Here is a 121,896-nt window from a genome sequence, read left to right as displayed (position 1 = left end):
TTAATAATCGATGGTGAAGAATGGGACTCTGCGAAGATGGCTTGAGTTAAGATCGATAGCTGCATTTTTAGTCGAATTAGATATCGAGATAGAAGTAGCACGAGTTTGCTAGTGTGGTTCTTTTGTATGATATATATGTGCTATCAAGGTGATGTTGCGGATTTGGTAAACTAAGAGCATGTATGGTTGTGCGTCTGTCAAGCTAAGAAAGGGACGGTGAGCAATTCAGATGCTAATTAAGAAAAGAAGGATAATTAAGAAAAGAAGGAGACAAGTTGTTTGTTTGAATACGTGAATTGAACAAAAACTACGATTTGAACCGGAACCTCCTTAAACTTCCATTGGGACCGCAATGTCCAAAAACTACAATTTGGATCAGAACGTCCTAAAACTTTCATTGGGACCGCAATGTCCAAAAACTATAATTGGGACCGTAATGTCCTTATATTTTCATTGGGACCGCAATGTCCAAAAACTACGACCGGGACCGAAATGTCCTTAAACTTCCGAAGAGGACCGTAATGTCCTAAAACTATGATTGGGACCGTAATGTCCTAAAACTTCCGAAGGGGACCGAGATGTCCTAAAACTATGAAGATGGGACCGAGATGTCCTAAAACTACGAAGATGGGACCGAAATGTCCAAAAACTACGAAGGGGACCGAGATGTCCTAAAACTACGAAGATGGGACCGAGATGTCCTTAAACTACGAAGAGGACCGAAAGATGTCCTTAAACTACGAAGAGGACCGAAATGTCCCTAAACTATAACAATGGAACCTGTATTTTCTAAAACTACTATTGGGAACGAAATGTCCTTAAACTATGAAGGGGACCGAAACGTCCTTAAACTACGGTCTGAAGATTTTTTTTCTCTCGCAAAAGCGTTGAAAAAAAAAAGAAGAAGAAAGAAGAAAACCGAAGTTAAATTTCTTTTGTCCAAGATGGGCATTCGTGATCTACATGCTCCATCTTGAGGGAGGGTATTAGGAAATAATATATATGAGAGTCTATATTTAGGAGATATGTCTATGTTTAGAGTTTGATCTTAGTTAGGAAAGTAGTTTGAGTGGTCGACAAGTTTGTGAACAATATAAACAGGTTGTTAAGCCATGAGAATTAATACACCGAATTATTATCAATGCAGTCTTTTATGCTTCCGCGTTTATGCTCTCCTCTCTCTTGCTCGATTCTTAACAAGTATCACTGTGGTGATAACTAAATAATTATGACCTAAGAATCTTAAGTACAATAATTTTATACGTACAATTGAAATTATCATCAACATTGGGAGAAAAGGGAAACATAATGACACCAGAAACCCTCAAGATTCAAATCAGTTCATATCCATAATGTATGATCAACAATCATATCAGTCAATGTTTTCTTAAATACATGAACTCCAATTTCCTGTGGGTAAATTCTGTTCTAATACATTTAAGAAAAACAATATAACAAGCATTAGAAAAACTGTGATCATGGCCAAAAGTGATTTGACATCACTATGGTGATATCCAATCAACTAAAATAATGTCATTATCACATGACATCGATAACTGCAAAACCTACATTTTACGGTTTGCAAATTCATGCTTATAATAACATTATGATTATATTGAGATATAACACTCTAGCATCACTTTGGTGATAGCTATAGAGTCCCATAATAATTTCAAGTATAATCTCATAAAATCCAAAAAGAAAAACAATAATCTGAGAGAAATTATTCCCTAATGCACAAGCACACGAACCATGAACGTACATACAAACTTTATAGTGTCAAACATGGTTCGAATTAAAATGTTATAATGAATTCGGTAAGAAATCATTTTCAAATTATACATTAGTTTTCAATAAAGCGGAAGCACAGTAATAAATTCATATTTCGTTTATAAAATTCACTTCATAATTTCTTAACACCAGTATAGAAATTAGTTTCTATTTATTATTTGAACGTGTAATAAAAAATAAAATGTTTGAGAGGCAGCATAATGATCGGTTCATTTGTTTCCGGAGACCCTCTCTTTAATTGGACCCATTATGTTCATAAATGAATTCTAACTATCAGTTAGTACCAATTAAATAGGCATATCCATGAATTTTTCTGATCTTAAACTGATTAAACAACAAACTCATAAGACCTGGACGGTGACAACTGGATTTGGTTAGATATGGAATAAGATTCAAACCCGGAACAGTGAACCGGGTCCGGGTTAGAAAAATAATAGACAGGTTCGGTAATGGGCAGAACCACAACATTTAATAATTTGTTTGAAAATTTTCTTTTACACTTTTGAAGTTTGAAACTGAAAACGTGATGTGGACCATTAAATTTCAAAACCGTTATGACTTTAACCCATTAATAGTTTTCTGTAACGGGCCCAACATAAATGTCCGTTACGCCTAGATGGTTATTAATCCTTTTAGAACTTGCGGCTAAACCAATGTAGTCGATCTCGGATTTCGGTTTGTCTCGGTCCCGAGCGAGATACTGGTATAACGTTGTCTCGGGGAGATTCCGTTTCCAAATCTCGGTGTAATCTCGGTACAACTCCAGAGAAGGAAATTTTGTAAAACAGGAGTATTGTCTCCATTGTTCTCGAAATGTTTTAATACCGAAATTCCGTCCGAGATGCCCGGAATTCCGTCCGAGATGCCCGGAATTCCGACCGAGATGCCCGAAATTTCCGATTTCTTTCCGTCTCGGCGAAATCTTGCGTTTCGTTTTGTGGTGATCCGAAATTCCGCCGGAATTCCGGCCGAGATGCCCGAAATCGACTACATAGGGCTAAACCTAGAATTTTTTACAAAGTGAGAACCTTTGACATTCAGTTTCTGTGCGTTCTTATTATGCACGAATCAAACATTTGTAACTACTCGTTAATCGTGAAAATAAAGATCGCAGGTCCAATAATAATCATACTCAATATGCCATGTTCTTCCAAACTTACAGAAGACATTAAAAACTTTATCCAAAGATGAACGCAAACTTTTCCACAGTTTTAAATTATCATGAGACGTGAAAAATACACGAAAACAACCAAGACATGACACTTATCGCATATTGTTAACGAAAATAATCTCATAAATGGTAACTGTCATAATTTAGCAATAATTCATAATTAACCAAAATTATTACATGGCTCAATGGAATATTTTTGTGTATAGAAATATTCTTACATGACAAGCATCCATTACGATAACATCACACCAAACACTATCTTGGTACAAAGAGCCAATGAAAAATTTCACAACACAACATTTAGATACCGTTACCTCTGAACCATTACTAAGCCAATGAAGAGAGTAGAGATGAGGGTGATTTTCAGTCTGTAGCTTCAACTTACGAACGGCTTCTTCCGACATCACATTCTCACAACTATCCGAATCAATTATCATACGAAAAATCTTGCCATCAATGGTACAAGTTGCCTGAAAATTATTCTTTGGCAGCCATGGCTCATCATTTTTTGCAAAACCTGACTCGAATTCTTTGAAATGAAGTACTGGCCGAACGATCTTTCATAGGAAAATTAAGAAGGATGACCGATTGCTAGTTGTTTTCTCATCTTCGATCGAACATTCCATATCATTTCAAACGAAGCTATGAAGTAATTCCTACCAACCTGTTGCACCAATTGTATGAATTCATAAGCAAAGTGACCAGACAAGACAAGTAAAATAGAGTTGAAGTTGTTCTGACTAGTCAATTCCACAACTTTAACTGTGTAGAGTTGTCTAGATTACAAATCAATTTCCAACATTATCATCAAAGAGAATACAAATTTAATCTCAATAAATTTTAAACAAGACAGAGAGAAGGGATCACCTGTTGGCTGTTGGTGATAGAAAAGATGAACTGTAGCAAGCAGATCTACTCCTTCTCCATCAAATTAGTTAACTCCCACCAATCAGATACATCCGGACCGCCCTCGTCTCTTTGAATGAAATCAACTCTCAGATCTTCAAGAAACGTGAGGGACTTCTTGAGATCATAGGGGATTGACTCCTTATTCAGTTTGTCGCATTTCCAGATAGTTAATTCCCGGAGAGAAGTGCATAATCGTAAATCCGGTAGAGATGTTAAAACAGGACAATGGTATAACAACAGTGAACGAATAGAAGTACATAATTGCAAATCTGGTAGAGACGCCAAGACAGGGCAATCATATATCCTCAGCGACTGAAAAGAAGTGTTGTTGTTGTTGTTTCGATTATCACCATCATCACGAAAACCTTGAAAATTTGAGCAATCCCTAATTTTAAGGGACCTAAAATTCGAAGTACTGATTTGGAGTAGATCGCCCAGCGGTGGTAAATATATTAGATCTGGAGATTCCCATATTTCAATGGATGTGAGAGAGGGCAGACATCCTTCTTCTACTCCTATATTGAGTAATGAGTTCACTGCATTGTCATTGGTACCCAATAACATCAATTCCTTAAGAGAAGAAAACAAAATTATCGGTGGTGTTCTTCTCAATCTTTTACAGTTAACTAAAATCAGCGTCTCAAGTGCAGGGAAACAAGAAGAATAAGAAGAAAGAGGAGCAACCCATTCTTCTAAGTTTTCCAATCCAACTATCCACAATTTAACTAACGAAGGGAATAATGAAGATATCTTTGAAGCATTACTGTTTCCTTGTTGATGATAAAATTCTTCGCCCAAACACTTGATTGATCTCATTCCCAAAATAAAAAGAACCCTAAGAAATGGGAGCATACCTAACGCTGGAAGCTTCTCACAATTATCCAAGTACAATTCTAATTCCACCAAATTCGGAAGGCAGTTTGATAATGAACAACCAATCATCCACTTTGGAAGCTTTACACCTGAGAATCCATCTATTTTCAATTTCTTTAAATTTAAGTGAGGCTGGAGACCGTCCAACACCGTAGTATCATTCACACTTCTGCTATTCCGCACTTCTTCATCATCGCCAGTCGAACCCCATTTCAGAACTAACTTGCGAAGGTGTTGCTTGTCTTTTAAATTTGCTGTTTCTGCGCCTTGTTTTCCACCGCTCAAATTCTCCAGATTTCTTATACATAACACCTGAAGGAGGTTTAAGCCTGCCAACTCTTCAATGCCATTATTACCGGAACTTCCACAGATCTCATTTTCTTTTCTAACCATGTAATCCTCTAATTTTTCCAGGCAAGTGAGCCTTTCTATACCTCTAGGCATAACATCATCAAATCTCCCGTGAGTAAAAATTCTCAATCTCGGCCAATTCTTGATTTCCTTGGGAAGTTTACAGTTCTCTCCTAATTTCACCATCTCCAAATTGCTGAGGTTGCTAATACATGATTCAGGCAATATTTTGATGGAAGTACCTTTAAAATCAAGACACCTTAATTGCGTTAATGCTCCTAGTTCACTAGGTAAGGCATCTAAATTATGACATTTACGGAACTCCAACGTCCTTAAACTGCTGATACAAGTGATTGAATCCGGTAACTTAGAGATTTCTGTATCCGAAAGATCAAGAAAACTTAGATGTTTTAAGGACCCAATGTTATCGGGAATAGATTTAATATCCGACTTCGAGATATCAAGATGCCTCAATTTCTTCAAAGTTTCAATTTTACTAAGAAGCCAGTTGGGAACGTTTCTACATTGATGCAGTATAAGTGTTTGCAAATTGTATGAATTATCTAAAGACACCTTAGGAAATGAATCGACGCATGAGAAGTCAAGGTACCTCAGATGCTTCAGCTTAGAAATCGAAGAAGGGAGTGACCATGAATCCCAGACGCTGAGCAGGCATAATATTCGTAAACGCTTATGAGGAAGAAAAGAATCAATATGCCGAAAATCCCATGAGGCAGTAGCAATAATAGTGCGCAACTTATCAGATGAAAACCCCCCTTGTTCATCAAATGGCAGTCGTAAACGACGAACTTGTGAAATTTCTTCCTTCCCGTATCTTTTACCGTCTCCAATTACGAATTCGTTACAATCTGTAATGCTCAATGCAAGATCATGCACCAGATCATGCATCTTACATGTTGTAATGTCACCCAATTCTTCATCCCTCACCACATCTTGGAAGAATGAACTCCATACCAAATACTCAAAATATTCATTCCCTATATCTTCAAGTCCTCCACTAGATTGCACAAGGAATCCTTCTGCCATCCATAGTCGAATTAACATTTCTCTATTTATTTCCCAGTCTTTGGGAAATAAACAACAGTAAGAAAAACATTGCTTCAAAGGCGCAGGTAGATTGTCATAGCTCAACTTTAATATTGATATGACCTTTTTATGTTCTTCTGCACTCCACAAATCATTATTGTTTGCGATTGACAACCAATAACTTTGATTTCTTTTTGAACACATTAAACTTCCGAGAGACTTTGCTGCAAGTGGTAGACCATCACATTTTCCCGCTATATCCTTGCCAATTTTTATCATTTCGGAGGTCAATACTGCTCCACCCTGAGACAATACTTTCTTCTCGATAATAGACCAACAAACATGATCTGATAATTTTTTCAAATTGTGAACTATACCTCCAACTGTATCCGCAACCTTTTGATTACGTGTAGTGACTAATACTTTGCTGCCGAAGCCGCCAAAAACAAGGACATTTTTTAATTTCTCCCAATCTTGGGCATCCTCATTCCACAAGTCGTCCAAAACAAGCAGATATTTTTTACCAGTCAGGCTTTCCATAACCTTATTCGCCAGGACATCAAGATTTGATAGATCACCACATGCACCTCCGGTAATGGACTCTAAGATATTTTTTAAAATCCGAGAGACATCGAAATCATCAGATATGCAAACCCACATCTTTAGTTCGAAGTAATTTCCTATGGACTCATCATTGTAGACCAGCTGAGCTAGTGAAGTCTTGCCAAGTCCACCCATACCCACGATCGACACTGTGGAAATTTTGTCTTGCTGAGAAGAATTAAACGATGATGACGAGGGTGGTAACAATTTGTCAGACAGTATATTTATTATCTCTGCTTTTGCATCATCCCTCCCTAGAAGTGAAGTATCATCTACCACCGAATATGTTAGACGGTTACCTTGCTCTGTAGTTTGATTATCACGAAAACCACTAGCATTTAACGAATACCTAACATTTTCATTGTAGATTTCATCTAATTTTGCATTGATTCCCCTGATTTGACGAGACATCTTGAAATGGAATACTAGTGGGTTGGAGGGTGAGACAAAGTCTCGTACCTTGTGTTTAAGTTTGCCTCCCACTGCATCACGACGCATGACTTCATAAGCAAACTCATCCAAAACATCGTCAGCATCATAAACAACATCTTTAAGCCTTCTCAACCAAAGTCTCACAGTATCATAATTTACTTGTTTCTTCTCGGCATCAGACATTAGAGCTTGAATTGACTCGAGGGTATCCTTGAGCTTTCGTAAGTCGTCTTTTACACCCCATGCCGAAGAAATCTGTTGAGTAATAACAGGTAATACCTTGTTAATGATCTCAGTGACCCCGTTAACAAGAATTTGTTCAGCGGCCATTATGAAAAATTTCAAGCAGATAGAAAAACAATGAAGAAGAAATGAATGAAGATAATGGTGTTTTTTTGAGAGAAATATGAAAGTGTGTAGAGTACAACTATGAGAATGTGGAATAAAATGAGTCTTCGATGGCTGGCCGAGTCAACAAATAATAATATCCATGAAACTATTTGCTACTCTCCTCCATTCATTTGTGATCACCTCTTTTCTCAATAAAAGCAGACAGTGATTTCTATAACATTATTGGCTAGTCGGTGCAAGTATACCCCAGCAGTTACCACTTGACACCCCAACTTGTCTAAAATGAATAATTGTTGAACCTAAAAGTGAGAGATTTCTACTATTTGCTGTGTCAAAATTATTTTTACTATTTGTTGGTAAAACAAAAAGAATTATTACTACACCCTGGCATTTTTTTTTTTGATACGGCACCGCTAGGCCCACTCCCCTTAGCAGACCAAGAAAGCTGGACTAGCCCCACTGCTAGCCCAACCGCCATCTCATTAACAAGATCCAGTTTCAGCTCTATCCATAGAGGAAATTGGTGAAAACAGGGGATCCAACCTTTCCTAACGGGAATCGATCCGCTACATCCCGCCCGCACTATGGACGAAAGAGGTGCCTTAACCACTGTGCTTGACAGTTGTTGGCTGGCATGAATGATTTTGTTGGCATGAATGATTTTTCTTTCTATTACAGAAACAACCCTTTCAGAAAATGAAGGGTTACAACTTACGACTTAACTTATAGATGATTCATAATTCTAGTAGTCTCAATAACAAGAATTAGAATCTTAATAACTACAAACAATAGTAAAATCAGAATGAAAAAAATTACTCAAAAGTGCTTCGGATTGTTAGAGGGGGGAAAACTAAGCTTCTGTTGGTGGAAAACGGCGCCGAATTTTCAGATACACAAACTCTCCGGCACCTGGGGAAGAACCTTCAAAAACAAATGGCTTGAATCCTGTGGCAGCTTTGTACATTTTCTGAATCTGCACATTAACAGTCTCTAATTACAAAGAGTTCAGCATGTCGGTCAATTTTGTTTGTAGCCCATGTCTTAACCACGAATAACTTACCCTAATCTTTATTTTTTTTGCTCAACTGAGGTTTCAGAAAGTTACCTCTAGAATCTGTTCGCTGCTTGTTAGACAGTTCCTTCCTAGTATGCAAACAGAGCCACCGGAGCCTCCACCAGTAATCTTTGCTCCGAACAGAGTTCCATTTTCAGATTTAGACACTTTACAGTGTTGCATTTCCTGCACCAATTTTACTAGCCCATCCGTTCCATCAGATCCAAGTCCACAAGCACTATAACTGTACTGACACTGTACATATAAAAGGGAATAAGAAAATATTAGTCTACAAGTCAAAACTATTAGAGGCGACTCTTCTTACTTTAGAAACACGGTTAAGAAATTTAACTCCGTGGAGCTCGAAACTGCATAGATACCTGGTACACGAGTTCTCCAAGAGCAGAAAATTGGTCATTAGATGATACAGCTGTTAGTAGTGCTTTAAAAGCCTGAAATCAAATAAATACGAATTAGCAATTTGGTCAGATTATTTCATGTGTGGAAGGTCCAATGGTGATGCTCCAAGATATATCCTTCTTCTTAATTAAGCTGCTCCTAGCTAAATAGTGCATGGATTTTGGGGTAAAATAAGAACATCTTGACATATATCATGCCCGATAAAGGTCACTATAATGCCTTGAGAAAGTCAGAAGCTCATCAAATCTTGTGTTCACAAGATACTCGTGACAAGAAATGGCAGAACAGTTTGTCCAAGAGTTAATAATAACAACTAAACTTGACACGGAAATTCTCATAGATTGGATGTCTGGCCGGTGCTTTAACTGCATAACTGCGTTTGTGGTCAAGGTAGGTTTCCAAGAATGTTTCCCCAAGTATAGATTCCGGAAGCTTCTTTTCATACACTGCTTCATATCTGCAATAAAAGATGTAACTACAAACTTCATAACGGCGGAAAAGAGAGTCAAAAATTTTGTGCCCCAAGAAATTTACCTGTGAGGCGCAAGATTACATAGATAATCAAGGGAAGCTTCAGCTTCACGTAGTTCGTTACCATCTTCTTCGAGTTCATTTACTTGCTCTGGTGTATTAGCACTGGATGATGAATTAGGCAACGACCCTGACGCAATAGACTTGATGATTTTACGCCCCATAAAGGCACCTATTCTCACAGATCCATAGTCTGCACCACCGACACTGAAAATAACGCCATATTACAATGTGGGTTCAAAGAGTTCAAAAATTAAAATTTATCAAGAATCTAACAGAGAACTTCTCAGGAATAAATATGATATCGAAGTATGCAATAAAAACATCCATTCCTATGTCCAAATCTTGGTTAAAGATGACTGCACTTTAGGTAAACATAAAAATTAATCCACAACGAAGATCATTAAGGTATAAAAAGATAATCCTGAAACTGAGGCATGATCACAGAAAAAAACTATGTGAAGCTGAAGCTTGCATTGATTACCTATGTCGAATTCCTGAATCAATACCCCAGAATCGTATATGGGAGGGGATCGTCAGAAGATAGGCAAGTTTGTGTTCCTTATCGTATAAATGTTATCCCCTGCCAAGTATAATTGGCAGTTCTTTGATTTGTGTTTTTTGTGTATTCCCCATTTTTACTGATTCAAAATGCCGGAACCTAATATGTATGTGCTCGATATTGTATTCATAGAGTTTCATGACAAAAAAATAGTACATAAAATCGCTTCTTGAGTCCCCAACTTCATGCTACTGCGCCTAAGAAACAGCCTAGGTGATCTAACCAAACTAAATATCTATAGTAATAATCAGTACCAAAGGTCACCTGCCCGACATGCAATAGGAACAACATCCGACACCTGTTTCCAAAAAGCAACAAAGAACTCATGAATGAAAAAGAATTTGATGAAGGTCTTGATGTAAAACAGATGAAGAGTTCACTACTTGTAGTTCCACTTCTATGGGTTCTCTCATAATCCATTACTGTTCTTCTTTTTCACTTACTCATTACCCAAAACAAAGATCTAGAATGAAGAAAAATAACCAGAAAAGAAGAGTGATTGATAGAGAGAAAAAGAAAGAAAAAAGATACCACAAGTTCCAATGATAAGTTGGTTAGATGTTAAGTGATGAATTGATGATGGTGATTCATTAACACACAATGAAATGAAGAAGAAGCATCTTCTTCTGTAAATTCTGTAATAACAATCAAGTAAAGAACCCTTGAAAGCATCCAGTGTTATCAGTGTATCAGTGGACTGGTGGAGAGAAAGAAAAACACTTTGAAGCAAGTGAAAGCAAAATAAAAGAAAAACGTACGCATAATCATTTCATAAACAAAAAACAAATATAAAAAATCCAAGTTAAAAACTGAAAAAGTAAATCTACAAACATACAAAAACTTGGTCTAAGTTTGACCGATTGACTAGAGAGAATTTTGCAAGTGCATGCGGACAACACTTGACCCCCACCCTTTTCCATGTTGGATACTGGGTTCTCCATTGGTAAAAACCCCAAAAACTACTTTCCCCTGTAAATCAAAAAAGGCGTAATAAACAAAACAAGTACACATTCAAGGTTTCTCGAAAGGTTTAATCTTTATTTTATGTAGCCGTTAGCCCCGATGGAGAATTTGTTGTCCCAATAAGAAAAGTAATTACAATTTTTGTGTAGTTTTCCTAGTAGAAGTATGACAACTAGAGCCACTACTTTGCACAACCACTATCTAGTTATATAATAATTCAAACTAACTACAATCATAACTAAATCGAGGCAAGCATAGGAAATTGCAAAGCCTTAGCTAAAAAATTCAAACCATTCCAAATAAGATATTCATGTTGAGTTGCAACTTCAAATTTAGTGGATTGGCTCACCATACAGAAATCGGTAACTAAGTTATGCATGTAAACCGAAGAAGGAAAAAATAAACGATATATTCCCAAAGAAGCAGAACAAAGCAACAAATAAGTCATACCATACCTCGGAACTTCTGGTAGGTGGATTGGTAGCTCGCTGACTATGTTTACATGATACAAATGACACCGCCACTGGGAATTTCATCCAATTTGGAGCTCTCCAAGTACCCGAATCACAGTCTTTATAAAAACTTCATCAATGCTGATTCTGCGCAGGTTATGATTCTCTTCATGTCAGAGCATTTCTTCCTGATTGCTCCCAGCGGTAAACATTCTATCGCATGGTCGACCATCCTATCAAAAGAAGGCACTAAATCATAAGCATCAACAGAAGATAAAGTAGAGCAAGCCATTGTAAAAAAACAGTGACTATTCAGAAATAACTCTTGATAAATATGTTAGTATGGACTTAAGCTAAAATGGTGGTAAATCACAGAAGATAGTTCAAGTATGAAATTTCCAACAAAAGATGCTTCAGCTAAGATATTGAAACTTCAAAATGAAGGCAACTAATCATGTGTTAGGAACCATACTCCGATACTTTCTGGGGATGGTCAACATAAACTTGAAACTGGAGATACTCGAAACACGAGGAAATTGAAAAGCTCATTGAATAAGATTTAGTCCAACCATTTTGTGAGACAAACTTGAACATAAAATCAGTGGAACAATGAGAAAGATACATACTAAATCAGTAATCATTTAGTCGCATATTTATCTGTCATGTTATAACTAAAAACAATCACAAAAATCTATATGTACTTGACTTCCTTGGAAGCTTCCAAAGCCTGTGCCTTTAGGTCAGCCATCTTGGATTCACAAATTCATGACAAGAAATTGATATTAGACACAAGAACTATAGTCCTCATAACACAGAAACCAGAACTTGCTGCATATAAATGAACAGAACGGAACATTTCACAATCAAAACCTAGTGGTTGCATAACTATCAACATACCTCACAATTAAACAAAGTTGAGCGAGTATATAGAACTTAAAAAGTTCCTGTTTCAAATATCAACTTCATCCAAATCTAACACAACAGCCCGACAAACAGAATTTTTTAACCAAACTAAATCATGTACGCAGCTAAAAAACCTCAAAGAAAAACATGCAGATATACTTGATGACTCAACGCAGAACTCAAATCATTAGCAAGAATCTGTTCTCAGCGAACTTGTTAACTCTCAATGGAGTTGGTCCGATGCATTCAAAATTGAAGGCATATTGAAAAGAAATACTTACCAAGATATCAACCCACCCAAATTGGGTTTGGACATATTAGCTAAGGAATCAACACTAGATTGATCTTGAACATCAAGCTAGTAGAAAAAGACATTCTCCAACCCACATTCTGACAAGCAATGATACTGTATTTGATCCTATCTTTTCATCTCTAGCTGTTAGCATGACAGTCACACATTCAAGAGCCAATCTTCGAATAATCTCATGCCAGATTCGTTTCTTTGTACCAGTAACAACTGCAAACATCCTACAACAGAAAAGCAAACTATTAAATACGAAAATGGAGGCACAAACACACACATTTACAACTTAATTATATCTAAACCCAAAACACAAATCAACATCCAAACTAACAAACTATCAAAACCCCTTGAATCTGATAAAATTACCTTTAGATGCAGGAGGCATTGTTAGTCACTTGATCTTCTTACAAACTGAAATTAAAAACAAAATAAAATAAAATCAGAATCATGAATATAAATGAACAGAAAAAGGAGAACCTGATTTGAAGAAACCCTAAGAGAGAGAGGGGACGAACCAAAACGCATAAAACACAACAGATCTTCTCTATTACTTCCAACTCTTCCAAATAGAAGCTTCGGATCTTCAATAATAGCTTTGAATCTTCACATAACAACTATGACAACAACGATATATCCTTCGTTCAAAACAGATTCGAAAAGGAGAAAAAATTAGGTTAAGTAAAAAACAAAATTGATAGCAAAACACTGAAATATGGATGTTAAATACCTAGGTCATGTGTTGTTTCTCTCCGTTTCTCACTTAAATCTTCATGAACTGTTGGTTCACTGTGAGAAAGATAAACAAGAGACCCTAAAACCTAAACGAAGAGAAGAGGAGATACTAATACTATACTCCAGAACCCCAAGGTTACGCGATTCGGTTCTGAATGTGGGGGAATATTTAAGTTTGTTGGAACAAGACTGAGATCCAGTGAAATACATATGGCAAGTAAGCCGATAGCTAACCCATTTCATACTTATCGAAACATGGCACTGTAGTTGGCTGGCCATTTCGGTCCACCCAATAGACGATCAGTGGTGGGCGAATTAAAACTTCAAATAATTGTCGGATTTATCCCGTGATTTAGTAGTCTATCATTAAATCACACACCTGTCACGTTTGAAAATGACAGGTAGTTTGCGTTGAATGGTAGGCCCAACTATTTTCATGTTATGTGACAGGATTTGTTTGTTAAATTCTAATCACACAATTAATATGTCATTTAAAAACATGATTAATAGCCCTCCATGGACTAGTGATTCCACACTGCCAACACGAACAAACCAAATCTCACCCTAACCAGCTGTGAATCTGAACAATAACGTCACACTACATTTGTTCAACATACAAAGCCACTAGTAAACCACATTATTCTGGTCAGTCTATCTATAACGGTTGGGTGGTGGGTGAGGCCAAAACCGACCCAATCCAACCCATGTGGACGGAGGCATGTGAGCGCAAATGGGCCCACTGAAATTTCAAATTTAGTAACAATAGAGTTGGTTTTTCTGTAATAATAGAGTCTTGTGGGTGCAAATATAAATGGCTGATGATACTGATCACAAATCAGTTAAAGGTGAAGCTTAAGGTACATTCATCACCATGATTTCTTTTTTATTCTAATTTTAATTCAAAAATACATACGATCGTTTAGTTCGATTTGGGTATTTTCAAGTTAGGGTTTTTATTTTTTTCTTAATCAAAAGCAAAATTCCTCTTCTCTATAATCACAGTTTGCATAACTAGAGTGAGATTCGTTAAAATACTCATTAATCCATAAGTAATCAGACCCTTGTCTTTTATTTGAATTTTAAGGGTTTTCTCAATATATTTTTTAATTGAATCATCAATGTTTTGTTTTGTTTGCTTTTGTATATTTTGTTTATTTACAATGTTTTAATTGAAGCATCAATGTAGGTTTATGCAACCAATTCCGTGATTTATGAAAACTCAATTGTCGATGGAGAACTTGGTGGTGGCAGTACAAATGAACTTGGTGAACTTGCTTCTTCTTTATAAACTGAAGTGAACAGATTAAAAGAAAGTGACGTGGGAATGTCAGTGCCGGAACCATCCCTTCCTAAGTCCAATGGTAACAATTCAAATATGTTAACTGATGTTGAATTGGCAAACCTCCCTTCAGATCCAGGGCTTCGAAAACCGATTATGGATTATCATCCAAATGTTAAAAACCAAGTTCGAAGGACATATTTGCAGAATGGGCCGTGCCAGCCTAGAAATCATAAATTTCCTAATTCACGGAAAGGTAGAAAGTTCAATCATTCTTGGATCAAAGATCATGAAGCCACGCAAGGGGAGGCTGTAGGTTGGTACTTGAGTATACAATGTGAAATGGGGGAGATGATATAACGTAGATTAATTAACATCAGGTTGGGTTTACATGAATGATTTATTTTCTCCATCTTTTGGGTAGACTTATGGTTATGGATCTTTTGATTTTTGCAGTATCAAAATCACGCTTTTAAACTCCTTTCGTCTTTGTTGCAGGTATCTCAACCCTGGATCCAAAGAACAAACTTCGCATATGCAAAGCATAGTCCTGTAATTTGCTTTGTTGAGGAAGCTGTGCTAAACATGATTTTGGAACTTGATACATATCTTGATGGTTGTGTCCGAATACTAACTTGTAGCGGAACTTGTGTATAAAGGTAAAAATTTCAAACGACGATTTTGATTCAGTTCAATTTTTTTTTTGTTGCGAATATTAGAAAAAAAATTTCGACCCCACAACCTTTAAGTCCTGGCTCTGTCCCTGTGTGCAGCCCTACCTATAACGGTATAATTCAAGTTCATAAAAGTGGAGAACAAAGGCAAGTATAAGGGTTAGAGGGACTCAATATGGGCTTTTGCATCTAAAACTGCATGGTCGCTTAATCCGGGTTTTCTTGTAGTGTCTGCTTTCTCAAGCAAGCACTTACCTTCTTAACCTCTCAGTGTGATCTAGAGTTATGGGTCCAATGCGTTTATTCCTTCTTTTATTGTGTGTTTCTCTAGCATCAGTAGCTACTGCTAATGAACGTAAGTGATTCTCCACTTCTCCTCTTTCTTCTTCTATTTCTTGTTTCTACTTTCTTGGTTGCTTTTTACGGCCTATTTGTGTAGTTAAATGAGTTTAGCTTGTATTGTGCATGCATGATGCATTTTGCAAGAGATTGTACAATTAGAGATGTGTGGCTTATGGCAACCCCCTATGGTTTTCCAGTAGTACATTGATTGGGACTTTTCCAAAGGCTTTTTCAGATGTTCACTGCTTAATACTGCAAAATTTAAAAAATATTACAAGATGGAAAACATTTGGTATGGTAGAAATTAGCGGTACAAGTGAAATGTACTAGGACTTCCACTTACCATCTCTAGTGCCGAAACTTGAAGACGGCGGCCGGCCTCCGATGAAAACATGCCATTTGATGGAATCGATTCTGCTATGTTGCAGTTGAGTGTACCATGTATGGCAACTCTCATCCACTACTAACATAACCGGATTAACTACCCTCCATTGCAGATTTTGCCTCTGCAAAATTCTGCAAGAAAACCGTTTTTGGCACCCACAAATTAGATTTAGAAGTGCCAAGCAATTGATTCTGGGTGTAGCAGTTTCTGGTTTTATGTTACTTACCCAACGGTAGTTTAGAAATCCCGGCTACAAATGAAATTGCCAACAGCCATTCCAAATACAAATCACTGAAACAAGAGTTTAAAATGAAAATCTCTGTAGGAATTTTGGAATTCGGAAATGAGAGTTGATGAATTAAGAAGTAAGTTAAAGGTAATCCATTCACATACGCTCTGAATGAATTCAAGACCAGTTTTTCTCGGGTCACCGAAGATTGTGAAAACTCGGTTGATATTCGACTTAGGCACTGCCAAATGTGGCCAAAGTATTGCTGGTTGCTTGAGTCGTCAGTCATATTTGAACAGAAAACAGATAGATTGGATTCAAATCCCTTTCAATGGCGGGGTTAAGACAAGACTGAGTAGATTTTATAGGATGATGATGAGGTTATTGAGAGGCAACCAGAGTTTTCTATCTTGACTGTGGGACCCACAAATGAGATTTTGGCAGTTTTTAAGAATTTCAAAAATCCGATATTGGTATGCCAACCATAACGGAGATGAGGGTTCGAATTCTGTAATCATCCATCCCATTAAATAATAATAACCAGAAAAAAACGAGTCAAACAATTGAATTAGAATCACCCGTCACATATCTAGATTCAAGAAACTCTTGGCCATTTTCAGACCCATCCCGGCCATCTTATAATGAGGGAGCAACTTGAAAATACTACATCCGTTCTGGAAAATGAAGTAGACGCCCAATCCTTAGTTGCCACTACAATTCCGCTGTTTGGAGAATTCTAAGAGCTTCTCGGTGGGTTATGAGCAAAATTAAGAAGCATTCGTGCTTGGTCATCAACCTACAAAAATGTAGTCTAACTCCGATCAACCTGTTGAACCAATAGAATCCATTACTAAAATCCCTGACTAGTGGGGGGTATCATCGACAAGAAATTTTATATAGAAAAGAGAGGCAGAGAGAAAAGGAAAAGGCACCTGATTTTATTTCGGTCTATCTTATTATACGCCAGGATTTAGAAGCTGTCGTTGTATGTCGGGCTACTAGTTGATTCTTCGCGCTTCTATTGATGGTTCATCTTTATTGTGTGGTCTCTTGCTCGCGCTTCATTTGTGTTCGTATGATCATTCTTCGCCGTGTCTTGCTTAAAGACGAGGCTTGTGTAATTGTCTTATATGATATTTTTCTCCTAAATCTTGCCTCTTCCCCGAGTTGTTTTTCTGTAAATGTAAAGTGTTTTCTGAGAGAAATATGAAAGTGTGTAGAGTAGAAGTATGAATGTGGAATGAAATGAGTCTTCGATGGATGGTCGAGTCAACAAATAATACTCCCTCCGTCCCACTCCTAAGTGACCTATTTGAAATTTGCACAATTTTTAAGTCAAGAAAGGAAAATAGTATTTTTAATCATTTTTTACAATTATACCCTTATGAATAATAACTAGTGAAATTTAAAAATGGTTTATCTCTCAAAATACTCCACGGATGTTCGCAAATTTCATACAATTGAAAAGCATTTTAAAACACCTACGTAACGAATATAAACATGCCTATCAAATTATACATATTTCATATATTATTTATAATTAACTAAAAGGATAATTCCGGAATATCTCATTGTTTAGTGATATAGGTCACTTATCATTGGGACAAAATCTAAAATCAAATAGGTCACTTAGGAGTGGGACGGAGGGAGTAATATTCCACGAAACCATTTGCTACTCTATCCACTCTCCTCCATTCATTTGTTTTGATCACCTCTTACCTCCATAAAATCAGACAGTGACTTCTATAACATTATTACCCCAGCAATTACCACTTGATACCCCAACTTGTCTAAAAGTAGATGTGTCTTTGTTATGAACTATTCCATTCCATTCCAAAATGAATAATTGTTAGAACTTAAAAAGGAGAGACTTCTACTATTTGCTGTGTCAATTTACTATTTGTTTGTAAGATTTTTTTTTTACTACACCCCGGCCTTCCGGGGCTATCCCTGCACAAATCCCGACATTTCTTTTTTCCTATCTATCTGGACAAATATTTGATTTATATTAACAAAACTAATCATAAAAATTCAAGGCGACCAAATTTGTGGTATAAAAATCTCATTCAAACGTTGGGATCCACTAAAACTCCATCTTAAACAAAATTGATAAAAAAAACTCTAAATTCTTAAAAATTGATACAAAAACCCCAAATTTTAAGTGGAGAGGCCCAAAAACTGATACCATGTTAGAATACGGGCATCCAACTCAAAACCAATTGGCAATGAGTGGAGAGGCCCAAAGGATTATAAACCGCAGGATCTTAGAAACCCAGACAATGTGAGACTAATAATCTCAACACGCCCCCTCACGTGTAGTCTCGTTGGGTCTAACACGTGGAACAATAAATCGGGTAACGCGGAGTAAAGGTGCGGTCATTTGACTCGACACAAATAACCTGCTCTGATACCATGTAAAGGATCGAGCAAGAGAGAGGAGAACATAAACGCGGAAACATTAAACGATTACATTGATAATAATTTTGGTGTTTCTTTCTCATTAATCCTTCAAGCTATTTATACAATCACAAGAGACATAAGACTTGGTTCTCAAGATATTCAATTCCTAATATAACTCAAAATAATCTAAAATATATCTCCTAAATTATAGTCTCTTATTTTATTTCCTAATATAAACAACATCCTTAAGCTTTCTCAGCCAAAGTCTGACTGTAGGATCATTCACTTGTCTTTACTCAGCAGAAGTAATCAGAGCTTGGATTGACTCCAAGGTATCCTTGAGCTTCCTTAAGTCATCCTTAACACCCCATGCCGAAGAAATCTGTTGAGTGATTAGAGAGATCAACGGTTTCAAGATCTCAGTTACACCGTTAACTAGATTACTTTCAGAAGCCATTATAAAAGTATAAGTAAAAGATAGAGAAAAAGAAGATGAAAGTGTTTGTTCGGAGAGAGTGAGAGTGAGAGAGATACGAGAGTGTAGAATGTTTACCTCTCTTTTAACCACACAAATGCTGCTGCAATACCAGTACTCGTAAAACATACATTACCACTAGCCACACGGCCCACACCTACTTTCCTGTTTCCTTTGTCATCTTTTCTCAAATCAAAGTGCATTATTGTACCAAAAAGCAGACTGCAGCAGTATATAACAATAAAGTAGTCAAATCAGGTCTCAAAATGTAGTTTCTTCATAACTGAGATGATGAGGCTCCTCCAAGCGTATGAGTTAGCAAACATCCATTACAACTTTTCTTTTTTCTCTTTCATCTTTTCTCAAAGACCTCTCAAATGAAGATGCATTATTGTACTTGTTAGAGTTTTGGTAATCTATCCTTGATCGTTTATTATTTGCCTAAAACTCATATAAGTAGAGTTTTGTATATTACAGGAAATCTGGGAGAAGTCAATGCAAATCTCATATTCTCCCAGAACAAAAAGGTAACTAAGTAACAGAAAGGTAACTAAATATTCTGACAATATATTGTCTATTACACCCCCTTAGTCGAAACGGGGGAGGAGCAGACGTTGAGACTAGAACGGAAACGAACAAACAATACTCGAGGGAGACCCTTGGTGAAGATATCGACGTATTGACTGTCAGAAGGGATGTGCAAAACATGGATATGACCGATACGTACCCGCTCACGAACAAAATGGATGTCAATTTCCACATGTTTTGTGCGTTGCTGAACAGGGTCCCCTGACATGTAGACTGCACTAACGTTATCACAGTAGACAATAGTAGCGCGTCGTAAAGGGATGTGAAGCTCGAGAAGTAAATTGCGTAACCAAGTGGTTTCGGCAACAGCATTAGCAACCCCTTTGTATTCGTCCTCCGCACTAGAACGAGAGACCGTAGCTTGTCGTTTGGACGACCAAGATATCAGGTTGTCTCCAAGAAAGATGCAGTAGCCTGAGGTCGATCGAAGAGAATCCGGACAACCCGCCCAGTCAGCATCAGATTATGCAGTCAAACCAGTAATAGTAGAAGCCGATAGAGATAATCCGTGATCAAGGGTACCCTGAAGATACCTGAGAATGCGTTTTATAGCCTGCATATGTGATTCCCGAGGATCATGCATAAAGAGACAAACCTGCTGCACGGCATACGAAATATCAGGACGGGTGAAAGTCAGGTATTGAAGAGCTCCGGCTAGACTTTGTATAAAGTTGCGTCCTGAAGTGGAGGTCCTGATGTAGTACCGAGCTTCGATTGAGTATCAACTGGAGTAGCGACCGGGTTACAGTTCGCCATCGATGCACGTGCAATGATATCCTGCGCATATGAAGATTGTGATAGAAAGAGGCCCAAATCCGTGTGAGTCACAATAATACCCAGAAATTGATGTAATGTGCCAAGATCAGTCATGGCAAATTCACGTTTCATCAATGCAAATCGGGATGGGTAGAATCAACAAAGCCCGGTGGTTGATGCATATAAACAGTCTCAGCGAAATCACCATGAAGAAAGGCGTTTTTGACGTCTAGTTGATGAATACGCCATGACCGTGAGGTAGTAATACTGAGCACGGTGCGTATAGTCGCCGGTTTGACAACCGGACTAAAAGTCTCAAAACAGTCAACACCCACCTGTTGTGATTTCCCATTCGCTACGAGACGAGCCTTGTACCGCTGCAAGGTACCATCAGCATGAAATTTGTGACGAAATAGCCACATGGATCGGATGACGTGAGCATCTGGTGGACGAGGAACAGGATCCCAGGTACCCGTCTCCATCAAAGCATTGTACTCGTCATGCATGGAAGGATTCCAGTTGGGGTCCCTAAGGGCATAGAGATAGGAACGGGGAAGAGGGGAAATGGGAGAATCATTTTGAACATGGAGGTTTAGCTTTTGGATGGGCCAAAATATGCCACGGGAAGCACGTGTTGCCGGACGTGCGGTAAAGGCAGCAACGGTATGTTGCTGTTTAGGGCTGGTATGCAGGAGAGGGGAACTCGGTGGAGAGGGAAGGGAACTGGGCTGTGGAGAAGGGAGTGATGTGATACGGGTAGGAATGGATTAGGCAGTTGATGGGCTGTTATGCAGGAGAGGGGAACTCGGTGGAGAGGGAAGTGAACTGGGCTGAGTAGGAGTGGGCTGTGGAGGAGGTATAGTGGTGGGTTGGTTTGGGATGGGCTGGAGAGGCGACAAATTTGGGTTGGATTGGTGGGCTGGATATGTGGGTCGTCGGTGAGGAGGAGTATGGGCCTGAGTCATGAGAGGACGCAGGAGCTGAGGGAACAGGAGAAGTGATAGTGGAGTCCGTAGGTGTAGTTTGGACGGGGGAACTGGCGGAAGTAGGTGGATAGGTGGAGGAGTCTAGAAAGGAGTAAAGGGGATGGATTTGTAAGGAGGAAGGATCTTGCGGAGGGGAATATCCGGAGGGAGATGAAGTTGAGAAGGGGAAGACGTTTTCATCAAACGTGACATGTCGTGAAATGATGATTTTGTTTGTGGAAATGTCAAGACAACGATAACCACGATGATTTGGTGGGAAGCCAAAAAAAAACACACCTAGTGGAGCGCGGAGCAAGTTTGTGTGGTGTTGTGGAAGAAAGATTAGGGTAAAAAAGACAACCAAAAATGCGAAAGTGATCATATGTGGGTTGACGTCTATACAAGATGGACATTGGTGATTTGAAATTGAGAATTTTAGTGGGAATGATATTGTGTAGATAGACAGCCATAAGAAGAGAATAGACCCAATATTTGGGAGGAATGGAGGCATGAGACATTAGAGTATGAGTGATATCATTGATTCGGCGAATCATGTGTTCGGCCCTACCATTTTGAGAAGATGTGTGAGGGCAAGAGAAACGAAATACTAAGCCGTGTTGACCAGCAAATTTGTGAAAAGAGGAATTGTCAGATTCGCGACCCATGTCACATTGGAATGATTTAATTTGGCGTTCAAATTGAGTTTGAACAAAGGATTGGAATTCCAAAAATTTGGCGAAAACCTGGGATTTTAATTTTAGTGGAAAAACCCATAAATAATTTGTGAAATTATCCAATAAGAGAAGATAATAGCAAAACCCCGTATCAATGTTTAACGAAGATGTCCATAAATCACTATGAATTATATCAAAAGGAGAAACACTGGTAGAATCAGAGTCATAAAAGGGAAGACGAACATGTTTGCTAATTTGACAAGAATGACAAAGATTGGGAGAATGATCCTTATTACATTTAATAAAAAACTTTGTGCGTAAAGCATCTAAGACAGCCTTGCCAGGGTGGCCGAGGCGACTATGCCAAACGTCGGGTGAACAGACGGCAAGAGAATATTGGTGAGGTGGTGACGATATGGATGATGGCACGACAGATCTAGTGATGGGATAGAGCTCCCCAGAACTATCACATCGTAGAATAGTCTTCACCGAGTTCAAGTCCTTCACAAAAAAACCATAAGGATCAAACTCAACAGACACATGATTATCAGTAGTAAAGTTACGAACATAAATTAAATTTTTGATGATGGAAGGAACGACTAGAGTGTCTTTGAGATGGAGGGTGTGAGATGGGAGATTTATGAACCTAGAGCCACTAGCAGTGACCGGAATTCTATTGCCATTTCCCACTAAGATAGACCGTACTTTGATCGAATGAAAAACATTATGTAGGGTACCTGGATCCGAGGTGATATGTGAGGTTGCACCAGTGTCCATATAGAAGTCATCATCAGGTGTTCGAATGCTCAAGGAGCTGTATGCTTCGGCAATGTCCGATGGGTGAAGGAATTCCGTGGTGGGAGTGATGTATGCTTGTGGTGAACGGGATGGTGTAGTGCTTCTGCCACGGCCACGACCACGTCAACGGAAATGGCGTCCTCGGCCACGTCCAGCGAAGTGAAGCGGAGAAGCCCAGTAATGATCAGGAGAGTGGAAGCCTGGAGCCGTTAGGTATGGGCTTGGGGGAGACGACCACTGAGAGGCCCATGTAGTTTCTGTTGGGTAGGGTTGCCGTGGGCTCGCTGGAGTAGGTAGTAGAGGTGCTTGCCGGCCCATGTAGTTGCTGTTGGGTTCAGCAGCTGACGATCGACGAGAAGATGGAGCGTACGATACAGGAGGTTGAAGACGGCGGCTGTTGGCGGCTGCAAGGGCAGTGTGGGAGCCGGAAGCTGATAGGTTTTCACGTCGGATCTCCTCGGTACGCAGTTGAGATCGAGCAGTGTCAAAAGAGGGCATCGGTTGTTGAATGAAGGAGGCAACAGTGTTGTATTCCTCCGGAAGTCCATTAACAAGTTGAATAACCAATCGTTTTTCATCCATTGGAAAATCGAGGTCACTTAACCGATTTGGAAGTGCATGTAGTTTATCACAATAATCATCAACATTGTTATAATCAACAAACTTTAGATTTACGAACTTACTTTCGAGATTGGCGGCACGGCTGCCTTTGTTGTCTTGGAAGAGGCGTTTAAGATAATTCCATAACTCTTTAGCAGTTTTTCCAGTTTTGAGAACGGTAAGCATCAAGTCTTTGGCCATGGTGGAGAACATCCATTGACGACAGAGGGCATCAAGTTGTAGTATGGTGGCAGCGTCAAGATCTGGTGGTGGAGTGGAATCATCAATAAGAAAAAGTAGGTTGTGTGCTTGAAGATGAAGTTGAAACCGGAAAACCCATGAAGAATATTCGTCCTGTTTGATATCTAGATTAATAGGGATCAAATTCTTGATGTTAGAGACGGCAAAAGCCGGATGTAAGGATTTTTTATCGCTTACCATGGATGATTATTGTCATCGAAGGAGCCAGGACTTAAAGGTTGTGGGGTCGAAAAAAATTTTCTAATATTCACAAATTTTCTAGTTAAGGCATTGCTCTGTACACAAAGCTTTCTTCAAAAGCCCACTGCTCTTGATATTCTGTGCGATTATATACCTGATGATGATGTTGAAGATGAGGCAGGTAATATATTAGTTTTTTTTCTATTTAATAGTACTTACTTTTCAAGTTCTCTTGTATTGCTTACTTACTTTCTTGTTTTATTTTTTTGTTACAGCCATATGGGATTCTATGCTAAAAAAATGCTTGAATTAAAATCCATGATAGTGCAGCCATATTGTGATGTTGTTTTAAACTTTTGTTATTTTGAACTTAAGTGTGTGATGTTGTTTTAAACCTTTGTTATTTTGAACTTAAGTGTGTGATGTTGTTTTAAACCTTTGTTAATTTGAACTTAAGTTGTAATGTTGAACTTTATATATTGAGTGAGTTTGTTGTTAGCCCGTGTGTGTCAATATTCAGGTAAAAACCCGGTACCGGTCTGGAACCGGACCGGTCTTACCGATACAGGAAAGTCCAGGTACAGGTACACAAATTGAGGAACCGGTCAACTCCGTGTACAGGTATCGGTTCCAGCCAAAACCAGATCTGAAACGGTAGCTGTGCAGCTCTAATCGGGAGATATAAATTACTAATTCCATCCAATAGTGTCAGCTAAGGGGTGATATTTGGGTATTGAAGTACTAAAATACCATTTAGTATTTTAACTTCTTTTCTTCTTTTTCTCTCATTCTCTTCTCTTCTCCAGCATTGAAAGAAACCTAATCATCGATTTGTTGTGAAAAAACTCATTTAGGGTGGAATAAAAATTTGTAACTGAAAATTTTCAGTTTCAGTTAATACCGGCATTAATACATTGCCGATTTTGTGTACCGGCGTTGTATTCATGATGAATACAATGCCGGTTTTGCGTACCGGCATAGTTTTAGTATGAACACCACACCTTTTTACTATGCCAGCACTGTTTTTAGTATGAATACCATGCCGAAATTATTAATTTCCGGCATGCTTAATAGAAATCTGTCGATAGTCAAGTGAAAAAAAAATAAAGTTTCTGGGAAATTTGCATCATCATCAAAAGAGAAAAGTGAAACAATCGAAACAATTACTAGAAGAAATTACGGACAAGAGGAAATTGAACATTCAGTTTTAATATGCTTAAAAGAAAAAAGAATCAGTTTTAATAGAAAAATGTTTTCGAAAGGAAGTACATGCCCAATCCTTACTTGCCACTACAATATTCACTGTTGGGAGAATTTTAAGAGCTTGTCAGTAGTGCATGCCTGGTTGCTCATCGCGACTCCTCTGTCATCAACCTAGCTACAAAAATGTAGTTGAATAAGTAACTCCGATTTTGATCTAACCTGGTTACAAATAGAATTCATAAGCAAAGTGACCTTGATAGACTTAATAAACAAATAAATAGAGTTGAAGGTGTTTTTCATCAATTTCAATCATCAAAGCATATACACCATAAGAAATTTTAGATAAAATGAGAAGCAGAGAGAGAAGGAAAAGGGACCTGTTGGGGAGATGAATTATAGCAAGCAGATTTTCTTCTTCTTCTCCATCAAATTAATTAATTCTTCTTCATAAGATGCATCCGGACCACCCTCATCTCTTTGAATGAAATCAACTCTCAGATCTTCAAGAAACGTCAGGGACTTCTTAAGATCATAAGGTATCGACTTCTTATTCAGTTTATCGCATTTGTAGATGGTCAATTCCCGGAGAGACGTACATAATCGTAAATCTGGTAGAGACGTCAAACCAGGACAATATTCCAACTTCAATGACTGAATACAAGTGAATAATCGTAAATCCGGTAGAGACGTTAAAACAGGGCAATTGATTAAGCGCAACGAGCGAAGAGAATTGTTGTTGTTGTTGTTGTTGTTTTTTAGATCCTCATCACGAAAACCTTGAAAACTTGAGCAGGATCTAATATCTAGGAGTTGAAGATTCGGAGTATTGTGTTGGAGTAGTACGCCTAGTGGTGGTAGATATATTAGATCTGGAGATTCCCGTATGTGAATCTCTGTGAGAGAGGTCAGACCACCTCCTCTATTGAAGAACGAGTTTACTACATTATCATCGGTACGCCATAATTCCAATGTCTTGAGAGAAGAAAAACAAGTTATCGGTGCGGTTCTCAATCTTTTACAGTCAATCATCATCAGACTCTCAAGTGAAGGGAAACAAGAAGTAGTAGAAGAAAGAGGAGGAGCAACCCATTCTTCTAAGTTTTCCAATTCAATCTCCAATTCAAGTAACGAAGGGAATAATGATGATGATATCTTTGTACTACTAATGCTTTCTTCTTCTTCGTCTTGGTTTTCTTGTTGATAATAAAATTCTTCTCCCAGACACTTATTGATTTCATTTTCCGAATCTCAAGAACCCTAAGAAATGGGAGCATACCCAGCGCAGGAAGCTGATCACAATTTATTAAATTTAATTCCACCAAATTCGGAAGGCAGTTTGTCAATTTGGAATAACCCATCATCCACTTTGGATAATTGAAACCTGAGAATCCTTCTAGCCTCAACCTCTTCAAATTTGAGTGAGGCTGGAGACCCTCAAACACCGCAGCGTCATTCACAATTCTTCTATTTCGCACTTCATGATCGTCATTTCCAGTGGAACCCCAATGCAGATTCAGTACTCGAAGGTGTTGCTTGTCATTTAACTTCGCGCCTTGTTTTCCACCTTTGACATTATCCAGATTTCTTATACCCAACTCTTTAAGGGAGTTTAAGCCTCCCAACTCTTCAATACCACTTCCATTACTGGCCACGTAATCTAATTCTTCAAGGCTGGTGAGATTTTCTATACCTCTTGGCATTGCATAATTTTCTCTAGAGTGTAAAAATTCTCAATTTCGGCCAATTCTTAATTTCTTTGGGAAGCTCACACTCCCAACCAAGTCTCACGATCTCCAAATTGCAAAGGTTCGTAATGCATGATTCGGGCAATTCTTGGATATTAGTATCAATCAAATTAAGACGCCTTAATCCGGTCAGTGCTCCTAGCTCTATAGGTAAGGCATCTAAATAATAACAATAATCAAACTTCAAAATCTTTAAACTGCTGATACGAGTGATTGAATCTGGTAGTTTTGAGATTTGTGTATTTGAAACATCAAGGCAACTTAGATGTTCTAAGGAACCGATATTTTCGGGTATAAATTTAATATCCGAGTACGAGATATCAAGATGCCTCAAACTCTTCAATGACCCAATTTTACTAACAAACCGGCTGGGAACGTTTTCACATCCAACCAGTATGAGTGTTTGCAGATTGTAAGAATGACTTAAAGACACCTCACGAGATAAATCAATGAATGAGAGGTCAAGGTACCTTAGATGCTTCAGCTTAGAAATCGGAGAAGCAGAACATATTTGGCGATCGAATCCACGAGAGAGTGAGCATCCAACCCAGTAACCTAGCGGACATAATATTCGTAAACACTTATGACGAAAGAAAGAATTAACATGTGAAAAATTTTCTGGTTGAACAGCAATAATAGTTCGCAACTTCATCGCATTCAATAACACATTTGGAGATGTCATTCTTCGTCCTCCATCAAATTGCAGCTGTAAACGACGAACATCTGAAACTTGTTCCTTCCCATCTTTTACCTTTGTAATTCCAAATTCATTACAATCTAGGACGCTCAGTGCAAGATCATGCACCAAATCATGCATCTTACAGGTTACAACACTGTCCCCCGATATTACACTTTCCTGCACATCTTGAAAAAACGAACTCCAGACTAGATGCTCAAAATATTCATTTCCTATCTCTTCAAGAGATATATTTTCTCCTCCAACTGATGGCAAAAGGAATCCTTCCGCCATCCATAAACGAATTAGCATTTCTCTATTTATTTTCCAGTCTTTCGGAAAAATACAGCAGTATGAAAAACATTGTTTCAATGGAGAAGGCAAATTATCATAGCTCAACTTCAATATTGAAATGACTTTTTTATGTTCAGATGTACCTCGCAAACGATTGATGTCGTTTACTATTGACAGCCAATAGCTTTCATCTCTTCTCGAGCACATTAAACTTCCAAGTGAGTTCGCCGCAAGGGGTAAGCCATCACATTTTTCCGCTATTTCCTTGCCAATACTTGTCATTTCTGGAGTCAATACTGCTCCGCCTTGGGACGACAATTTCTTCTCGATAAAGGACCAGCAAACTTCATCTGATAATTTTTTCAAATTGTAAACTGAACTTCCAACAGCAGATGCAACCCTTTGGCTGCGTGTAGTGACCAATATTTTGCTACCCAACCCGCCACAGTCAATGAAACGTTTCAATTTCCCCCAATCTTCGGTATCCTCGTTCCACAAATCGTCGAGCACGAGCAAATACTTCTTCCTAATCAATATTTCCTTGACTTGGTTCGCCAGTACGTCAACATTTGATGGTTTTACACAATTTTCTTTCTTAATCGATTCGATGATACCTCTTAAAATCTCAAAGGTATCAAAAGGATCAGAGACACAAACCCAAGCTCCTACGGAGTCATCATTGCAGACCATTTGGGCTACTGTAGTATTAAAGTCTGCGGGCATCCAACTCAAAACCAATTGGCAATGAGTGGAGAGGCCCAAAGGATTATAAATCGCAGGATCTTAGAAACCCAGACAATGTGGGACTAATAATTAGTTTTACCCAGTCCACCCATGCCCACGGTGGATAAAGTGGATACATTCTCTAGTTGAGAAGAAATACCAGATGATGATGGCGATAATGGCGATGACTTGTTAATTAATATCTTTATTATGTCTGATTTTGCAGCCTCCCTCCCTAAAAATATTGAATCAGCACCACCAACGGATGTGGTTAATCTGTTACTTCGCAAAACCATAGTCAGGTTGTCTTGGGTAATACTAGTATTTTGCAACTTATACATTTTACTGTCTTTGTTGATTTGATCTAACCTTTCATTGATGGCTCGAATGTTACGGGCCATCTTAAAATGAAATACAAGTGGATTGGAAGATGAAACAAGAGCTCGTACTTTCTGTTTAAAGTGGCCTCCCACTGCATCACGACGCATGGTTTCATAAGCGAACTCATCGATAACGTCGTCAGCATCGTAAACAACATCTTTAAGCCTTCTCAACCAAAGTCCCACAGCAGCATCATTAACTTGTTTCATCTCCGCATCAGAAATCAGAGTTTGAATTGACTCCAGGGTATCCTTGAGCTTCCTTAAATCGTCCTTGACACCCCATGCCGAAGAAATCTGATGACCAATAACAGGTAGCACCTTATTAATGATTTCAGTGACCCCGTTAGCAAGAATTTGTTCCGCGGCCATTATGAAAAATCTCAAGCAGATGGAAAAACAATGAAGAAGAAATGAACGAAGATAATAGTGTTTTTTAAGAGGAATATGAAAGTGTGTAGAGTAGAAGTATGAATGTGGAATGAAATGAGTCTTCCATGGCTGGTCGAGTCAACAAATAAAAGCAGACAGTGACTTCTATAACATTATTGGTTAGCCGGTGCCAGTATACCCCATCAATTACCACTGGACACCCCAAACTTGCCTAAAAAGTAGATGAGTCTTTGTTACGTCTGCTTCTTTTTCTTTTTACTTTTTTTTTTTTGACAAAAGTAAAAGAACTTAATTATCATTAAACAAAGAGTTTAACAATATGATTAAAGCCCAAATTGGCTATTATCTTGAGGATAATATCTAGTGTTAACGTTATTGGTATTCATAGAATTCTTGATTCCCACGGTTTTTACTTGACACCCCAATTTGTCTAAAAGTAGATGTGTCAATTGACCAAACTGAATAATTGTTGAACATAAAGTGAGAGATCTAATTGACTATTTGTTGTGTCAATTTACTATTTGTTTCTAAGAAGAAAAAAATTACTACACCCTAGCCTTATTTTCTATTGCTTTTTGTTTGTTCCGAGTGATTTTTTTTTCAAAAAAGAAGGGTAACAACTTACGACTCGGATAATTCCAGTCTTTATAACAAGAATTAGAATTTTAATGACTACAAAGAATACAAAAATTAGAATGAAAAAGAATATGTAAAAGTGCTTCTGATTGTTAATTTTGAGACGGGAAAGAACTAGGCTTCTGTTGGTGGAAAACAACGATGAATTTTTAGATATCTCCAGCACCTGGAGAGGAACCTTCAAAAAAAAAAATGACAGGAATCCTGTGGCAATTTTGTACTTTTGTTGAATTTGCAATTTAATATTACAAGAAAAATTAGCATGGACGCAATGCACAAGAAAGTTGTTTTTAGGCGTACGTAAAAATTTTAGGACATACAAAGTAGTTTTCCTATCTAGGGTATCTTTATAAGGGGTAACTAATGATAGTGAAGTTATTATATACCCTCATAATTGGGTAGTTCAATTACCTATTTACTCTTAAACCTTCACAATTACTAATATACCCTTTCCCTTTATATAAACTTAAATTTTAAATCCCAAATCAGTTTCATCTTCTCTTCTTCTTCTCCTTCTCAGCCGAACCACTTCTTCTTCAAAAAAAAAAAAAAATTCCATCGCCGTAACGAAAATTAACAGATCTCTATTTATATTCCAGTCTTCCGGGAAAACACAACAATATGAAAAACATTGTTTCAACGGATAAGATAAATTATCATAGCTCAGTTTTAATATTGAAATGACTTTTTTATGTCCAGGTATACCTTGCAAACGGCTGATGTTGTTTACGATTGACAGCCAATAGCTTTCGTCTCTTCTGGAGCACATTAAACTTCCAAGTGAGTTTGCCGCAAGGGGTAATCCATCACATTTTTCCGCTATATACTTGCCACTACTTGTCATTTCTGGAGTCAATACTGCTCCAACTTGGGACAGTAATTTTTTCTCAATAATGGACCAACAAGCATCGTCCGATAATTTTTCCAGTTTGTGAATACGGCCCCCGACAACAGATGCAACTTTTTGGTTGCGTGTAGTGATTAATATTTTGCTTCCCAAGGCGCCACAAATAAGCACATCTTTCAGTGTATTCCAATTTTCGGTATCCACATTCCACATATCGTCGAGTACTAGTAGATATTTCTTACCCATCACTTTTTTCTGAACTTGCTTTGCCAGTACGTCGACATTTGATGGATCATCGCATTTTGTTCCAGTGATGGACTCTATGATATCTTTTATAGGTATCAAAAGTAGTATCAGAGACACAGACCCAAGCTCTTGGCTCAAAATTTCTCACTATGGAGTCATCTTTGTAGACCATTTGAGCTAATGTGGTCTTACCCAGTCCCCCCATACCCTCCCTCCCTAGAAGTTTTGAATCATCTACAACGGATGAGGTTAGTCGGTTACTTTGAAAAACCCTAGTTGGATTGTCTTTGATAATATTAGTATTTTGAAACTGATACGTTTTACTGTTCTTGTGGATTTCATCTAACTTTGAATTGATATCTCGAACACTACGAGCCATCTTAAATTGAAATAAAAGTGGGTTGGAGGATGAAACAAGAGATCGCAATCTGTGTTTAAGTTGGCTTCCATTGCATGACGACGCATGGTTTCGTAAGCGAACTCATCCATAACGTCATCTGCATCATAAACAACATCTTTAAGCCTTCTCAACCAAAGCCCGACAATAGGATCATTAACTTGTTTTTCCTCTGCAGAAGTAATTAGAGCTTGAGCTGACTCCAAGGTATCCCTGAGCTTTCTTAAGTTGTCTTTTACACCCCATGCCAGGGTAATTTGCTCAGTAATAACAGGTAATATCTTTTTAATGATTTCAGTGACCCCGTTAACAAGAATTTGTTCCGCGGCCATTATAAAAATTATCAAGCAGATGGAAAACAATGAAGAAATGAAGATAATGGTGTTTTGAGAGAAATATGAAATTAAGTGGATTGAGTAGAACTAGGAATGTGGAATAAAATGAGTCTTCGATGGCTCACCAAGTCGACCAATAATTTCTATGAGATAAACCATTTGATACTCTGTCTACTCTCCTCCATTCAGTTGTGATCACCTCTTTCTACCATACAAACGAATAATGATTTCTATGATATAATTGGCTAGCCAGTGCCATTAAGCCCATCAATTACCAATGGACATCTCAACTTGTCTAATAGTAGATGTGTCTTTGTTATGTCTGTTCCATTCAATTGACCAAAATGAATAATTGTTGAACTTAAAGTGTGAGATTTCTACCATTACTATTTGCTGTATTAAAATTATTTTTTACTATTTGTTTGTAAAAAATAAAATAATATTACTACACCCTGGCCTTATTCTTTGTTTGAGTAATTTTTTTTTTCTATTACAGATATAACCGTTACCCAAAATGAAGGGTTAAAACTTACAACTCATTCAGATTATTCCAGTATCTGTAACAAGAATATAATCTTAATTATTACAAAGAGTAGTAAAATTAGAATGAAAAAGAACACTCAAAAGTGCCTCAGATTGTTAAAGGGGAAAAAGAACTAGGCTTATATTGGTGGAAAACGTAGACGAATTTTCAGATACCCGAATTCTCCAACACCTGGAGAAAAACCTTCAAAGACAAATGGCATGAATTCTATGACAGCTTTGTACTTTTGCTGAATCTGCAATTTAGTATCATGAATAAGATCAATCAGATACAACGAGATGGAATAACAAAGGGAAACTAAGGAAACTTGGCGATATGCCCCAAAATCGACTGTCATCTTGGGGATATCTTCCAGGATTTCTGTTTTCGGGAATATGCCCCGGCCATCCAAAATTCCATCAAAAAATGTTAAGTAGTCAACATTCGCACACATTTGGGATTACATATGCGAATTGAAAGACATATACACTATATACTAACTCCTTTATAAGGTTCAAGAACATATTTAGACATAAAAAACCTCAAAAATATTAGAGAAAAAATTGAAAAAATTTTACGATAATTTGACTATTTAACCTTCCTTGGCGGAAGCCGTTACTTTGGGACATATTCCTAGAAACTGGAATCTTAGGGTATATCCCATCATCTTAGGAATATCCCTTAAGATTTCAGTTTTCGGGAATATGACCGATTGTTGAAATTCCATCCAAAATGGTTAAGTACTTGAGTAGGGAATTTTTGCATGGACCCAATGCAATGATCCTACCTTAATATGTATTTGTTCTTAATTGAGGTTTCAGAAAGTTACCTCTAGAATCTGTTCGCTGCTTCGTAGACAGTTCCTTCCTAGTATGTAGACAGAGCCTCCACCAGTAATCTTTGCTCCAATTGTACTAGCCTACCCGTTCCATCAGATCCAAGTCCACAAGCACTATAACTGTAGTGGCACTGTATACAAAAAAAGGGAATAAGAAAATAAGAAATTTGTAAATGTTTTGAATCTGAAATGCAATGCTTACTCAGTTGTTAGTTGTTACCTGTGGCTAACGGGATATCTATAATCCTGTTTCTAGAATCCTCGTATCTGTTTATTTTTCTGAAATTTGTACACAGGACTGTGAACCAATCTGCTAGATAGTTACAATGCTTGTGCTTTTCTGATCAAGGCAACATTTCTATTCTCCATTTTGGAAGCCTGATGAATTTTTGTGATCATGTAATGGGACATTTAGCCTACCCCAGATTGTTTGGAACTACAGGCTTTGAATTAGAAGATAGAAAAATTACAGAGAATGGAAACTGGACTTTCGGTTTTAATGGAAAAATGATGTCGAGCACAAAAAAAACTCACAATTTGAATCGAATTCTTCGAAGTGAAGCATGCGCCTGGTCACTAGTTGATACCTCGTCATCCATCATTTCGTACTCTCTCAAAGGAAACTACAAAATCCGAAGTAGAAGACTGGAACCAACCTGATGGATCAATAAAAATCATAAGAAAAATGAATTGTATAAATCTACGGATCAAAACAATAGAGATAAAGTCAAGTTGAAGTTCCTTTACATCTATGTTGTTAAAGGCGAGCTAGGCCTCAAGGTGCCCAAGTCGAAAAAGACGGCAGCTACCAGCTTGGACTATTTTTTTCTGATCGCCTTGGGTCTGCATATAATCTACATATCTCATTCATCAAAATTTCTTACCAGTTTAATCTATAGATATCATAGCAATGATTTATCAAACAGAAAGCGAAGAGACCTGTTCCTAGTGTTGAAAGAGATGAACTTTTATAAACATCAAGCAGCTCTACTCCTTCTCCATCAAATTACTTGACTCCCACAAACCAGATACATCCGGACCACCCTCATCTCTTTGAATGAAATCAACTCTCAGATCTTCAAGAAACGTCAGGGACTTCTTAAGATCATAAGGTATCGACTTCTTATTCAGTTTATCGCATTTGTAGATGGTCAATTCCCGGAGAGACGTACATAATCGTAAATCTGGTAGAGACGTCAAACCAGGACAATATTCCAACTTCAATGACTGAATACAAGTGAATAATCGTAAATCCGGTAGAGACGTTAAAACAGGGCAATTGATTAAGCGCAACGAGCGAAGAGAATTGTTGTTGTTGTTGTTGTTGTTTTTTAGATCCTCATCACGAAAACCTTGAAAACTTGAGCAGGATCTAATATCTAGGAGTTGAAGATTCGGAGTATTGTGTTGGAGTAGTACGCCTAGTGGTGGTAGATATATTAGATCTGGAGATTCCCGTATGTGAATCTCTGTGAGAGAGGTCAGACCACCTCCTCTATTGAAGAACGAGTTTACTACATTATCATCGGTACGCCATAATTCCAATGTCTTGAGAGAAGAAAAACAAGTTATCGGTGCGGTTCTCAATCTTTTACAGTCAATCATCATCAGACTCTCAAGTGAAGGGAAACAAGAAGTAGTAGAAGAAAGAGGAGGAGCAACCCATTCTTCTAAGTTTTCCAATTCGATGAACAATTTAATTAACGATGGGAATAATGATGAGGATATCTTTGTACTACTAATGCTTTCTTCTTCATCATCTTGGTTTTCTTGTTGATAATAAAAAATTTCTCCCAGACACTTGATTGATTTCATTCTCCGAATCTCAAGAACCCTAAGAAATGGGAGCATACCCAGCGCAGGAAGCTGATCACAATTTATTAAATTTAATTCCACCAAATTCGGAAGGCAGTTTGACAATTTGGAATAACCCATCATCCACTTTGGATAATTTAAACCTGAGAATCCTTCTAGGCTCAACTTCTTCAAATTTGAGTGAGGCTGGAGACCCGCAAACACCGTAGTATGGTTCACACTTCTGCTATTTCGCTCTTCATCATCATCATCATCATCATCATAATCAATTCCAGTAGTACCCCAATATAGATTCAATTCTTGAAGGTGTTGCTTGTCCTTTAACTTCGCTCTTTCCGCGCCTTCTTTTCCACCTTTGACATTCTCCAGATGTCTTATACCTAACACCTTAAGGGAGTTTAAGCCTCCCAACTCTTGAATACCACTTCCATTACCAGCCATGTAATCCTCTAATACTTCAAGGCTGGTGAGCTTTTCTATACCTCTAGGCATTGCATCATTTTCTCTAGAGTGTGTAAAAATCCTCAATTTCGGCCAATTCTTAATTTCTTTGGGAAGCTCACACTTAAAACCAAGTCTCGCTATCTCCAAATTGCAAAGGTTCGTAATGCATGATTTTGGCAATTCTTTGATATTAGTACCAATCAAATCAAGACAACTTAATCGGGTCAGTTCTCCTAGCTCTCTAGGTAAGGCATTTAATTTCGTACACCAATCAAACTTCAACGTCTTTAAACTGCTGATGCGAGTGATTGAATCTGGTAGTTTTGAGATTTGTGTACTTGAAACATCAAGGAAACATAGATGTCCTAAGAAACCGATATTTTCGGGTATAAATTTAATATCCGAGTACGACATATCAAGATGCCTCAAACTCTTCAATGACCCAATTTTACTAAGAAACCAATTGGGAACGTTTCTACATTCACGCAGTATGAGTGTTTGTAGATTGTAAGAATGACTTAAAGACACCTCACGAGATAAATCAATTTCTGAGAGATCAAGGTACCTTAGATGCTTCACCTGGGAAATCGGAGAAGCAAAACATATTTGGCGTACAACATGGCGAAACTCGAAGCCACGAGAGAGTGAGCATCTATTCCACCAACCTAGGGGACATAATATTCGTAGACGCTTATGACGAAAGAAAGAATTAACATGTGAAAGATTCCTCGGTTTAAGAGCAACAATAGTTCGCAACTTCATCGCATTTAATAACACATTTGGAGATGTCATTCTTCGTCCTCCATCAAACTGTAGCTGTAAACGACGAACATCTGAAACTTCTTCCTTCTCTTTTTTTACCTTTGCAATTCCAAATTCATTACTATCTAGGACACTCAATGCAAGATCATGCACCAGATCATGCATCTTACAAGTCTTAATGTTACCCCATTTTTTACTCCTCTTGAAATCCTGAAAAAACGAACTCCAGACTAGATACTCAAAATATTCATTTCCTATCTCTTCAAGAGATATATTTTCTCCTCCACTGGATGGCAAAAGGAATCCTTCCGCCATCCATAACCGAATTAGCATTTCTCTATTTATCTCCCAGTCTTTCGGAAAAATACAGCAGTATGAAAAACATTGTTTCAATGGAGAAGGCAAATTATCATAGCTCAACTTCAATATTGAAATGACTTTTTTATGTTCAGATGTACCTCGCAAACGATTGATGTCGTTTACTATTGACAGCCAATAGCTTTCATCTCTTCTCGAGCACATTAAACTTCCAAGTGAGTTCGCCGCAAGGGGTAAGCCATCACATTTTTCCGCTATTTGCTTGCCAATACTTGTCATTTCTGGAGTCAATACTGCTCCGCATTGGGACAACAATTTCTTCTCGATAATGGACCAGCAAACGTCATCTGATAATTTTTTCAAACTGTAAACTGCACCTCCAACAGCAGATGCAACCTTTTGGTTGCGTGTAGTGACTAATATTTTGCTACCCGAACCGCCACAGTCAAGGAACCGTTTCAATTTCCCCCAATCTTCGGTATCCTCGTTCCACAAATCGTCGAGCACGAGCAAATATTTCTTACCAATCAATTTTTCCTTGAATTGTTTTTGCAGTGCATCAACATTTGATGGATCCTCACATTTCTTTCCGGTAATGGACTCGATGACATCTTTTAGAATCTTAAAGATATCAAAAGGATCAGAGACACAAACCCAAGCTCTTAGCTCAAAGTTTCTCTCAATGGAGTCGTCTTTGTAGACCATTTGAGCTACCGTGGTCTTACCCAGGCCCCCCATACCCACGATGGATAAAGTGGAAATGTTCTCTGGTTGAGGCGAAATCCCAGATGATGATGACGGTGGTGACGGCTTGTTGATCATTATCTTCATTATGTCTGATATTGCAGCCTCCCTACCTAAAAATATTGAATCAATACCACCGTCGGATGAGGTTAATCGGTTACTTTGGAAAACCGTAGTCCGATTGTCTTGGGTAGTAATAGTAGTATTTCGCAACATATACCTATCACTGTCTTTGTGAATTTCATCCAACTTTCCATTGATGGCTCGAATTTTACGAGCCATCTTGAATTGAAATAAAAGTGGATTGGAGGTTGAAACAAGAGCTCGTACTTTCAGTTTAAATTGGCCTCCCGCTGCATGACGGCGCATGGTTTCATAAGCGAACTCATCGATAACGTCGTCTGCATCATATACAACATCTTTAAGCCTTCTCAGCCAAAGTCTGACTGTAGGATCATTCACTTGTTTTTCCTCAGCAGAAGTAATCAGAGCTTGAATTGACTCCAAGGTCTCCTTAAGCTTTGTTAAGTCATCCCTAACACCCCATGCCGAAGAAATCTGTTGAGCAATAACAGGTAGTACCTTCTTAATGATCTCAGTGACCCCGTTAACAAGAATTTGTTCAGCGGCCATTATGAAAAATTTCAAGCAGATAGAAAAACAATGAAGAAGAAATGAATGAAGATAATAGTGTTTTTTGAGAGAAATTTGAAAGTGTGTAGAGTACAACTATGAGAATGTGGAATAAAATGAGTCTTCGATGGCTGGCCGAGTCAACAAATAATAATATCCATGAAACTATTTGCTACTCTCCTCCATTCATTTGTGATCACCTCTTTCCGCCATACAAACAGATAGTGATTTCTATAACATTATTGGCTAGCCAGTGCAAGTATACCCCAGCAGTTACCACTTGACACCCCAACTTGTCTAAAAGTAGATGTGTCTTTGTTATGTCTGTTCCGTTCAATTGACCAAAATGAATAATTCTTTCTACTATTTGCTGTGTCAAAATTATTTTTTACTATTTGTTTATACTGCACCCTGGCCTTATTCTTTGTTTGACTGATATAATTGTTTCACAAAATGAAGGGTTACAAGTTACAACTTACAACTCAGATAATTCCAGTCTCTATAACAAGGATTAGAATCTTAATTACTACAAAGAATAGAAAAATTAGAATGAAAAAAAAAATACTCAGATGTGCCTCGGATTGTTATGGGAGGGGGAAAAGAACTAGGCTTCTGTTGGAGGAAAACGGCGACGAATTTTCAGATACCCAAACTCTCCAGCACCTGGAGAAGAACCTTCAAATACAAATGGCATGAATCCTGTGGCAGCTTTGTACTTTTTCTGAATCTGCAAATTCAGTATCATGAATAAGATCAATCAGATACAACGAGATGGAATAACAATCTCTACTCAAGAAGAGAATTTTGCATGGACGCAATGCACAATGATCCTGCCCAAATCATTACTTGTTCTTAATTGAGGTTTCAGAAAGTTACCTCTAGAATTTGTTCGCTGCTTCGTAGACAGTTCCTTCCTAGTATGCAAACAGAGCCACCGGAGCCTCCACCAGTAATCTTTGCTCCAAATAGAGTTCCATTTTCAGATTTAGAAACTTTACAGTGTTGCATTTCCTGCACCAATTTTACTAGCCTATCTGTTCCATCGGATCCAAGTCCACAGGCACTATAACTGTAGTGGCACTGTATACAAAAAACGGAATAAGAAAATATTAGTCCACAAATCTCAACTATTAGTGGTGGCACTCTTTAGAAACACGATTTGGAACTACACAAAATTTAACCGCATAGAGCTTGGAGCTTAAAACTGCTTAAGATACCTGGTACATGAGTTCTCCGAGAGCGGAAAATTGGTCATTAGATGAGACGGCTGTTAGTAGTGCTTTAAAAGCCTGAAATCAATAAATATGAATTAGCAGGTTGGTCAAGAGAAGAAGTTCCAATGGCGATGCTCTGAGATGCCAATAGAGATCTACCCTTCTTTTTATTCAGATTTAGAGTTACTTGAACTTTTTTCAAAATAAGTTTTAGCGTTGTTGAATTCTGCTCCTATTTAAATAGTGCATGGAGTTTGGGGTAAAAGAATAGCACCTTGAACATAATTCATACCCGATAAAGGTCACTATAATGCCTACAGAAAGTCTGAAGCTCATCAAAGCTTGGGTCCACAAGATAATTCAAAAACAAAAAAAAAGCAAAACTGTTTGTCCGAGAGTCGGATATAACAACTAACCTTGACACGGAAATTCTCATAAATCGGATGTCTGGCCGGTGCTTTAACTACATAACTACGCTTGTGATCAATAGTTGTTACTCGATCGTCGTGGTCAAGGTAGGTTTCCAAGAATGTTTCCCCAAGTATAGATTCTGGAAGCTTCTTTTCATACACGGATTCATATCTGTAGTAAAAGATGTAATTACAAACTTAAGAACCGTGGAAAAAATATAGAAATACCAAGTTTGGATTGTGTGCCCCGAGAAATTTACCGATGAGGGGAAAGATTACATAGGTAATCAAGGGAAGCTTCAGCTTCACGTAGTTCGTTACCATCTTCTTCGAGTTCATTCACTTGCTCTGGTGTATTAGCACTGGATGATGAATTAGAAAATGACGCAGACGCAACAGACTTAATGATCTTACGTCCCATGAAGGCACCTATTCTCACAGATCCATAGTCTGCACCACCAACACTGAAAATACCACAATATTAAAGCTGGAAAAAGAACGTAAATGGTGGGTTCACAGATTACACAAATAAAATACCACGCCAGAATAATACAACTCAAGAAACCCTTTCCATTTATCAAGAATCTAACAGAGAACTTCTCAGGAATAAATATGATATCGAAGTATGCAATAAAAACATCCACTCCTATGTCCAAATCTTGGTTAAGGATGACTGCACTTTAGATAAACACAAAACTAATCCGCAACGAAGATCATTAATTAAGGTATTAAAAAATATTCCTGAAACTAAAGCATGATAGAAGAAACAAACTACGTGAAGCTGAAGCTTCCGTTGATTACCTATGTCGAATTCCTGAATCAATGCCCCAGAATCGTATATGGGAAGGGATCGTCACAAGTCCAAGCACCTCAGCTGGCTACATAATACAAGTTGAATTACAATAATGGATCAACAGAAAGTATAAAAAACTTCAGTATACCAAAACCTGACCTGGCAAACCATTGCAAGAAGTTTGTTAGATTCCCCGCACGCCGATGCCATCTGATCCATCACTCCACAAGGAGCTCCAACAACATGATTCTCCACCTGTCATATATTGGCGAGATGGTTACACTCCATTCTGGTTGCAAACTTAACTTTTAAAAGTAAGAAAATAAAAATAAAATAGATGTTCAAAAACTGAGTTAATGAATGTGCACATGCCTTTTGACAGAGCAACGCCAGATCTCTTGGCTTGATATCTAGCCCTGCAATGAAAAGATGCTCTCTCAGTAAATAAGATTAAATCATGATTATAATTGGTAAACATTTTGACGAAGGGAGAATGCACCATCTCCCAAGAGCCACAACAGATGGCAAAAGAAAAATCAACCCATTGGTTTCATAGCCCAAAGGGACAGTCGCTCCAGAAAAAGATGCTCCTGCATCTGATTATCCAGTGGATGTTGCAAACTTAACTCAGTGTCCCTTGATCAAATTTGACCAAGGATGTCATTTCTTATCATTAAATGTTGAACTTTTAAGCTAGGGGCTTAATAGTACATAAGCCAAAATTCAAAACTAAACCTAGAGGCTCACTTGGAGTGGGTATATAAAACATAAGCCAGAATTCAAAACTACATAAAGAACAGTGCATGTCACAAAAATTTAAAATGACAACATGGCCTAAGAAAGGAGAAGAGAAGCAACCATGAGCAGCAGCAATGGCCGACATGGTAGCAACCTCCACTGCAGCAGAAGAAGATACTCCTTTCCCTTCCGGCACAGCAGAAGACACCTACAAGGCCACACTAATAAAAATCGAACACCAGGAATTCATACGCGATCATGCATAACCGCAGCAGCTAGCATCAAATATATTCTCTTCCTAGGAAACCCATGAATCCTGAACGTGGGGGGGGGGGGGGGGGGGGGGGGGGGGGGTGATTTACCAATATACTGATGCCATCGTCGAACTGAACACCCAATTCAGTCATCAAAACAAGAACAGTCCCTGCAACATATGCTGCCCACCTATACCAACACTCGTATTAATAAAAGAGTATTTACGGGAGGAACACAAAAGTATTTTACACAGACATGGAAGAAAGAAAGAAGAAACAAGGATGACCCACTTCTGTGAAGGATCTTTGGCAAAAAATCTGTTGGCTGCTTCATATGAAATTGGCTGCTCACCATCCATAAAATCAGATAAGTCCATGTCAAAAGTTGGTCCACGGTTGCTCAATTCTGACCCATACGAAACCTGCATTGGTCAAATTTCGTAACAACAAAATGTTAATTAGTTTTAATTCAGTATTATGCGAACATTTTTTTAGAATAATGGTAGGGATCAGGATCATAATTTTTGATATTGTTACAGCAGAAGTAAGAGGTGAGAAAAAAATTCTTATATTTTGGGATATGTTGAACAAAATTATACAAGAAAATAAAAAAATTGTTTTGTTTAAAACTATACAAAGAAAATTGATCAACCGGGCTGATGACATACAATTTGCAGCACAGGTGTGGACTCTTGTCCTTTTGTAAGTTGCCGAGCTTGGGCATGCTTCCACAGTTTCTGCTTGCTTGGGTGACTTCTCTGGATGGCAACATGGCAAGCTTCTCTAATGGGCATCTATATGACCAAAATGAGGTAATATTTGCAATGAGATTTAACCAAAATGTTTCCTTAACTTATATTCAGTTATTTTAAATCGGAGAGAGCTATCTCCTTTGCATTAAACAAAACACGCGTAGAAAAAGATGACATCACATGCTCAACCCCGAACTAAGAAATAAATTCTAAGAATAAGGATTCCGCAAGAAAACCCCTCTGTTCGGCTCCGGCCTTCTCTATGAACGTCAAACATTGTTTGGTTTTCTTTTTTCTTTTCTTTTTTTTTCGATAAAAGAAGACCCCTACGACAATAATAAATTTCAACATAAGCACTAATTACCTGCAATACAAGACTTCCTGAATAGTCTGCAATTCCTCCCATGACATCCAACCTCCCAGGTGCTCTGGCAACAAATATCTCATCCTGCAGGACCAGTAAAAAACGGATGTTATGCCTGTGAAACTTCCTTCCATAAATGAATTAACTTTCAATCTAAATTTCATAAATGATACTAAAAGCATTGAATACGACCTCCCAGTTAAAAAGTGCAGCAGCTGCAATTTGCTCCCGCATTTTATGCTTCTCGGTGTTGTTTCCAGAATCATGTTCTACATCCAGCTCTGCCAAACTCCTCAAGAAATTTATTGTGTCCGGAAGACCATGATGATCTCCATGAAGAATTTCAAATTCTTCAACACATCTAGCACAGAAACAGGAATACAGACATGTACATAAATACAGAACTAAAAAGCACAAACAGATCAACTGAGGATTAGTGCCAGTCAAACTCACGATTTTTCAGAAGAGCTTTTTTGGTTCATCTCAGCATTCGACAATGAGTTGCGCATACCTAGTTCATGTTCAGCAACAGAATACCACTCTGGAATATCTGCATCTCTACCAGGTGCTCGTTGTAATTGATACCCAAGGACTATAGCATCACTCAATCTGCTAGCCCCACTAAACTACATTTTGGACAAGCGAATAAAGTATTATAAGATCACACTTCTTAGGTAAGGAAAGATTTTCCAAATGTAATTAGATGACTGACCACATTGGTGGGTGCAGCTGATCTCAAACAAGTCTTTTTCCAGAAATAGATGAGATTACAAATATTCAAAAATGTAAACTTAATTTAAGACAATCAAACTAGATTTACCTTTTGTGGAGTATTATTCATTCCAACAGCCATATCCTGTAGTATGCGAGCAGTCACCTGAATTATCAACAAGGCCACTATAAGCTATAACAGCTGAAAAAATTTAGGTAAATACTAAGTATTATTCAGATAAAAATGCATTGGCGAGAATTTGGGGTCCGAGATCCATCAGCTGGAAAACAATGATCGAGCAAATTGCAAGTTACTCGAAAGACTGAATGAACAGAGACAAATTGGCTCCTAATAAATTGTGTAAGCGGAGAAGTCCAAATGCACAAAAGTGTCATGTATTTCATAGATATTTTATCAAGAATAGAAGGATTACCTTGCCACCATCAACCCCTCCTTCATAGCAGGGTTTCAAACTAATTGCACGCTGAAGGTAAGGTGCCCAGCGTCCAGTGAGCAAATCCCTCCTAATCATTTCAACGCCGTTCTGGTAATACTATTTTAAAATAAAATAAAATCATGTCATATACCAACTCACATATCCCAACTATTAAAGTGATAAATAAGTAAAGAGCAAAAGTACAAGTATGTGACTTATGTACCTCAAGCATATTTCTAACGAATGGTTCTTCGTTAAAGAAGTCTCTCCGTACAAATACAAAAGGCAACTTGTAAGACAGAGCCTCACTTACTGTTCCGTACCCAATCTTTCCTGAAAATGAATATAACTAAGTATCTGATTCTATTATTAGACTAACAGAAACGAAAACTCAAATTTTCAACGAAACTTAATCCAATACCGATCATACAGTCACATGCTGCCATCACATCTGGTGTGTATACATCTCTTTTGAGCTTTATAAAATTTGGAGGAAGTTCTTGGTTGTCAGATGCACCACATACCTGAATTAGAATATAGATTATTAATGTGCTAAAATTCAAGTCCGGAAAAATATTTGACTGCCTAAAACAGATCAAATGGATAGTTCGGCAAACAAAAGTACCAGACACAGCCAACCAGACGGTAAATACTCCTCCTTTAGCGTCCAACCTGCAGGCTGCTAGCAAGAAAAAAGTTTAAATAATACGAAATGATAGAATTGTAGAAGCTGCAAGGACCAAAACACGAACAACGTAATGATTTATCACCTGTCCACCAAAGTTGAAAATAACTAGCTTAACATCCTCCCCTATTTCAAGCTCTTTCCTAACCTGCACCAAAGGAACATTATCAAGATACAAGATGCAATTGGCCAACGTGATTGATGAATGATTAGATCACTACCTCAGCTCGTGATTTACGCTGCTCCCTCACAACAAGCGGTACATCAATAACATCACGAAAGGCAGGCACTGCGAGATCGAAACTTAACTTTATATGACAGCTACAAAAATATTGAAGAGAAAATGAATGCGAAGAAATCATTAAAATGAGATGTAACCCAACATACTCGGGCAGTATCCTGGAAGACGGATTAGAAGATCGCAGTGAGAATAATCCTCTGCTATCTGTACCAATGGCCAATAAATAAAACAGACTTATTGTGCTTCATCCTCAGCTACTCTATCACATTCAGTATCAGGATTTATCTGTACAGATACAAATAGAAAAAGAGAGAGAGACACTTCCCCCAAAACAAAGAAAAACTTGGTTGGTTTTAGTGCGTAAGAATCACCTGCCAAACTATTGAACGATGGTGATGTCCAGCAGCCATCACATACTCAGCGTAGATAAAATCCCAACTGCACCGGTGTAATCAAAGCGTGAAGAGATCATTTATACAAACTAAATTAGAGAGGAAATATAATTAACAGCTCTATGATTGTGTTGTTTGTGTATTCCCCATTTTTACGGATTCAATTTCCGATCACCTAGAAATGGTTCAAGTCCCGAATCACAAGGAATGGTGAATTGACTTGGTCATGAAAAACATACAAGTCAGTGAAACACTCAGTCATTTAAGTCATCAGAGCAACAGCCATTAAGTGACCATTGTCTCGTAGCCGTAAATCTAATATGGATGTGCTCGATATTATGTTCATAGAGTTTCATGACAAAAGAATAGTTTATAAAATCGTTTCTTGTGTCCTTCATGTTACCGCCCCTAAGAAACAGTCTAGGTGATCTAACCAAACTAAATACATTAAGTAATAACCAGTACCCAAAAGTCACCTGAAATTGGTGACACAAGCAGAGCGAATTCCAGCATCATCCGCTGCCCGACATGCAATAGGAACAACATCCGACACCTATCTCCGAAAAGCAGCAAAGAACCCATGTTCAAGCAACATAGGAATGTAAACTCATATTCAAGAAGGTATGCACCATAGAAAGATTCACATTGTTATGCAACAAGGAGCAGATGCAAAATTTCATATTGCTAACTTTTTGAAACAAAATAAAAAGGACCATCCATGTACCACTAAATCAGCATTGATTGAGGTAAGCCACTCTATTTCTGTAGCCAAAATAGAAGCCCGAGGCACAACTGCAGTCTGCGAATACTACATTATCCAACAAACAAAGAAGATAGAATAGTCAAGAACACAGGAAAAACAAAAAGTGAATTATACATATGGTTAGGTCTACTAAATCCTAATCATACTTTTCTACTCACTCAAGCATTTCATTTGTACCTTCTCTAGCGAAGCCAGGGGATCCACTGACAATGCATCTGCTTGAACAGCTCCACAATCTAACAAGACCTTACGAATGAAGAGTCTGTCAGATTTAATTTCCGAAGTGAAAACAAAACCTGGAGCACCAGTGACCACATACACATCATGCCCAGCTGCAATAAGATGTCGAACAACCTGCATTATCCAACAACCAAAATTTCAATAGCATCCAACACTGCCATTCTACAAACAAAACATCCTAACTTGGTTAGAAATTTCAACAATAACCTCTCACTACGCATATAGCCATTAATAAATTACATTATGGCATTATACTAGTATGTGTATATGACTTTCTTTTAGTTCTCAGAACAATATCGACAACACACAATCTAATCCTCAACAATGTTTCCATATCTAAATCACAAAACCACATCTTATTTTATCATAAAGTAATCCACATGGGAACCTACACACCACGCCCAGATGCAATACTATGTGGAACAACCAAAAATTCAATCGCATTCCACACTGCCAATACCAAGAAAAAAACAAACAAACAAACTCCATCCTAACCAGCTATGAATCTGAACAATAACCTCATATTACAACATTTGTTCAGCACACAAAGCCAATATCAAACTACATTATTCTGGTCAGTCTATATGACATTCTTCTTTGGATTTCTCAGATCAATGTTGGCAAGATTTCAATACTAAAACATAACCTACTTCCTATTAATCAATCAAAATCTCAAAATTAACTCATCAAAACCCATTGCAATCTCAAAATACACTGAAATTATCAAATAGAAATGATAAATGAAGAAGAAATTGAAACCAAAATCTCACACATTATGCGACAAAAACAAGAAGAATCGAGGTCAAGAGAGTGAGATAAGTACCTCAACTGCACGAGTAGCGTGACCAAATCCATGACCAGTAATGTAGTAAGCAAAAACAAGATGTTTCTGCGGAGGAGGTGGAGAAGATTCGGTACTATTATCTTCATCATTCGCCATTCGGTAAAATCAAGAAAATCAACAACAAGATCGATTGATTATGAAGAAGCAGAAATGTGATTAGAAGAATAATTGAGACAGACTGATAATCTGAGTGAAGATTCTAAGTACAACTGCTGATTACTATTTGATTAAATGAGAGAATTAAAATGTGGATTCTGTTTCTGATTCGATTTTGAATCCAAAATCATTAATTTTTTTATTAAATTCATTTTTTTTGAGATTCATTTTTTTTGAGATTCATTTTATTAATCTTCAGGTTTTCTTTTGAGATTCATTTTTTTTATTAAATTCATTAATTTTGGTACCAGGAGGACCAAATGAATAATTACTTTTTTACCCCTAAAAGTCAGGCGTACAAAGTATGCGTTTTGTCTTATTCTATCTCATTATTCGTCAAAGTAATTGACTTGGTCAAGGAATAATTTGTTATTTCCACCTAATATTTCAATTTAAAATTTTGCATGGTTACGATACTGTTAGATCAAAAAATGCTCGGAAAACATGCTCCAACTTTATATCCATCTATCTATCTATCGAAGGTTTTGTTTTCTTTTTACATAAAAAAAGTTGTGTCAAGTATGACTAGTTTATGTCCTATCTTCTTCGTCTTTAAATTTATTGCAGTGTCTAATGGAGAATGGAAAAATGGTCCATAAAGCATTAAACAGTGAGACATCAATACAACAACATTATTGGAGCTCTGTACAGTTTGCAGAACAAAACACGAAAACAGAAGAAGAAAATTTGAAGAACACAAATCGCATTTCATTTTCACCATTATATAAACAAAAAACACAATAGTAACAAAAATGAAAGACGCGGTCGAATTATATATGAATGAAACCAGGGGTTTCTCAAATACTACATTTTCTTTTTTTTACATTGTATGAAAATTGCTTATACAAAGGATGTAATAATTCACACTTGTTTTCTTTACCATTCCTTTACAATCACCTTCTTTTTTGTTTTCTTTATACACTTTAACAATAACTGTAGAATGTCAAGGAAAACTACTCTTCTCTGCAATAGGAAGAATGAAATTTAACAAACATTAGTTTGATGAGGTGACATTCAAAACAGTTTTAACTCGGTTATCATTTTAGATTACGGAACGTTAAAATTTGGTTTTCTACGAGTATTTTTTCACTCTCTCTATCAGCCTACCCAGTTTATCAATCCACATATATAATAAATACAACTGGAAGTTAGAGGTTTTGGGAACAACAGCATACCAGTTTTGCTTATGAGAAGAACCGCTCTACCACCTCTTGGCATCAGTGTTCCCTTGTCAGGTTTCAAGACTCCTGTTAGGCCTATCTACTGTCCCAGTTTCAATATCCTCCCTTTGATGTTGTTGCTGTTGTTGTTGTTGTTGCTGGTGCTGGTGCTGGTGCTGTTGTTGCTGTTGTTGTTGTTGTTGCTGGTGCTGGTGCTGTTGCTGCTGTTGTTGCTGATGTTGTTGTTGATGATGATGATGCTGATGACGTCGATGATACTGATGTTGTACTCCTCTTTGGTTTTGTTGATGAGCAGTTTGCGGATTTCTGCTGGTTCTCCATCTTAGATACTCGACAAGCAGAGAATTTGTGCTGATTGCAATTCCAAAACCAGTGAACGAGGAAAGCAGAACTGAGAGAATCGGGTTCACACTAAGCTGTAATATTCCGTAAAAAGAAAGTGTGAATATTTTTAATCTCTAGTGACTCTCTTAACAACCAAGTAATAGGAACAATAAGGGAGGAAACATATCCTACTTACTACAGTATAAAAGATATGAGCAAACAGGATAACGATCGCAAATTGGAACGAAGCATAAGCCCAAATGTAACTCTTGCTCACTGAAACATTAGAAATTTAAGAATCTTTACGTTAAATCAACATACAGATTTATCGTTAACGAAAAGACAGAACAAAAGAAAAAGAATAAACAAATACTTGGATTCGGACAAAATGCCGATGCACTGGAATACTTTTAAATGGAAGGCGAAAAATAAAATGAAAACAAAAATCCTTTCTCAAAAGCTACAAAAAGGAGATGTAAACTCTCAGAATTAAAGATCCAGTAGTTGATTTCATTAGATAAAATGATGTGCATGAATTCTTCGACAGAAATACAAATCAAGTCATATTTCCTTCCCCTGTTTTGTCTAAAACTTTGTAGGTTGTGGGATGACATGCAAGGTCACAAGAAGTTGAGCGATGACGTACCCATTGTAGAAGCTATCATGGCTGATAGTAGGCCTAAAACACAGGAAAAAGGCAAAGATATAGCTAGAGCACGAGACCTTAGATCCGAGACCTGTTTGCAAATCACACATCAATTACAAAGGGTCTAATGGAAAAGAAAAGAAAAATAAGGACAACTGAAATTGATTTAAACAGTAGAATGACACGGATACATGAGGCTTATATTGAGAACACCAGACGTCACACTACGGATAATTGCATTTACTATCCTATATATGGAGCAACAGCATAGCCAGATGGTTGAACGATCTAATATACAGCTACCACAGTAAAATTCTAATTCTCAGCATAACTGCTATACTGATGGTCATAACCTTTTAAAAGAGTATTCCACAGTATATGCCAGCAGGAATTCAGTATTCATCAAGTTTATTATTCGTCTAAATCTGAAATGCGATGACGGTTTCTAGATACCATGCAGGAATAATAATAATAGCACTAGAAAAGCTATTTACCAGAAGCTGCTCCAGAAAGCAGAAATACGCCAACATGCTGACCATGACAAGAACCGGCACGTCCTGCCAGACCCTGGAATGCATGAGATGAAGCAATCAAGATAAGATATCTTGTACTCCTGTATCTAAGCCTCGTGCCAACAAATTCATTTAGAAAGGCATACATCTCAAGAAGAATTAATACATCCATAAATTAGTAATCTGGGACTTGCCTGTATCGAGGAACTTCCCTCTGTGGTGCCACAACCCCCGTCTGTCTATTAACAGTCTGCTGCTGAATACTCTCTATTCGCAATAACGTTACAGGTAAGTTTTTTACTTCTTGCTTGCAGACATCACATGTCCTGTTACCCTTTATACTGAACCACTTCACTGCACATTCTTGGTGGGCTAGTGCAAGTTCACCTCTGCAGCTACACTCCAATTTAAGAGTTTCACCCCCTTCATTGAGTTCAACAAAACAAATTCTGCACACTGCTTCTTCTTCAGGAATATCTTCAGTTGCTTCTTCAGTCGCTGCATATATATGTAAACATAAAAGATAACTTAGAAATTAAGCCTACCCAAAACAAAGTTAGACGCCAAATATCACATGACAGTATTAAACAAAATATTTGGCGTCTAACTTGATGAAAAGAAATTAGCTAATCACCAGTAGCCGCTGCAGCAATGTCATCTGGCGATCCTCCATCAACCATTACAGGACGAGGAGTTGAAATTACACGAATCAGACCTCCTGATGAATCCATTCTCCTTAAAGTTGCCATCGTTTTGACATTAACAGGAACTGAAAAGGAGCGTGATATATGCTTCTGATCTGCTTGTTTCTGTGAAACAAATGCCCCTTTTCAGTAAGTCTATCGCTTGCATTCTCTAAAGTGAGTGTGCATGTGCGTGAGTGTGTGAAAGAGAGGGGGACACTTACAGGAAAATCAGAATGATCTTGGAGATATCTTCCCTGTAAAGACTCGACGCCTGAGTTTGCAACAGGTGTTACTGGCATAGAGTTTGTGCCTTTAGCCATTGACGAGGAGAACACCTTAGTAAGAGAAAACGATCTTGAGGTAGAAGGCTTGTCGACTGGACCAACTGACAATTCTGTCTCTGGAACAAGAAGAACGGTCTTCTCTCCTTCGTGAGACAAGGTCTTTGTCCTGAGACTGCGTTGGGGAAGTAAATTTTTCACAGATGCTTTGTACTTTGCTGAACTTGGTCTTGGAGGTAGACCTGCTCTTGTAGAACTGGGACTTGGTGTTATATCTGTTCTTGCGGAATTGATCAATGCATTTTCTATGGATCTTTCAGGTATTTGCAGTGACGACAAGTTCGGACGCCTTGAATGCTGATCAGGTGAGGTTTCTCTTCTCTGATTTTGCTTAATTTCCTGAGAGAAACAGAAAACTCGTGAGACTTATATAACTCGAAAGCAAGACCTACTAACTAGTGAAACTTACAGAAAACAGAAAACTAGTGAGAGCAGAAACTATGACCAATCTCAGAAAGCAAGACCTACTAACTACTGTAATTATATCTATCTAAAGAGATAACGTAAACATACAAAAGAATACAATTATACCCAACAACACGAAAAGGGTGCTGTCATGCTAATATAGACGCAACTCTCACAGGCAATAATATCATGGTCAAAATTGGTAACGGAAACAAAGTTTTCATGATAAATTGTCCAGTTGTACAAGGTACCATAATTTACATGTTGATAGATGTAAATCACCTAAGAAAATAAGCAATAAAAACCGGATTATATCCCAAATCCATTATTACTGACCTACGGTTCTTCAAAAATCCTAACCAAAATTTCCAAATAATGCGCTTAATTACATTAAATTACTCGACTGTCTAACAATCGAACAATGTGGGCACAGGACAAATGTGTCAAACACTCCATAGCTACAGATAAACCTCCATTTCATGACAAATTAGTGCTATAACTAAAATCACGAAAACAGTTAGTTCCACCAAGAATGAGCCTAATTTGTTAAACGATCTCCAATTCCGTAATGACACATCCAACCATCCATCGAAAACGCATTACCCAGTTCATCAAAATCCCAATTTCAACACAAAAATTACATTATTATTTCTACTCTACAGTTCACACACATTAAACATTGGGTCCACAAAAATGACATTTCATTCATACAACCAGAACTGCCAACTTCCTTAAAAGACAATAAATTTCCAAAATTTCCAGCAACCCCTTATCTAAACTAACAGCATATAAATGGAAATCCCCTCCAACAAAGAAATTAGAGATGAAAAAAGTACCTGATTAAGGGGGAAATCTTGTGGGGCTGATGCAGAAGGAGATTTTAATTCATCTTCAGGATTTGCAGCCATCTTGAAGAAGATTGAATTGGGTAAAACTGCAAACCCTAGGAAGTAGATTACTTTGATTGTTCTTGTTCCTGTAGGAGGAAAGTGAGATCGGAATTTTGAAGATAAAGGACAAGAATAAAAGGGGAAAAGCGTGACAGTTGATGAGTAGTAAGAGTAAATACTTGAAAACGGCTGGAAAATGAAATTGAGTGGAAACAATAACTGTTGCTGGTGGAGTGGAGTGGAGTGGAGTGGAGTGGAGAGACTCCGAATTGGACTGAAGTCTTTTCAGTTTTTTTTTTTTTTTTTTTGACTCTTCTTACTAAAGTTTTAAGGAACTTTATGGTCCTAACTCACTAAGATGGTTCTAAACATGACCTAATTAAACATTTATGTGAATAAAACTAAAATACTTTATTATTATAAAAAAATAAATAATGTAAGACTAAAAGTTCTACGTGGTCTTATGCAATCTCCAAAACCGGTTCTCTCACGTTATGGCTGGACCTGCCCTCAAGAATTAGCAGGTCTATTATGTGGTGGATGGGTCCCACCTTAATTTCTGTAATTTGTTTCCATAAATTTTCTTTTTAATGGAAAATTTTTATTTTCTCGAAAAATATAAGTGGTTTTCAGATATTAGTAAAGCAGGGACGGAAGGAGAGATGCAACTGGCGTCACTTGCACCCACTAGATTTTCAATTTCGGGAATAAATGACTTGGGTTTTATAGTATAATTTAAGTGAAAACTACTCCTACACTCATTTTTCAGATTTTGGCCACTGTGAAACCCACCGACCAAAAAGTTCAGGGGCGCACCCATTTCTTCGGTCAAAATTATTCTTAAACCCAGAATTTTCAGAATTTTGTTTTCGTTTTTCACATTCTAATCTCCTCTATCTGTATCTCTCTTTGTGTCTCTCCGGATCTAAAGCAATGAAGGAATAAGAAACAAATCAGAAGAAGGAATATAAGAAAATCAGAAAAGATGTTTTCTCTCATGGCGAACTAAACAGCATATCTAACAATTGATGGAGAAAGATCATGATGATGGTGACTGCCGATGGGTTGCTGAAGGTGGTAGAAGACATAGGTCGTTGTTGGATATCGATTCTGTTAGAAAAATGCTTGAGGCTCGATATATTGGTACCTTCTTCCATTAACAAGAGAAGATAAGAGAGATTACTTTTTTTTCTTGTTCATCTTGAAAAATTGAATCAAAAAAGTTCAGGAAAGAAATGGAGCGGATTTAGAGAAAGTACTGTAGCTGGAGTTGGGAAATTCTGCCGATAAATCAAGCAACTGACGAGACGGAGATGGTAACTGAATCGAAGGTTGTTGCTGTGGCCGAGCCTGGATGAGTTGCTACTACAAGTCGAGAAGGTTCAGAAAGCGAGAAGTGTTGCTGTGGTTGGTGTTGGTTATGGCTGAGAACACATGAACGGGCAAAGAGAGGAGGTGTTGGCTGATTGTGGCAGCGGTGGATTTTGTGTTCTCAAATAGCTGCTGGTTTGGTGCTCCACACAATCGGAAATGATGACGAGATGTAAAAGCGTGGAGTTCTGATTTTTGGTTGGACGGGCAAAGAGAGGAGGTTGAAGGTTTGGAGGCTTGATGAATCTCGTGTTGGCAAGTGAAGAAAGCTGTAAGGAGGAGCTCAGAAAGCAGTAAGGATACATCCCCTTTACGCACAGAAACTGAGCTTCAGCTGGTCGATACAGTGCCCGAAAGAAGAAGTTTTAAGGGTCAGAAAATGAGAAGTTGGTGGCTCAATATTGTGTTCGATATTGATGGTATGTATGGTGTTGGATGAACTTGTTTTCTGTGGATCGAAATGGAAGCTGTTAGGGAGTGTTAATACCATGGAACAATCGCAGACGAAGATTAAATAAAAAATTAAGCTTCCGTTGAATCTTGTGTTGTTAAACACCCAGCTGCCAGTGGTGATGGGTTTTATCCCAATTTAGTTGTTGATTGATTATAAAACCAACTGTGAAGACCAAACTGATGGGACTGCAAAAAACTCTCACCAAAATTAACACGAGCAAGGTTTTTTTTTTGTTCTTGATAGGAAAGTGATGATGTTGATCATCGAGAAGACTGCAGCTAGGTACTATGTTTCCCTTAGTTTGGAAAATATGTTGGATGGTAAATATATATGAGGGTGTGCTTGTTGTCCGAGATCGAAGAGTCTGATTCTTGCCGAGATATAGATGGAGAGCTGTGAAGTTGGTGGCTAATTATGCATAACATGTTTTTATGACTCATAACATGTCACGTGCATCAAAAAAATAGCTGCATAACCTGATATGCATCCAAAAATATGGCTACATAATGCATTATGCATCATTGTTTTCTGTATCCACTAAAATCAACCAAAACAGTGGCTACACAACTTGTCATAGATTCATAACTTGTTATGCAATCGAGAAAATGGATGCATAACCTGATATGCATCCAAAATATTGCTGCATAATGTATTATGCATCGAGAAAATTGTTGCACAATCTTTTATGCATCGAGAAAATAGATGCATAACCTGATATGCATCTGTAAATATGGATGCATACTGCATTATGCATCAATTTTTTTATGTACACATTAAAATCAACCAAAACAATGGTTAATAACTTGTTATAGATGCATAACTTTGTTATGCAGTGGAGAAAATAGTTGCATAATTCGTTACGCGTCTGCAGAATGTGGTATGCATCTTTTTTGGTGGCTGCATAATGATTATGTATCAAGTTTTCGAAAATTTTGCCTAAAATGATGATCATCTTTGATTTTTTCGTGAAAAACAAAATTTTAATATTCTTGTTTATACTCGTTGTGTAGCTCTCTTAAAAAGATTTCCAACGATATAAAATTTGTAAAATTCCAAGGCACGGATTTTTAGTTATGTTATATCCAAGTTGCATTGCCAATTATACCCCTGATGCATAACCTGTCATGCGGATGCGTAATCCGTCATGCAGACGTTTTTAATAATTTCATATAATTTTGGGTGTCACGGTACCCAAAGTTAATTATCGTCTTGACAATGGGAATATTATTTATTTTGGGTCTCCCCCTAATTTTCTCTTAATTTAAATGTCTTGCAGGTGGTGCAAATAGTAATGGAAATTGCACGGGCTTTATATGAATGTATAAGCTTAATGTTGCAGAATTCATAAGAAATCTCGTACGAGCGAATAAGCTCAACGGTATAGTCTGTGGACTTGATTGAGGACATTAGACTCTAAAATCATCAGTGAGTTATACTTTTGAACAAAAAAAAAGGAATATTTTCTATGGTTTTTAATGGACTTCAATTTCGTTATACTTAGAGTTGAAAGTAGAGCTTGCAAATATGGAGAGACTAGGTATTACACCGACCTAAGCCGAGACTCAACCTTTGCTAAAAGTAGGTTTCTTTAAGATATAAAAATCTGTAAGTAACTTAATTTATAGAAATCACTTAGACATCGAACATTAGATGTTGTTTTGTTGGTTTTTCTAAGATATAGAAATCTGTTAAATAACTTAATTATAAATTTCCCAAGCAGTTCAAAAACTTCATAACCCAAACTTGATTTTATGTATACTAGTACTGCAACCTGAAAAGAATATCGATTAAATAATGTTGAACCTCACTTATCGAAGCAAAAGTACTCACCATGCTACCACCAAGTGTTTATCATACTGCAAATACTAGCTCAGTAAATTGTACATCATATTTTGGACATGTACTGGCACATTCCACCAAATAACAACGTTGCTGCAACATAAGTGATAAAAATCTCCAAACCTGTATATATGTAACAATCAGTGTAGATACCGAAATATGATTTGCCACGTAGCTGCACGAGGAAAGAATGAGCATGCATGATGTGACTTATCAGAAGATTTTATACCATTCCCCAAAATCTCGTTAGTGATAAGTCTAATCAAAAGTCAGAGTCGCCGTTATTACTCAATGAACACCCGAAGTAAAAGCTTATAGGCGAAGTACGATGCGAGATTAGTTGAGGGAACAAAGGAGTGACCAAAAAGGCACGAATCGCGAGATCAAAATAGGCGAAATATGGTAAATTAGCTGAGAAGATAACTTGCAAAGACGATAGATTATGGGTCAAGAAAAGAGACAGTTGTCCCGACAAACTCCCATAAGTGTCAGCGAAAGGAAAGGAAAACTTTATCAAAAGTGAATCGGGCGAAGTAAAAAGAAATCCAGCGAAGAATATGTAATCTTGAGCGAAGTAAATTGAGATGTATCCCACTAAGGCCAACTAGCCTATAAATAGGAGCCCTTGGGCATAGAAAGGGGATCGGAATTTTGGAAAAGGAATAGTCTGGTGGAGGAAAGTGAGATTAGGGTTTCTAATATCCTCATACTTGTATTGTAAATCTGCGGTGGTTAATTAATAAAAAAGAAGTCTCCAATCTTTGTGATGTCTTAAATCTTGGTTTTACTTACTATTTGGGTGTACTACTGGATTTCCAGTAGTTACAATCAGAATAAGTTATATAACGGGCAAATCATTTTCTGTGGAAGATTGCACTTTTTCCCCAGATCAAGAGACCAGTCTTACTGCACTCACAGAACTATCTTAATTTCTGGCAAATTTTTCCTTCTATCGGTTTCGGTTGCACAACGACTACATTTAGTAGACAGGTGGAGGTCATAATTTTTGTTACACAATTACACTAAAGAAATCCAAAACATAAAAATCAGAAAGATACTATGTGGGAAACCTTTGTTACCGGCGCCGAGAACTTAAACACAATATATCGATGGTTGATGGGCTACCGATGGCTTATGGGTCGAATCCCCCCTAGACAATAAAATATGTTGACATGAGGAGGAATATAAATATTTTCTATACGAAAAAAAAAAAGGAACAGAAAAGAAGAGAAGAATTGACAGCTAAAGCAACGGGAAAAAATTGTTTTAATTGAATAGTTTGATGACATCACAAATGGCCAAATTCGGGCCTGGATGTTGTTAGATCATGTTTGATCTAACAGCACGGGAGCAAAGTTTTTTCCTATAACTAATGGACGAGCGACTTATATTCATGCTTCTTTTGGTATGAATCAATCAACGAATTCGCGTTGTTAGAGCACTGCTCGGTCGTACTTGGAATTGTTGATATCTCAAGCTTGTTTGTCAAGTTTAGTTGCCAAAACTATAAGTCTTGATTTCTAGTCTACTTATAGCTAAGTCTCGGATTAGGATAGTAAGTGTAGTTGAGCTTTAGACTTCATGGCGTTAATCGAATGAAGACGAAGAACTACTCAAGGGAGCTTGTGGAACTTCATCAACAAAAGGTATGCGGAGACTTGAACTCATATATCACTCAAAACTATATCTACTATATCTCTTATTTGAGACAAAAAGTCGTATTGCTATATGGACTTCAATTATACACATTTGGTATTTCGAGCCGAGTTTATCTCGCTTATCTATTTCTCGAAATATGTGTTGGTAAGCTTTCGCTTTAACCAAGTTCATCTTTTATTCTTGACGAAAGTCAAAAGATGATCATGTGAAAATCCCCTTGTAACATCTTACATGATTTGTGTGAGACAGTCATTTGATGTAGACTCGGAATATTTCGTATTGATCATTCGATAACTTAAAAATTTCTTTGAAGCTAATAGTTTGTGTGAGACAGCTATTTTCGTCTTCCAAGAATGTTTCAATGATTGAAGAATGAAGATTTAGAACATGTAACCATGATTGGGTATAAACATAGTGTAAAGTCCAAAACCGGGAACCATGGTTGGTTGTTGTAAGTCTGAAAACTAAGTATGCGTACCCGTACGCGTACTGACGGAAGTTCAAGTTCCATGAATTTCTGCTGGAGTTTGGAAGTGTAAAGTGTTATGCGTACCCGTACACGTACTGGCGTAACCAAACTCAGTCCTGCTACTTACATATGCGTACCCGTTTGCATACTTAAGAAAGTTATGTTCTAAAATCGGTTTGTTCATGAACTAATACATTTATATCATAAGGAATGCAATCTTTTGCAAACTGTGGCTATAATGTTCATGAAATGATTCGAGTTAATCAAAATCGATTTTTCTTCAATTGTGTCATTTATACTTCTATGAGAATATAAACAATTGAACAACTCTCTAACTAGTTTCATTTGAGTCTTTTGAACTAGCTATGATAAAGATGAATAAGGTTGATATGAAAGTGCTCATATGGCTAACCATTGGTTAACTACTGTTGAACCAACTAAGTGTACACGTTTAGGTACAATTACCTTTATCTAAATGATGGTACACTTCATTTGTGTATAACAAGCTAAGTTCGAGCTAACGTTTGAAAGATATTATCTTGAATCTAATCAGGTTGTAATCTAACGATTAATATTGAATGGTTTGTTACCAAGGTAACAGTGATTGCAAATCCTGATTTGAAGACTATATAAAGGAGAACTCTAGCAACTGAGAAACCTAATATCCACACCTCTTGTGTGATAATAGTTGCGACTAGAGTCGATTCTCCTTTAACCTTAGGTTTTTCACGAAACCCTGTAGGTTAACGACTTGAAGAATTCATTGGTATTGTGAAACCTGACCCAAATATTTTCTATGTAGTTGCGTATCCTGATCTTGTTGTTTCTATCGTGATTGAGTATTATCTTCTTTAAGATTTGCTTGAGAATTATTCTCCGGTAGGAAAGATTGAAAATTAGTCACAAACATCTTCGTCTCATCGTTTGTGATTCCACAATATCTTGTTTCGTTAATCGATTAAGATTATTATGAAGTTATTTCTCAAACATAAGTCTGGTTTATCAATTGGTTCATGTTCACCTTGATTTATCAAAAGACGAAATAAAACTCATAGGTTTATCTGTGGGAGACAAATTTATCTATACAATAGACTTTTCTGTGTGAGACGGATTTGTTTATCAACTCTTCGAATTTGGGTCGTATCAAGTCTTAGTTATGGGTGAGATCAGCTAAGGGAATCAAGTGCGCAAAATCCGGCGTGGTTCAAAAGGCGTAAGGAACGCAACTGTACCTTGATCAGTGTGATTGGTTAGGGATCAACTACATTCCCTTCTCAAGTTAACTTGGAGTAGGTTAGTGTCTCTAACGGCTTCATAGAGTGTGGTGTTCAAATCTGGACTAGGTCCCGGGAGTTTTCTGCATTTGTGGTTTCCTCGTTAACAAAATTTCTGGTGTCTGTGTTATTTCTTTTCTGCGTTATATTTTAGAATTATCATAGGTTGTGCGTAGTTCAATCAATTATAAAATCCAAACTTTGGTTTTTGATTATATTGATTGACACTTGAACGTTGGTCTTTGGTACCGTTCAAGTTGTTTCATATAATAATAAGGCTCATGGATTTCTATCTGTTTGATTTTCTGATTACATTGTGAAACAGAGATACAACTCTTGGATATACTTTTCTTGAGATTGAGTTTGACTGTCTAGTTGATTCTCTCAAAAGTATATTGGAGTTTGTCCACACAGATTGCTAAGCGAAATATTGGATGTGTTTGTTAGACCCCCGCTTTTTCAATTGGTATCAAAGCAGGCAAACATATTTAAGACCTCATAAATCTGTGTTTGTAGCGATCTGACTCTATGGACAATTGCACTATCTCTGACAAAGCAACACTGGTTCAGAATCACATTGATTTGGTTCAAAGTCTTGAGTCTTCTGAGAAATATCTCATGTCTTATCCTTTGACTGAGACTGTGTTCAAGTGGGAAAAATGCCTAGATGAACAGTTGGATAATCTTTAGATGAAAGTGATTCAGAAGAGGGAAAAGGTGTTGATGAGGAAGTCTCTCAATATATCAAGATCTTTGACCATATCTTAAAAACAAAAATGTCAACAGCTTGCTTGGCTGAATATCTGACACCTATCTGTCAAGAAAACATGAAATTGAGAAAAATCATTAAGGGTTATGATCGTGGTTACAAACTCTTACAATCTACTGTTAACCATCGTGAAGAAGATGTACGTTAAAAAAGGTCTGAATGTGATAATTTTCGTTAAAATCTCTTTGTGTTGAAAGAAAGACTTCCCGAATCTGAAGCAAGATATGACTCTCAACAAAAATATTTTAACGATAGAGAAATCAGTCTTCTCGCCAGAGAAAAACATTTGGAGGCTGATCTAGTTGTTGCTCGTGATAAGGTCAATTCACTGGAAGATAATCAAAAAATATTCAATGCTAGCTCTACAAAATTATCCTCTATGCTGGGAACATCGTGATACACGTGGTCTGGGCTATAAAGGAATAGACGCTCCAAGTACTAGTGAGATCAATTTTGTCTGTTCTAATGAAAAACTCACTGGCATCAAAAGTGAAAAACCTCATTCAGCAGTTGATGTTCCTAGGAACAAGGATTGTCCACCTTCGAAAACAGCCCATGTGAGAACGATAAAGAAAATATTCCGTACAACTGTTATTTTTACGGAAACAAAGGTGACCTTGAAAGCAGATGTCGTTTCCGACTGCGGAATGAAAAAATTCATAACATTCTTTTATGGATGTCTAAAGAATTAATTAAACCTGTTTCTCATTTTGCTGGAGTAAAAGGTCTTGTCTGCAATCAAGAAATGTGTTGTGATGAGATAATTCTTGATTATAAATATGACAGAAAACCTGCCTACTTTTGTAAAGGAAAGAATGTCATATGGACAACTGACTCTTCAAATTGCTCTGTGAAGAGAAAAAGTCATCGGAGGAAGAAGAAATGTTCAAACTCCTTTCCTCTCTCTGAAGAAAGTCTTGAATCTAAAATTTCTGCTCCAGACTACATTCACATCAATAATCGAGTCTCAAAGCTCAAGACGAGTACAAACAGACTTAAACATAGCATTAAAAAGGCAAGTAAGGCAGCAATTTCAGGTATCTCTTGTCCTCGTCTTCTTTATTCTCGTTCGACTAACCCTACTGTTTTTTTTTTGAAAATCTTCATGAAGGAAAAAGGGAAGAAGTCAAAATCCTTGATGAGCAAAATGCTCATCAAAATACAAGTTGAGTGCTCAAAATAGCATCCTCCTTGTAACTGTGAGAGGATGCTCATAATTCTCAAGAAGTTCTTTTGTCTTGAGAAAGTAGTCTTTGTTGTATTATTATCATTGTTTTTATTTATTTTTAAATGATGATCATACTACTGTTGAGCTCTGCTCCAGTATATTATTACATGTTGTAATATATTTGATCAATAACCCTTGAGAATTTTTTTTCTTTGTTGCGAGCCTTGAAAAAATCGTGTTCTCTTCCCATTGATGGGTGAGTTGTTGTTTATTAACAATTATCTTATGTTCTTTTGAGATAGGACTGTCTGTAAATTTGTTTAGAATATGTCTTTGATTTTATCAAAAACTACTTCTAAATTTGGCTTCATCCTCTGTTGGTCTTGGACCTGGTTTGTAATCATTAGTGCACGTATACCTGACCCTTACCGAACGAATACGAGTAACCCTAAGGTGTCCCTATGATGCACTCATATATATATGTATCATGTTTTTCATCCTCTTCTCATACATACACGTTCTGTAACGTCAAAAGTTCTCCTGAATTTTTGTGGTGTGCACAATGGATGGATGCAACACGGAAGACGAAAATGAGAAGGGAAGGACTATTGAGTTTCACAAGAACCCTGTTTTCATAACCTGCTACCATGTTGTTGATCATGAAAACAAACTTTCAGTTCAGATGTTATCTGAACCGGTAGGAAATATTCTTCGAGATTTTGATGTCGTACGTGAACAACTTGGAATTGCAACAAAGAATCTTGATTTTCTGAAAAAAGAATTGAAGAAAGCAATTGATGAACTTGTCTATGTTCAATCTCTGGTTGTTGGTCATGTATGATGATTTTCGGTTACGCTCTTTCTAGTAGTTATATTTCAATATGTCTAGGAAACTTCTTATGAGAATTTATTCTTGTGTATTAAGAAGGATAACTAGGGTTTGGAATAGCCATTATTGTGAGTACACATAGCTATTTCCAACGATTTTCATCTTGCAATGTTTTTAGATTTATTTATTTAAATTCTAAAGTTTATTTGGAAGATGATTTTGCAGTATTAATCTTTATGGTTTCATATATTGCAACTTGTTATGGGATATGTGTGTTTAGGTCCGTGAACTATGATTGTCCCATACATGGTCAAAAGTTAAGCCTATTATGTCATTGTGCAAATATTAATGGAAGATAGGATGAACTTTTGTTTACAAAGATTAAGTCTATTATATGTCTCTATGCAAATAATGAAAAATAGAATGAATCTTTGAATATTCCGCAGTATTGGTTTTCATGATCCACATCCTTGTGTAAATACTGTGCGGCTCTGTAAGTTTTCTTATGCTGAGCATTTCCGATTAAATTAAGCATGGGTTCTCTTGTGGTTAATTTAATTGAGTAATTTGGATATAAATTCATGTTTCATGTGATTTGTTAATTTCCAAAGAAATCCTTATTTTCTTGTGAAAGTAAGGTCGCTCTTGTTGTTCTTTCGGGAATGACATTTTTTGGGGAAGAGTTCTTATTTGAAATTTTTCTTAATTTCCATATCTTTGTGGGGAGTGCGGCTGTGGAATATTATAGGGGTTATCTTATATCTTTATAAACTCCTTGATGAATGCATTTAGCTTCGGCTACATGATTGCATCTAAACAAAGTTGATATGTGGTTCTCTTTTGGTCATGAAATATCTCTATGGAAGTTTCATTAGGATCACACTAGTTTTTATGCCTTTGCCAATTTATATTGACAAAAAGGGTGTGAATTATGTGTAGTTCACACTACAAATACATATGGTTTACAAATCATTATGTAAGGGGGAGTGGTTTTCATGTGAGATGAAGTATTGACTAAGGGGGAGTGATACATATCACTATAGTATTGTTGTCAAAGTTGTGATACAATTGAACATTGATGTTGTGTGATAATACTATGACACTGTATAACAATGATTGAGAGCTATTGTTTTCTCATTGTTATAGCTATAGATCTTCAACAATTATAATGCTGAGTTGAACACATTTAGAATCATTGGAGTACTTGGAAGTGACGAAGATTTCGAGTAATGTTGAAGAACCAAGGAGATCAAGCATTTGGATGAAAAGCTACAAAGTTTATTTATTTTCTAATCCATATGTATTGATAGTTTTGTCACTACAATTGACAAAGGGGGAGATTGTTAGAGCACTGCTCGGTCAAACTCGCAAGCGTTGGTATCTCAAGCTTGTTTGTCAAGTTTATTTGCCAAAAATATAAGTCTTGATTTATAGAATACTTATAGGTAAGTCTCGGATTAGGATAGTAAGTGTAGTTGAGATTTAAACTTCACAGCGTTCATCGAATGAAGACGGAGAACTACTCAAAGGAACTTTTGGAAATTCATCAACAAAAGGTATGTGGAGACTTGAACTCATATATCAGTCAAAAGTCTATCTACTCTATCTCTTATTTGAGACAAAAAGTCGTATTGCTATATAGACTTCAATTATACACATTTAGTATTTCGAGACGAATTTATATCGCTTATCTATTTCTCGAAATATGTATTGGTAAGCTTTCGCTTTAACCAAGTTCATATTTTATTCTTGACGAAAGTCAAAAGATGATTACATGAAAATCGCCTTGTAACATCTTACATGATTTGTGTGAGAAAGTCATTTGATGTAGACTCGGAATGTTTCGTATTGATCATTCGATCACTTGAAAATTGCTTTTGAAGCTAATAGTTTGTTTGAGACAGCTACTGTCGTCTTCCAAGAATGTTTCAACGATTGAAATGAGAGTTTAGAACATGTAACCATGATTGGATATAAACATAGTATGTATTCACATTTGTGTAAAGTCCAAAACCGGGAACATGGTATGTGTACCAGTACGCGTACTGGTTGGCTGTTGGAAGTCCGTGAACTAAGTATGCGAACTCGTACGCGTGCTGGCGGAAGTTCAAGTTCCGTGAATTTCAGATGGAGTTTGGAAGTTTAAAGTGGTATGCGTACCCGTATGCATACTGGCATAACCAAACTCAGTCTGGGCTACTTAGGCATGCGTAACCGTTTGCATACTTAAGTAGGTTGTGTTCTAAAATCGGTTTGTTCATGAACTAATAGATTTATATAATAAGGAATCCATTCTTTTGCAAACCATGGCTATAATGTTCATGAAATGATTCGAGTGAATCAAAATCGATTTTGCTTCAATTGTGTCTTATGTACTTCTATAAGAATATAAACAATTGAACAACTCTCTAACTAGTTTCATTTGAGTCATTTGAATTAGTTATGATAAAGATAAATAGGGTTGATATGAAAGTGCTCATATGGATAACCATTGGTTAACTATTGTTGAATCAACTAAGTGTACACTTTTAGGTAAGGTTACATTTATCTAAATGATGGTATATTTCATTTGTGTATAATAAGTTAAGTTCGATCTAACAGTTGAAAGATATTAGCTTGAATTTAATCGGGTTTTCATCTAACAGTGAAAATTGAATTCTTTGTTACCAAGGTAACATTGATTGCAGACCTTGATTCAACTGGGAAACCTAATCCCCACACCTCCTGTGTGATACTAGTTGTGACTAGAGTCGATTCTCCTTTAACCTTAAGTTTTTCACGAAACCATGTAGGTTAACGACTTGAAGACTTCATTGGGATTATGAAGCCAGACCCAACTATTTTCTCTGTAGTTGCGTATTATGATCTTGCTGTTTTCTATCGTGATTTAGGATTTTCTCGAGATTTATTCTCCGGTAGGCAAGATTGAAAAGTAGTCACAAACATCTTCGTCTCATCGTTTGTGATTCCACAATATATTTTTTCGTTAATCGATTAAGATTATTGTGAGATGATTGATAATACTAGGATGGTATTCGGGAATATAAGTATGGTTTATCAATTGCTTCCTGTTCACATTGATTTATCAAAAGACGGACAAAACTGACAGGTTTATCTGTGGGAGACAGATATATCTATACAATAGACTTTTTTGTGTGGGACATATTTGTTTATCAAGTCTTCGACTTTGGGTCATACCAACTCTTAGTTGTGGGTGAGATCAACTAAGGGAATCAAGTGCACAGAATCCGGCTTGGTTCAAGAGGCGTAAGAAACAAAATTGTACCTTGATCAGTGTAAGATTGGTTAGGTCTCAACTACATTCCAGTTCGAAGTTAACTTGGAGTAGGCTAGTGTCTTTAACGGCTTAATACAATGTGGTGTTCAAATCTGGACTAGGTCCCGAGGTCTTTCTGCATTTGCGGTTTCCTCGTTAACAAAATTTCTGGTGTCTGTGTTATTTCTTTTCCGCATTATATTTTGTTATATAATAGAAATATCACAAGTTGTACGTAGTTCAATCAATTATAGAATCCAACCTTTGGTTGTTGATTATATTGATTGACACTTGAACATTGGTCTTTGGTACCGTTCAAGTTGGTTCACATAAGAATCAGGCTCACAGATTTATATATATCCGTTTGATTTGCTGATTACATTGTCAAACACAGATACAACTCTTGGATATACTTTTCTTGAGATTGAGTCTGACTATCTAGTTGATTCTCTCGAAAGTATATTGGAGTTTGTCCACACAGATTGCTAAGCGAAATATTGGATGTGTTTGTTAGACTCCCGCTTTTTCACACGTAACACACTTTTTACTAGTCTCTTCATGAACATGTAACAAAGTGGTGGAAGAGTTGCCACTTGCAGTATTAACTTTGATAGATTATTAGTAAAAGTATCTCTATCGTCTAATTAATCTTACTGGTTTTGAATTATGTATAAATGTCTAATATTTATCAGAATTTGGAAAATCCATTTATTCAAAAAGTAACTTATAGTTGAAATCATTAAACATGTATACATGATTTAGAAATCATAAAAAAATTGTTATGTACCATAAAGAAGAAATACAAATTGAAGTATATGTATCAACATCTAAAACAATAAGTCATGGTCTCAAATGACTTAATAAAATCTCACACTTAATCTTAAATTTCATTATAACATGATATATGTCCTTTATCGTCGATCTTGTAACACTTTATTTCATCTTACATATAAAACACTTCATTTCATCTTTATAAAAATCTAAGCCTTCAGAACAAATAAATGACATAGTGTTAATTATAACATATGTACCACATGTATCACATATACTATCTTCAATATATTCAAATATAATATACAAGTTTTATATAAATGTGGTATCAGTGGAGGAGCCAAGAACTTTAATTGGGTGGGGAATTGTTGAAAACTAGTTTTTCTACACTGTAGGTTATTTACCGATTTTTTTCTTTTTACAATTTATCTTATCATGTTAATAAAGTCAATTGATGGCCAGTCATAGTAAAATATGAGAATCCAAAATCGCAAAAGATAAAAGAAAATAATAACATCGTACTAACAAAAGTAAGAAAGTTCACCACACCTGTATCTAGAATAAAAGAAATTATTTTTCATGATTGTCCTTTCTAGTTGATTAGAAATGTTCCGCGATTACCTAATGACAGTGTTACCTAATCACCTCTATCTCTTAATTTTCGATTCGTCTTCAACTCCCAGCAGTTGATTGGCCACCGCACATAAATATGCGGTGTAAGTATATGCTCTAAAAATGGTTGAATGATTATATAGGTTAAGATGATTGTTGTAACGATGCGGTAATATTTCAAAATGTTTTTCGATGCCATACCAAACAAGTTTTCAATTATAAAAATGCAAAAACCCGATGGAGAAGCTGTTATAGAATCTGATTAAAAAGCAGTTTTAGAAAATAAGATAACATCTGTATTGACAACCAAATAGGTTCCTATAGTTGAGCGGCTTGAGCCTATTTCCACTCACACTTTGACGAAAATGATGTGTTCCCCGGACACTTTTCAAAACGTCCAACACTAGTTAAGATTTCATGAGAATTTAGTTAGTCCAGGGACCCACCCACCTCATTAGTAACTTCTCCCCTGTGTGGTGTATTACATATATCTAAGTTGTGCTAAGATTTATAATATATCTCATCCTAGTAATTTGCACATGGTTTTAATGTATTTTATATATTCTAAGTTATTTATAATGTGATATTCTTTATAAGTACATATATTTAGGTCGCTCACTTAATTGTCCAATTCATAACCAAAATATAATTTTTTAATAGGATTGAAAAATTCATAATAGCATGTCCATAATAACGTCTTTGCTAGGTGGTGTTAGTTAGTAAGAGTGCTAGTAGTATCATTCCATTAATTTCACATCAAATTAAAGAGACATCTGATGAGATTGAAACATTACGAAAAAGCTTGAGGTTTCCGTCATTATAACTAGGGGTGGGGACAATCGTCGTGGTAGAATTGAAATATCTACGACTAATGGGTGTCAACTCATACTCACTTAAATCTTCTTTTACCACCCGACAAACTCTACGAATTAAACTAAAGGAAACATATTATTATTATTATTTTATGTTGTATGATCGTATATGGGATTTGTTGACGAGGACTTGAACTTAAACATAATGTATCATTAGTTAATCTGATTGTTAACGTATATTTTACATCTGGACAACATTTGAAAGAATGTTATAGGTACTAAGTGGCCTAAAGCAAAATTTTGTTGTATCCCTGCCTTTGTAGTGGTTAATTTAGCTTAGTGGGTAAGCAAATTACAGTTGTCCACTCTTATTGCGATTCGCTCTAAAAAAATTGTCGCCACCTTCGGCGGCTAGTTATTAACATTCTAGGTAACTAATCATATCAGGCCAAAGAAAAAATAATGATTTTTTCATGTTTTACTGATTGTTGTAGTATTGTTTAATTTTCAGATTATTGTGCGAGGTTCTGCGATACCTTAAATACAGTTCAGAGAAGAAAAAAATTCGCTAAATGTCGAACAAATTTTATTTGACCCAAGACGTTAAAGCCCTGGCTCCTTCTCTGAGTAAAATAATTCTTTTACTTTTTCCAGCGAGAATTGTTACAAAATTTGATTTGCAAATTAGATTGTTTTCTACTTTGAACTATTTTTCTTTATCAGATAAATCAGTAGATCAAAGATTTGTACAAGGTTTTTCCAAGAGTATTATTAACAATTGTCGCATTTTAATAATCCAGTTCACAAAGCAGCCACATTATAACAAGGTCTTTGTAAAAAATTTATTTGTTTGATATCTTCAGATTTGTGTCACCACCTCACGGTTAACTCAGACAATGCAATTACCTAGTTGTCTATAAAAATTATTATTTATCATTACATGGCGCCATTTACCCTAGGGATGAGTTTTCAACTCTAATGTTTAGCTGGACTCAATCTCAATTCCAGATCATTGTATGGCATTCACGAAAAGGGTTCACCACTCTTTTCTGGTGTTCAACGAAGCTTTTGAAGCACGAGAAATTTTAAAAGACAATAGAATATATCAGGTATGATGTAAACTTGCATTGGAGAATTTTTGAATTTGTCTTTATATAAGTGCAAAATTTTCCTTCTCTAATACAAGTTTGCATTATCTCTTGTATTTTTATTATTGATTACAATTTCCCATGCCAATAGTTGAGTCGTATCTTGTGTATGGATGTAAAAGATAACAAAACACGATTTGAATGCTAATTCTACGCAACTTTGTCATTACGTTGGCTTATGACCAAACTTCTAAGTCGTGGACCGAGGTCTATCTACCTCATGATCTCAATACGATTGAGTGACCCAAATAGGATGTCACGACATAACGTTTGTGTTTTAATAAAAAAAATAACAAAATCTTCATTGTGATATGAAATGTGTTTTGCGCCAATTTAAATGTATAATTGGGATCCAAAATGTATTTCATGACTAGTAACTCAAATTCTACAATTCTAATAACCAGTAAGTTTTCTTATGGCACACAAATCTACCACGTAACCCAAAATCTCGAGACTAAATGATAAAGAACTAGTTATTGGGGAAATCACTGCTAATAGGGAGACATTGATTCATATAAAAGAAAATAATTCTAACTTCTGGGTTGGTACTTACCCGCTAACAATGGTGTTTCCCCTTGATAATGAGGTATTTAAAGGAATATCTCAACCCAATAAGAACAACCTAAATAAAAAAGGGAGATTGACCTAAGAATCGATCAGCCTAGAAAAACAAAAAGATAATTGTTAGCCGGAGTAAATGAAATAACAAACACTCTTACTTTTCCATGCCCTCTCAAAGAGAACGATAGAAATTTGAATCTCATAAACAAACTACCATATTAGTTGTTAAACCTAGCATCTTAGTGTTTGATTCCGCCCGAAAATAAGCTCGAATTTTGATATCTCCAACTATACTTGCTAAATCTCTCTTTTTGTTATTGAAGATCCTTGCATTCTGTTCCTTCCAAATGCGCCACCGAATGGCAAACAGAAGATTGTTCTAAATACGGGTAAGCCGTTCAAAACTCCAAATTTGAATAGTTGTAGTAATACAATTGGAAACTACATTCTTCAACAAAATAAGTCTAAATTCTTTTAGTTGAGATTTAGTCATTCTTAACAACCCACCTAAAAAACCTAAATTTTTGATTGAATTTTGGTAAGTCAAATAATGGTCAAACATTGAATGGGTTGGAGACATTACCACTGAAAGTAAAAAAAGTTACTCTCACTTAGGCTTAATTATATCACTTGTTATGGTTGTTATGAACTTCTAGATATAATAACATAACCTAAGTTTTTCTATTGGGTAAAACCACAAACCAAATCTAACTCGATATTGAATTCAATTACGTGCGCAGTCCTCTAAAGAGTGTATATTTGGCATTTTCTTTTGATTGGTTGATTAATCATCTATTTTCCTCATTACTTTCATGTTTAGCATCACGACCCATGTTATATATAAGTCCCTAAATTCAATCAACGGCCATGATTGAAATGTTACGTGCACTCTCGAACTCCTCGAAATCTGCTATTATTTTTTCTTTTTGGCAATCTTGAGATTATCTTAAATACTTAAATACTGAAAGTACATTAAAGAAGAACTCTATCTATCTGGCTAGGCCACATACGACGACTCAAACAGGTTCTTAACGAGTAAGCTAAATTCTGAAGACCATAAGAGATAACTACATGACTCAAATGTCAGCCCGCTTCCATCAAATTAGTAGACCTAGACCCCTCTTGAGTTGGTGTTTTACAACAGTCGGGTCTCTAGCCTCCAAACAGTTCATTGCACGCTCGTCTGCGTGAACTTTCTATTGACTACCTTTCCTTGCCTTACATCGGGTTTATCCAAGAGAAGCTTTGTGGCGCATTCAAGGTTTTGTTCTCTTGCCGTGCATGCATCCCGCACTCGTGCTTTGCGTTCATTTACGAGAAGCTTTGCGAAGCGTTCTAGGGCTTGTTTGTTTGTGCCTCCTCCTTCCACACTCTCATATACCCCTGTATCAATATTCACTCTTGAAACATCCTCATGTATGAGTAGGTTCCCTACGCATTCCAGTTCTTTCATACTCTGTTTTGTTGCAACGTCCATCGGAGGAGCTGTATCTTCAATAAAGCTACGCGCCTGAAGATTAATTTTTTGGTTAATAAAAGAAAACATATAAAAAAAATTTGTAAGTGGATCTGGATCCTATATATCACATTGGAAATCTAGCGCACGTTGTACCCAAGTGTCGTCTAATTACCTGAATGCGGAGATAATTCTCCTGGCTTTGGACTGCCCGGAAGTGAATGGCAGTTTCAATGTCGACCATATCCGTACTGGCTTCAGAGTACACTTCCAAGATTGGAGTTATCCATTGCAGCATACCCCATTTGCTAACTTTTTCAGCGTCATATTTATTCGCACTCGGACTTGTTCCTGTCCCTAATGAAAGCACCAAGTACCTGGTACAGTCTGTTGTAGCCTTCACCTGCCGAGTGTTCTGGTGCTCCTCCAAACTGTCCCTTATCATTTCGTTCATAGCCACCAATGTCTGTATTTTTCAGTACGTTCATCATGTACCTCAATTCGAAAAATACAACCGAAACAAAAAGAAGACTAGAAGAAGGAAACTAAGCTATTAAAGGTTTTACGCTTACGGGATTATTGGCTGTAACGCCACCATCGATGAGGTTGAATTCCCAGTCACCCGTTTCGAAATGAACAGAAGGAAAATATGTTGGAGCCGCTGATGTACCGATGCACACCTCGTGCAAATACGCATTTTTAAACTCATTCCGCTTTCCCTGTAAAAAGATCGAAAGTCCGGTTAATCTTATAATTATAGTTTTAGATCTAGACATTCTAAGTAGTGATTGTACGTAGTTGTACCTCTTCAGTCGAGAAGATTGTGGGTTGAAGAAGCTTGATGTCGAAAGTAGGGATTACCAGCTTTGTTATGGTTTCATGCATTCTCAGATCTCCTAATATATCTTTACATAATTTGTGCAGGTATTTTCCGTCGTATTTAGGCCATCGCATATACTCCTTGATGCTTCCAATCCCCGGCAAATTCCCCAACATTGATTTCTCAAATATTTTGGGACAATGTTCTTTGTAGAAACCAAGAATTTGATGAGCAGCATAAAGAGGACGAAACCGGCCATCCTTGTTACGTGGTTTCTTATGATCTGGAGCTGCGAGCATCGTCGCTATCAAGCCACCGGTGCTAGTTCCGGCTATTACATCGAAATAATCAGCTAGTCTCCCGTCATCATACTCACTGTCTTGCCTCTACACATACAAAAAAAAATGAAGCAGCAAATTCATAGAAGTGTGTGATTCGGATTACACAAAAATGCTTCGATCGGGTTAGATAAGAATGTAAAAATGAAAATTTACCCGGATCTCGTCTTCTAGAAATTCTAGGATGACTGCTGGAATTATACCTCGAACACCGCCTCCATCAATACACAACATTGTCACCATCTTCCCAGTACGAACTGGTGAATCAGATGATGAATCATTAGGATCATCACTTGCCATCAATTTGGGTTCTAGCTAATTGGGGTTCACTGGTACAGTACTGAATTATAACAAATGTCCTTCGAAAATCAGATTAAGGAGCTAGTTAATTGACGAATTCATCCAGGTAAACACCAATATAGGATGGCGGAACAATTGGGACACTGCCTTATTATTCGGTCAGGGATCAGGATGCTATAATAATGGGTCACATAATTCTACATGTCGACCATAATTGGAGAGTGGCCTGTTTTCCTAATGCCCCGCTATTTGGAACTAGCCTTGAAATGAAAAGTTAGTTAGTGCAAGGGTTATGAGATTGAGTGTACACCACGGAAACTGTCACATGTATATTTTACGGCCTAAAATTTTCATGGGATATGACCGGTAATAATCTATCGTTCAGTGAATCAATTTCACCCACAAATATTCATTTTTGCACACTTGCATCAAAGTACGTATTTGTCTTCACTCTAAAGGCTTTATGCAATAAGAGTTTTTCTTCTTTCTCTCATACTCTTTATTTTACCGTTAGCATAATAGGTTTTCCATGCATCAACCCATTTGACACTCTCACAAAATCAGCAACATCATAAACACAAAGACATGACACAATTAACTCATTTTATTGTATCAATAGGAAGATTAAAAAACTTTTGTCTAACCAATGGACTAAACAAGCTATCACCCTATTGGTGATGCCTTATTCTCTCAAGACATGAGACTAATCTCCTCTCTGTAGCCTCTCATATCCTACTCTCTCCTATTGATTTACAATGTCTCTCACACTACATATACAGTAGTTTCATAGATAAAAACTGTGCACAACACACGCATGTGTCCCATAAGATAGTTTCATAATCGCTAATAACTGTGCATGTCGTCCAATTCGAGCCAACCTTCAAAACTTGTTCTATAGTAGTTATGAATACTCCTTTTAGGTTATATACTTATTCAATATCCGTTCTCCCGTGTATCACACCATTGACACGCTTATGAAGCCAATAACCAACTCATAACAGTCACCTTTGCCATAATCACCATCTTACATTGCTGAACTTAGCCTTGAGTCAATACTGAACCAACATAGGCACTGTAGTCTTCTTGTCCTAAGCCAATGCACGACCAACATTGCGTTACAATCATATCGGACAATCTCTTAGCTCATTCTGGTTATTTATGCGTAATATGATTCATTTAGCCAACTTGCTCGACAATAGCAATGCCTACTCTTGCATTTCTAGCTTGCTTGCAATGTCGAAGCTTTGGCCAACCTTGGACTAATGCATAGGCCAACTCTTGCCATATTTTACGTTCTTGCATCATCCTTGAGTTTGGGACAACTCTTTTCTATGGATATGCATCACTGCCAACATCGCATGTTGCATTTTTCATTTGGTCTTGTCTTGTCTTCCTGAATGAAGCTTCATCATGTCTCCCAATAAGCTTCATCACTTGGCCACCGACTGTACAATGTAGCGCTATCGTGGCGCTTCACTGGCCCTGCAGGGTCCCGTTATCTTAGAGCTTCATGGTCTATGTAATGTAGCGTCATCCTGGTTAAACACTAACTAGGACGGCTATGTTGTAACGTGCCATCTTGGCGCTTCACTAGCATGACCTGTAATTTTATTATTATTATTCATGTTAGATAAACGACGATGACTAAGGTTCTATCTAGCATCATGTTTTCTTTCTTTGATCTGGCTCGTAAAGATCTGAATGATAACATCGAAGTCATCTGGATCTTACTCAACATGTTTGGTTTTTTAAGTCAAATATGACTCAACTGAATCAAAAATATGCTAGTCAGCGTCTTGATCCCATGAGTCTCGGATATTTTATTCCCTGAGTTTACATGGGTCCAAATCAGAGGTTAGGTCTGAGGCAGGTCACCAAACAGATCTGACTCAAACTACAAAAAAAAATGATTTCACGTATGACTAGTGCCGAAGCAGGAGAGTCAGCAAAAAAAGCAAATACCCTGTAAGTATTAAAAAACCTGTAAGGCAGATAACATGTCATTCAAATCTAAATGACATACTGTCTAAGATTTTTATAGAGGATATCAGATTACACGAGGGTATACTAAATCCATAAAAAAATAAAACTATCATAACATTCTTTACTTCATATTACGTAAACGACTTCTCTAGAGCAATTCTGTCTGCTACAAAAATAGAGGACATAACAATATCATCAAATTCAGTCATGATCCTCGGAGAAGAGAGAAGTATAAAAATTCTTCGCTTCAACTGAAATTGCAGCTTTATCGTAGCACATTGACGCATCTATAAGAAAACAATTAATGTTGCTGCAAGAGTATTTATAAGATGCCATTTGGTGGAGATATCTTGAGTTCTTTTCAGGCTTAATCCTATGTTGTGCTAATCTAGCAGCTAGATTAGCAGTCCAGGTCAGCTAGGACAACCTCCTAATTCCTATGGCAGTGGTAATCTAACAGCTAACTCAGTGCCAACACTGTTTGGTTCATCGCAACCAATCTCAGCCGTAATATCAAAAAATAAATCTAGGAGCATTAAACCATTCAGCGAAAATGTGATTTTTGTGGCGCTTAACCATTCAAAGAAAAGGTGATTTTTGTGGCGCTAAACTATTCAGCGGAACTATCTCGCTGCTACTTCAAGTGCGAGCAAATGCTAGGAGAGAGAAGTAGTGCTAACAAATAGACAACACTTTTTTTTGAACTGCAACAATTTTCTGCTAATCTAGCAGCTCAATCTAGTTCATACGACTTAGCCTCAGCATCTTTGGCCCAACTCAATTTAGCTATCTGACCCCACTTTCTTGCTAAATTTAGATTAATAGAAGCATGAGCAGTTTTAGCTTGTTCTCTGGCAACAACATCATCAACATATAATATTAAACCATCCTCCTCCTGCATATCCCATGGATCAATATATCCTGCTAAATCTGGTCTAATTGAAGTTGCAAATCACCCAAAAATTTCCTTCAAACCTTTATGAAAAATTTTAGTCCTTGATTTTTTTTTTTTGCAAAGACAAAACTTGGTTTTCCTTTGAAATATAAATTATGCCACCACACTTTTACCTCAGAGAGAAAATCAGGGTGATGAAGTAGATAATTATGTAATCTAAGTTGGTCTACTGTTTTATCTCAAGCCCAATATTCAATCCATGACCTATTTATATAACCATGTCTTAAATTTGTTTGTAATCTGCGTCGAGACCTAGAATTTACTGATATAAAATTAAGATATGTCGTGTGACCCAAAATTTATTACAATGCTGTCAAATTCCATTATGTCCCCAAATCTACATCACTTAGAAAACTTTCTTCCTATGATATTTTTTTTTGCTAAAGAATTGCATCATCATCAGGAAAAAAAAAAATATTTCCTCCCTGAAACAAAATCTCTTTCGTGACTCAAAATTCGGAAATGTTTGGTGTACCGAAAACCTACACCGTGATCTGCACCGAAATTTTGATGTAAGAGGATATTTGGTAGTGGACCCCACCCATGCAAATCTCTCCTAGAACTGCCCTAACAGTCCTTGGATTTTTTTGGGGTGCAGATCATGGTACACACCTTCGGTCTGTGTATCATTACTGCTCAAAATTTGCAGAATAAAAATAAAATAAAATAAACAATTCTTAATACACCGAACTGAACCATACAGGGCTTGATGAAACAACAAAGAGCCCAAAATAGTAACTCACTTTTACACAGTCCCATCCCAATTTGGTCTCTACACATTGAAACAAAAAATGAAAATGGAAAGTTTACTGTTAAATTCAGTAGTATCATCAAATCTCCATCGTTTATTCTACCAAACCCCCCATCATACAAAACAACTCGTCAAACCAAAACCCTTCATTTCAGCTGCTCAATTCTCAACCCAAAATCAACAAATCATGGCCAAAAGGATTGCTGTAATCGGATGTGGAAGTAAGGTTTTTCATCTCTGTTTCACTTTCTATTACTTAATCAGTTGATAAAAGCTTGATAATGGTATAAATTTTAATTCTTTTTGATGGGTTTGGTTCAGTTTCTGGGTCTGTCTGTGCTTCCACTCTTGCCAAGAATGGAATGTCTGTCACCATGTTCGATCAAGGAAGAGGACCTGGCGGTAGAATGTCTCAAAGAAGGTAAACCCTTTTCTCTGAATTTCATGATTAGGGATTCATCTTGCTGTATTAGCTAGATTAATTAGGGTTTGGATATTGGGATTGTGGAGTAGGTTTATTAAGAAATTGAATTGGATTGTGATTGTAGAGAAATGACTGAAGATGGAAAAGAGCTTATGTTTGATCATGGTGCTCCATTTTTTACAATTACTGACAATGGTGTCATGGATCTAGTACGCGAGTGGGAACAACGAGGTTTTGTTGCTGAGTGGAAGGAGAAATTTGGGTCTTTTGATTTTGCCACTGCTAAATTTGGTGAAGCTGATTCCGTTTTTCATCTTACCCACTTTTTTACGGTAAAATCGTGTCGACGTATCTTCGTGTTTCAGCTTTACTTTTGAGACTGATTTAAGAAATTTCCACCACTTCCTACCAATTTTTCCTTCAGAATGAGACGGGCACAATGTTGTCAATCAATTACCTTTTTTGAACTTCAGCAGCCTTAAGTGATTTTGGTGTTGTTATAGGAAGAATCAACTAGGAAGAAGTATGTCGGTGTTCCGGGCATGAATTCTATATGTAAAACACTGTGCAATGAGCCAGGTACATGTTGTCGAACACTAAGTCATAAAATCTTTCTAAGAATAAATTCTTGAGAGACACTTTGTTTAGTGTGTCCTTTTCCGTTCCTCTTTAGGCGTGGAACCAAAGTTTGGAGTAACTGTTGCGAATGTACAGTGGTTGGCGGAGAAAAATTTATGGTCATTGGTTGATCTGAATGGTCAAGCTTTAGGGCATTTTGATGGTTTGGTGGCATCACATAACAGTATAGTTAACCTATGGCCTTCAACTGGAAGGAAGTCACCTTTGGGTTTGCTCTTATCCTCGCTTGTTCTTTACAGTCTTCTTCATTTTGAGTAGTTGGTTTATATCATTATATGTGATTCTTCAAATTATGAACTGCATCCTACTATTCAATTGTAAAGTTGAGATTCTTCAAATTCAGCATTACATGATTTTGTGTGGTGTGATCTGGTCAGATTTGACAGCGTTTCCAGAATTGGCAGTAAAGTTGAAAAACACTCCAGCCATTCCACGTTTTGCCCTGATGCTGGCATTTCCTGAACATCAGTCTTCTGTAAGTCTTACGTTATTGTATTTTGCTGTTACGTGTTCGACTCACCATCATTGTTGTGTATCTTTTATGTCAGATCTTAGACTGCTAATCGATTATATGAACTTTTTTCGTTTTAAAAGCCTGAAATTGAGTTTGTTTTTGGTCCAGATACCCGTAAAAGGCTTCTCATTCAAGAACTCTGAAGTTTTGAGCTGGGCATATTGTGATAGTAGCAAGCCAGGGTGCTCTACGAGTAGGCATGTATATTCAGTATACCCAATGGTCCAATCATTTATCTCGTATTATTTCTAATATGATTTGATGTGGTGTACAGTGAGTGCTGGGTACTGCATTCAACAGAAGATTATGCAAGGACTATAATTAGCCATACTGGACTACAGAAGCCTTCGAATGTATTACTGACTGAAGTTGCTGAAAAAATGCTTAATGAATTTTTAAGGATAGATAGTCATGTACCAAAGCCTTTCTTCACACGAGCTCATAGATGGTCAGTATAACAAAAAAGCCATACTACAATTACGTCGAAATGTTCAAAGCATATATTCACTTATGATTTGTTCTCTTGTCTAATTCCGAGAAATGCATTGAAACATTTAATTCCTTGTTTGTTTTTTTTTCAATTAGGGGTGGTGCCTTTCCAGCTACAGCTGTTGCAGAAGATGAAAAGTGCCTTTGGGACGCAAGCAAGAAGTTAGCCATCTGTGGTGATTTTTGCGTAAGTCCAAATGTTCAGGGTGCAGTAGTTAGTGGGGTTGCAGCTGCCGCGAAGTTCTCTTTGCTGAGCAGGGTCTAACAATGTCCTGATACCAACAGTTTTTGCTCATAAAACTGGTGAAACATTTACGCATTCACTCGAGCTTGTTGTATGTACCGGAGACATGAAAGAAAGGTATTCGCACAGAGAAATTTGTAATGTTCAATGCTCTTTGCTAAGTAATTGTTGTGATTCTGCAACCTTATAAATATGTAAATAAATGACAGTACTTCCAGTCACTGAAACCGTACCCTGTACGAATAATTCCTCTATCGCGTACTTACCATTGCTATGTTGTTTCCGATATATGTTAGCTGTCGACTGATTGGCCTCGAGCAGTTAGTAACCTGACTTGAGGTCTCTGACACTGCTCCGGTCGACAAACAATGAACTAAGTTGAGCTCACTTTTGTTAACAGGAGAAAAGATCGAAAAAGGAACAGAACATTGTTATGAACTCTTGTAATAATCATATTGAATTTCCTGTACACAATGATTGTAGAGAAAAAAACTTGATATTCAAACACAATTTGACTGTAATTAACTCGCAGTTCAGGCAAGCAAGGGAATTCTTGTGACAAATTGCTATCAAATAAACAACAGATAATCCTGGAACTACACAGTAGTATATGTTCTTGTATACACATGTGGCTCAGCTCTAACTCCGACTCAAAATCTCAAAAGTAGGCGAGCACAACACTGGAGAGGATAAAAAATTTACCACGAAAAATCGGTTGAGACAGTAGCCGAAGAACTTCTTGGTGACGCATGTTTGAACATGACAGTTGCAAAAATGCTTGATTTTCTTCTTTCGTGTTCTTTAACTAGAAGTCCAGCAAATTCATCTAGTTTCTCCAAGTTTGTTATCTCCACCAATTTCTTCCCTCGGAATAGTACCGATTCAACATTCTTTTGTTTAAGAATTGCCTCTGAAACTTCCAGTAATTTTCTCCCATCCATTGATACCGTATTCGGGTTCTTCCTGATAGGGGTTCTCTGGGGATTAGTCATTCCATTATTTCCTTGAATTCGAACGTAGTTCTCCGTTCTGTATTCTCCGAATGCCATTGAAACAGCTTGATCAACCTATAGAACCATTTTGACAGTAATGAAAAGAAGTATTAGAAAATAACCGGCAGTTAAAAGTAAAAGAGGGATTTTAGTCATTCGAAGAAAAACGTTCTCTTAATTAGAAACTGTTAGCTAAAGAACTGATAATTACCGTGTCGGAAGCTCCTTCTCCGGCAATTTTGAGAAACCCGGTAGACGAAAGTGTAAGATTCTGGTCACGGGCATCAGACTCGCCGTTTCCTAAAGAAACGACCAATAAATCCTCAACGCTATCACAGTACGGAAACTCTTGTTTATTGTTCAGTACATGTGTAATAGCAGCAGCAGCTGGATTATTCATCGCTAAACCACCATCGATGGCCATTATCTTAGTTTTCTTATCAACTGATTTCATTTCAAAACCACCATTAACCGTTAAATCTGAAGATGTAGCCACGCAAATTTCCCTCATCTTGAAGTCATAACCGTCGTTTTCTAAACCGTCGGCTCTTGAAAACAAAAACGTTGCTCTAGTTTTCAAATCAAAACAAGGAATCAAAACTGGTTTCAATGTATCTTTCAAAGTACATTCACCGAAAATCTGTCGGAAAATTTTCTCCATTTTTGCCGATGACCGAAACATCTTTCCGAACATTCCACTGGTAGAATTTCCCGAATTGTTCAACCGCTTACGGTTTTTCACGAGAAACTGCAACGCTTCGTTGGCATTTAGCAACGGTCTTCCATCTTTGCCACGGGTGAACAACAGAGCGATGAGAATTCCACCAATTCCTGAACCGGAAGCAACATCAAAGTAATCAGCAACACGAGCATCGGAATTCTTGGTTATGCTCATGAGTTTGGATTCTAAGTGGCACAAAGATTTTGCAGCGAGGATTCCATCTGTCGAACCGACACCGTCAATCGAGAGTACACGAACTTTGCCCACATCGTGTTTGTTCGCTTTCAGTGTCTCGACTAAATCTTCCACTGGCAATTTTGAGTTGGTTTGTTTAGAATCGAAGAGGAATTTGTTTTCGAGGATTGAAAAGATGTCGTTGGTGAGTTTGTCGATGTCGAAGTGGTTAGATGATGAGTCGCTCATCATTGGTGAATACACTTCTGCCATTGTTGTAAATTTTAACAAAATTTCTGAAAATTAAAACGGAATAAGAAACTGAAACTCGAGGAATTACTGATAGGTTTGAAGTTTTAATGTTGGAGAGAAAGAATGTGGTGATGATAGAAACGAGTTTGATGTGGTTTATTATATAGTGTTGAGAATTCAAAGAAGTGCGTACGTGGAGTTTACGCGCATTTTAGATTGGACGGTATTAAACGGCGCCTTCATTTGTTTATTTTTATTTAACTAGAATTACCAACGAAAGCTTGTCTCAGCCCCTTTGTCTAGAGTGTAATTTGACTGTGGAGATGAGATTCTGTAAAATAAATTACTATTTGTATCGTAGTTTTGCTGGAAGATGCAAGAAGGTTTGGAATATAATCCATTACGCTATCATCCTGAACGTGTGGAGGAAAGAAACACCAGGGATTTTTGATAAAACAGAGTATTGTTCAATGGAGCTGTGAACTGGACACTTTTAGGTTTATCACTTGTAATCAGATTCTTCACAACTAGGACATGATTCTTATATGTAATTCTTGATTACCGAAACATAATCTCTCAAAAATCTGGTAATCTCTTCGTTAACCAAAAACTTTATCTTTATTTTGTTAGTATTTGGTTGGTTGTTGGGTCTAGAAATGGAAAGGAAAGAAACAAGAAAGTGAGACTAAAGAAAAAAGAGATAACAAAAAGGATTAGACAGATGGAAACGTTTGAAATTAGTTTAAGGATTAATCTAATCAACTTCATTAGTGGAAGACATGGTATTAAAAAAGTTTGTTTTTGTCTTAGTAGTTCGACTTTAGGTTTAAACTGAATTTTAGTTTTAAACATTTTACGGTTGCAATAAACCATTTTTTTCAAGTGAAGCAAGGGACGCATTCAGACCAATGTAGTCGATTTCGGCCGGCCGAAATTTCGGCGAAATTCCGAATTTCGGTCCAAGAAGACGAGATTTTGTTAATTTCGGCCGGACGAAATCTTTGCGAAAATTTCGGCCGGAAACGCGTTTTTCGGTCGGAATTTCGGCCGGAATATATATATATAAATTTTTTTTAAATTGAGTGGATTAATCTCAAGTACAAAAATTAAACAGATTAATTCACTCACTAGTATTATTGCTTGTTGTTGTGTTCGAATTTCTTGACCTACAATTATCATTTGGTGTTGATGATGAGGAAGGTGAACAACCAAATTTACTAATATTATGTTTCTTTTAAGTGGGTCAATACTCCCTCAATCTTCTAGTCTGACTCAAATTAGGATTGGAATTAATTGAACCTGGCAACAAACACTTTTTATTACAAAAGTTGGAACCGAAATTACACCGAAATTTGAAAACGGAATCTCCCCGAGACAACGTTGTACCAGTGTCTCGCCCGGGACCGAGATAAACCGGAATCCGAAATTAACTACCTTGATTCAGACCAAAATCTGAGTCTGACTCTCTCTTACCCCATCATCATCATCACATCAAAAAAAAAAAGTTTAAGTCAGATCTCATCATAAAGTACTCAATGGTCCATATTTCATGATTTTGTCTCTCAATTTAATTCCGTCGGTAACTCGGTGGGGGTGGCGGCTAGTAAACCACACGATTTGGTCAATGTGAATCAATGGTTAAATGAGATTCAAAAGGACAAGCTGCTTTTTTCTAGCCGCAAAACATCGTTGCAAAATGGTAAAAAAACATAAAATCTAATGTTAGATCTCTGACACACGTGTGGTGGTCCCACATTCCAAAAGGAGCTAAACCGTCACATGGAATTAAGAACATGATTCACCGTACCCTCGGCCAGCCGCCGTCAGTGACCACTTTATAAAGGGGAAAGTAAGAGAGTGTTTAATTATATGAGATTATTGATCTCCTAAAACAACTTGTAGTTGTATGATATTGTTATTCTTATACTTTTAAGTTTGTCTCTACTGATATTTTATTTGAAGTAATTGGGAGACTCTTACATCTGCGTAACTTTCTTTGCATATTTCATAAAGGTTTTTTTTTAATACAATTTTTTCTCTTCGATTTTTGTTTTAGTCGAAACGGAAGTCATAGAGTCAAAATGAAATTACTTCACAAAAAAATTAAAATTTTCATTTTTCAGAAATCGAAATTAGATTTGATCCTTTCCTCCTCTTTCTCTCTCCTCTCCTTTCCTCTTCTCTCTAAAACAAAAATCTTAGCCTCCACTAATTTCTTGCTCAGATTTGGTCCTTTTTGGACCAGATCTGAGCAATTTTTTTTTTTTAAGTTTTAATCGATTTAAAGTAGTTTTTTTTTTGTTTTTTAATATCATTTGACATATTTCTTCGCTATTTAGAGCGATTTTTCTTCGCCATTTGGGGCGAGCTTCTCTTTGCTTTGAGGGCGATTTATTCAAACACTGATCGCTGGTTCGTGACTTGCTATTCTCGATTCAAGAACATCGACAATCTAACACGGTATTTCTTATAATCCATATTCAATCCAAAGGATTTAGGCCATCCGTGTTCGTTTGGAGTTACAAGGTTTTGGGCAAATAACTCCATTCTTATAGGAGTATCTCTTACTGAAGAAGAAGAAAATCAGATTAAATGGTCGGAATCGATTCCGGATTATACCATCATCCTTCCCTGTTACATTTACAAAAATTGGGTATATTTACGATATATGGCTCTTTCTCATCGCGATGTACTTGTAATTGATATCTTCATTTGTATTAGGGTTCTTATTATCTTGTATTTTGGTGTTTTTGTTATTCTTGTAAACAATCATGTAATCACATTTTGATTTGAATAAATGGAAATTGTTGATTGACCAACAAAAAAAAAAAAAATCAATTTCATGTTTCATATTTTATTAACAATTTAAAATATGATATATTTTTTTAAATATTATAAAGTAATTTGTGAGAGTATATCCAAAAAACTATCTAAACCAACTTGAACCTAAGATCGAGATCGACTCAACAATATTTGAACGCTGGACTTTGTAAGATATATACAAAGATCCTACCACTAGTATGATACCAGAATTTTTTTTGCTCGCGTTTTGATATACATGACACAATCATGGGATAGGATCCAGTGATATGGTTAAATCTGACATAATTATGACATGATTTGGCCATTTTTTCTACAAAATCCAAATAACGAGTTTCAAATTAATTTTCTGGTGACATGTTCCACTTAGTTATGTTTAACAAATGAATACATAATGGTGTATGCTGTTTGTGAACGATCTTTTTTTTTTTAGCAAAGAAAAATAAAAATAGAAAGAAGACAAGAGAAGACATACAACAAAGAATCGTCGAATCTAGACCCACCATCATCAAATTTACACCACTCTGAAACAAAAATGAAAAAGTTCATCAGAGAAATGCAGATCTAAAATTAAACTAAAATTCAAATAATAACATATAAAAACAATAAAATAAAAATAAAAATAGATATAAATGGCGCAAGTGTGCAACTTGAACAAAACAAGGGATCGGATATTAAAATGAAGACCCAAAAAATACCAACATTATGTATTTCCCTCTTTGGATTCCAACACAAATGCCCCTCTCATTAGATCCACCGACTATTCAAATAAATTCTTGTCCTTTTCTTTTTTAATAAATTTAATTCGAGATCTGGTAGTCATTTCCAAAATATCCTGTCTCTTTAGAACTATTAGTTTCCGAAATATCCTGTATCCTTTTTTCTTTTAGAACGAGAACCCGTTATTTTTATCGGTTGGTAGCGGCTAACAGATAAATTAGTATCTAAATTCTGTAGTAATTTTTTTTTCTATTGGTAGTGGCTACATCCCAGAGGGTAGCAATACTAGTAGGAATCTGATCAGCGGTCCATCTACTTTGGATGTTGTTTGATAAAGCATGAACTGCCAGACAGTAACAATACTGTAGTAATTTTGTAAGCACTTATTCATGTTGGAGCTTTTGTTGAGTAAAGAAAATAAATGGTGTTTAAATTATTATGAAGATGTGGAGTATATATATAAATATTTGGTGCTGCACTCATCTTACCCAACATTAAGATAAGTAACAAGGGTTTAAATTATTTGTTCATTTTATTATTTAGGCTCCTCTTACGAATAAAGATTAAACTTTTTAACTTAAGCTTCACGAATCATGATAGCCAATCATTCAGGAAAACAAAAGATATTACTTCGTGGTAGATTTGGGAAAAAAAAAATCTTTACGTTGTATCTTTTATTTATTTATTTTTGCCACAGAGTAGCAATTTCTCTTAAAATTCCAAATAATAGTATCTTTGTTGTCCAGCATTTGGTCTAGCCATTGGGTTTGAAACCGAGCTCTACTGACGTATGGTTACAGCAGATGTCATCCCAAATTACAAGTAAAATTCTACGATGATTTCTCTCGATAGATATAAAATATCAATAATATAAAAGTCAGAGTTTACTCTTGGAGGGTTTTCATTTCAGCCATATTTATAGTATGGAGATAATTTTTATTTTTTTTGATGAAGAAGAAATTTATTAGAAGGGAGAAAAAGTACAGAGAAGAAATTAGTATGACACCTAGGATTTAAGACCTTTTCTACCAAAGTTTATTCTCCAGTACAAATGTGAAGGTTATAGAAAAATATGACATGGCTAAGCGGGGGTAAATGAAAAGGTCTAAATAAGACTTTCTTTATGACCTTGGGTCTTAGGTCCACATCACTTTGTCTCTAAATTTAAATAAAAAGATGTAGGTAAGACCTTGAACATTGGAGTTGGACTTTAGGTCAAAGTTTTTATCTGTACTTATTTTTGTTTTTTAGCAAATGACCCATTAGAAAAAGGTGATGACAAAATCTCCACTTAGAATTAATGTAGTTAATATCGGATACCGGTTTGTCTCGGCCAGAAACCGGTACACTGGTACAAAATTATATCGGGGAGATCCCGGTTTCAAATATCGGTGTAATATCGGTTCCTCCTCAAGTATCAACGACATATTTCAGTTCCAAATATTAAGCTAAGCAAACATAAAATTAAAACTGACCAAAATTCAGCATGATCCCCAAATTTCGGAAAAATAAAATAATTGATGCCTAAGATGCGAAATAACTTTTTTTTTTTAGTATAAATGGCTTTTGCACGCTTCATGAGATTAATTTTGTATAACATTGTCGCCCACCTTTGAGCATAGTAATAAAGGCTATAAGCCTTAAGCCTAAACTTCTGGTTATCAGAAAAAGTAAATAAAACCTTAAGCCTGAAGGTGTCTTACGAACACCTACCATACCACGTAGCGAGGACCCCTGTATGCATGATTAACAAGTGGTAAACTCAGTCTTTAAAATTTCTATGAGTTTTCAATAGCCACTAAAATACACTCTGCAAATCGGGCGACACTAGTCGACTCGGTCTTTAAAATTTATATGAGTTTTCAATCTTTTTGAAGCCTATTTCTTTTAGATTTCTCCTTCAATCCTAATCTTCTGTTTCAATGTTTTGATTCCACTTTCATTATTGGTTTTTTCTTTGTTTTTTAACAGATTTAATGATGTCTATATGAGCAATTATTATCATTTTCAATCTCTTCTCATACCTAAAATGCTTTTCTACATTTTGAAGTTTATTATCGTATTGCTAATGGATTTCTAATCTTTTTGCAGGGCCATCTTACCATCCACCATGGGAAGCTTCCATTATTGGGCTTTTGTTTTGATTAATCTCTTTCTGTCAATAATATTGTTGCAGCCAAGCTCCGATTTGATATCATTTCCGACAGCAGTTTTGCAAGCCATCAATCAAAGAATGGTTATTATGAGTATGAACCAGTATTGCAGTTTAGATTATGTATATATTCACAATGTATAAGGTGAGTTAATTTTCTATGATTCAACAGTGCCGATTCAACATTGTGTGAACCAGAATTTGAATTTTCAAAATAATTCCCCTTATAGATCAGCGTAATTTGTGGGACTCCAGCTATCCTCTAAATATTTCCGAATTGACTGTAATCGACTTCAATGCCAGAATTCGGTATATTTTTTCTTCGAGTATATCCTTTCCTTTTTTACCTCTTCATAGTTATAACAATATAACTATTTTCAGTTATAAATTATTCGATTTTCTCCTTTATATTGAGCTGGAAACAAAGTCTTTTCTCATATTACCTTCTTCTGGAACTCCATTAAGATATTTAAAACCTAGAGCAATGGATTCATCTTCAAACACACAAGTTTCTTTTCTCACTTCACAAATGAATGAAGCTCTTATCCGTGACTTCAACCAACGTAATCTTAGGAAAGTTGTGGGTTCAACAAGGGCCATATCAGATGCAAAAGAAGAATGGAAAAACACCTTAATTGGCAAACTGCATTCAAAAGATCCGGTGGAAACAGATACTGTAAGGAAAGAAGTCAATACTCTTTGGAAGCAATATCGAATCAAAAAAATGAGAGGTCTGGATAAAAATATTTATCTCTTTCAGTTCACATCCAATGAAGTAGTAGAAGCAATTCTCAAAAGAGGTCCTTGGAATGTTCAAAAGAGTCATATCACTCTTGTGAAATACAATCCTTCAATTGCTGTAAAGGATCATGATTTTTCTCACAAGGAGTGGAATGTGCAATTCAAAAATATCTTTCTTGAACATCATACAATACCTGTCATTGATGAAGCTTTGGTAGAATTGGGTCCTAAAATATGGACAATGGCTGATAATTGTCGTCCAGATTCTGGCACTGTTATAACTGCAAGGGGTAAGATTGACCTCAAAAAGCCTATGCACAAGGGAGGATGGTGGAACATTACATCTGGTGGAGTTACATGGGTTCGGTATCACTGGGAAAGACATCCACACCTTTTTTGTAATCATTGTTTCATAGTACAACATAATGATGAAGAATGTGATAATACTGAGCTTGATCTAAAGATTGGGAGATACACTAATGAAGAATATATCAGTTACCGCCATAACTTAGCAAGACATTTTGGAGGGAAAATAATTGAGGATTTGGACCAATGGATGCAACAAATCTATGAAGAAAGTCGTAAACAACCGGAGGAAAAAGAGAAGGCAGAGAAACTAGAAGAAGCAAGGAAAGCAAAACGATCTAGAAGTGATGATGATACTGAAACTGAAAGTAACATTGGTCACAATACTGGTTCTACTGATAAAATAGATAATTTTGATGGCATGGAGCATGATTTGGCTAAGGAAGGAGATCAACCTGCAAGAGAGAACTCTGATGGTATGTCGGAGGCCTCTGCTGTTGTAGTAATATTCTCAAAAAATCTTAACTTTCTGCATAATTTTCAACTTTTGATTTCTAACATTTCTTTAAATATGAAGATCTTATCTTGAAATGTCCAAGTCCTAGCTAAAAAATTCACTAAAGATTAATTATTTGTATTAGTTAAGAAACAATCCTCTGATTTTCTATTTGTTATAGAAACTAAAGTAGACAGTGACATAATGGTTTCTCTAGCAATTTCCCTAGGCTACTGTAATCATGTTAATATTAATAGAGTTGGTCTTGATGGAGGTTTAATTCTCATGTGGAATGATGGCATCTTTTGTGATATTCAACATATCTCCAATATATGATACATGTCATCACTAGAATAGATTCTAGTAAACCAGAAGTTCTCATAACCTTCATGTATGGCTCCACTTATTTTGATATAAAGAAAGAGCAATGAGATTTACTGATGAATATTAGTGAAAATATTTTGCAAGCCTAATTAGTCGTAGGTGATCTAAAATTTCATCTCCATGATATTTATGAGGCTTCTAATTTTTCTACTGAGGATAGATATGTGCAGGAAAAAATGAACAATTGTGGTCTTATGGATATTGGCTATACAGGTAAGAATTTTACCTGGACTAGCGATAGTTTTGGAACGGGTAGTAGGAAATCTTGAATTGACATGGCCTTAGGTAATAGTTATTGGTTAAGTTGTATTTCTCAATCCAAGCTTTTACACTTAGTTCAAACTAGTTCTGATCGCTTCCTCATCATGCTAGTCCTAAAGGAAATAGATAGTAACTCTTGGATACCTTTTAAGTTTTTTGCTATATGAATGAAACATTTTGCTTTTAAGAATCAACTTCGGATTGCTTGGAATACTAATATTAATGGATCTGTTGCTTTTAATTTGAGCAATAAACAAAAAAGTACTAGGAAAAGATGGTCTCATTGGAATAAAGTTGAGTTTGGAGACATTGATAGGAATATCAATAATATACAAGCTCAACTTGAAACTATTCAGAATGATATGTCTTATAATTCTCAGCGTGATAATATTGTTGCTATCACTAAGAAACTTGATGATTGGTTTAATATTAAGGAAGATTTCTATAGGTAAAAATCTGGTGATTCTTTTATTACTGAAATGGATCATAATACCAAATATTTTCACACTCTAACTAATAGAAGAATGTGTAGGAAAAATATTGATTGTCTTTGTGATACTAATGGTGTTTGGTATAGTGATTCTAAAGATATTGCTAATTTACTTGTGGATCATTTTGCTCAGGTTAGTAAAACCACTGAACCAGTGTTTACTGACATTAATTTTGATATTCTTCCTATCATTATTACTTCTCAAGATAACAACAATTTGACTAGAATTCCTACTATGGATAAAATTCACCAAACAATCAAACATATGAGTGCTTGGAGTTCCCATGGGCCTGATGGGTTTCAGGCAGGCTTTTATCACTATAATTGGGAGATAGTTGGTAAGGATATTTCTACTGCTGTTCATAGTTTCTTTGAAACAGGTTATATGTCTAAAGAGTTTAATAAAACATATCTTAGTTTGATTCCTAAAACTGATAATGTTAAGAGTCTAGCGGATTTTAGACCAATAGGTTTGTGAAACACAGTTTATAAAGTCATATCTAAGATTATTGCTGATAGAATTAAACCCTACTTAAAGCATCTTATATCTCCTTATCAAGCTGCTTTTGTCCCAGGTAGAGATATTCATGATAACATTATTGTTGCTCATGAGATGATACATACCATGAAACATAAAGAGGGTCATAGTGGAACGATGGCCTTAAAACTTGACCTTTCTAAGGCCTTTGATATAATTGAATGGAATTTCCTTCTAGGTTTTCTTATGCTAAATTCTGAGGTTTCATAGAACAATGTATATCCACTACAACTATTTCTGTGCTTCTGAATGGTTCTCCCACTCAAATTTTCTCTCCAACTAGAGGTATTAGACGGGGTGATCCTCTTTCACCCCATCTATTCATTCTTTGTATGGAATTCTTATCTATATTGCTCTCAAATGCTGAGACAAATCACTTAATTTCAGGTGTAAAATCATCTAGGAATGCACCAGGTATCACTCATCTTATGTTTGTTGATGATATTTTGATTTTTATTAAGGCAAATATGCACAATATAGAGGGTATCATAGGTGTTCTTGACTATTTTAGCAATGTTTCTGGACAGATGCTCAACCTAGACACATCTAGTGTTTACTTTAGTCATAACATTCCTCAAAGTTATAGAAATTTCCTAGCAAGAGAACTTAGAATGACTGACACTGATAAATACCTGGGTGTGACTTTGTTAATTGGTAGGGATAAAACCAAGGATTTTAAACCTCTTATTCAATATTTTGGCACTAGACTAAAGTGTTTGAAAGGTAAGACAATAAATCACTCTGTGAGAACAACTATGTTTAAACATGTTTTGAATGCTTTGCCTACTTATCAAATGGGGTGCTTTAGAATTCCTAAAACTATGATAGATCAGATGGACTCCATCCAAAAACACTTTTGGTGGGGACATAGTGATAATAAGGATATTTGTTTGATAGGATGGAACAAGTTGCATGTTCCAGAGGCTCTTGGTGGCCTTGGTATTAGGAACCTTGAACACTTCAATACAGCTTTGTTAACTAAGGTTGCTTGGAAAGCCTGTAATAATGATAAATATTTATGTATGCAGATTGTTAGAGAGAAATATGGTAAGAATCGTAATTTACTTCACCTAGATAAATTAAAGGAGGATTGGTCTTGGCTTTGGAGGAGTATATACTCTGGCATTGAAGTTGTGCAACAACAGTCCAAATGGATTGTTCAATGTGACACAAAAATTAAAATCTGGCTAGACAATTGGATTATTGGTCTTAATAGTCCACCTGTTCCAACTGTGGGACTTTCTAGCTTTGTTTATTTTACATTTGGTTGTGATTTATTCTACCCTGGTACTAGAGTTTGGAATGAACAAATTATTTGTGCTATCTTTGATGTAGAAACTTATAATGCCATTATCAGTATGTATGTGTCTGATACAGGGGAGGATTATCTAATCTGGAAACCAGATAGGAGAGGTAAGTTTTCTGTGAAAAGTGCATATAATGCACTCTGTGCTGAAGATGTTAATAAAGCTATCATAGGTGACACTATACCTACAGAGGTTTGGAAAAAACTTTGGCACTTTAAAGTTCCTCATAGAATCCAATTATTTATTTGGATATGCCTGAAAAATATTGTGCCTGTTAGGGGAACATTAGATTTTTATAAGGCTGATAAAGATTCTCAATGTAGTTTTTGCAGCAGCAACACTGAAACTATTAGTCATATACTAGTGGAATGCTCTTATGCTAGAGCAGTTTGCAATGCTTTAAATGTGAATATTTCAGATGTTATACAAAACTTTAACTCCATACAGGATTGTATTATATCTTGGTTTTATTCAAACACAGATGAAGGAAATAATAGTTTTCCCGTGACCGATTCTATTGTCATCAAACTTATGTGAGCAGTTTGGTACATATGGAAGGACAAATGCAGTTGGATTTTTTCCAGAATGTAAAACCTAAAATTCACAGTACTCTTACTAGAATTCGTAATCTTATTAAACATTGTGAATCTGTTTCAGTCTCATCTAGTGTTTCTAGCAGCAGGCATATTCTTCCTAAAATTTGTTTTCCACCAGATACAAGCTATATTAAAGTTAACATTGATGCTTCTTATGTTTATGAAACAAGAAAGGGTAGCATTGGACTAATAGTTTGTGATCATGCAGGGCATGCTCTAGCGGTGAAAGGTTTTATCTTGGAGGAAGAAATGGAAGCTGAGGTTGGAGCAGAACATTTTGAATGTAAAGCCTTGATCAAAGATGTAGAATGGATGAAAGAATATGGATTCAATAAAGTGATAATTGAGGCGGATTGCGAGAATTTGGTGAACTCTATACATATGGAAGACCCACAAATGCACTGGATCAATCATCACCTTTTTCTTTCAGTTAAAAACAAATTTTCAATTCATAAATTCTGGTTTTGCAAGTTAGTTAATAGGTTAAGTAATAATGTGGCTCATGAGTTAGCAAGAAAGCTAGACTTGAAGCTAGTAGTTTCTCATTTGTCTCGAATTTTCTTTCAGGCATTGTTAAGTGGATTGAGGATGATCATGTTCTATGTGGAAGAGTTTAATCAATAAAATATTCTGTTAGTATAAGAAAAAAAAAACAAGTGGTAAACTTCCCTGCCTCCTCTCTCTTTACCGGCTTCCCGATTTCCATCTCTCAACAACAAATGAAGATCACCATAGTCAATGTCTCTTATGTTCTGAAAATTAGAAAAATTTCGTGATCGACCTTATGTTCTTCCATGATTTTAGAAAATCAAGCTTAGATTTTAAAAATTGTCTCCCGCACACAGAAACCTAATAAGTCAGTGAATCTCTTTTATACCTAAAATTGTTTCCTTATATCTCTCAATTTTTGAAACAACTGCTTAATCTTTTTCCTATTTTATTTATGGATCCAATTGCTTCAAATCAGAAGGAGTAAAATCTTCAATCGATGAGAACGATACTTAGATCTCTTCCTTCAACTAAAATTCCGACCGAAAGTACCCCGATGTTCGCAAATACCCAATATCAGGAAAATCATTGTATCGTTTTCTCCCATACCGGCCGATATTTTCTAATTACCGGTTTAATAAACTGCCCCGTTTTTTTTTAACTTTTCAAAAGTGCCCTTCTGTTTGTTTTTCCATCCAGATTCACTTTTTATTGGTCACCACCAATTTACCAAGTCAATATGATATACAAAGTTACGGTAAAGCCCTTCATAACCCTAAGCTTTATAATAGATAGTGTCTTCGCCTCTTCCTTTGTCATTCTTGTTCTTCTCTGTTTCTTTCATGTGAAGAGTATCGGTGATGATGATGATTGTTTGATGTTGGTGGGTGAATTGTTGGCCGAGAAATCAATAGAGAAGTGGTCACTGCTGTGTTGTTTTGATGGAGATTTGAAGAAGGAAGTGAAATGGATGATTTTAGAGATAGTAAGAGGAGATTGGTGAAGATCAGACATGGGTTTTGTTTGAATTCGAGTCTAGGATGAGCTAAAGGTCTTAGATGTTGTTGCGTCGATTTTTGTAATTTGTCGCCGATAATCTTAGATCTGGATGAAATTGAGAAATCAAGGGTTTGTGTAATTCGTTAAAATAATAAAGAAATGTTTGTTGTCGCCGCCGATTTGAGCTTGAATGGGTTTTGTTTTGTTAATTGAAGTTCATACAGGACTGAAATTTGGTGGTTGGTGCTGGTGCTTGAATGGGTTTACTAAGATAGAGATGGGTATAAAATGGAAGTGATGGTGGTTTCTGTAGATTGGGATTTGCAGAATTGATTAAGGAGGGGTTAGTGGCTCGTGTTAGATTGGTGGTTGGTTTTGCGGAGGCATTGGTAGTAATCTGAACAACATTGGCTGTGTTACAGTATTGCAGAAGAAATTTGAGATTGTGAGTAAACAAGTCAGGGATGACTGAGAATGAAACGAAATGTTTTGAGCTAAACCTGAAGTTTTAAATGTGAAGAGTGGATGAATTAACAATGGGTTTGGTACAAATATAATGAAATTGGAGTTATGTCTGATGTTGAGAATTGTTTGTGTGTGTACTTGACGTGGGTGTGTTTGTGGCTCTAGATCTGATTTGGAATTATAGATAAAACTGCAGTTGTGGGTGTCGATGAATTGTTTAGTAAACTAGGTTGGTATTGCTGCAATATCAGGAAATGTACAAGGAAGACGAATGTGGTATTGTTGATGCTTCCAGTGGGTTGATAAATGAATGCTTGAGTTGTGAATTAGATGTATGCTAGGTTTTCCTGGTGAGAAGAAATACATGCTTGGATATGGAAGGAATAGCACCAGAAGCAGACATAACTCTGCCTGATTAATTCTTCAGTGAGCTGACTCAGTGACTCGCTGGGCGCTACACGGTGACTCAGCCGAATCAGCTGAATTCAGACGAACTCTATTGAGATCATTTGAGACTTTTATCAGGTACCAGCTGGAACTTAACGACCCTAACAATCCGTTAGTCGTTTTTTTTGAATAAAACAGTCAAAGAAGGGGCACTTTTTAAAAATTTAAAAAAACAGGGAATTTTTATTAGTGCATTTCAAAACAGGGACATTTTATCAAATTCTCAAATTACATTCCAGTTATTTAAGATGTTATTAAAGTTCCCCTCCTAAAAAATTTCATTCCAGTTACATTGTACGGAGATAATAAAATTCAAGACTCGATCTATCTTCCCTTAATTTCTATCTTTTTCTTTTTGATGAAGAAGCATAAGTTCGTAACTATAAGTCGCACCACAAACCCTGATAATGAAACGTCAAGGATTAGTCTCAATCCACCTTTTCGTTATGAGTAGTAATAAAACAAAATGAACTAAAATCTTGGGACCTTATGATGGCAACCATTAACATTTTAGGTTGAGCAAATAGTGATTATTTAGACCTAGCTAGTGGCTAGGTCGAAATCATGCATACTTTCCATCTAGTATTGTTCCAAATTAATTCTTGGAGCAGCACAACGATTGAATAAAAACCAAAACGAATTAGTCGCATTAGAGTTAGGCCGGAGCGGGGTCCTGGGGTTATGACATCCCCGCTACATGTTGGTTGCGGGTTATGAGTCGTCGTTGTCCGTTCTTGGAGTAATGAGACTCATAACTTGTCCTTACACCGCCAATACGTGTCTGTCCGTGGATCATGCGTCGTTGTCCAATCTCGGAGTAATGAGACTCGTAAGTTGTCCGTATCGGGTCTCTGGTGCAGAAATTCTAGAGTGTCGTTGATAACTTTTTGGTAGGGTCTTAATTTGCCAAGGATTTAACATTACCTTCTACGTACATATACCAATTGAGAAAGGTAAAGAAAACGTTGTTCATGTGTTCCTTTTTGTACTCATAAAATTTACGATCTTATTTCCTACACCGAACCGAAAAATAACTTCTTGAAACATTAGATCTTACAGTGAAAAAGGAAAATGAACACATTTTGAATGTCACTGACTTAGTGAGACTGTCCGTCCCAAAGAAAAACATTCGCAAGGCTATACAAGAAATTCGAACTTCGGAAAAATTGGTTTTGATAATGTTTGAATCGCAGACAGTGGAGACACGGAGATACGTACGTCCTATTAATATCATTATAAACCCAAAATCTTGTTTAAGTAGGACGTGAGGTAAAGCATTATTGGATAACCCATTCTTTTGTTTGTTAAGTAAGTTTCTGCCAATTAATCAAGGTCGATTAGAGCTTAGTTTTTCCTCATTATTTTTTCTCAAAGATTACTTAATTTTTATGGTCTGAGGATCTAGATAAGTAGAGCAACCAACTTCTTGTACCTACAAGTATGGGCTGGATTAAAAACAAAAATCATAAGACTGTATATTTTTGTCCCTGGATCTATTTACGATTGATGATCAAGGTATGTGCAGCGTACCAAAAAAAATATATGTTAGGTCAATATGATTTTGGCCGTACATGGATAAAATATTGTACACGTAACAACTTAGAAACTATCATATTATAATACAATACATTCCATGAACATAAGCTGTCACAAACATTAAAATATTGTTTGCATAAAAAGAGTCAAATAGCTTTAGTTAGGTTACATCATTCTTATCATGTATGTATATCTACTGTAATCCTTAATCATATTATGGTTGTTTGAGCTTTAAAATTGGAACGATGCAAAAAAAAGATTAGCATTTTATGGTTAGGCTAAGTTAATTAATATGGACACGTTTTGTACAAATTCTTCTTAAACTAGTAAGGTCAAGTGTCACCATTAAATGTATACCTTGGTGACCTCTTAATCATAATTTTTGGATCAGATCAATTGTATTATTGCTTGATTGGCTCCATCATCATCTATTAAAACACCTTATATTCAACTGGATAACCAATTAATTACCAATGTAGTTTGGTCACTTACACAAATTAAATTGTTTGATAAACGATGAAGGGTGTAAAGGAATTAAGGAAAACATACATCATATTGTTAAATGGAGTCCAATTTTCGTTAAGGGACAACTTTAATGGCGAACAAAAGCCATACCTCTCAAATTTCCGTTCATGGAATTTGGTAACCCCATAACAAGTATGTTAATAAACCGTGAACTCCCAAGATATCATAGAGTCACAACAAGGATGTGTTGGTGATAATATTGGTCACATTCAGCACACAAGGTCTTAAAATCTAGTGTTATTTCCAATATTTTTGATAAAAATGAGATTTCAAATATTTTGTCCTATATTTCCTAATTAATATAATTCTTGTTTACATGAAAAGAAATTCATTGAGTACTTTTTTTCTTTTAGTAAGGTACTTATACAATTCATGCATTAATTGGCTAGTCAAGCCAGCAGTACAATATAAATAGCTGGAAACATATATTTAAGATCAGATCAGGTGAGGGGAAAAGTTGACAGATTGCACGGAAAAGTCTTGGATTTCATTACTAGATTTTCTCTTATGGATAATGTTTACACTGTTAGCTAGAATGTCATTTCTCATTGAATTTCATCACCAAAAACAAAAAAAGTAGAAACAGAAGCAGCAGATCCAACTCACATCTTCATTATTGATGATGATAGCAGTAGCAGTAATAACAGTACCATGTACGTGTAGTGCAAAGATACCAGTCATTATCTTGTCGTTGTACTTGTTACCGTGCTATCTAGTAGATGTTAAAATTATACTTTTATTTTTATCTAGTCCAGTTCTTGATATTCATTTATTTACCGCAATAAGCATCTCGTGCTATAGGCCGACGCACTCTGAGTAAATAAACCACCCATGAGGATGCACTTCGGTCACTTACGTTTCACATATATCTATGTGCATCTTAATTTATATTAATAAAGGCCGAATGGTGCACTTTGATGCATGACAAAGTATTTGTCAAAGATAAACAACTAAAATTGTTTCTTTAACAAATGCTTATCTAGCAGTGACGGAAGAGGGGTGGCTCCGGGAGTTCCAGCCGCCCATCCCTACCCCAAATCTCTGATATTAAGTCACCTGATGTTCATTTTTTGTCATGTGTACTTTTTGAAAGAGAATTAATAGCCCCTAGAAATTTACCCATAGTATTGGTTTAGCCTATATTAACTTTGAATCCTGCTTCTATCGCTGCAGGGGCGGAACTACGATCAGGCGTAGCCTAGCTTAAGCCACCCCAAACAAATTTTTATCATTACATTAGGCTTAATGTTTAACCCTTGTTAGCTTAAGTCATGGTCAAGCCAGGGTCAATATATCCAAGTACACATAAAACTTTTTTTGAAGCATCCCTAAATTCAATTCCTAGTTCCGCCCCTGCATCACTGCTATCTAACAGAGTGCGTCACCCAATCTTACATCCACTGTTAGGTGAAGGACATAATGGGACGAATACTCTTAGGTGTGACGACCACACTAATGACCCAAATTAAGTTAGTGGTTAGTATGCCTTTCTTTAACTAAAAGGAAAAGAATAATACCAAAGGCAAAAAAATGAAGAAGAAAGCATATATAACAATGAAAAATAATTCTTCTTCTTGCAGAGACAAATTGCACGAATGAAATACGGACGTTCGTTTTCAGCCCACTTTTGTGTGTGGGTTTGTTCATTCGTGTACTCGATCAATAGTAGTTATATACATAAAGGGAAAAACGATTGATGCTATGGGGACCCTCTTCGGCTACGTTGATACAATTGACAAACATGTGAATTGTAAAAGTAACCTGTTATAGGGGCGACACGGTTTATTAGAGGGACGGCAGTGTGATAGTAATGTCCCTTTAATTGGTTAGGGGATGTCCTATAAAAGGTATAAATTAACTAGATTACCCTTCTCATTTTTTAACCTAATCAAAGCTAAATTGAAAATTTGTTTTCTTTCTTCTTCTCTTCTCCTCCTCCCATCAACCGTAACCTCCATTAAATCTCAAAATTTCATCATCTTCGATTAATCGACGATTCGAAAATTAATCAAGTGTATTGTAATGACTTATATGAGGTATGTTTTGAAATCCCAGTTACGATTTGGTTTATTTTGTTCGATTTAAGTTTAATTTCTATCGAAAATTAGGGTTTTAGATGAAAATTGAAATTTCTGGGTTTATGTGAGTTACGGTTGATTTTAACTCAATTACGAACCGTAACTGGATATTTTGATGTTGTTACGGTTGGTAATAGTTCAATTACCAACCGTATGTTCTTATATCTGAGAATTTTCTTCAGTTACGGTTGGTATCCATTTTAGTTTACGAATCGTAACTAAATTACGGTTGGTATCGAGCATTTAGTTACCAATCCTAACTGAGTTACGGTTGGTATCGAGCATTTGGTTACCAACCGTAACTGAGTTACGGTTGGTATCGAGCATTTAGTTACCAACCGTAACTGGTTTTACGATTGAGTTTTCTTCAAATTTAACCAGTTACGGTTGGTAGTTATCTTTTACAAATCGTAACTTCGATTTACGGTTGGTTATGGGCAAAATTCCAACCATAATTAGCTCTGAAAATGTAAAAAAAATTAAATTTTTACGTATTTTAGATAACTTTGAGCAACAAAAAGCTAGTTGGGACTAATTTAGAAGTATACCCGATCATTTTCAGGTCCTGGTTCTTCATTTTGTTGGTTAATTTCTTCAATTGATTGAGATTGACCTTCTCCTCTAAACTTTTTTTTTTAACTCTAAAAATCTAATTTTGATTTTTATTTTGAGTTAATATAAGTGAAATTAATCATTGACACTAAATTTGATTATCATCATTAAACTAGGTTATCAATTATGAGGATTAATTTGTCATTTCCAGTATTTTTTATAAGGGACACCTTGAATGATCATGTAATGACCTTTTTTGTCCTATTAGAATACCGCCCCTCCAATAAACCATGCCGCCCTATAACAGATTACTTGTAAAAGTAGAGATAGAGGAGAGAGGATGTCCGGTTTTCTTACGAAAAAAAGGGGTTAAGGGATCTTCATCACACAGTCATGGTAAGGAGCAATGGGTACATGATCAGCAAGGAAAGACGACAACTCAACAGCGGAGCAAGCAACAACAGCAAGGGATTCAGCAAGGTTTCAAGGCAGCAAGAGATTGGGTTTCGGTGGTTAGAGGAGTGCAAGTTGCAGCTTGACAAGAAAAAGAGAAATCTAGTAGTGACAGAGTCTCTCAGGAAAGATTGAAGGATAAGGATTCTATGGATGTTAACCATCAGGTTAACCATGATAAAGGTTGGATAGAAGTTTCTCATAAGAGGAAATCTAAAACCATTTCAGATGATTTTAGATCTCAAGAAGTTTCCTCTATGGCAATAAGTAAACTCAATTCCTACATGCATCATCCATTCATTCAGAAGGACACTGGATCGATGTAACAGGGGTTCCTTTTAATCTTTAGGGTATGGAGATATTTCACATAATTGGAGTTCTATTTGGGGGATTAGTTGAAGTACATTCTTCTACTTTATCATGGGAGGATGCTTCAGCCATTCATATGAAAGTCCACAATTTTCAGAAACAAGATTGTTCTTTTATCGTTCACTTCGATGATAAAAGTTTTCCGATTAAGATTAGTGCAACAAATTTTGTTAATGGAAATCCTGATCAAACTTTCAAAAGAATTAGGGTTACAACTATTGTTTCTACAACTGCGAATATGGAGGATTCTTCAAGGCAAGTTTCTGCGGAGAATAATTCTTCTTTCCATTTTGGGAGTTCAAATCAACAACAATCTCGGTCGTTGGCTATTATTGGGCAGGATTCAAGGAAGGAAATCTTTTCGCACGTTGAACAAGGAAACAGATTTTCTTTTGACTTCACAAAGATTAATTTAAATACCGTTGAACCAAAAAGAAAGGCTAGACGCATTCAAATTTTGGATTCGGGCACCTTGGATTCAAATCTCGATAATAAGTCTATTCCTCTGTTAAGGGCACCACCTTCTAATTCAAATTCAAACTCAGCATCGATGGAATCAAGCAATAACTCTTCAACGGCTTTATCTCCAAATGTCATTATTGAGGAACAAGTTGATGATTTACTCAAAGAAGCAGTCTCAATTCCTTATCCTCAGAGAATGGATGCAACTGGCAATCTAGAAATAACTCAAGAGGTGGTTCATACTAGTAATCAGGTCAAGACTAATATTGATCCAATTCTTAGGCAACAGTTTGAGAACATTGTCACTCAGATGATTCAATTAGGGCCAAAATTGGGTCTATATTTTAATGGAAGTGAAGATGAGAACGTGGAATCAATGGTGGATACAATGCAGTCTCATTTGAAGAATTTAAAAGCAGAGAAAGGTAAACCTATCTGATTTTCCTTTTCTTTTTCTTTATGGGTATTGTGTTTCTTATGGATTTCAAAATAATTTGTTGAAATGTGAGAGGTATGGATGACCTCACTCGTAGAGATATTATCAAAAAGAAAATCAGGGATCGGAAGCTTTGCATTTTATTATTGCAAGAAACTAAAATTCAATAGTGTACTGATTTGTTAGTTTTGCAAATTTGGGGAAATAGAAGTGTTCAATGGTTAGATGCACCTTCAGAAGGAAGTTCAGGGGGAATATTATGCTGCTGGGATGATTCTAAAATTAGAGTTTTGGATTCTCTGGTAGGACATTACTAAGATGTCAGATGCTTCATTCTAACTTTGTGTGGGTTTCACTGGTATTTATGCACCAAATGCAACTAACACTAGTGAATTGAAGTTGTTTTGGAGAGAAATTGAAGAAGTTAGAAGCTATTGGTTATTACCTTGGTGTTGATGGTGGTTTTTAGCTTAGGGTTAAAATCGTAAAACCATAGTCTGACGTGACGTCATTCTGTAAGGAAACGGAGCCGTGAGTACCAATATATCCACTAGCGCATTTATTGAGCCTTCCAATACGTCTAGGAGAAAATTAACAGGGTACCTTTTTTTAACGTATATGCAATGTTCCACGACAGAGCCCTCAGTACTGACTGTCATCATCTCCGCACATGCCAGCCGCGCATGCTACCCAAGCGTGCCAATCACACATACCACATTTTTTAATTAGGGTTTCGACGCCCTAAACCCTAATTTCTACATCTCCGCACCAAAGGCATGCCAACCGCATAATCGTGCCATTGGCATGCCATGCCAGCCACATCTCCTCGCCATAGGCATGCTAACCATGCCAGCCGCACCATTGTAACCGTCAACATTTTCTCCAGCAGCGGCTCTGCTTCAACGTTCACTCCAGCAGCGGCTCCGCTTCAGCGTTCTCTCCACAAGCTTCTCCAGGTTCCGAAGACGAAGCTTCATCGTTTTTTACCCATAAGTTTCAACGTCCTCTCCAAGAACCGAAATAACGTCAACGCCTCCTTCCTGCCAAGGATCGTGTCGTACCCGTCACTCCTTCTTTATAATGATCGTGTCGTATCCGCCGCTCTGCCTTGCCGAGGATCGTGCCATAACCGTCACTCCTTCTTGCCAAGGTTCGTGCCACCACACTCCCCATGTCAAGGATCATGATCGCAGCCAGCCAATTTCCATAGCCATGGCCACCTTTTGTTCCATCCCACCAAAGCTCGTGGTCATGGACAATTTTCTCGCTTACGCATTCATCCAGTCTCTTTACTTCCATGGACGCCCATACAATTCCATCCAACCTAATTTTTTCCCACGACAATGTAGTCTCTTCTGATCATATCTGCTGCCAAGAACCGGTGTTGCTTCTTTGTTGATACCAGCCAGAGCTTCACCGTAGCACGACCATACAAGATGGAAACATGTAAACCATACTTGGGGACTGAGGATCAACATGGAATCCCTTCACTGTCAAAGCTCAAAAGACACGGTCAACCAAAAGGTCATAGCCACGACGACGTCAGAATATCATCACCTCTCTGTCTAGAAGACGCCTGCAACACTTTACGAGGCCGCGGTGGATCCCAAGCCTGCTCATAAGAAACAACTTCAAAAACTAAGGAAAAGTGCAACTAGGGGCTGCTCATCGCAGTCCATCATGACGACCATCAAAGACTTATGAGATAACTCGAGAGACGCGGCTGAAATATTTTCTTGAAAAAACAGAGAGAGCCACGATAAACAACATAACTCTCTCATTTGCAACTCTTCTCTATCCAGAATATTTTGTCCATGTGATATTCTGGGCATCCCAGCGTCACATCCAGAAGAGTACAATAAGCTTGTATCAAATCTCGTGGACGTGGATTCAAGGCGATGCAATGAAGTAGGCTACACATGGGGATTACCAGCACGGGACGCTTTCACTCCCCTCAACCAGGTTATTTCCGATTTCAACATCATCACTGTCGAAGTTTTACTAGCCGCAGGAATTTCTTAAAATGAAGCCGTAAATGTGCATCGAAGACTCCAAAAGCACGCCACAAAGATATACTCACATATTCGGCCATGCCATCAGATCCAACAGGAGTATAATTAGGGACTGCTCACCGCATCTCATTCCATATGATAGTCCAAGACTCATAAGATGGTTCGAAGGATGTCGCTTGGAACAAAGTCCTTGAAGACTTGATAGAAACACATCGGCAATGGAACAGTCTCCCAACCCATATATTTCATCCAGTGGCTCCGGAAAATTTCGACCATACAAGCATGCACGGCATATCAACATCGCGATTAGAAAATCCATGCACTGAATAACCTAAAGTCGAGGATAGACCGATGACGCAACCACAATCTCAAAGATTAGTCTTGACATGATCGTTGTCGAGCATATATTTCATCCATCCACCCCAAGAATGCGATAGATTTTGGTAAATTTTGGAATCCACTGGAGAGACATTGCAGACGAAAGCACGGATCCGGACGAACAACAGAAAATAGAAGAGGCTCGATACCTCTTTCCATGCGGATGGAGTTTCTAGAGTTTGCACAGAATAAAGATTCCTTCTTTCTCCATGAACATGAATAGATGGTTGCGCGCAACTATGCTACCCCGGGTCCGCAACATCCCTCCTGAATTCTTCTTGAGATTTGCTATCCGACTGTTTTCACTTCCTAAACGAGATCAACACCTAACTATTCCCGCGTTGGGATATAGGAAATTATTTTTCGTTCAGAATGAATGGGCGGACCGTCAAAATCCGAGTTAGTACGAGAATTCTACAACGATTTTATTAAGGAGTGCTAATTAGGGTTTCGGCATGCCAAACCCTAATTTAAACGAAGTTACCAAGCTCCATCACCAACGTTTGATAGCCGGAGTTCCAGCGTCATCACCACCGTTTGGTAACTGAAATTCCGAATACAGTTTGCACACCATTCCCTGGACCGAAGACAGTTTCCACCATCCCGCGGACCGAAACTAGTTTCCACCTGGACCGAAGACAGTTTCCACCATTCCAAGCCAAGCAATGAAAGAGGCTCCCTGCCAATCCAAACCAATGCTAGCGGCTCACTCCAAGCCAGGCCAACGTTAGACGCTCACGCCATGCCAGGCCCAAGTCAGCTCTCGTGCCAAGTTCAATGCTGACGGCTCCATTCCAAGCCGACCAATGCTGACGGATCCATTCCAAGCCGACCAATGCTGATGGCTCCATTCCAAGCCGACAAATGCCGACGGCTCCATCTCACGCCAAATCTATGCTAGAGGCTCCTTTCCAAGCTGATGCCAACAGTCTGCATCTCAACTAGCAACCATCTCTACCACTCCACGGCCTAGCCAGTAGCACCACGAGCCGAATTTACGCAAATCCACCAACACAAGAGGTATGGGTTCTCTTTACCTAATGAAAAAGGTTCGTCGGATCTTCCTGACCATCTCCTCATGACTTGCCGTTTCGATTTTGTCCTTGTCTGTCACCATCTCATGCTTACCTCGCAACAGTGCGCTGTACCGAGCTAAGCAGGGGACTTAATGTTGATGGTGGTTTTTAGATTAGGGTTAAAATCGTAAAATCATATTCTGACTTGACGTCACTTTGTAAGGAAACAGAGCCGTGAGTACCAATATCTCCACTAGCGCATATATTGAGCGTTCCAATACGTCTAGGAGAAAATTACCAGGGTACCTTTTTTTTACGTATATCCTATGTTCCACGGCAGAACCCTCGGTACTGACTGACATCATCTCCGCACATGCACACCGTGCATGCTATCCAAGCGTGCGAATCACACATACCGTATATTTTAATTAGAGTTTCGACGCGCTAAACCCTAATTTCTACATCTCCGCGCCAAAGGCATGCCAACCATGCAAGCCGCACCATCGTGCCAATGGCATGCCATGTCATCCACATCTCCGCACCAAAGGCATTCCAACCATGTCGGCCACATTTCCGCGCCAAAGGCATTCCAACCATGCCAGCCGCACCACTGTGCCAACGGCATACCATGTCGGCCACATCTCCGCGCCAAAGGCATGCCAACCATGCCAGCCACACCACCGTGCCAATGGCATGCCATGCCAACCACATCTCCGCGCCGAAGGCATTCCAACCATGCCAGCAGCACCACCGTGCCAATGGCATACCATGCCGGCCATGTGATAGACACATTTTTGTGTCTAAATTGTCCTCAATGTCTCTATTGTTAGTTCTCGATTTTTGTACTAATTATGGTGTTTTATGTGCGTGTATGTATTTTTGGCCAATAAACATTTTTGGAAAAATCGGCTCGAAAAATTATGCGAAACACCCCAGGAGGATATTTGCTATGCGGACTCTCAGATTGGATAAGGGGCACCCAATTACTAAGGAGCATCCCAGGACACCCCACGTGATATTCACACCCCATCTATTGAATAAGGGGCAACCTTTCCACCTTAATTTGAAACGAGTTTTGGCGAGAATAAGCAGACGACTGCGTAACTTTCAGGAACAAAGTTTGACGAGTTCTATTGAGATTCAATTATAAATTTTGGTTGTGTTGGACTTCATTGGGCTTAACAGGGATGATATAAGTGTTGTACCGGTGGAAATTGGGACGGATAGTCGTTTCTCGACGAAACAGAGGTTGTATTATTCTTGGATTCTATTTTTGAGTATATATGGAAGATACATATTGATTGGAGGAGATATTATCTGGGATGTTATTCTTCGTTTACTGCGGGAGATTTGACGCGTAAAGAGATAAATTTGAAGAATAAGGGAAGAATTCTGTGGAGATATCTTTGGTCGTTGGCGTGAGTTTCTCAGAGTTCTGACTCTTTCTAAACAATTCCTGCACGTGTCTGGAGTGTGTAAACGTGAGTTAGCAGCAAGAGAAGCAAAAACAGGGCAAGAAAATGAAATTATTCCCCGAGAAAACCCGACGAGTAATGACGGAGTATTTCGAAGTTATTGTGAAGATTTATTCACCTGTTGGGTATAAAAAGGCTTCACGGGATCCATATGGAGGGATGGAGAGTTATGGGAAGAATCAGAGCGTAGAATAGGAAGTTGTAGAGTTTCTCTGTTGCTGCATGAAGAAGAAAACACGAAGAACATTTCACTATCTTAGACATTCGTAAACCATTTTCGTATTTCCCTTCAACTGCAACAGTTTTTCAGCGACTGCACAACAGTCACTGCTGCACTTTCCTTTCATCGTTCTTAGCAACAGTTTATCTGCAACGTTTATTTGCGTTGCAGTTTTCTGTTTTATTGTATTTTCACCTCTTGTAAGCACTTTTGAGCAATGAAAATTCTTTTGAGCGTGTTTCCAACATGAGGAGTTAAACCCCATCACTGGGACGGCGGAGGAAGCTGAATTTCATCATGTGGTAAATTTAATTAATTTCTTATTTACTTTTTGCACTGATGATAAATGATTTATGATTTCTATTAATCAATTGTTATCTTGTTTGATAGTATATGCTTAGTCTTTGATGCTTTTGATACACTATGCTTGTAATTTACAATTGATGTTTTATGAAATCTATTTTGGCAAAAAATAGAGTTAATATTTCTTGTGTTTAGAGCAATAATTGCCTAGGATTAATTTCTGAACCACTTGAATATGAAAAAAAGTGAAATCCCGAGTCTCAGTGAATTATTCATCCGATGACATATTCTGTATATAATTTCTTATTTATATATTTAAGCCTAGAATCAATCTCAACAAAGTCCGAGTGAACGACAACTCTATTTACCACTATATAAAATTCGATCACCATGCCTCCATGCCGCGGGCTGCCAAACGAAGGGTTGCAATAATCAACGATCACCCTTCCTTCTGAGATACAAATCTCAGCCGTACAAGTTCGCCACCAAATGCGTGGAAACGTTTGGCCCAATGCCAAGCCCTGATTTTGGCCGTGCCTAAACTATGCCAAAACCCTAATTTTGGCCGCACCTAAAACTATGCCAAAATCCTAGCTTGGCCGCGCCTAAAAAAAGCCAAAGCCATGCCGGCCATATCTCCATGCCGCTGGCTGCCAAACGAAGGGTTGCAACAATCAACAACCACCCTTCCTTCTGAGATGCAAATCTCAGACGTACAAGTTCGCCAACAAACGCGTGGAAACTTCTGGCCCAATGCCAAACCCTAATTTTGGTCGCACCTAAAATATGCCAAAATCCTAACATGGCCGCGCCTAAAACATGCCAAAGCCATGCCGGCCATGACTCCATGCCGCTGGCTGCCAAAACGGAAGGTTACAACAATAGCAAAATATCGACCGTCGAAGGTTACCATCGAGCCGGCAAGCCTTCCAAGCTCAACTTTCCAAACAATAGCAACATGCTACGCAAAACACTCGAGACATCAAAACATGTCACAAACTGGGGGATGCTCACCGGGGTATTGGTCTGGAGGTTTACAGCGTGCGGCGTACACTACGCCCGTTACAAGAAAGTGTCATAAGAGTGAGGCGGTTAGTAAACACAAAAAGTAATGGTGAAACGTCTCCTTCATTATGGAAACATCAATTCCAGACGTTACCCATTACCGCTTTCTTCCATTTACTCAACCGTTTCCCATTCTTATGAGACCAGGGTGCGTTTCCTTGCGACTTGTATAAATAGGTCTCACTTATTTCCACCAAAGGACAAGTTTTGGTAAGGATATACAACAATCAGAAATCACTTGTTAGCTTCCCAATCTGCTAGCATTTCACTTTCTGATACAAGTCATCAAACAACCACTCTTCCATAATCAACTATTCTGGTCTCAACACTCTCTTCGCTTCCCTCCCTAAGACCAACCCTTCTCCTTCACTTTGTGACTAAAGCAAGTCTGGAACGACCATAACTTGGTTTAGGACGGATTTGTAAAGATTGATCTCTCGAATCAAATTACTCCCTTGCAGTACATTGTTTAGGTTTTAGACTCGTTTCTCGCTCACAACACACAAAATTACTGAAATCAGCAGAAACCGTTTTCCACCCTCAAACAATTAGCGACCACAGTGGGAGGTCAATCTCTCGGTTGTAATATCGATTTCCAATCTCCAGTTTCATATTTCAATTCCGATCTCAAGATGGTAGAAGCAAACAATCCGCTCGGGAATCAATGTCTCAGTTATCAGTTATCACACGACGAGGAGTGACTGGGGACTTATCGCGGTCAGGATGGCGTATAAAACTACGGCGGACATGCCTATGGATAGGGTTTACACCAAGATGGAAGAACAAGCTAAAAGAGGAACGCTGGAATACATACCTGGAATATGCTCGTTGTGTTGATACTTCTTGCCGCTAGCTCCAAGACGAGGGAATAAAACTGATGATGCGGGATAAAGAAGATGGGTAGCGCCTTTTATAGGCACAAATGTTTTTGGAGCTCGAATGGAAGAAGGTTTCCTATTTTTGGTTACATATGGGAAGAGGAAACATGGCCCTCTAGCAACGCTCCATGGCGCTAACAGGCCGTGGCCAAGCTAGCGGCAAGACACCGCCAGCGCCATCTCCACGCCCCATCCGGCACCATCTCCATGTCCCCTCCACTCCTAGCCAGCGCCAGCAGCTTGCATCCTTCCAGCGCTAGCAGCTTGCATCCTTTCCAGCGCCAGCAACTTGCATCCTTTCCAGCGCCAACAGCTTGCATCCTTCCAGCAATAACAACTTGCATCCTTTCCAACGCCAGCAACTTGCATCTTTCCAGCGCCAGCAGATTGCATCCTTCCAGCGCCAACAACTTTATCCTTCCAGCGCTAACAACTTGCTTCTTTCCAGCGCCAGCAACTTGCATCCTTCTAGCGCTAACAGATTGCATTTTTCCAGCGGCAACAGCTTGCATCCTCTCCAGCGGTAACAGCTTGCACCCTTCTAGCACCATCTTTTCGCTCCACAGTCATCCAAAGTCCAGCGTCATCTTCTCCACTCCACAACAAGCCAAAGAGGCGCCATCCTCACCCTTCGAAACAGCGCCATGGCTCCAGCACTCTGTGATCAAAACCGTGCCATCTCTGCACGATACACCTATGATCACAAGAACCAGAGCCTCTTCCACCACCTCCAACGTTTCTTCAAGTATGACAGCTTCAACCATCACCAGAGCCGCCGCTACTCCACCATCAGGACGAGAGACTGGAGAAGCTAGAAGAAGCCGACCTCCTTTTACCACTGTTGATTTGATGGAAAGACAAAAGGTTCTCGTAAGGCTCAAACAGACATCGCTATAACTAAGAAAGAGATACCTATTTTCCTCAAGACACTAACGGAGCGGCCACCATAAGAGTCACGTCAACCTAAGAGGGGGCTGACAAGGAATACTTTTAACATCGGCACAGGCACTTCAGCAGGACGTGCGTTTATAGATTAAGAGGATCACTTTGATCGTGGACACCCAGTATAAGGGAATCAGCAATCCAATTTCATCATACGTAAAGATCAGGAACGACTTCTCCAAAATCGAGGCAAAGGAAATCAGCAACCCTCCTGAGTTCACAAAGACCCTCTTCCCTTCAGGAGATGCATGATTTCTGGGGACTTTTTCCACAAAATCATGCAGTCTATGATGGAACATTTATGTGATATTCTATATTTCTCCAAGGCGCGGCATCAAGACATGTTTGCATCCCTCAACCGCACTGCATCAGGAAAGCAGTTGTTTCCAGCCGGAGAAGCCGTTCCCAAACCCCAACCTCTCCTGGAAATCACGATTGAAAGAGGGAACTGGGGACTCCTAACCACTGTTCACTTGAAGGATGTCTAGTTTGACAGAACGCTGAGTGACGCGGTCTCCGACTTCAACATTGTAACCGTCAAGGCTCCGAGAGTTTCAAGGCGTCGTTTCAACGTTTTCTTCAGCAGCGGATCCGCTTCAACGTTCACTCCAGCAGCTGCTCCGCTTTAGTGTTCTCTCCACAAGCTTCTCCAGGATCCGAAGACGAAGCTTCGGTATTTTTACCCCATAAGTTTAAACGTCCTTTCCTAGAACCAAAACCGCGTCAACGCCTCCTTTCTGCCAAGGATCGTGTCGTAGCCACCACTCCTTCTTTATAAGGATCGTGTCGTAGCCGCTACTCCTTCTTTATGAGGATCGTGTCGTAGCCGCCGCTCTTCCTTGCCGAGGATCGTGTTGTAAACGCCACTCCTTATTTCCAAGGTTCGTGCCACCACACTCCCCATGTCAAGGATCATGATCGCAGCCAACCAAATTCCGTAGTCGTGGCCACTTTTTGTTCCATCCCACCAAAGCTTGTGGTCATGGACAATTTGCTCACTTACGCATTCATCCAGTCTCTTTACTTCCATGGACGCCCATACAATTCCAGCCAACTTACTTTGTTCCCACAATAATGTAGTCTCTTTTGATCACATCTGCTGCCAAGAACCGGTGCCGCTCGTTTGTTGATACCATCCAGAGCTTCATCGTAGCACGACCATAGAAGATGGAAACATGTAAACCATACTTGGGGACTGAGGATCTACGTGGAATCCCATCACTGTCAAATCTCAGAAGACACGGTCAACTAAAAGGTCATAGCCACGACAAGGTCAAAATATCATTACCTCTCTGTCTAGAAGACGCCTGCAACACGTTACGAGGCTGCGGTGGATCCCAAGCCTGCTCAGAGGAAACAACTTCAAAAGCTAAAGAAAAGTGCGACTGGGGACTGCTCATCGCAGTCCATCCTGACGACCATCAAAGACTCATGAGATAAATCCAGAGACGCGGCTGAAACATTTTCTTGAAAACACAGAGAGAGCCACGATAAACAACATAACTCTCTCATTTCTACCTCTTCGCTATCCAGAATATTTCGTTCATGTGATATTCTGGGCATCCCAGCATCACATCCAGAAGAGTACAATAAGCTTGTATCAAATCCCGTGGACGTGTATTCAAGGCGATGCAATGAAAGTATGCTACGCATGGGGACTACCTGCACGGGACAAGTTCACAAACAACAAGAGCAAGGAATGGATGAAACTTTATGAGGACAACATGCTCCTTTGGAATGTTTTAGATGAGTCTAGGGAATGTCCCATAGATTTGACTAAAGGAGGTTCAATAGATTTGAATGAACTCCCTCCAATATATTTGAGTGACGAGTGATTATGATTAGGGAATAAGGAATCTTTTTGTGTAATGTAATTTCGAGTACTACACAAAACATTCGTACTTTTTGGATTACTTTTGTAATCGCATGCATGTTTTGTGTAATGTACTTTGGAGTGCTACAAATGAATGTGGTTTTTTTGGTGTATACTCATTTAGTCGGCATTGTATCTGTTACAAGACCCTTCTGGCCGTTCTAAGGTCGGCATGATTTTCTTTCGTCAGATTTCCGTTGGCACTGCATGACAACACAGGAAAAAACTGCATGGGACAGTAGACAAGGTCTTGGTTTTGCCAAGTTGCCGTCTTTTATTTGTTCGGCATGGTTTATGATAATAACCATGCCGGATAAGAACTCCTCAAAAAAAGTTGTTCCTGGATGTTATCTTCTATTATATCCGGCACGGTGGATTAGGAGAACACTGCCGACCATACATCCGCCGGCATCCTTTATGAGGATAACCATGCCGGCTAGAAAATTAAAAAAAAATTGTTCTTGGATGTTCCCTTCTATTATAGTCGGCAGTGTTTTTTAGTATAACCCTGCCGTTGGTTATGTAGCCGGCATGGTTTGTAAATAGATAAGTGCGGACTACTAAGCCACCGGAAAGCTTTTAGTTTACAATGCCGACTATACATCGGATATACACCTTAAAATCTTAATTAGAGAATACAAACCTTAATTAAAGCATACAAACGTTAAAAACTTAACCCTAACACATTTGGGACATAGATAGTATCTTTTTCCGGTACACAATTTCTTAGGAGAGGTAATTAGCTTCATCTTACCATCGCAACATGGATCTGCGCATGGTAGAAGGTTGATTTTAGCAACTTCATACGGAGCTAGGAGCTCATCTATCCAATAGAAAAACCCACAACCAGTGCATTTTGAAGCATACGGCTGATATACACCTCCTATTACAGCTTTCATGAGAAATAAGAATCCCTTACAACCTTCAATAGTGCATTTGCTTCCTTCAAAGGGACAATCGCTTGCAAAATGACCACTTAGTGTACAAAGACTACAAATATTTGGTTGTATTGCACTTGAAATTTCCATTCTTTATGCAAGGTTGAAGATGAAGTTGAGAATGCTTTTATAATAACAACACACCTAATATCTTGATTTTGAAATTTATAGCCGTTGAGCATTCAATGGCTTGTACTTTGTACCTAAAAAGTGCAACTAAAATTTACGTCGGCAAGGTCTAGATTTCAAACCATGCCAACTGATAGACGCATTTATGTGTCTAATTTGTCCCAATTGTTTATATTGTTAGTGCTCGATTTTGTACTTATTTGGTTATTTTATGTCTTTGTAGGTGTTTTTGGAGAAATAAGCTTTTGCGGCGAAATTGGCTCAAAACGTGGCATTTGAACCTCCGTAGATAACGTACCAGAAGCACCCCAGAAATACCCCGGAGGAACCCTGAAAAAGTGTTGAAAATATCCCAGAAAAATTACTATTTGCACCCAAGGGGAAGTGTTATTCGGACTCTCACTATGGATAAGGGGTAACCCAATTCGGACATGTGCTAAAGGGACACCAGAACTGGATAAGGGGGAGGTCACCTTCACCGTTTGAAAACAAATTTTGGCGGGAAAATTTCCTTTCACCAGACAGATTTAGGGTTGGATTTTCGGACGAGTTTTAATGAGATTCAATCACTGATTCTCATGGGATGGACGTGATATGGATATACAATTCTAGTATGGATGATTTCATGGGCTTAATTGGGCTAGAATATCCGGGAGAAGCAATCAAAGTTAAAACAGAGAGACGTGTCCTGTTGTGCACTTTCAAAGATTTTGTGGAGATTTTGGGAGAGTACGCTGGATAATCATGTATTTGGTCTTGTTCAAGTCATAGGAAGAGTTTGGTGGCTATTTTATAGCTAACAGACGCGTACAAACACTGACAGAGGTGATTATTGTTTCAACGGCAGAGAAGAAAAAAAAGAGATTCTATCGGGATTTCTTTGAGCTGTGAAGTATATAAGAGGTGTAGAGAAGTTAGAAAAGGTTTTGTCGAGAGTTTGGGGAAGTTTAGAGACCACAGAGACGCAGCAGAGAGGCTGGAAGACGAAGAACAGGAAGCTGCAGGAAAGCTTCCTGCTGCTGCTCGAGGAGGAAGAAGAACACGAAGAACGGACTCTCAGAAGCAGTCGTTTATCAACAGAAACATCAACTGTCGATCGTGGGTCGTAGTTCTTCAACGACAACAGCAACTCAGCTCTGTCGTTGATTCTGGACGTCTTCTGTGGGTCGCATAGTTCTGTTTTACATCAATTTCTTGTATTTCTCTTTATTGTAAAACACTTTTGAGCATCAATGAATTATTTTGAGAGCATTTTTACTATGATGAGTTAAACCCCAACACTGGGGCGACGGAGGAGGCCGAGCTTCATAAATGGGTAATTTTATTAATTCTTTTTAAGACTTTTGCATTAAAAATTAATTCAAATATGATTTGATTAAATTGGGTGTTATTTGATTAGATGGGTCATGCTTAGCTTAGGTGATTTGATGTTCTATGCTTAACATTTACAACCAATGTTTTGAGAATCGACTTTGGCAAAATAAGAGTCCATATATGTTTGAGCTATTATTGTTGAGAATAAATCATTAAGCCTTATGTTATGAAGATTGGCCGAATCATTAGTCCCAGTACCTCTCTACCAATTTGTCAATATTTGTATATATATTTTTAAATCTAAAAATCCATTACCTTCACAAGTTCGAGTTTGAACGATACCCCTTATCATCATTACTACAACCACCAAAAAATCTTTTATCACCAACCACCACTCCCTGACACCATTGTGGCATATAAAGCCTGGTATAGCCGGCAGGGTCTAGCTTACAAACCATGCAGACTTACTGCAACTCTAATAATATCTAAAACCGCACAAAAAAGAATAAGTTCTAAAGAAACTGAAACTGAAAATTACCATAAGTTTAACAAGTCTAAAACCACAATCTAAGAGTTCAAAACATAATGAAAGAGTTCAAACCACAATCTAAGTTTCTAAACCTAGTGAAACATAATAAAGTTTAAGAGTTTCATGGATCCTTCTTGTTGTTGTTATCTTCCTCCACATCACTAGCTTCTTCACCATCACTAGCTTTTTCAGCAGGATCAACTTTTGCTTTTCCCTTATCTGGACCTATGTAGTCACCGGCCTCATTGTAATAGTGGTTTACTCCAGAAAAGTCACATGCCCTGAAAAAAGTCCTTGGATCAACCTCCTCTTCTTCCTCCTTTGATGATGTGCAATCTTGATAGTTGAGGGGATTGCTAGGAATATCCATAAACCTTAAAAATTCTTCAGGATCTTCCTTACCCCTCAGAAGTAACTTTCTTACAGGGCAATTATTTTTAGTTTCATCTTTAGGATCTTCTAAATTGGGATAAATTGCGTCAATAAATTGTAATAACTCTTCTATCTTTAGGATCTGCATTGTTAAGAAGACAAGAGGTATCTTCTATTTTTTCCTCTGGGAACCTAAACAATACACAAATAAGAGATATAAAAAAAAAACAACACTGTTGAACATACGATATTGGTCGGTACATACGATATTGGTCGGTATATTCATGAATTTGGATAACAATTTTCTTCTCCCTTCCACTTTAAGTGTATGGGGAAACGACGAAAAATTAATTACTGTTATCCTTGTTTCTTATAGAAAAATAATCAATTCCTCACCACTTACCTATACACATAAAGCGGAAAAGAGATGAAAATTGTTACACATTGAAATTTGGTTCTGGTCATCTACTAGTCGGCAAGGTCGAGAATATATACATTGACGATTAATATTACTCGGCATGGTTATAACCATTCACCAAGCCGACCAAACCACAGTCGATAGGGTCTTATTCAAGAAAGATGCCGGCTATAACAAATACTATCAAGTTTCTGTGGCCTAAAATTGGCATGGTCCAAGTAAAAGACAATGCCGGCTAGATGTAAGCCGGCAGTGTCTGTTAATATACTCTGCTGGCCCTGGTTATTATCTAACAGTCATCATGGCTACTATGAAAAGTCGGCAGGTTATTCATCCTAATACCATGCCGGCTCTTACAAAAAAACAATCGTCGGCATGGTTGGAAACTATCGACCTTGCCGGCCAAAAACCCTAAAAATCAAATTTTCGATTTCTAACCTAATATAACAATCAAAAAACACTAAACAATATTGGGTTTGAGTTTATATATCACTTACAGTCTTCTTTTAACTGGTGGAGGGTTTTTTCAACATTCTCAGGGGTTGGATTTTCGGGTTTGCTAGTTCTAACTTTTTCCTTATCTTTTCCCTCTGATTTGGATCTTCTCATGTTACCTGTTGAATCTCTCTTGCTATTGGATCGAACCATTTTTGGTAGAATATCAAAACTGAAAATTTTGGTTGATTTTTGGTTGATGGAATAAGATGAAGGAAGGAGAAGAGGAGAGGGATTAGAGAAGATAGATTAGAGGAAGATTAATCAGTTTTTAAGTTCAGGGTTTAATGTTAGGTTAATTAGAGCAGCGGTACTAAAGCAACTTCATCCTGTTTTGACCTCCCCTTAATAAGAATACATGTCTATTTAAATTTGGATATACCCCAATTAGTTCGAGCATACCCCAATCCCACCGGATAAAAGAAATGATAAGAAAAAGATGGTGAGTGAGACAGATGGAAACGTGTAAATAACATCCCATTGCTTGTTGTTGGATAATGTTTGAAATTAGTTGAAGGATTATTTATTCTAGATTAGTCCACGACCAAATGAACCGTGGATTAGAAGAAAAAGTTCGTTTTTGTTTTAGTTTGTTAATAGTTTTAAGACTTTTTAGGTTCAAATTGAACATTAGGTCAAATGTTTTAACACAAAATTGGTTAAAAGACAAAAATCAATAATTTTTGGGTGAAAAAGACATGTAAAATTTGATACTGTTTAAATGGACGAAAATGTAAAAAATAGACAGATGTAAACAGTTTCATCCTACCCATTTTGAAATATTTTTTCTTATTTCTAATTTACATCAGGATGCATCCAGTTTCATCCTTGATTTTTTTTAAGTTAAGTCAGGATGAATACAGTTTCATTCTTGCTATTTTTTTGGTGTCCATTTCACCCATACTAATTGTTACTCGTCCATTAAAATCATGTTTTAAAAATATTTGTCAAATGACCCATTTCCCGATGTTCTAAACAATTTAGTTGAGACTTGAGAATACTCCTAAAGATAATTAGGGGTGGGACTTGGGTTGGGTCAACCCACCCAACCCATGCCCAACCCGAATGTTGGGCGGATATGGGCAACGTATTTCAAAATTTTGGGTAAGCTTGGGAATAAATTTTATGAACCCGAGTTAAATTTGGGCAAGCATGGACACAAATATTTCTAACCCAAACAACCCGCCCTACCCGTAGAAATATATATAAGATTTTTTTTTTATAATTGGTATTATTATCTATTTAGAGAAATTTTTGATATTATCTTCAAATCTATTAATGAAAATATAAATTATATCTATCTCATTAATCATTCAATATGAAAAGAGTTTATATTATTGTAAATAATCTTTAGTTATTTGGAAATTTAAAATAAATGGAGCAACTAAATTTATTATTATCACATTAACAAACTTATATGTCTAGTGGAATTTGGGCCAATCCGAGGAATCCGGAGAATTCGAGGAATATAATTTGGACGGACTTAGACAACATCTCAATGGATTCCACGGATTCGAGGCAAAAGATTTCTAGCCCGGATCTGGTTCGGGTAAGCCTTTAAACCCGCTCAACCAACCCAAATCCCACCCCTATAGATAATGCATACCTCACACTCAGACCCAAATTACGAGAATACCTACTGCTTTGATATTGTATTGTTAAATGTAATTTTTTCTAGTGTAACTGCAATGAAGGTCCTTCATGATATGGGACAGCCATAAAAGTGTCCTGTTGTAGTAAATAGTGGGAGGGACCCAATCAGACAAGAATCTGAGTCTGACTAGGTATCGCGATACTAAATCATCATTATCGCAAAAAAAGCCAAGTCAGATTTTGAAAGTTGAAACTGTACCTGCTCCAGTGGTACATATTTCTCCAACCTAAATGATTTTTGTCTATTCTTCTGTCAATTTCGTCGGCAACACACCCGTGGGGTTATTACACCACGCGATTTGGTCAATGTGAGTCAATGGTCAAAAATGATTGGAAAGGACAACCAACTTTTTATTAGCCGCAAAACATCATTAGAATTAACGCTAGATCTTCGACACGTGTGGTGGTCCCACATTCCAGCGGGGAGCTAAATCGTCGCATGTAATTCAACTAAGAACATAATGCACCGTACCTACGGCTACCCGCCGTCGATGAATTTCCAAAGGGCGGCAACTTTATAAACGGAGAAGTCCCGTTTGTTTTGACTAAAGAATGTGCTCTGCCGTTAAAAAAAAAAAAAAAAAAAACTGTCCCCAATCCACTCAGAAACCATGGAATCTAGACCCACCGTCAAATTTCTTTCCACCACTCAAAACAAAAACATACAAAATAAGTGCATTTTGGTTTGTACACCACCAAACTTAAGAGCACCACCATGAGATAATGGCCACCGTCCACAGTTGAAATAATGGCCCTTCTGATTAGATCCACCGACCAATTATAGTAATAAATTCTACTCTCTTTTTTTATTTTGAAGACTTGATTGTCATTTCTAAATATCCACTTACCATGATTTGTAAGGGTATTATGGAACACCGTTATTTTTAACAGTTGGTAGCAGCTGCTATTAAAATGTCTGAATTTCTTTTGCAAATTTTTGCACGCACGTAATCTTGTCGGATTTTTTTTTGATCGTCTTGTCGGAAATTTCGCTTAGGAAAAAAAAATTATATAAAAATATAAATGTGTGATGCCTTACCTAACTTAAAGAAAAGGAAAGAGTTTAAAATTACACAAAATTGGTTAAAAAGACCAAAATCAACAATTCCTGGATGAAAAAGACATCTAGATTTTGATACGGTTTAAATGGACAAAAATGTAAAAGTAGCCAGGATGTAAACAATTTTATCATACCCATTTTCAAAAACCCTTTTTTTGTTTTTAATTCACATCAGGATGTATCCAGTTTCATCCTCGTTTTTTTTTTTTTAAGTTTAAGCCAGGATGAATCGAGTTTTATCCTTCCTATTTTTTTGGTGTCCATTTCACCGATACTAATTTTTACTTGTCCATTTGAATCATGTTTTAAAAATATTTGGACAAACGACCCGTTTTCCGTTAAAATTACTTTTATCTAATTTTTTATTTTACGTTTTCTGAATGAAATATTTTAACGCTCAAATTTAACCAGGTCAAAAAAAGTTGATTTTTACCACCAACAAAATATATAAGTAACTTTTACAGGATAGTGCTGACGAAGAGCTGAAAACCAAGTTTTCAAGATGAAAATGTATAACAATGTACATGTTGGAGTTTACTCGTGTATCCTGTTAGAGCAACCACAGTGATGGAGGGGACTAAATACTAAAAGTCATACCAAAAGCTAAAAAAAAATGGGTATCGTGGAGGTGAACTACAACGGTGAAAGACTAAAATTTAGTGGGGCGAACGATATAATAACGCCTCAAATTGAACGTAAGTATAATGAGCGTACAACAATGAGGCGAGGATATTATGAACGTATGTATGGGACGTGGGTATTGCATGCGTTTTTTCTGGCGTACTTTATAAGTGCGTCCCATTGAAACGTTCATTTTCACCTCCGCTCCGCTCTCATACGTTAATTATACTCACGCCTGGACTGAAACGTTCACTATACTAACGCCTATCCTCACACGCTCTTAATACTTACGCCCCACTATATGTTAATTTGGTCTGGGTCAACGACTACATTTAGTCTCAAACCCTAGTTTTCCAGACTATATATAGCTTTAGTCACTTCCACTACGGCTCGCTTTCGAACCAAATTTGGGTATAGTTCCCAGATTTGATCGTGACTGTGGTTGCTCTTAGTCTGGTGAAAATCTCTGTTTTCACAGACTCACACTTTGAAAAGGTCGATGCAAAATCAAATGCGAGCTTTTAGATTGTATGGTGATAAATGCTCGCCTGTCATTTTCGTGATTGAATTAAACGTGATAAAAATTTGACACCCGTTCACATCCCGACATCCGGTCGTTTTCTTTTCGAAGAAGAAGCAATAAGTTCTTCATAACTGTAGAAGCCCGGACCACAAGCCCTAACAATGAAATGCCAAGGATGATGAGTCTCAATCTAACTTTACATCATTTTGGTAGTTAAAAAGACCAAAATCAATAATTTCTGGGTGAAAAGGACATTTAGATTTTGATACTGTTTAAATGGACAAAAATGTAAAAATAACCAGGACGTAAACAATTTCATCCTATCCATTTTTAAATATTTTATTTTTATTTTTATTTTTAATTTACATCAGGATGTATCCAGTTTATCCTTGTTATTTTTTAAGTTTAAGTCAGGATGAATCCAATTTCATCCTTGTTATTTTTTTGATGTCCATTTCACCCATAATAATTTTTTCTCGTACATTTGAACCATGTTTTAAAAATATTTAGACAAATGATCCATTTTCTGATTTTGGTATGAGGTGAATATTAACAAAACAAAACGAACTAAATATTGGGATAAACGAACTAAATAGCAAACCGTGAGTACTAGCTAGTGGCTAGGTCGAAATCATGCATCCTTTTAATCTAGTGCTTTAAATAAATTTTTGGAACATAATAACCGTTGATGACTAAAACTCAAAGCCAGTTAGTACTTAGTCGCATTAAAGGTAGGGGCAGGCAGGTGAAGGGGTCCGGAGGTTATGACACCGCCAGCCGTGGGTTTTGAGTCGTCATTGTCTACTGTCGGAGTAATGAGACTCGTAAGCTATCCGTATCAAGGTCCCGAGTGCAGAAAGATGATCAAAGCAGGGTTTAACTTTTTCTTTTGGTACGTAGGGTTTTAATTTGGCAAGGCTTTTCATGTGTTACTCAACTGGCATATGACTTTTTAAGGCCTCTAAGATAGCACCGAAATGTTGTTTGAGTAGGTAATTAGGTTAGGTAGCTTTATCTAAACAAGCCATTGTTGAATAACCCACTATTAATTTCTGTGTTAAGTACGGTCTACTTGACCAATCAATCAAGGTTGATTAGAATTTAGTTTTCTCCAACGTTGCTAATCATTATCATTAACTTAATTTTCTGGTTTGAAGTTCTTGATAAATAGAATGACCAACTCCAAGTTAAAGGGAGTATAAGTTAATTGCACAAATTTTCCCTTCAACTTGGAGTATATGTTTAATATCAGTGCACAAACAAATTAACTCGTACAAATAAAATCAAAGAACATATTTGTCATTCCGGCCCTTATCAAGCGTGAAAAGCAATACCAACAAATTCTATCCTGATCATATTCTATGAACACTGTTGTACCTAAAATTATGGGCTGGATTAAAAATAAACAAACATAAGAATGTATACTTTTGTCTCTTAATCCATTAATGATTGATGATCAAAAAAGTATGTGCATTGTACCAGAAATATACGTTAGGTCCATGCTGATTTTGGCCGTACGTGGGATTAAAAAAAAATACAAGACGCAACAACTTAGAGACCAGATACGTATCATATTCAAATACATTTTACATTCCTTGAACACAAGCTGTCACAACTTTAGGATATTGTTTGAATAAAAGAGTCAACTAGCTTTGATAATGTCATTTGCCATGTACCAGTTGTAATCCTTTATCTTCCAAGATTTGATTGGATTGTCGTCGAGTTGTTTTAGCTCTCATTCTCTTAAAATATAGATGGTCAAATGGCCAGTACTAGGTTTGATGTTATTAAGTACGCACATATATATGTCAAACGATGAAATGAGAATTTGAATCAGCTGACATAAAGAGGTTAGAGCTATCTCAAGCTCAACTATAAAGAAAGCCGTTCAAACATGGTTCCTGGTTGTTATATCGGTCAGGTGCTCTCACTATAGTTTTTTCTTCTCCTTATTTAGAACAGTGGCTGTGGCTCCATAAATTTCCTTTATCTGGGTCAAAGATAATTATTAGCAAAGGAAAATCAAAAAAAATGCAACAGCTAGAGGGGGGCGCGAAACTGACCTCTGCAAATGTCTTTAATACAATGGTAATGTCTACAATCTGATTTCAAAATATATTGGCTCTTCAGTTCAGGATGTGTAGGTTATTCAATCTTAATCTGGTGGATCATTTTCCGAGTGAGTCAAAATAATGAAATCTCCCATCAGATAGCAATGTCATAACCCTTGTCTTGTCCATACTCCGAAGTCCTTGCCAACAGCTACAATATTATATATACTGAACATTTGTTGCGTAACATATACGGATAAATGAATGTAGATGTGCAAATAGTTGGCACCTAGGTGTGTCACTGTGTCATGAAGATGCATCCGTCATTCCTTAGTAATTATGGTTGATAGAAATAAGTTTATGGGGTCTTAAGTTAAGTGATTTTATTAATTGACCCGTTTGTGTACTAATTTCTCATATTAGTAAGGTCAAATGTCATCATTCAAGGTACACCTACAGAAATTAATAACCTGCTATTAATCATGAATTATTTTTAGATCAATCAAATTATTGATTGCTTGATTAGTTCGAGCATCATTTATTAAACCATCTTATATTTCAACTTAGGATATGTACTTACGTCACTTACATTAGTAAAAAGGGTTTGATTAAGATTTTTTTTTTTTTTGACAAGAAGATAGAATATATGAATTAAGCAATATATTACATAAATTCTACGATTTCATTTTTGTCGAAAACACTAGAAAGGATACTGTCTTTCTGGATTTTTTGCTGAATATGTTTTGATAAAGGTTGTAGTCTTCTTAATTTTGCTTCCTTTGTTACTGAATCTGCTGTTGTATTGTGATCTTTGTTGATGAATTTTATTGGCTTGTGGAAGATTGTCTAGAATGGAGAGAATGTCTTTAATGGTATTCTCTGCCGCCCAGGCAGTTGCTGTATCTTTTTTGTTAATACTGGAGAGGATATTGTCTTTTAGTCATTTTAGGGCCTTCAAAACTGATTTTACTTATGCGTGTAAAGCCGAGGACGCCAAGTCTGAACCGGCAGAAATATGCATAAAAGCTTCTTGCTCTACCGAGTAAAGTATGAAAGCATAACACCAGGTTTTCCTTGTTAAAAGAGGTGTCTGTAAAAATTATCCAATCTGAGTTAAACTTGTTCCACCTATAAATCGATGTTTTCTTTTCTTGGGTGTCACTCTGTAGCTTCTCCATATTGGTCGGTTGAGCTTGAATAAAATTACTAATTTTTTGAATCAAATCATGTGGATCTGGTTTAGTGTTTTTAAAAGTTACTTCGCATCTATATTTCCACATGAACCAGGCGACTGTTGTGATTTGTTCACAATAATTTGAGTAATTAGTATCGGATATCCATATATGTACCCACTTGACAATTGAATCTGTGTGGATTTACGAATTGACTATGTTTAGGCCACACCCAAACCAAATTGCTCTAGCAAAAGGATATTTCCTGAAAAGATGATTTTTTATTTCCGCCTCTTGAGAATTACATAGGGTACACTCCGATGAGATTTCAGGATTCTGAGCTGCTAATCTGCTATTTGTTGGTAAAGCCTTTTGGATCATTTTCCAGATAAAAAGCCGAATCCGAGGTATTGTCTTCAAATACCAAATATTTTTCCAAGAAAAAACAATATTTTCCTCATCATTGTTATTTTGGTTGATCAGATAGTTGTAAGTGTTTTTTGCCGAGAAGACTCCCGAAATATGGTGTACCCATCTGATTCTCTCCCTGTTTTCCTTATTCGAGGTAATTGCTAGATTTTTTTCTTTATTTTCTGGGGAGAAATATTCATCTAATTTTCCAATATCCCAATCACCCTAAGAGTTTACTAGTTCATGGACCTTTTGAGGAATCGGTTCCGTCTTATCAATTGGATGGGTAAAGAACTTGTATTAGATAACCATTTGTCTTCCCATATTCTAGTATTTTTCCCATTCTTCACTTGCCAAATGTAGTTCCCTTTTAGA

At 37.2% G+C, this 121,896-nt stretch overlaps 9 protein-coding genes and 1 long non-coding RNA gene across 21 annotated transcripts; 1 reads left to right on the top strand and 9 right to left on the bottom strand.

Moving 5' to 3' along the window:
• Nucleotides 1-3,077: 3,077 nt before the first annotated feature.
• On the bottom strand, nucleotides 3,078-7,633 carry LOC113324275 (putative disease resistance RPP13-like protein 1). The gene is made up of 2 exons (XM_026572599.1): nucleotides 3,830-7,633; nucleotides 3,078-3,626 (listed from the first exon to the last, which is right to left on the bottom strand). Exon 1 carries the CDS (start codon nucleotides 7,505-7,507, stop codon nucleotides 3,875-3,877), a length of 3,633 nt encoding a protein of 1,210 aa, XP_026428384.1. The 5' UTR covers nucleotides 7,508-7,633; the 3' UTR covers nucleotides 3,078-3,626; nucleotides 3,830-3,874.
• Nucleotides 7,634-8,175: 542 nt separating this feature from the next.
• Nucleotides 8,176-13,102, bottom strand: LOC113276278 (L-arabinokinase-like). Its single transcript, XM_026525859.1, has 9 exons — nucleotides 13,084-13,102; nucleotides 12,809-12,930; nucleotides 10,360-10,393; nucleotides 10,018-10,111; nucleotides 9,537-9,740; nucleotides 9,323-9,459; nucleotides 8,963-9,036; nucleotides 8,634-8,837; nucleotides 8,176-8,501 (listed from the first exon to the last, which is right to left on the bottom strand). Exons 1-9 carry the CDS (start codon nucleotides 13,100-13,102, stop codon nucleotides 8,379-8,381), a joined length of 1,011 nt encoding a protein of 336 aa, XP_026381644.1. The 3' UTR covers nucleotides 8,176-8,378.
• Nucleotides 13,103-15,917: 2,815 nt separating this feature from the next.
• Nucleotides 15,918-17,514, bottom strand: LOC113324285. Its single transcript, XR_003347923.1, has 3 exons — nucleotides 17,291-17,514; nucleotides 16,356-17,184; nucleotides 15,918-16,260 (listed from the first exon to the last, which is right to left on the bottom strand). It is a non-coding gene; the product is annotated as an uncharacterized LOC113324285 (long non-coding RNA).
• A 7,687-nt stretch (nucleotides 17,515-25,201) lies between these two features.
• Nucleotides 25,202-32,192, bottom strand: LOC113324259 (putative disease resistance protein RGA3). 4 transcript variants are annotated; one of them, XM_026572585.1, is made up of 3 exons: nucleotides 30,811-32,192; nucleotides 25,636-29,373; nucleotides 25,202-25,477 (listed from the first exon to the last, which is right to left on the bottom strand). In XM_026572585.1, the coding sequence occupies exon 2, from the start codon at nucleotides 28,694-28,696 to the stop codon at nucleotides 26,972-26,974; it is 1,725 nt and encodes a 574-aa protein (XP_026428370.1). In that variant the 5' UTR covers nucleotides 28,697-29,373; nucleotides 30,811-32,192; the 3' UTR covers nucleotides 25,202-25,477; nucleotides 25,636-26,971. The 4 variants fall into 4 exon arrangements, with proteins under 4 accessions (XP_026428370.1, XP_026428367.1, XP_026428381.1 ...); XM_026572582.1 differs by lacking the exon at nucleotides 30,811-32,192 and having other exon boundaries at nucleotides 25,636-30,167; XM_026572596.1 differs by lacking the exon at nucleotides 30,811-32,192 and having other exon boundaries at nucleotides 25,202-25,433; nucleotides 25,636-30,167.
• Nucleotides 32,193-32,394: 202 nt separating this feature from the next.
• On the bottom strand, nucleotides 32,395-38,125 carry LOC113324218 (putative disease resistance RPP13-like protein 1). 8 transcript variants are annotated; one of them, XM_026572550.1, is made up of 5 exons: nucleotides 34,039-38,125; nucleotides 33,826-33,947; nucleotides 33,512-33,734; nucleotides 33,283-33,422; nucleotides 32,395-32,709 (listed from the first exon to the last, which is right to left on the bottom strand). In XM_026572550.1, exon 1 carries the CDS (start codon nucleotides 38,005-38,007, stop codon nucleotides 34,279-34,281), a length of 3,729 nt encoding a protein of 1,242 aa, XP_026428335.1. In that variant the 5' UTR covers nucleotides 38,008-38,125; the 3' UTR covers nucleotides 32,395-32,709; nucleotides 33,283-33,422; nucleotides 33,512-33,734; nucleotides 33,826-33,947; nucleotides 34,039-34,278. The 8 variants fall into 8 exon arrangements, with proteins under 8 accessions (XP_026428335.1, XP_026428337.1, XP_026428341.1 ...); XM_026572552.1 differs by having other exon boundaries at nucleotides 33,512-33,727; XM_026572556.1 differs by having other exon boundaries at nucleotides 33,512-33,669.
• Nucleotides 38,126-38,380: 255 nt separating this feature from the next.
• Nucleotides 38,381-47,180, bottom strand: LOC113324251 (L-arabinokinase-like). Its single transcript, XM_026572575.1, has 28 exons — nucleotides 46,825-47,180; nucleotides 45,939-46,115; nucleotides 45,723-45,806; nucleotides 45,475-45,551; nucleotides 44,978-45,044; nucleotides 44,753-44,810; nucleotides 44,587-44,654; nucleotides 44,451-44,513; nucleotides 44,306-44,359; nucleotides 44,102-44,204; nucleotides 43,904-44,013; nucleotides 43,678-43,797; nucleotides 43,353-43,409; nucleotides 42,986-43,158; nucleotides 42,725-42,893; nucleotides 42,533-42,616; nucleotides 42,085-42,210; nucleotides 41,708-41,838; nucleotides 41,525-41,606; nucleotides 41,283-41,370; nucleotides 40,797-40,840; nucleotides 40,584-40,679; nucleotides 40,433-40,509; nucleotides 39,892-40,095; nucleotides 39,638-39,803; nucleotides 39,225-39,296; nucleotides 38,884-39,087; nucleotides 38,381-38,734 (listed from the first exon to the last, which is right to left on the bottom strand). Exons 1-28 carry the CDS (start codon nucleotides 46,939-46,941, stop codon nucleotides 38,612-38,614), a joined length of 2,994 nt encoding a protein of 997 aa, XP_026428360.1. The 5' UTR covers nucleotides 46,942-47,180; the 3' UTR covers nucleotides 38,381-38,611.
• A 565-nt stretch (nucleotides 47,181-47,745) lies between these two features.
• On the bottom strand, nucleotides 47,746-52,279 carry LOC113324208 (probable E3 ubiquitin-protein ligase MARCH10). 2 transcript variants are annotated; one of them, XM_026572530.1, is made up of 9 exons: nucleotides 51,933-52,279; nucleotides 50,572-51,030; nucleotides 50,299-50,473; nucleotides 49,859-50,162; nucleotides 49,647-49,719; nucleotides 49,153-49,243; nucleotides 48,703-48,782; nucleotides 48,177-48,598; nucleotides 47,746-47,964 (listed from the first exon to the last, which is right to left on the bottom strand). In XM_026572530.1, the coding sequence occupies exons 1-8, from the start codon at nucleotides 52,002-52,004 to the stop codon at nucleotides 48,233-48,235; spliced, it is 1,620 nt and encodes a 539-aa protein (XP_026428315.1). In that variant the 5' UTR covers nucleotides 52,005-52,279; the 3' UTR covers nucleotides 47,746-47,964; nucleotides 48,177-48,232. The 2 variants fall into 2 exon arrangements, with proteins under 2 accessions (XP_026428315.1, XP_026428319.1); XM_026572534.1 differs by lacking the exon at nucleotides 47,746-47,964 and having other exon boundaries at nucleotides 48,465-48,598; nucleotides 48,699-48,782.
• A 17,718-nt stretch (nucleotides 52,280-69,997) lies between these two features.
• On the bottom strand, nucleotides 69,998-72,007 carry LOC113340241 (patatin-like protein 1). Its single transcript, XM_026585453.1, has 5 exons — nucleotides 71,770-72,007; nucleotides 71,260-71,661; nucleotides 71,028-71,174; nucleotides 70,631-70,921; nucleotides 69,998-70,509 (listed from the first exon to the last, which is right to left on the bottom strand). The coding sequence occupies exons 1-5, from the start codon at nucleotides 71,911-71,913 to the stop codon at nucleotides 70,168-70,170; spliced, it is 1,326 nt and encodes a 441-aa protein (XP_026441238.1). The 5' UTR covers nucleotides 71,914-72,007; the 3' UTR covers nucleotides 69,998-70,167.
• Nucleotides 72,008-75,585: 3,578 nt separating this feature from the next.
• On the top strand, nucleotides 75,586-78,195 carry LOC113324200 (renalase-like). Its single transcript, XM_026572525.1, has 9 exons — nucleotides 75,586-75,823; nucleotides 75,924-76,023; nucleotides 76,151-76,358; nucleotides 76,530-76,605; nucleotides 76,700-76,873; nucleotides 77,043-77,140; nucleotides 77,288-77,376; nucleotides 77,454-77,627; nucleotides 77,765-78,195. Exons 1-9 carry the CDS (start codon nucleotides 75,643-75,645, stop codon nucleotides 77,931-77,933), a joined length of 1,269 nt encoding a protein of 422 aa, XP_026428310.1. The 5' UTR covers nucleotides 75,586-75,642; the 3' UTR covers nucleotides 77,934-78,195.
• Nucleotides 78,196-78,293: 98 nt separating this feature from the next.
• On the bottom strand, nucleotides 78,294-80,176 carry LOC113324191 (patatin-like protein 7). Its single transcript, XM_026572516.1, has 2 exons — nucleotides 79,116-80,176; nucleotides 78,294-78,979 (listed from the first exon to the last, which is right to left on the bottom strand). The coding sequence occupies exons 1-2, from the start codon at nucleotides 80,070-80,072 to the stop codon at nucleotides 78,611-78,613; spliced, it is 1,326 nt and encodes a 441-aa protein (XP_026428301.1). The 5' UTR covers nucleotides 80,073-80,176; the 3' UTR covers nucleotides 78,294-78,610.
• Between the last annotated feature and the right edge of the window lie 41,720 nt (nucleotides 80,177-121,896).

This window comes from Papaver somniferum, chromosome 1, assembly GCF_003573695.1.
Source record: "Papaver somniferum cultivar HN1 chromosome 1, ASM357369v1, whole genome shotgun sequence".
NCBI lineage: Eukaryota > Viridiplantae > Streptophyta > Magnoliopsida > Ranunculales > Papaveraceae > Papaver > Papaver somniferum.
This window is presented reverse-complemented; position numbering and strand designations above follow the sequence as displayed.

Coding starts and splice junctions, on each gene's coding strand:
- LOC113324218 (XM_026572540.1), bottom strand. CDS start 38,007: ATGGCCGCTGAACAAATTCTTGTTAACGGGGTCACTGAGATCATTAAG.
- LOC113324259 (XM_026572585.1), bottom strand. CDS start 28,696: ATGCCCGCAGACTTTAATACTACAGTAGCCCAAATGGTCTGCAATGAT.
- LOC113324208 (XM_026572530.1), bottom strand. CDS start 52,004: ATGGCTGCAAATCCTGAAGATGAATTAAAATCTCCTTCTGCATCAGCC. Junction 49,244..49,646: donor GCTTTCTGGAGCAGCTTCTG/GTAAATAGCTTT, acceptor ATTTGCAAACAG/GTCTCGGATCTAAGGTCTCG. Junction 48,599..48,702: donor CTCATATCTTTTATACTGTA/GTAAGTAGGATA, acceptor GGAATATTACAG/CTTAGTGTGAACCCGATTCT.
- LOC113324251 (XM_026572575.1), bottom strand. CDS start 46,941: ATGGCGAATGATGAAGATAATAGTACCGAATCTTCTCCACCTCCTCCG. Junction 42,617..42,724: donor CTGCACTTTTTAACTGGGAG/GTCGTATTCAAT, acceptor CTGGTCCTGCAG/GATGAGATATTTGTTGCCAG. Junction 41,607..41,707: donor GCCAAAGATCCTTCACAGAA/GTGGGTCATCCT, acceptor GTGTTGGTATAG/GTGGGCAGCATATGTTGCAG.
- LOC113324191 (XM_026572516.1), bottom strand. CDS start 80,072: ATGGCAGAAGTGTATTCACCAATGATGAGCGACTCATCATCTAACCAC. Junction 78,980..79,115: donor GAGAAGGAGCTTCCGACACG/GTAATTATCAGT, acceptor ATGGTTCTATAG/GTTGATCAAGCTGTTTCAAT.
- LOC113324275 (XM_026572599.1), bottom strand. CDS start 7,507: ATGGCCGCTGAACAAATTCTTGTTAACGGGGTCACTGAGATCATTAAC.
- LOC113324200 (XM_026572525.1), top strand. CDS start 75,643: ATGAAAATGGAAAGTTTACTGTTAAATTCAGTAGTATCATCAAATCTC. Junction 75,824..75,923: donor TGCTGTAATCGGATGTGGAA/GTAAGGTTTTTC, acceptor GGTTTGGTTCAG/TTTCTGGGTCTGTCTGTGCT. Junction 77,377..77,453: donor CCAGGGTGCTCTACGAGTAG/GCATGTATATTC, acceptor TGTGGTGTACAG/TGAGTGCTGGGTACTGCATT.
- LOC113276278 (XM_026525859.1), bottom strand. Junction 10,112..10,359: donor TCCTATTGCATGTCGGGCAG/GTGACCTTTGGT, acceptor TTGGCAGGGGAT/AACATTTATACGATAAGGAA. Junction 8,502..8,633: donor GCAGCGAACAGATTCTAGAG/GTAACTTTCTGA, acceptor GTTAATGTGCAG/ATTCAGAAAATGTACAAAGC.
- LOC113340241 (XM_026585453.1), bottom strand. CDS start 71,913: ATGGCAAGTGATGATCCTAATGATTCATCATCTGATTCACCAGTTCGT. Junction 71,662..71,769: donor TTCTAGAAGACGAGATCCGG/GTAAATTTTCAT, acceptor TTGTATGTGTAG/AGGCAAGACAGTGAGTATGA. Junction 70,922..71,027: donor GCGTTACAGCCAATAATCCC/GTAAGCGTAAAA, acceptor TGAAAAATACAG/ACATTGGTGGCTATGAACGA.